Genomic DNA, 115,105 nt, shown 5'->3' on the forward strand with positions numbered 1-115,105 from the left:
TCCTGGCTATCTCCTCCCACCAGAATGTAAGCTCCATGGTGACAGAAAGTTTTGTCTGTTTGGTATGCTGCTGCATTCCCAGTATCTAGAACAGTGTCTGGCACGTGACAGTGCCCAACAAATATCTGCTGAGCATATTGATGAATATCTGTCTTCCACACTAAGCTATAATCTATGAGAACAGAAACGAGTTTGACCAATTAGGATAGCCAAGGTACGGGGCATGTGGCAGTGCTTAACAGATATTTGCTGAGTAAGTGAACTGATTAATGAAGAGGACAATTCATGGGGGGAAATGGTGTGAGAGTGATGGTGTAGGAATGTTCGTCTGCGTGTCATAGAAGGTTCGCTTGAGGGCAATCGTAGACACTAAGTTTGGAGGGGTACGTTGGAATCTGGTTGAACAGCCAGAAAGCAGCCAGATTGGAATGGTTGTTTTGCATCTGTAGGCTAAGACCAAAAGAGTGGTAATCGGATCCAGGAAGAAACTGGCAGTAGGGAGAACGGTTAGGACAACAGTCAGCCCGACATGGCAATCCTTTATCTGGGGTGCTTCAGGGTGGTGGGAGCTGCAAAGAAGAGACAAACGAAAGAGCCATTTAAAAGGTAAGACTTTTTGAACTGAATTTGGGGGGGAAATAATGAGTCCACAGCCCAATGATGTTTGGGTTTTGAGCATCATTATCCTGGAAAGTCATAACATTAACAAAGGGAGAAACCAAGAGGAACAACCAGGGTGGGGGCGAGATGGTGAGTTCAGATTTCAGAGTGTGGTTTTGAGACCATGGGAAACCGGCATGTGGACGACACCAAACTGACACTAAAGCATCGTTGTGACAGCGGACGCCATGGGTACCGATGGGCTCTCTGAAGACGAGAGGAGAGAGCACAGCAGGGGCTTTAAGACAAAGCCGTACAGAATAGCCATGGCCAGGAGGTGAAAGAAGGGAGAGGGTCCAGCAGGGGGAGAGGAACTTTACCGGAGACGGAGAAGGAGAAGGAGAATAATGCAGAGCTGCAGGGAGGAAAAGATGTGAAGTTGGTGGAGATGGACACAAAGGAGAGAAGTGATTGAAGGCCCAAAGTCTCTTCTCACAACACAGCCGGAAATTCCAGTTGTTAGTAAGAATTCAGTGGGGGAGGTATTATAGTCTTTCTCACTGTAAGCTGAATTAACAGTATTTTGATCAGACTGCTTCCCACCGAACCCTGGAGGATGAGACCATTTTATGAAGGTATTTGTTTTTATTAGACACGTAGAGAGGTAATTTTGGAGTTCTGACTGTTTGGGGGAGGACTGTCGGAGATATTTGGAATAGCCAGAAAGCAGCAGGTGGGTACTGGTCAGGGGAACAAGAAACTGGGGTTCTACAAGGCTGAGAAGGGTGCAGAAAGGGGATGGAAGGATGCCAATTACAATTTGCAAATCTTCTTAAGGGAAGGAGCCTGGTTTTTCCTTTCTTCCCAGAGACAATGTAAAAAGTAACTTCTCTCTTTACAAAATTGAGAGGAGTTAGACTAGAAATGATGATGATAAATGAGACAGCACTTACCAGGTGCCAAGCACTGTTCAAATGAAACACTGAAGCCTCCTAACAACCCTAAGAGGCAGACACTACCATCTCCATTTTGCAGGTGAGGCAGGTGTGCCCGGTCAGCCTGCCCTTGGGTCTGCAGAGTCCAGGGTTGCAGGGCAGAGAGGACAGGGGTAAGAGACGCCTTTGTAGCTGGAAGCCCTCCACCTCCCACTCTGAGATGCCTGTGGGGAGGGGAAGAGGGACATTTCCCGACATCATCCATGAAAGGAGGTGAATATCAACTACAGCTTTGGTCTGTCTCTAACCTAGATTTTAAAGAGAGCTGGTGTGGCCTGGCCAGTGTCTCTCAGTGGTTGAGCCTCATGGTTTGATTCCAGTGGGAACACATCCTGGGTTTCAGAGTCGGTCCCCAGTAGAGGGCATACAGGAGGCAACCAATCAATGATTCTCTCTCATCACTGATGCTTCTGTCTCCCTCTCCCTTCCTCTCTGAAATCAGAGAGAGAGAGAGAGAGAGAGAGAGAGAGAGAGAGAGAGAGAGAGAGAGAGAGAGAGCTGGTGTGTATAAGGAGAAGTCACCGTATAGACACTGAACTTGAAGTCAGAAGACTTAGGTCTGGACCTCACTGGTTGACCTTGAGCAGGTCAATCTCTATCTCTGGGACATACTTTCCTCAATTTTAAAATAAAGGTATTGGATAAGAATTAAGTCTCTGATGTCCCTTCCAGCTTAAAAATTGCACAATTCTAGAACCTGGTGCTTGGGTATGACAAATTATGGTCTCTCTCTCCAACTGCATATGTTTGAGAGCATGATATTTTGGGTATGAATATGTCAATGTCTGCTGTCTGTATGTGTACATTCCAGCTATATGACTAAAACGTTGTTTGTGGGTAAATAAAGGATGTTTCTTGGTTTTCTCCAGAAGAGACCAAATGGCTCGGTGAGGTAGTAAACTCGAAGATTCCTGATTCAAGGTATGGTGAGAGGGCAAATAACCCCAGAAAAGATATTAGTCTGTTCTCATTCTTTAGCATAATTATTTTCATTTTTCCATCTTTTTTTACTCCAAATGTAATTTAAATGTAAGTATTGACAGCAACCTTGGAAATGACGCAGATTTATATAAAAGAGGAAAATGAGCCCTGGCTGGTTTGGCTCAGTGGGTAGAGTGTTGACCTGAAGACTGAGGGGTCCCAGGTTCGATTCCTGTCAAGGGCATGTGCCTGGGTTTCAGGCTTGATCCCCAGTAGGGGGCATGCCGGAGGCTGCCGATTGATGATTCTCTCTCATCATTGATGTTTCTCTCTCTCTCTCTCTCTCTCCTCTCTCTCTCTCTCTTCCTCTCTGAAATAAATAAAAATATTTTTAAAAATAACCCTATATAATAAAAGCCTAAGATGCAAATCGGCCAAACGGCAGAACAACCGGTCGCTACGATGCACACTGACCACCAGGTGGCAGACACTCAACTCAGGAGCTGCCCCCAGCCCGCAGGCCCCAGGCCAGCCAAGGCAGATGCCATCAGGGGACCCCTGGTCGCCCCATCGATCACCCCACCGGTCACCCCACAGATTGGTCCTGATCACCAGCCAGGCCTAGGGACCCTACCCATGCATGAATTTTATGCATTGGGCCTCTAGTCCTATATAATAAAAGTCTAATATGCTAAGTGTCCAGTTGTCTGGTCAGTCGTTCAACCAATTAAAGCATAATATGCTAAGGGCGCTCAACTGCTCGCTATGACGTGCACTGGCCATCAGGGGGCAGATGCTCCGACAGGTAGGTTAGCTTGCTGCTGGAGTCCGGCCAATCAGGACTGAGCTAGGCGGCTAGACATGCCCTGGAACCCTCCTGTGGTCTCTTCCCAGCTGGCCAACCTCCTGCGTCCCTCCCTGGCCCCAATCGTGCACCAGTGGGGTCCCTCGGCATGGCCTGTGGCCTCTCGCAATCTGGGACCCTTTGGGGGATGTCAGAGAGCCAGTTTTGGCCCCATCCCACAGGCCAGGCCAAGGGGCCCCACTGGTGCATGAATTCGTGCTCTGGGGCTCTAATAATAATAATAAAAGAGGAAAATGAGACTCAGATTAAGTGACTTGTCCCAGATGACGCAGTTTGTTAGAAAGATAGTGAGAACTCAGAACTAGGGCTTCTGTCTCCTGGCTGGTGTGTTCTTCCTCCTTCTGTGCCGGTTGTTGGAAGATACAACATACAGGAAACAGAGCCAAAGGGGATCTGTTTCTAGGTGAAGGCCAAGTGGAGAGCCTGTGGCCAAAGGGTGCCAGGAGGACTTGCCTGCTTTATTCCTATCTCTGCAGCCTGCTGGCTGTAGTGTCATTTCAGTCAGAGCAGAGGCTCAGAAACTTAAAGATGATGGCTATTTCAAGAGCCACGAACTATAATTAGAATTAATTAGAATGTCAGAGGGCAATGATAAGAAGTAATAACCTTCTGGAGCCTCTGTCAGGATGTGAAAGATATTACTACTTCTTTTCAGCACCTAATTTGCCCTCTTTCTTGGCACTTACTTCTATAAAGCAGGGACGTGATCATACAAGGTTGTTGTGAGAATCAGAGGTAATTGGGTAAAAGTACCTCTGAAAAGGCACACAAAAGTTTGCTGGTTCACTCAACCAACCAACATTTATTGAGCACCTACAACATTCTAGGAACTGTGTTAGGAACTAGACGAAGACTAACACAAACAAGAAACAAGAAGCTCAGAATCACCATTACCATCTCCCCTACTGCCCTTTTCTCTTTGCCCCTTGCTATGGGCTGACCTCTGAGTCCACACTGGACCAGCAGAGGGCTCCCTCTGCTGTAGCTCATTCAACAAATCATGAATTAACGTACCGGGAGCCAGGCCTGGTTCTAGGTGCTGGGGATACAACGTGAACAAATAGACAAGGTCCCTGTCCTCATGGAGTTCACTGCCTACTGGGAAAGACAGACGTTAAACAAATCAACATGCAAATAAACATCTATTCACAAATGATGAGGATATTATGAAGTGGGAGAGAAGAGTGGAATTCCATTTAGAAGGCCTCTCTGAGGAGGCAGGAAGCTGAGATCCACAAAGGATGAAAAGTTGGCATCGCACACAGTCCGGAGAGGAGTCCTCCAGGCAGAGGGAGCAAGCAGCATAGCCAACGGCCCTTGAAATGGAAGGGAACTGGGTGTCTCCAAAGAACTGACAGGAAAAGTGTGGGACTGAGGGACAGGGGCAGGCCCACGTTGGGCCTGTAGACCGAGGTGAGGAACTTGCTGAGTGCACTGCACTTCGGATGCCTTCTGCCCTCCTCCCAGTGCTAGTGAAGAAATGATTGTATTGTTCTGCTATTTCTGTCTTCCCGTGATGGTGATACAAGATTGGAGGTTAGTCAGAGAAATCTGGCATAGTACCAACCACCAAAAAATTTGTCAGCTTTAGTTCCTTCACTCTAGGTCACTACCCTCTAAATTCATCTGACCCAGAACCTATGAACTGGGTGGGTGATGCCAAATATTTTAATCCGCACCCTGATCACAGACGTACAGATATCCACCCCCATCCTGATCAGAAACCTACAGAAATAAATTCATTAGTTCAGTGGTCATTGTGCCTATAACCTATGGACTCCTTAGTTAGTTTGCTCAGATGGCTCATATCTCTTGGGGTGGAGTATTGATTTATCACTTAAAACCTAGAAGGGGAGATACATGTGCACATATAACTGTATTAAAGAAAAGAGAATGGTCAAAACCACAAGAGCGGCTAACAGAGATATATTATTGAATTAATAAAGCTCTTTCAATTACATGTTATAGGAACCATTGAGTTTGCCTCTCCAATATCATGACGTGGTAAATTATTAGTGCTGCAAACACTACTTCCTGTAGGGGATCACCAAAGTGAGGCCAGGTAGAGATGGGTGCTCTCATGTCCTCTAGGTAGGGATGTAAATCGGTACTTTTGGTACCTTCCTGGGAAGAGAGTTAGTAATACGGGGTCAAGGACCTCAAAGAATTTCACTTTCTACTCCAAGGGGGAAAAGGGAGATTTATTTAAAGATTGATAGGTTAAGATAAGAATTTTCATCATAAAGTTATTATACTATCGCATGATTAGAAACAACTTCATTATCCAATCTGGGTCATACATTTACATTATGGTACATACTCATGATGTCATAGTATTTAAAGGAAGCTTTTGAAGAACAGTCGTAACTTCTGGAAATGTTCAAGATATCGTTTTAAAAAGGAATGTGCGAACAAATAATTACAATATAATAGGATACATGCTTTGACCGGGCAAGGTGGGAATAACCGGGGGAATGAAGGAAGGATTCCCAGGAATACTGACATTTGAGGTGAGTCTTAAAGGACCTGCACCAGTTTCCAGGTGGAAGGGAAAGAGAAGAAGGTGAAGATGAAGACTGGGAAGGTCATACACGTCTTGAGAAAGGCGTGCAGCAACCATACTTCTCACACAGCCGCGTCCTGCAAGCCCATTATCTTTCCTTAAGTGAGTCAACGAACCAGAACGGAGACCAGATGGGTGATTTCCCTTCCAGTGGAGAAGAGATGCTACAAAAGATGCCACGCTGCCCTGGCCTGCAGGCGCCTGGCGTATCCCTACGCTCAGGTTTCCCCGCGAGCGAAATAAGTCCCAGGGCTCGTTCAGCCTCGCCTCCTAGACCTTCCGGTGGCGCCAAAAAACGACCCCGAGAGTTAACACAGTGCGCAGGCGCAGTGGGCAACTGGACCAGGGTGTGAAGTTTCATGCCCTGGCGGAGGGTGAAAGGCCTGCCCAGCTGGCTGAAGGAGGTAGAGGCCAGGTCCGGTGGGGAGTCCACACAGCAGAGGGGACCCGGGGAGCCAGGGCATTCCCTTCCGAGCTCGTTGACTTGGTTCTCCTGGGCCACATCCTCCCAGGCTCTCCCCATTCTCCGGGGTCTTACTCCCTGACCCCTTGCTGGTCGCTGGCCAGGCCCTACAGGTACCCCTTTTCACTCCCCTCTTTATCCTCCGGGTTGTTTCACTGCCCTGTCTCTGGGGGGCAGGGGTGGGGTGAGTTGGGAGGGGAGGCCGAGGGAGGAATAAAGTCTCTGGTCTGGCTGTAAGCGCTGCCCTTGGCCGGGCTTTGGACCCCGGGCCTCTCTTGGGTGTTCAGGGTGTGATCTGAATTGTTTCCCCCGCAGACACTGTAGCTCTCCCAGATCCCTGACCGGTTCTGCTCAGGGCCTGAGGCTGCCCTGGCCTCTCAAACCCAGCAATGAGTTTGGACAAGACCAGGGCTGTTTACTTAAGGCGCTAGTAGCTCGGGGCAAAATCAATCTCTTCCCATGTTGAGACCTCCTCCTGCTTACAGCTCTCTAGGATGGGGGGGTGTCTGGAGGTCTGCATAGTTGAAGGACCCTGGGTAATGTGAGATGTTTCCTCTTTAAAGCTTAAATTTGGCCCTGGCCGGGCAGCTCAGTCAGTTAGAGCATCCTCCAGATATGCCAAGGTTGTGGGTTCAATCCCCAGTTAGGACACAGGCAAGAAGTAATCAATGAATGGCATGAAGAAGTGCAACAACACGTCTCCCTCTGTCTCTCTCCCTCTAGCTCTCAAATTATTATTTTAAAAAATTAAAAAAAAATTTGAATTTGAATGTCTTCTCTGGGAACCGGCACTCTCCTGCTAGTCACAGACCCCACTCACCGTTGTCTTACATGTGTCCCTTTGTGGTCATTTGCCCGCCTAGCCCCTGAAGGCAATGCGCTTCCCGTCACTGGAAGCTCACTTCTCTGCAGCCTCACCGGTGGCAGCTCTCACCTGACCAGATCATGACTCACGTGGATGAGGCGGCCCGCCGCCTGTCCAAAACCGGGACGAGCCTGTACGCGGTGCTGGAGCTCAAGAAGGGCGCCTCCCCTGAAGAAATAAAAAAGGCCTACAGGTTCAGACCCCAGCCTCTCAGGAAGCCCTTCCACCCCCTTTAGCCCATTTCTTTCTACTTTGCTCTCTGGCCCATTTAGAAAACCCCACGTTGGGGCTGGGTGGGGCCACCATCCTCTTGAGTGTGGCGTGGGAAGGACTTTAGACGTGGCCTGCTTGCCTCCATTCTTTGTACCACATCTAACATTGGAAATCTGGGGTGTTCCTTCGTCACTATCTAGAAACCTCTCCCTGTCTTTCATCCTAACCCTCCCTCCCCAGCTGCTCCCTATTCTCTCCCCTCCCCCCTTTTTGGACATTGCCTTGGTAGGAGACTGGCCTTGAAGTATCACCCAGACAAGAATCCAGGGGACGCTCAGGCAGCAGAAATATTCAAAGAGATCAACGCAGCGCACGCTATACTGAGTGATCATAAGAAGCGGAAAATCTACGACCGGCATGGCTCATTGGGAATATATCTGTACGATCACTTTGGTGAAGACGGCGTCAGATACTATTTTATAATGAATAGTTGTTGGTTCAAGGTACACAAGTCTTCCTAGTCCTTTAAGAATAAGGAAGAGCCCTAACTGGTTTGGCTCAGTGGATAGAGCATCACCTGTGGACTGAAGGGTCCCAGGTTCGATTCTGGTCAAGGGCATGTACCTTGGTTGCGGGCACATCCCCAATAGGGGGTGTGCAGGAGGCAGCTGACTGATGTTTCTCTCTCATCGATGTTTCTAACTCTCTAGCCCTCTCCCTTCCTCTCTGTAAAAAAAATCAATAAAATATATATATTTTAAAAAAGAATAAGGAAGAAAGGGTGACCCTCCTCACCCAGGGCACCGTCCCCTCCTCTCTGCGGACAAATGCTTTTTGTCTCACTTTCTGGGTGCTAGGAGGAGGTGGGCGGGGAGCTGGAATGGATATGTGGACTGAGGCCACCCTTTCCTACCTTTTAGACACTTGTCGTCCTGTGTGTTCTGCTCACCTGTTGCTGCTGCTGCTGTTGCTGCTGCTTTTGCTGTGGCACACTTAAGCCGCCCCCCGAGGATATAGCGAGGAGAAAATACCAGCAGAACGTCCAGACTCAGCCTGGGCAAGCAGGTGAGAGCCACTGGCAGGGACAAGAGGTGGACTAGGTGGTTGGGATGAAACTGTGAACCATAAGTAGGAGAGTCTCAAGCCGGTATTGGGGCAAAGTGAAGAGAGAGAAGGGGAGACATCTGTTTTCTGAAGGGTTTATGCTACAGACTGACAGTTGGAATGTAATGCTGGCCTCTGGACAGTTAAGCTAAGGAATGGGTGGGAGTTAAGTGAAGAAACGGGTGGGAGAGTGTGCCTAGAAAAGGTAGTAGTTGAAGACGAGTTAGAGGATGTCGTTTATTCAAAGGGAAGATGAAGTGTCTGAGATTATGCCCACTCCAACTAAACTTCCAAGTGTGAGGTGACTGGAGTCCACACCAGTGCCACCTAATGATGCTAATGCGTAACTGCAAGGCAGCGGTTTTCTCACCGGTAGGCTAAACAAAATGTTACTGTTTATATATGTGTTTTTCAAATTCCATCATAGGAAGCAAAGCGAATTTTAGAAGGGCGGAAGAAAGTGATAGTGAAGATAATTAAAAGATGAAGAAGAGTGGGGTATGAAAACTGAAATGCAGCAATAACTAAAGGATAAGAAAAGACTATACAGCCCAGCTGGTGTGGCTCTGTGGTTGAGCGTCAACCTATGAACCAGGAGGTCACGGTTCGATTCCTGGTCAAGGCACATGCCTGGGTTGCGGGCTCGATTTCCAGTGGTGGGTGTGCAGGAGGCAGCCAATCAATGATATTCTCTCTCATCATTGATGTTTCTATATCTCTCTCTCACTCTCCCTTCCTCTCTGAGATCAATAAAAATAGATTTTAAAAAAGAAAAGACTATACACTAATTTCAGATGAGTCTTTAATGGCAAGTTTATCGCCCTATTGTATAAACTATAAGTGTTTATAGCTTTACCTATGGGGGCTTGCTTTGCAATCTGGGTGCCCATTCCTTCTAGTTAATAAGATGTCAACTTCTCTCCTTAGGTGCTGACCCAACGAAGGTGACTCCTGCTGCCCAGTCCACTTGACACATTGAAGAGAGGAGCAAGTACCCCTGTCCTGACATTGACCCTGATTTGCCCCTCCTCTTGTAAGAATCCCATCTCTAGAAGCACTGACGGCGTCCATCCCAGTGAGGATGCAGTCTCTGTCCCTGATGGCGTCACTGACCCTGGCCATGCAGGGTCGCCCAGCTACTCTTGTTCTTTAGCTCCGGTCCCAATTTCAGTGTTAGAGAGCAGACACGCACACCCCCATCCCTACCCTTAAGAGATCTCAGGCGGTGGTGACAGACTTTTCCCAAGCATCCTTTTTTGGGGATTGGAGCCAGTGTCAGCTGGGTAGGGTCCCTGAGCCACTTGGGATATGTCCACCCGGATCCTGGAAGCTGGGCAGAGTGGATGCTGGCCCAGAGCTGGGGTGCCATGAACCCTCCTTTGTTGCACCTCTGCACCAAGCACTCTTAGCATCAGACTCATTCCTCAGCCAGGGCGCCTCTCTGGGTGGGGCTGGCCCCACCTTCTTCTGGTGCCCACACACTGAGCATCACCAGCCTCGTTCCACACCACCACGCGTCGGCTGAGGAAAGGACGAATGCCTCTGAGGCTTCGGGGTCTTCTCCCACTTGTGGTTTGCCCCTGGGCTGCAGCTGCCAGCATGGCCCCATCAGCACGGGTCCTGTCTGCCTCCGTTCTTTCACCACGTCTGATGCAGGCGGTTTTCAAAACAGAGGCATGAAAGCCACGATAGGGAAATGATGGTACGCTTCAGACCCTTTTCCCACGCGGGCCTCTGCACACAGCCTGTTCGGTATCCTCTCCCCACCACTGAGTTCCCGTCCACCAGGGTCAGAGTTCTGTGATTCCTCACACTTGTCTCTCCTGACTGGGAGAAGGGCTGAAGAATGTCAGAAAATAAAAGCGCTTTTGTCCATTTCCAGTGCCTATGTGGGGCCCCAAAAAGACCAACTGTGCCTAGGGTAGAGAAAAAGGCCTGTGAGGGCCGGTGCTCCTGGCAGAGAGCCACCGCCTTGGAGAGGGGGCGCCCAGGACGCCGTGGAGCTGGGGCCGAGGCCTCCCGGAGCCGAGCCGTGTGACCATGACTGAGTCAGTGCTCTAAACTTTCCCTGGAGGCCGATTCCCCTGGTGCTCAAAATAGGTCCCTGGCCCTCGGGTCCCTTCTGCCCAGCTCAGCTTCTCTTAATTTCCCAACAAATCTAAAGTCCTCGGAGTGGCTCCAGCGATGTGTTCATGGGTCAGAATGCCATTCTTTCTCGGGGGCAAGCTCATGAGGTCGTCCTAGGCCCCGGCATCCCTGCCAGCTCTCGCCTCCAGAGCTTCTTTCCTAGGGCGATGTAAGGCAGTTCTGGGCAAGAACAAAAGTGGACCAGCCCTGGCCGACTTGCTCAGTGGTTAGAGAGCATCGGCACATGGTCTGAAGGATCCCGGGTTCGATTCCGGTCAGGCGCACGTCCCTCAGTTGCAGGCTCGATCCCTGGCCCCGGTCAGGGCGTGTGCGGGAGGCAACCAATTGATGGGTCTCTCTCACATCAATGTTTCTCTCTGTCTCTCTCCTTCCCTTCCACTCTCTCTAAAAATCACTGGGGGAAAAAATATCCTTGGGCAAAGATTAAAAAACAACTACAGCCCTAACTGGTTTGGCTCAGTGGATAGAGCATCGGCCTGTGGACTGAAAGGTCCCAGGTTCGATTCCGGTCAAGGGCATGTGCCTGGGTTGCGGGTACATCCCCAGTAGGGGGTGTGCAGGAGGCAGCTGATCCATGTTTCTCTCTCATCGATGTTTCTAACTATCCCTCTCCCTTCCTCTCTGTAAAAAAAATCAATAAAATATATTAAAAAAAACACTACAAAGTGGCCCAGAAGTTTTGGACCAGAGCCTCTCCCGTCTCAGGGGCTGCTGTTCTGCACCGTGGGGTTCAGAGAAAGCAGGCCGGGGTCGCTGGCTAAGCCGTGGAGGCAGACATTCTCACTGACTGTCAGTAGGTCTACCAAGATCTGCCTCCCTCCCTGAGCCACGCGTGGCCCCTCTCCAGCAGGCCGACTCTGACTGTGCCATGCCCGGCACTGCCCTGGAAGCAGGGCCCAAGCCAGAGCGGGGCTCAGGGGCTCCCAGGAGCTTCTGAGTGAGAGCAAGTGCGCGCTCAGTACCTTTGCCGGCCCACCTGTCTGTCACCCAAAGCGGCGAAGCTCACTCCTGCTCTTGCCCAAGGGTCACCCATTCCTGAGTGAGTCAGGGTCACTCGTTCGGTGACAGCTGTGGCTCTCGCCTTACAGGAGCTAAATTGGGAGTTGGAATGTCACACAGAGGCCCCTTGTTCCCCACCCCCACCTTCAAGTTAGTCTGCTCCCTGGGGAGTGAGGGACAAACCGCGCTGCCTGTAGAGTGAACAAGAGTCGTTTGGGGAACAAAAGTAGAAATTTTCAGGGCCAGTTGCTCAGGGAGCGAGGGCTAGAGAAAGCGGCCTGCGCGTGGCTGCCGGACAGAGCAGAGAGGAGAGGGACAAGTGTCTGAAAAGAGCTAAGGACGCGGCAAATTGTTAGAGGGAGGCACAGGAGAGAGCGCAGAGCTAGTTCGAGAGGGAGCGTGAAAAGGGAGCAGAAGAATCCACAGACTAAGTGAACGAGGAGGGGTCCAGAGGCAGCGAGGAAAGGCCAGGTCCGGGCCGAGGCCGAGGTCGGCACGATCACTGAGGGGATGAACTTCGCAGTGGGTTTCAAGCCGCTGCTAGGGGATGCACACAGCATGGACAACCTGGAGAAGCAGCTCATCTGCCCCATCTGCCTGGAGATGTTCTCCAAACCGGTGGTGATCCTGCCCTGCCAGCACAACCTGTGCCGAAAGTGTGCCAACGACGTCTTCCAGGTGGGCCCAGCGGGGGGCGGGGGCGGGGCCCGGTGAAGCAGTGCGGACCGTGGGAGACTTCTCATCAGAGCTGAGCACCCCCCCTTCCACCCCCGCAGGTGATGGGGAGAGTGCTCTATGGGATGGGTGGTGGCTGTCCTGGCTGAAGGGCCGAAGAAGAGCCGGGGGTTCTAGGAGATCCCAGAGTCAGCATGAGTCAGCAGCTGCTTTGCGGGCTGCGAGGTCAGCCTGTGCTGGGACAGCAGCTGGGACGGCGGTATCTACAGGGGAAAGGAGACCCCGTAGGGAGTAGGAGGGAGGTGGTCCTGCCCCAGGCTGCGTAAGCGTCTGTACTGGACTCTGCATTCCAGCTTGGGGTTTCAGATTTAAGGACATGATGGACAACCTGGAGAAAAGGGCATTGAGATCATGAAATACTACAAGGTCACGATGACAGGGGAACTGCCGCAAAGCTCAGCGCATCCGTGTTTGGGAGGCAGAATCAGACAGTGGGCAGGGGACCGGGGATTCTCCCCACTTGAAAGAGCCAGGCCCGTGCCCCACTCCTGACTAGTCATCAAGGGGCCTGCTGGCTACAAAGGATTGAGGTGCCTTCGAGAGAAGGCAGAGAATAAATTCTACTTCCCAGAAACGCAACCAGCGTTGGTTTACATGCTTTGTCACGGGGCAAAGCAGACCTAATCAAATCCGCAGATATCATTTTAGCTGCCGGTTTCAAAAAGAAGAGCAGATACACCAAAATGGCTTATAAATGGGCTTTCTTTCTTGCCCTGTGTCACTGGTATAGGTTCGGTAATCTACAAAATGGGGCAAAGTTCAGAAAGAGTGAGGGGGAAGACACACACACACACACACACACACACACCCCTCTTGCTAACGAAGTGAAAACTCTGAATGGACCAGCGCTGGCCTGCTCAGTATGCACGGCAGTGGTAAGGGACCTCATGAACGCACGTTCTTCATCGGTACCAGGAATTATGAGGAAGTGTGTTGAACAGTGATTCTGAACTCAACCCAGAACATGCTTCCCTTTTAAGCTCTTTGGGGCAGCATGTTTGGAGGGGAAGTAACGGGCTCCCTAAGCCAGGCCGTCCTCAGCTGGGGCCTGGGCCTGGGTCGGTTGTCTGCCATCTTCACCGATGCCCAGCCCCATAGCCTTTCCTGCCATCTTCCCATCGAGCCCCATGCCCATCTCCTAGTCCTCTGTGAGTCTGTTCGGCTCCGGAGGACCTCAGAGCCAGTGATTTTCCCTCTCGGGGGCCTAGACTGACCGTTAGGCCTCCCGGCCCCGGGCGCCCAGTCACGGACGAGAGGCTCTGCCTTGCCCTTCTAGGTCTTTGCCTTGGTCTGAGGACGTCTCTGAACACCTTTCAGACTGAGATGCCTCGGACGGAATGCCCAAAAGGTTTTGCCTTCCCTTCCCGTGAATTTAGAAGGAAACATCCTTTCGTGAGAGCCTGAAATATGGGAAAGCAAATGGGCGTTTGGAGAGTGAAGCTAATGTTGTCTGTAAGAAGTGGTACGAATGTTAAAGCAATGCACGTAGTATCCTCGGGCAGGGGGACGCAGGCACAGGAGGCCAGGAGAGGTTGGCGTGACCTCCCTGTTCAAGGCAGTCCTCTGCATCCAGGCGTACCTGCTTTGATTCCTGGAAGCTCTGGGGTACTGGCCTGGGCCCCGAGAGACCGGGGGATGCTTTGGGCCCAACCCGGTGCAGGGTACTTGCGGGATGATGCGGTGCTTAGGGCTTCGGGGTGGTTCTGTGGATCTTTTCAAGTGCAGAGCCCCCTGGGCCCCCAAACAGAGGAGACGGAACGGCTTGTTTCTCGCTGCTTTATTTGGGCCGGCCTGGTGGGAGGCTGACCCAGTTCTTCGGCTGCACTTCTGCATGTTCTTCTCAGTAGCTCTCCCTCTGAAAGTTGAGCATATTTAGTTTCTTCACACATTGCCTCCACATTTTGACAACTCTAGGCATAATCAGATTGTCTGTTTTCTAAGTATAGGGACAAGAATAGGACTTTTGATTTCTCTACCTTCAAGCCACTTAGGAAAAATACCCTTAGAACATTGCCTAGAAAGTTAATAGAACTTATAAAAGTGATACCAGTATATTATATTACACACACACACACACACACACACACACACATTTTTTATTTTTTATTTATTTTTTTTAAATATATTTTATTGATTTTTTACAGAGAGGAAGAGAGAGGGATAGAGAGTTAGAAACATCCATGAGAGAGAAACATCGATCAGCTGCCTCTTGCACACCCCCTACTGGGGATGTACCCGCAACCAAGGTACATGCCCTTGACCGGAATCGAACCTGGGACCCTTGAGTCCGCAGGCCGATGCTCTATCCACTGAGCCAAACCGGTTTCAGCACACACACATTTTTTAAACAGTATGGGAATTTACATCATGAAAAGTGAATCTCTACCTCAGTGCTCAGCTCCCTACTCCAGATGGAGGTAGCCATTACCAGCATTCTTGATGGTCTTCCAGAAAATTTCCATGGATAGGCACAGTGTGTGTGTGTGTGTGTGTGTGAATCTATATATATAAAAGCCTAATATGCTAAGTGTCCAACTGAGCAGTTGACCAACTGGTCACTATGATGTGCACTGACCACCGGGGGGCAGATGCTCCGACCGGTAGGTTAGCTTGCTGCTGGGGTCTGGCTGATTGGGACTGGGCGAGGCAGGGCCAGACACACCCTGGAGCCCTCCCACAGTCCCTCCCCGGCCACCAGCCCCAATCGGCCCCAATCGGGACTGGGTGAGATGACCCTGATCAGCACCCATCACCGGCTATTGGAGGGACCCCACCCGTGCACAAATTTTGTGCACTGGGCCTCTAGTACACATATATTTAAACTAGACTCATTGTCCTACACCTGCCTTTGTTCACTTACTCTTTCTTGGCAGTTATTCCATATCCACACATTCAGATTCATGTTTTTCTTCCCCGCACCCCTTTTCAAATGGCTGTATGATGTTCCATTGTTATGACTGGACCACAGTCTACAAGGTGTCCCCCAAAAATGTATATTCAGCCCTAGCAGGTTTGGCTCAGTGGATAGAGCATCAGCCTGCAGACTGAAGAGTCCAGGGTTTGATTCTGGTCAGAGGCACATGCCTGGGTTGTGAGTTCAATCCCCAGTAGGGGGCATGCAGGAGTCAGCCAATAAATGATTCCCTCTCATCATTGATGTTTCTATCTCTCCCTCTCCCTTTCTCTCTGAAATCAATTATATATATAATGTATATTCACTTAACAGCTGATAATTCAATTGATGCTTCTAATGAAAGAAGCATCAGATTTAACTCATTGAAATTAATAATTATTCAAAGTGTATATACATTTTTGGGGACACCCTGTATTTAATCAGTCCTCTAAAACATTTAGATGGTGTTCAGTGTTTTGCTGTTCTGAAAACTGCTGTGATGGACAACAAACAAGAATTTTAGAGAATTGTGATTTTATAACAGCAGGTAAAACTAAAGCCAGGAAAAATATTTGAAAAGTTAAAAGGTTTAATTGAAAATGTGCGATAGTATTGAGGGTTTGGGAGGGAATCATCCATAATCCTACCTCCCCAACACAATTATTTTTATGTTTGTCTATTACTTTCAAGCCCTTGACCCATATTTTTACATAGTTTCATCATGGTTTAACTAGTTTTCATTAGAGCTGTAATCTCTCTCTCTCTCTCTCTCTCTCTCTCTCTCTCTCTCTCTCTCTCTACTGAAACATCGCCCCCTTTAATCTGTCCCTCCCTCTCTCCCCACCCTGCACCCACTCAGCTACCAAGCATTTTGACTAGAAGAAAGCTGTTGGTGTGGGAGTTTGACACAAACATCTTCCCATGTGTTTCTGTATTTGTAAACTCTATTCGCTCCTGAACTGCTTTAAAGCAAGCCTTCCGTTTATTTTTATTCTTGCCCCCCTCTTCGCTGTGGGCACTTGTGTATGAGCTGCAACCTGTTGTAACTGAACAACCAGAAGGCCTTGTGAGAAGATGGTTCAGGAACAGCTTTTCTGGAGGATGTCCGTCTAGGGAGAGATTTACCGCGATGGGAATACCAAGACAGCAGCCTCCTTCTCTCATCCAGGGCGGTCAGGGAGAGAGATGACCTCTGTGTTTTGCCACTCCTCCCCGAATTCCAGTTCTTTATGGGTTAATTGTTAAGACCTGTTGTTATCAGGCACAGGCCTGCAGTGAAACCCTACACAGCCAGCCTCCTCCTCGACCACTTCCACCTGCTACTGAGGGCACAGCCCAGCCCTGGGCCCCTCTCCTTTGTGAGAAATGGATTTGTTGAAATGTTGTGAGTTGCACTGACCCTGAAGCAGGGTTAAAGATCTTACTGACTTTAGGGAGGAAACGTGATTTAGGGAAACAAAAACCTAGACTGGAAGGTAGCATTCCTGGGATCTCCTCCAACCAGTTTCTTCCTTAACTTGCCATGTGAGGTAAATCAGGCTATTTCACCCCTTCACGCCCCTTTTCACACACACGTGAAAGAGATGAAAAGGATGATTTAAACCGATCTTTAATATCCTTGTAATTCTAACAATCTGATTTTATAAGTTCAAGAATTATAATGGCCGAAACCGGTTTGGCTCAGTGGATAGAGCGTTGGCCTGCGGACTGAAGGGTCCCAGGTTCGATTCCGGTCAAGGGCATGTACCTTGGTTGCGGGCACATCTGTGCAGGAGGCAGCTGATCGATGTTTCTCTCACATCGATGTTTCTGACTCTCTATCTCTCTCCCTTCCTCTCTGTAAAAAATCAATAAAATATATTTAAAAATATATATATTTAAAAAAAAAGAATTATTATGGACCTTTTTTTAAAAATATATTTTATTGATTTTTTACAGAGAGGAAGAGAGAGGGATAGAGAGCTAGAAACATCGATGAGAGAGAAACATCGATCAGCTGCCTCCTGCACACCCCCTACTGGGGATGTGCCCGCAACCAAGGTACATGCCCTTGACCGGAATCGAACCCTGGGACCCTTGAGTCCACAGGCCGACGCTCTATCCACTGAGCCAAACCAGTTTCGGCTGGATTTCCTTTTTAAGGCCTTTCCATTCCATTGCTGGTGACTTACCTTGGGTCCCTCTTCGGCTTACCCATCTTCCGTTCAGCCAGCCTCCCTTCGCAGAACCCTTGTGCTGGCTCCTTGCTAGGTTCCGTCAGGCAGAGCTAGCCCTCCGCTCCGAATCCCTCTCCCGCCCACAACTCAGCGCTTCTCAACACCTGGGCTCCTCTAAGGCTCTTGGACTTGTCTCCAAATGCCTGGTTTCTTCCGTGTACCCAGCGCGGGCTCAGAGGACGGCATTGGCCCGCTATTAGTCACTGGGGGAGAACGCCTCCAGCACCTCCAACGTTCCCCCTCCCCACCCGGCGTGGTGGGCCAGTATCCCAAATCGGCATCCCTCTGGGTGGCGAGGGAAGAAGGAAAACACTCTGACATAAGTATAGACTTGCTAGAGAAACTGCATTCACAAAGCATCTTTCTAGATGGAACATTTCTACTTGATGCTATGAAATGTTGCCGAGGAAATGGAAGGCACCAGAGAGTCTAAAAGAGTGACAACTCATGGCATGTATGCGACATAGGAGCCTTGAACATAGCCTAGAATTACATTCCATTTATTTGCTTTGCTCCATGTTATTCTTCACAGTGAAGAAGGAACCGTTATTTCGGGCCCTGTGGTTCTGTGTGGCCATATATTGTTACGGTCTAGAGCAGTGCTTTGTAATCACATGCGTGATTCTCTCTGAGTTAGGTAGAATGGGTGTTATTGCCATTTTATGGGGAGAACGCAGGAAATAGGTTACAGCCACACAAACAAAGGACCAGAGTAGGGACATAAATCTAGGTGTTCGTTTCCTGGAGTGATGGCATTTCCTTTATACATCACCTCATTGGCACATGAAATTTTCCTGTGGTGCTGGCTCTCTTGTTTACACTGTCTCACAATGTACGATAAAGGGGAAGAACAAAGACATTTATGTGTACAACAGAACCCATCAATTATTTCTTAATCTTGAAACAGAAAGATAAACAGAAGCAAAAAGTAGGATTTCGCTAACTGGATATTAGCTGACGGCTCTTTAGCCCAACGTGAGACAACCAGCTATGGAAATGTATTCAGGAGGTTGCCAAGCAAACCTCGCGGTACAAAATTCCTATTTGTGATGAGGCCATCCAGGGACTTACTCTCAGGGCAGGAAGTAATCTCTTTTAGTGCTAGGACTGCTTGGTCAGTTTGTGAAGCCTAGGGACCCTTTATTTGTTATTTATTTATTTATTGTTAGGGACCCTTTTTAAAGACAAGGTGTATGTGGTTTTGAAAAACTAAGTGTCTTTTCAATGCATAAAATATAATACATATGATTATAAAGAAAACCAGTTGTTAGAACTCAGCATGCATTCTCACACGTTCTCAATGGGGGCGATGTTGCTCCAAGTACATCTGTGGTATGGAAATTTTTTTTTATTGTGATCTTATTTTTAAATTTTTATTTATTTATCTTTGCTTTCATATAAGACCCCTTCCCCCAGCTTTAGCAAGGTACAAATGGACAAAAAGTATATCTATTTAAGGTGTACCCATTTCACAATATACATATTGTGAAATGATTACCACAATCAAGCTAGTTAACCTACCCGTCACCTCACACAGGTACCGTGTGTGTGTGTGTGTGTGTGTGTGTGTGTGTGTGTGTGTGGTCTCAGCAAATGCCAAGTATACAATATAGTATTCTTACCTGTGGTCACCATGCTGTACGTCAGATCTCCAGAATGTATTCACCTTATAACTGAAATGATTACCTTTTGACCAACATCTTCCCATTTCTCCACCCCTCACCTCCTGGCAACCACCTTTCTACTCTTGGCTTCTATACATTTTTGAGTTTTTCAGATTTGTGGTATTAAAATGTAAAGGGGAGGAGTTAGTGACTGGGAGGAAAATTGTCTACAAAGGCTCCTGGAAGGGACCGTAATGGAGGGAAAAAAAGCTTGAAAAACACTGGAATAAATACCAAAATAACTAGAACATGTTTTATAGGGGAATACATGTGCTTTCTGATTAACACATTAACTAATGAGATGGAGCAGTGGGCCTAATAACTACCTAGTTTAGAAGTAGTGATGAGCATAAATTATTTTTGGAGACTTGACCAACACCTGTAATGTGATATGACAACACCTATGATTTCTGTTGCTAAAATGCTCCTACAACGGCTGTGGCTTGTCGCCTGCCTCCATAACTGAGGAAAGTGCCCAGGTTCTGCCAGAGGTGAGTGGAAATAGATGCAATTTTATTTTTCCATCTGATTCGCTGGCCACTTGGATTCTAGCCACGGGTCTTTGGGGGGCCGTTGTCCCAGGTTAAGTACCCAAGCATCCAGGCTTGGAATGGCAGAATTGTCTGTGACTCCCTCCTCTCCCACAGCCCACCCACATCCAAGGGATCGGCCTGTCCTACTGATTCCAGCCGGCACCCCCAGGCTCCCCTAATGGCTGTCACCACCCGGGGGCAGGCAGAGACTCACACTGCCTGCGGCACTTGCTTCCCAGCTGAGCTGTGCTGTGGCCTCTCTCCGTCCCTGTTTGTAACTAACCTCCCATGGTCTCTCTGCTCTCCTGAAACTCCTTCCTCCCTGCCATCTCCTGTTACCTGTCTACCCAGTCTCCAAATGCTGTCTCCTTAGACATCCGCCCCCTGAACTAACAGTTCTTTACTAAGTAGGTTTTCTCTTGTTGGTTCTCATGGCACTTTAGCGCCCCCTTTTCTCTCACGTCGGCCCTGATCATTGCATTTTTAAAAAGTAAAGGGTTTTGGGTTTTTTTTTCCAAACCCCGAAGTGCTTGAACAAAATTTGGAAATTATAAAGTTAAAAAAAAAAAATTAGCCCTGACCGGTTTGGCTCAGTGGATAGAGTGTTGGCCTGCGGACTCAAGGGTCCTGGGTTCGATTCCGGTCAAGGGCATGTACCTTGGTTGCAGGCACATCCCCAGTAGGGAGTGCGCAGGAGGCAGCTGATCAATGTTTCTCTCTCATCGATGTTTCTAACTCTCTATCCCTCTCCCTTCCTCTCTGTGAAAAATCAATAAAATATATTTTTTTAAAAATTAAAGAAGGCCAGCGTGTTCAGTGGTTAGAGCATCAAATGCACACGGAAAGGTCTCTGGTTTGATTCCTGGTCCAGGGCATGTACCTGGGTTGGGGTTGTGGGTTCCCTCCCAGTCCCTCCCCCCCGCCCCGCCCCCATCAGGGGACATGTGTAAGGCAACCAATCGATGTGTCTCTCTCACATCGATGTCTCTCTGTGTCTCTCCCCCTCCCTTCCACTCTCTCTAAAAATCCATGGGAAAATATGCTCAGGTGAGGATTAAAAAAATAAAAGAATATTCACATTGTTCACAAACATCACCACTATCCATCTCCAGAACTTTTTCACTTTCCCAAACAGAAACTCTGTTCCCGTTAAACAGTAACTCTCCATTCCCCTTCCCCCGCCCCCAGCCCCTGGCAAGCACCATTCTGCTTTTTATTCCAGGTACCTCATATAAGAGGGATCATATAACACTTGTCCTTTTATGTCAGACATTTCATTTAGCATATAATGTCTTCAAGGTTCATCTATATTGTATCATGTAGTCCTGATGACTCTCTCTCTGTTGTTTTATACAATCTATGTAACTTGGATCAGTATCATAGATTCTAGTTCCTTCCGTGTCAAATGTGCATTTTGTTCCTATGTTGCTAATATATTTTACTCGATTTATTTCCTTAATTCTGCCAACTCACTGTTCTTCTCCAACTCCGATCACTTATATCTCTTCTTTAATCAAAGGGACTGTTTTCTTTATTTCCTTCAAAATGTTATATTGAAATTGTACTATTTCTTGGAGCAATTCTTCTTCCAAAGTGTATTCTTCATCTGTCCTTTGCATGTCATGCTTCCTTTTCCCCATTCTTTTTGTACTATCTCGGCTTGCATCTCCTGTTAGATCCCTTCGGCTTATCACTCCTCTTGGAATAGGGGTGGTTTTATCTGATGCTGAAAGTGAATTCTTTACTTAACCTTCCATTTGCCTTGGCTTTCTTCCACGGTTCTCTGAACGGTAAACTGGCTAGCTGGGGGTCATCACTGGGTAGCAATCTCTGTTGAGTCCTTTGGCTTCTCTGCTGACTAGAGGTACAACTAGAGGTATAACTAGGATTAGTAGACAGTGAGAGCCTCAATGTAGTTATGCTGCATCAGAACATTTTTCACACCAAACCTGATGAATTATTCTCCCTTGGGGCATGTGTACATCCCTGGGAGGAGGTCTCCCTGAGATTTGAGCTATTGCCTCTCGTTTTCACCGACAAGAAGGTCATTCTGGTTGCAAGCTGGGCCCTTACCATGCTCCATAGCACAGAGGTTTTGATTTGATGGGTCATCATTTGTTTATCTCTGCTCAGATAACTTCAAGCTGCAGCTGGATTTTAGGCTGTTGTTTCTGTCATTGGTGAAAGATTGGTGTTAGGCCTTTCATGACCTTTGCTAATATCTGTTTTACCTGAAACTCATAGAGATGAATGTTGGAACTGAAAGTGTGGTATATTGATTACTAGGATGGACTCTGGAATCAGAGTGCCCTGAGTTCAAATATTGGCTCTGCCATCTATTAGCCGCTAGCCATGTGCAATTTATTTAACTTGTCTGGGCTACAATTTCCTCTCTTTGAAATGGGGCTGAGTGGAACCTACTTCATAGGGTTGACATGAGGATTAAATGAGTTAATGCAAATAGAAGGACTTAGAGCAAAGCCTGGCATAAAGTAAGTGTTCAATAGATGTTAGCCCCAATCATTATAATTCTTGTAGTCCAAGTTAGGGGGTACATGTTCATCTCCACCATCTGTACAAGGAAGTCTTGAGGATTAAATTCAATAATGTCTGGAAAGCCCACAGCACAGTGCTTGATACGTAATAGACCCTCAAAACATGTGTTGCCTGTTGAATAATGAGTACAGAGGCAGGGTGCAGTGAGGGAGGGAGGAGGCGGAGAGAGGGTACCTATGAGTTTGCCTTTGCTCTGGGCCAAGGCTTTAGAATATGACTTTTTTTTTTTTTTTTACCATTCAGACATTTACTAAACATCTTTATAGGCTCCCCACCAGCTAATCAAAGTGTTGACGTAAGAAACATTGAAATCTGAAGAGAATTTTCATAAGAGTTTATTTGAGCCAAACTGATGACATATGCCAGGGAGCAAGATGTCAAATACTCCAGAAAATAACATTTTTGCAGCGTCATTTAAAATTAAGGAGGGAGCCCTAGCCAGTTTGGCTCAGTGAATAGAATGTCAGCCTGCAGGCTGGAGGGTCCTGGGTTCAATTCCAATCAAGGGTACATGCCCAGGTTGCTGGGTCAATCCCCAGTAAGGAGCGTGCAGGAGGCAGCCCATCAGTGATTCTCTCTCATCATTGATGTTTCTATCTCTCTCTTCCTCTCCCTTCCTCTCTGAAATAAATAAAAATGTATTTAAAAATAATAATAAAATTAAGGAGGGAACATATGGAAGATTACATGGAGGTGGAAAAGGCAAGATAGGGTTTGGATTACAGGATAGTTAAGATTATGAGCTCTCTCTCTCTCTCTCTCTCTCTCTCTCTCTCTCTCTCTCTCTCTCTCTCATGATTGCAGCTTGAAAGGTATGTTAACCTAGATGCACAAGAACAATAGATAGGGCTTGTTTAAGGCAAAGATAAGTCTTTTACTATGAAAGTTATATGCCTGGGGCATGACTACCTGCCATGACCCGCCCAGTTAAAATTTATGATCAGGTCACCCTGTGAGGTTACTTGTCATAGAACCCCTCTTTTTTATCCACAAAAGTGAAGTAAGATCCCTGCAGGAGCTTACAGGCTTAGAGTCCTCCTTACTCACTTGGATTCTAAATATTAAAAGCCCAGTGATTTTATACTTTAACCCACAACTAAACTAAACTAAACTAAACTAAACTAAACAACATTCATATAATCTAGTCACTGAGAAAGACAAACGCAGCCTTGGATAGTCTCAAACTAATTTGTTCCAACTTTATGATCATTAGCTTCTTAGAATGCTCAAGAAATCCCCCCCAAAATGTGATATTTGTAACATGCCAGTCACTCTCCCCAGGATAGGCTGTCCACTTGGCCACAGGGCCACGTTTCCTACCTGGCCTACATCTCTTGCTACCAGAGGATCCACCGGGACTCTGGACTTGGGTGCCCTCTAGGTGTCACAGGCTGCTGCTGCACGCACCGAAGGGACCCGAGGATCTGGAGAGCCTGACAGAACCAACTGCAGGAAAATGCACCAAGTCACAGGCGACTAGTCTCTCTTTACTCTCTAGGAGTGTGTGGTTTTCAACCGATTAGGATTAGATTCTGCTGTAAGTGACAGAAAACCCAAAATAACAATAATTTCAAGAAGGTAAAGATTTTTTTTTCTCTCAAGTGAAAGTATGGGTAGTGAATTCTTTACTTAACCTTCCATCTGCCTTGTCCTGGACTGCCTCATCAGAGACACTCCTTTTATCTTGGTGCCATTCTCAACATGTGGCTACCTCGTGGCTCAAGACGCTGCTTCAGCTTGAGCCATTCTATCTTCATTTCAATCAGCAGGAAGGAGGAAGGAGGAATAGGGCATGTCTCTCCCATCAAAGCCACAGTAACTCTTCACTTAACGTTGTGGACAGGTTCTGAAACTTTAAGTGAAATGACAGGTACCGAAACCAATTTTACGATAGGCTTATGGACATGGACAAGAGTTAAGGCCCTGTGACATCTCATCAGTGTGCACACTCCCTAGAAATGGCACAAAACATTTCTATCTACACCCCATTGGCCAGAACACAGTCTCTTGGCCACACCCAGCTGGAAGGGACACATGTTCTTTTTTTTTTTTTTTTAATTGATTTCAGAGAGGAAGGAAGAGGGAAAGATAAAAACATCAATGAAGAGAGAGAATCATTGATTGGCCACCTGCTGCATGTTCCCTATTGAGGATTGAGCCCACAACCCGGGCATGTGCCCTGATCAGGAATTGAACCGTGACCTCCTGGTTCATAGGTCGATGCTCCGCCACTGAGCCACACCAGCTGGGCAGACACATGTTCTTTATTCCATGTGTCTTGCCAAAATCTCAGGGGCTCTATTATTTAAGAAGAGGTGAATCTCGAGGAACAACAAGCAGTCTTTACCAGTGTTTCATCTCTGCGGCTCTCTACAAATTGACTCTGTTCTTCTCTACAGACCAGCCTTCTCTGTTCATAGTTTCTGAGCCCACACACTTTCCATTTCTGCACAAGGTTTTGGGTGGCTACAATGTCAACTCATCAACTCATAGCCCAACACCACAGGTCTTTTCAGTTCCAAGGCCGCACTGGTCTAGCCACCTCAGGTTCTGTCTCAATTCCAAGTACCTAGAGAGAAGGTTTGATATGTCTAGCTTGGGTCAGGCAATCACCTCCTCAATTCTGAGCCAATTGTCTGTGGCCTGGGGCATACTTGTCCAAATGTACACCGTAGAACAATGTCAAGGGCAGCAAAAGAACCCAGGACTCCTGGCTCCCAGTCCCTGGAGTGATTTCCCAGAATCCCCAAGCACTCGTCTCTGCTTGAGCCCCTGCCCAGAGCTGCAGGGCATCTCCCCAGGATGTGGCCCAGGAGAGCCCAGGCTGGAGGACATTGACAGCATCACTTAAAGTCCATTTCCTGCCTGAGCCTTCCTGCCAAGGTCAATGTCACCTCACGGCTCCAAGCTGGGCCCCTTTGGGGAGATCCCATTCTGACTAGGCCTTGGCCGAAGCGAGGCTCTGGCTGCAGGGACACTCGCCGAGGTGGGCTGGGTAATAAAATAAAGGTGGGAAACAAAATCGAAATGGCCACCCACCCTGAGCTGCTCTCAGAGGAGGGCGCAGCCATAGAAAAGAGCTGATGCCATCCTCTCCAACCCCCTCTCTCTCCCCGCTGCTCCCCAGTTCCCTCAGGCCTCACGGCGCCTGTCCTCTCACCCTCCCTGCCTCCACAGGCCTCGAACCCTCTGTGGCAGTCCCGGGGCTCCACCACCGTGTCTTCGGGAGGCCGTTTCCGCTGCCCATCTTGCAGGCATGAGGTTGTCCTGGACCGACATGGTGTCTACGGCCTGCAACGAAACCTGCTAGTGGAGAACATTATCGACATTTACAAGCAGGAGTCTTCCCGGTGAGCTGTCAGGGCCTCTTGTCCCTCTGGAGGGCAGGGCCTGGGGCGCAGCCTGGGAGCCCATCAGGGTTGAAGGGAGAGGCACCCATCAGCCTGGCCCTTCAGTTCAGCGTTGAGAGGGGAGCAGAGAAGGAGAAGCACTTGTCCCAGGTCACTCCGCTCGGGTGGTCTCTGATTCCTGGTCACTCCTTCGCCTTCACTCTCCACCTGGGAAGGGCTGGCAGTCCACTAGCAAGGTCCTTGCCAACCCTCCATTGCTTCCTGCCCTGTGGGACCTCTCTGTCTTCTGGAATGGAGACTATCCTTGGACCTAAGCCTCCTCTACCCGTTAGCATCTTCTGTTCCTCAAAGGAAGAACAGAAGTCACCTGCCCAGCCGCAGCACCAGCTGCAGGGGCAGAAAAGGTGGCGATGGTTGGTAGAGACTGAAGGAAAGGTGTTCATGGGGCCTCACACTCTCCCCCCGGCCTGGCCCCTGACCCTCCTGCCACCCTCCCCCCACTCCCCTCAGGCCGCTGCACTCCAAGGCTGAGCAGCACCTCATGTGCGAGGAGCATGAAGAGGAGAAGATCAATATCTACTGCCTGAGCTGTGAGGTGCCCACCTGCTCTCTCTGCAAGGTCTTTGGTGCCCACAAGGACTGTGAGGTGGCCCCACTGCCCACCATTTACAAACGCCAGAAGGTATCGAGCAGCAGAGGGAGCAGGCATGCGGGGTGAGGGCATAATCAGGGTCTCTAACTTCAGCCTCTTACTCCAATTGGTTTTAAAGTCCCAGCTCTATGGATGACCTTGGGTGAGTCACTTGACCACTCGGGCACTCACTTTCCTCGCTTGTAAACTGGGGATGGAAAGGCCTACTTCTGAGAGTTATTTCTGGATAAAATAGGATAATGGCTGTAAGCAGATACTTCAGTATGGTGGACTAGATACTCCCAAGGCCCTCTCACCATCATACAACTAGATTCTACATAAAATGTAATTTAAAATTATATTGGTAGGCACATAGGAAGTAAAGGAAATCTCCAAGTGGGGGCGGGGTGGGGGGAGAGGAAGGCGGAGTGAATTAACAGAACTCTGAATGGTGAGCACAGAAAGAGCAGGATTTCCCAGAGGGCAAATGCTGGCAGTATTACTGAGCTAGAAAGATGAGACCATGCCTCCAAACACCTAGAAGATGGGGACCTGCAATGAAGACCCCCAAAGAACCCCAGGTTAAATTGGAACCCCAGGAACTGAGGTGGTCAGTTTCACCACCTGGCTTTGGCAAAAGCAAATACAAGCTCTGACTGGAGAAAAAAAGAACTCAGTTTAAGGCCTTGGGCTTTTCTTAGATTAAGAACAACAACAGTGGGAGGGGTACAGCGCTAGACCAGGTCCTCCAGCCCTAAGTGCTGGCCTGTGTGTGTGGCAGAGTGAGCTCAGTGATGGCATCGCGATGCTGGTGGCGGGCAATGACCGTGTGCAAGCCGTGATCACACAGATGGAGGAGGTGTGCCAAACCATTGAGGTAAGCCTGGGATGGGAGGCAGGGAGACTTTCTGGGCTCCCAGAGGTGGGTCACAGTAATGGGAGGAGCTTAGCCAGGCTGCCGGATTTGAATCTCAGCTCTGCCCCTCACTGGCTCTGTGACTTCGGTCCAGTTACTTTAACTTCTCTGTGCTTTGGTTTTGTTTGTTTTTGCCTACATAAAATAGTAATAATGAGAATGTTATGGCGCCTACCTCATTGGATCTTTATGAGAACTAAGTGTGATAAGTTCGTTCTAAATAAGCAAGTAAAAACCAGAGACATAGACAGCACCCATGAGACTAAAGTATTGTTATTTGCTGAGAGTAGATTTGAAAGTTCTCATCGCATTAAAAAAAAAAAAGTGTAACTATGTAGGATGACAGATATTAACTAGACATATTGTGGTGATCATTTCACCATGTATACAAATATGGAGTCATTACATTATACACCTGAAACTTATATGATACTACATGTCAATTATAACTCAGAAAAATCCTGTGCTGTTATTTCTGAAAAGATCTGGGCATCCGCAGCCCTTGGCTGGAGTTCCGGCTCTGCCACTGATTTGGAGTGTAACTGACAAGCCACTTTTCTTTGGGGGCCTCTGCGCTTTGCACTGAGCGGGGAGGGGGACAGCGGCCGGGCGCGCTCCCCGCTGTGAGAAGCCAGCAGCTCCCCACTCCCGTCTCTCAGGACAACGGCCGCCGGCAGAAGCAGCTGCTGAACCAGAGGTTTGAGACCCTGTGCGCGGTGCTGGAGGAGCGCAAGGGCGAGCTGCTGCAGGCGCTGGCCCGCGAGCAGGAGCAGAAGCTGCAGCGGGTCCGGGGCCTCATCCGCCAGTATGGGGACCACCTGGAGGCCTCCTCCAAGCTCGTGGAGTCCGCCATCCAGTCCATGGAGGAGCCACAGATGGCGCTCTACCTGCAGGTGGGCCCCGGGGTGGCTGGCAGGCTGCGCAGTGGCTCGAGCGGGGGGCACCCGAAGACCCGGGTTCAAGGCCGATCTCTGGCACCTCCCTGCCCCACGGCCTTGGGCAAGTCACCCCCTCTGAGTACGTTTTGTGCTTCAGAATCGGGGGGTGTCTCCCCCCTGCCTGCCGGCCCTTCGGGACTGCGGTGGGCATTCCAAGTGGACCGTTGCCCGCGGCTGGCACCAGGCTTACCCTCGCCCTCGTTTCTTCCTTACAGCAGGCCAAGGAGCTGATCAATAAGTGAGTAGGCGGGCCGGGAGGGAGAGGAGGGGGCTGTGGGGGCTTCGCTGCCACGGGAAGGGGGGGTGGTTTGGGGGTGCTGAGCGCTGCCGCGCCCCTGCTGCAGGGTCGGGGCGATGTCGAAGGTGGAGCTGGCGGGGCGGCCCGAGCCCGGCTACGAGAGCATGGAGCAGTTCGCCGTGAGCGTGGAGCACGTGGCCGAGATGCTGAGGACCATCGACTTCCAGCCGGGTGAGCGCGAGGGCGCCGGGGAGGGCCGGGCCGGGGGCGGTGTGTCTGACCCTCCGGAGGGGGCGGCCGGGGCGGCTGGCCGGAGCCGCAGGGACCCCGCCTCACGGCTCTTCCTCCGGCCCAGGCGCTGCCGGGGAGGAAGAGGACGAGGAGGTGGCGTTGGATGGAGAAGAGGGCAGTGCGGGGCCCGAGGAAGAGCGGCCGGAAGGTGAGAGTGGCCGCGGGGCGCAGAGGGCCTGTCCCCCCTCCGGCGACCGCCCTCCCCGCGGGGCCGGGACCCACCTGCAGCCTCCGCGCCTTTTCAGTGCCGCCCACCCCCTCCCCCCCGCAGGAGGGAACGCCCCCAGCGCAGGGCCAACGGACACTTCCTTTTCTTTTCTTTGAAATTAAATTTAATTCCCATCGCCATTTCCCCCCTGCGCCCTCCCCCCGTCCCCCGACACTTTCTTTTCCTCCGACCGCTCCCCGGCGCTTTGGGAGAGCAGGTGGGTGGGGAAGTGGAGGAGACACCCACGTGGCGGGGGGAGGGTGGGCCGGGCTCGGCGTCGCCTGGTTCCAGGGAGCCCCCGCTCACCGCGCCTTCTTTCCCGGGGACAGGCCTGCACTGACCCGCCCCCCGTGGGGACCCCGCGCTCCGGGGGCCGGCGCCCGGGTTGGAGGATCCGCGCAGAGACCGCGCGCGCCGGCTCGGCTCCCGCCGCCGGGGAAGCTCAATAAAGGCTAACGCGCCCCGACCCGCAGCTCCTTTCACTGCTCACTCAGCCGTGGCTTCGGAGGAGCCGTCCCCATCCCGCCCTTCTCCGGACCGGGGACCAGCTGCGGGGGGGGGGGGGGGGGGGCCGGGGGCGGAAGTGAATGAACCCCCATTGGGCACCTCGCTGATTGGAGGCACGGATTCCCCAGCCCAGCGCCACGGGCAAAGCGTAGGGGCGGGGGGTGGAGTGGAGGGATCCGGACGAGCTCCGGGGGGACTTTAGGGGCGATGGCGATCTGGACCGTTCTCCTAAGTGCTCCTCTGGCAGCACTGTCCCCTCACGTCACTGTGGGCTCCCACCCCGCTGTGGAGGGTTCCCCGCGCCCCACAACAGAGGCCAAAGGCTCTTCAGCACTTTTATTAAAAACTAGGAACGCAGAGAGTGTTCAGGCATCCCCGGCCGCTCCAGCCCCGCGGGACTGGGTCAGTTCCGGTCGAGCAGGTGCCAGCCCGGGGGTGGGGGGTGGGGTCGAGGTTTTCGGGGCCCCAGGCCCCGCGGGTCACTTGCCCACCGAGTCGAATAAGATGCGGTTCTGCTCTGCGCGCTCCCGCTGGCTCTGCGTCCGCGCCAGCTCCAGCAGGGTCCGCAGGAGGTGGAAGGTGAGGTCGATGGACAGTGGAGGGTCTTCCCGCCGCGGCCGCTCGCCTGAGGTCGCAGCTCCCCACCTGCCGGGCCCCACGCGGTGGGGGAAGCGCTCCGCCAACAGCAGGAGGAGCGCGCGGGCCCCGCCGCCCTGGGTCCGAGCTCCCGGGCTCCAGCGCAGACTCGGGTCCCGGACACTGGCCGCCGCCGCCTCCTCCGGGCTCCACTGGCTGCTCCCCGGGCGCAGCTGTGCCAGAAGCAGCAGCGCCGCCAGCAGCGCCTCTCGTCCGGCCAGCCTCATGGTGCCGCCGGCCCTGGACACACAGGAGCAGCACAGGGTGAGGTGCACTTGGAGCAGTCGCAGGTGGCTCCGCTCCCCTTCCCGTGCACGTCCAGCGGCCCCGCAGGTCCCCTTCGGCTGCTGCCCGGTGCCCACAACCTTCCCTGCAGCCCCAGCCGCTGCCCAGTCCTGTGCCACCCTTTCCTCTTTCCTCCTCCTCCCCCCTCCCTCTTAGCGGCCCCTGTGAATGAGCCGAGTGCCGAGTCCTGGCGCAGAGGGAGTCCGGCGGCGCGCCTAGGGCCACTCACAGGTGCGGGGAGAGCGGCTGCACAGGGCAGGACGGAGCTCCGGTCGGTCCCTGGGGAGAGCTGAGGGCGCCTGGGGAAACACGGGGTCTGTCCCGGGACCGCCGCCAGCTTATATAGCTCTAGGGCAGCTCCAGCTGACGTCAGCGAGGAGCCCGCACTGATTGTAGAGCAATGACGGTCGCGGCTTCGAGTCCAGCGGGTCCCCCGAGGGGCAGGTCTCTGGGGCTTGCGCTGGAAGCGACAGCGGACTCCTGTGAGCAAGACGCTGGCTGGGCGGAAGGATTGCTCTGGGAGCCACGAGAGTCGTTCACCATTCATTCAGAACAGTCTGCAGTGAGTAGGCCGGTCCCCAGCCCAGACTAGACCAGATCGCCAGTCTTGTCTGGCACAAGGGTGGCTGGATCATGGGGCTGTCCATGGTGCTGACCCTGCCCTCTGTCCCCAAAAGGGTCAGCGGCATTGGGAGAATGCTGTGCTGCAGACCCAGTTTTGTAAACTGAGGCAACCAGGAGAGCTTAGCTGGCACTCAGCCATCACCATGGTACCCACCCAAGAGGCAGCTGAGGCAGGCTGAGTTGGCCAGGATTCTTGATCTTTCTCCAGCCCCAGGATCTAAATTCTAGGGCTGACTGTGCACCATAAAAAAAGATTTTTGGCCTCAGAATACTTTCAGAGCATAAAAAGCTGATCCATCTCTTCTGACTTTGCCCCAGAATGGTAGTTTAGTCAAGGTAATTTTTCTCCTGGGAATCACAGCAGCACCATTCCTGTATCTTTGACTTCCTGGTTAAGATCCCTCGGTAGAAAGTAAGGAAACATGGTGTCTTAGTCCATTGGAGGTGCTGTTAACAACAAACAAAAACCTGGGTGGCTTATAAACGAGCATTTATTTCTCACAATTCTGGAGACTGGGAAGTCCCAGATCATGGTGCCAATGAATTTGGTGTCTGCTGAGGACCTGCTTAATGGTTCAGAGAAGGCACTTTCTTGCTGTGTCCTCACAGGCAGCTTTTATAAGGGTACTATCCCCATGAGGGCTCTGCCCTCATGACCTATCACCTCCCAAAGGTCCCGCCTCCTAATACCATCACCTTGGACACTGGGTTTTCCACCATATGAATTTGGGGTTATACAAAAATGCAATCTCTAGGACATGGGCTCAAGTTTCTGTTCTGCCACTAACTTGCGGTGTGGACAGGTCCTCACTTCTGTGGACCTCATTGTCTTCATCCGTAAAGACTGGGCTTGGTGGTCTCTAGTCTTTTCTTTCCATCTCTAGAAATTTTGACTCCCTAGTATTTTTCTGTTGGGTCTTACTCACTGCCTCTGCAGGTTCCATATTACATTTGTATAGAGGTACCTGATTCCATATTTATGGAAGTACCACCTAAAGAGTTTGAGGGGATCCCCAAAGAACTGGAGCTACACTGGGGTTGGAAATGGTTGGATAAACGACTATATCAATAAAGAGTGGGGATAAATGGCATTTGCCAGGATATGGGCATAAACTAAAGTTGCCAAGATCATATGGTCCAACAAATATTTATGGACTGCCTATTATGTATGTGGTGGGCATAAGACCACAATAAAGATTTTAGTGAATTCAAAAGGAGTCAGTTTACATTTTAGAGTGAAATAGGCCATTTCATAGTGCTGACCCTATTAAGTTCTGATCAGCAACCAAACCCCATGAAAACTGATGTGCCCACTTTGAAGAGGTCATCTGACCATTCCAGGGTCAAGCTGCATCACTGCAAGGCAAGCTTAGAACCGATGTGCCTTCCAGGACAGGTAGGAGTTCCAGACAACAGCAACACACTGGACGACAGCCAACCTAAGGAACAGGAATGGCACTGTGAAGAGGATGGAAAGCAAAGGGGAAGAGACAGGGGAGTGTGATGGAAGAGGGGGTGTTATCTCTGAGAACATCCATATTCAGATCTCCTTCCTCCAGCCCTCTACGGAGGGACGTGTGGCTCAGACCAGAAGACAACCAGCTCAGGTGCTATCCCAGAGCTGTCCCCTGCACAAGAGCCTCAAAGTGTAAGGCCCTCAGCAGCCATCTTGCCTTGCGTAGCTCTGTTGTTCATGCCCCTGTGCAGGCTCCTTCTAAACACACGTACCTATGCACCTTGTACCAGCTGAGATCTCGTCTTCAAAGTGTACTATCTGCCATTGAAAGTAGCGCCTTCTTCTCTTTATTTTACCTTGTTTTAGTTTCAAAGACTGTTGCAAGGACCCTCATGTTTACATTTTGGTTCATAAGTCTATATTCCTTTTAGCTATGCTATTCATGCTCATTTTGACCATGTCCTCTCTGAAGAGTTTTGTATTTTTCCCTGTTCCCAAAGCCCCCTCACTTCCAATAATTTTAACTAGTCACCTTGAATTTGACTTTTTTAAGTTGTAGTTTCAGCAACTACCTTTATTATTAGGGTAAAATAATACTTTGCAGTGGGCTAACCTGACCTGTGGACTAACCTCACCTATATGGCTCTTTGGTCGACCTTTCTGTCTAATCTAGGCTGCAGCCCCTCGGTACTGTCCCTGCAGCAAGGGTGGAGAGCTCAGGTGGGATGAGCCAATGGCTGTGGAGCAGGACCCTCCCTGGGAAGGTGAAAGGTCAGTGGGCAGATACTCTGGGACAGGTTCTGAATAAAATGTTCAGGAATCTAGGAGCTCTGATCAGGGCAGAGTATTCTGGGGGGCGTCTAAAGTAGTTCAAGCCCCAGCCGGCTTGCCCCTATCGGCCCTTGGACTGAAGGGTCCCAGGTTTGATTCTGGTCAAGGGCATGTAGCTTGGTTACAGGCTCTATCCCCGGCCTCAGTCAGGGCTCATGCGGGACACAACCAATCGATGTGTCTCTCTCACATCGATGTATCTCTATGTCTCTCCCCCTCCCTTCACTCTCTCTAAATATCAATGGGAAAAAATATCCTCAGGTGAGGATTAACAAAAAAACAAATTAAAAAAAAAAAAAAGAGGCTCAAGGTTGAATGAAAATCTCTTTATCTACAACTATGCATAATGTGGCTCTCCCTTGAAGAGTGGGATAGGGAACTGGCATACCTGTAATAAAGGGGAACCAGGTAGAAGTTGGCTAGCTGCACAGCAGGCCAGAGCTACAAGAGAGAGAAGGTAAATGTTGGGGGGCTGCCTCCATTACTCCACCCCATCCAGAGTGAAATGGGCCATTTCATAGTGCTGACCCTATTAAGTTCTGACCAGCAACCAAACCCCATGAAAACTGGTCCATGTTAAGCTGTAAACAAAAACAAGCTGAACAACTGGGCGATTGCTTCCGAGTGTGCTGCCCACACTGGGAATGAGAGAGTAATTCCACCAAGGGGTTTCTATGTCAGGAGCACCCCCAATCCCTGGGTACTTTCTATGTCAGGAGCACCCCCCAATCCCTGGGACTCAAGGAAGCAGGAGAAGAGGCTGTGAAGGTGTCAGCTCTTACATAGTAGTTGGCGATGAGGGCGTCAGGATAATCCTAAGGAGACAAAGAAGGAAGAAATTACTTGCACATCCATGCAGCTCCTGCCTCCCAGTCCTATCACACACAGACCTCTGTTCAAAGAACGCACATCTGCACCACCCCTCCCTCCCCCCTCTCCTCCAGAGCTGGGACTCTGCCTGCACATCCACCTGTCTCACCCCCATGAAGCTTGCCTCATTGCCCTGGCATGCCAGCTGGACAGCCAGAGATCCCCCCTCACCTGCCCAACTCACCCGCTGGAGTTTGGCCCAGTTGTCCTGGGCTGACAGTCCATTGAGCGCCCCTATCAGCGAGAGGAAACTGCCTAGAAAACATGGGGCAAAGCACCCCTAGGGAAGAGAATGAAAATGCTGTGAGCACCTACACCCCTGCCCCAATGCAGCTCACCCTTCTCAACCTCGCTTTCCTTCTGCTCACCTGATCCAACAACATCTTCTTTAGAGCATCCACCTTGGTGGTGCCAGGGATGAGCCGGTCCAAAACCTTGTACCAGCCTCCTATTACAGGGCCCTGAAAGTAAACCCCAGGGAGGGGGCAGTGAGGGAAGCAGTTGGCTTTTACATCACACAGCTCCTCCCCCAAGCATTAGAAACCAAAGCCCAGGACAAGCATTCACTCAGGTTAGCGTAGATGTGTGAGAAGCCAAGGGAAACAGACCACTGTCCAATCCACCAGCAGCCCTGCTATGGGCGGACTTACCACAAAGCCACAGCCCAGAGAGGCCATGGTCAGGGTCCGGCTAATCTGGTGTTTCCGCATACCTCGCCTCTCCACCAGCTGCTGTGAGATAATGTCACCCAGGCCCATCAGGGACCCTGTGCAGGGTACACAGGTGTTGTCAGGACACCTCCCGGATGGGCTGCCACTCCAAGGAGGTGGATAAGCCTGCTGACTGAATGAGGCTCTGGCACTCTGGGCCCAAGGGCTTCATTCTGGGACAAATGGCCAGTCCCTGGCTGCTGCTGCCCAGTTCTCCTCTCCCAGGGATGGTGACACCTCATGTGTGACCTGTTAGAAACTGTGATGAGCAGCCCTGAGCCGGCCAGGCCTGAGAACTCTGCACTGAGCAATCAAGTGAAGTCAGAGTCAGAAACTGAAGCTAGAGGAAGGAGAATCTAAGGCACCAGGGGCTGAGAACCCCACTGTCAGAATCAGAAAGGCCTTCCACATAACTTAGAGGTATGGGATAGAGGTCTGCAACCTCACATAACCAGGAAGTGGCAGGGCCAAGGCAAAGCCAGGTGGTTTGATGTACTAGACAGTATTCTTTCCAGGACACCACACTATGAGTAGGTCATGTGTAGAATGGTAAGGAACCCTGGCTTTTTCCCCAAAGCCCAAGGCAAGACCCTGGTCAATGTCCTTCACCTTGGTCTTGGGGTCTCTAGTTGTGGATAACAGCAAGAATAACTCTTTTTTAAAACATGAGTGTTCAAATGGCCCTAGTTAGGAAGATGACTGGCTGAGGTGGTAAGAGTCCCCATAGGGAGGAGTCCTGGCCACCTCTTAACACAATCAGGTAAACCCATTTCCCTGTTCACAATCTCAGATTGAGCTGGCAATAGGTATTATAGCCATCTCTCCCCCAAGCTTCTATACCTGCTTCCCCCTCCCCCAGCCCGCTTCGCTTGCACGGATACCCAGCTCTAAGCAGCCCTTGTCAGATGCCCGTACCAGGAACCAAGACTATTTACAGAGCCCCCCTTCAGCTATGGTGGCGTGACTGTTTCTAGCAAATACACTTATATGGATAGGGCTGCTTGGGAGTGACCGTATGATCTCCAGCTCGCCTGTCCATCTCACGGAGTAATGAGTCCCCCTCCAGCCCCGTAGCCACCACTGTCCTTGTGCCCTCAATTAGCACTGGGCAAACACATCCTTCAACCCTTTCCTTGGCTGGGAGCTGGCTCTGACGTCCGTGCTGGCTGCACACTCACTGCTCTTCCCCCGCACCCTCTGCACAGCCCTGCCCCTGAGCAGCCTCGTCAGAGGCCGCTGAGCAAGGCTGAGAGCTAGAGCTGGGACACCTGTAGGTGACCTAGGCTGCTGGTCTCAGCACACCCATTAAGACAGCCCTGCCTCTCCTCTCCCTGAAACTCCCATAGTCGGGGAGGTCCTCCCCAGAACATGACTAGTCGCCACCTGCCAATAATACCCATTGACAGGATCCCTTGGAGGTGCTGTTAACAACAAACAAAATATGGCATCTTTGTTCTCTCATCCTCAGCCATATTTAACCAAGCCCCTGGCAGGTGCTTAGAAAATAAAGGACAAATGTCAAATGTACTGACCCAAACAACAGGACTGCTCTGGGAAAGGGCATTAAAGAACTCTAAGTCTAGCCGAAACCGGTTTGGCTCAGTAGATAGAGCGTCGGCCTGCGGACTGAAGGGTCCCGGGGTTCGATTCCAGTCAAGGGCATGTACCTTGGTTGCGGGCACATCCCCAGTGGGGTGTGTGCAGGAGGCAGCTGATCGATGTTTCTCTCTTGTCGATGTTTTCTGGCTCTCTATCCCTCTCCCTTCCTCTCTGTAAAAAATCAATAAAATATATTTTTTAAAAAACAAAAAACTCTAAGTCTAGCCCAAAGGACCATGTCAGGCTCAAGGTGTGAGGACCAGTGGAACTGAAGGCTTGCTCCCCTAGTTAGCACGTAACTCCCATGCCCCTCCCTGACAACTTGGGGTCACCAGCTGCACTCCCAGGCCGGGGAGGGAGCCACTGTGGCCATGCTTAAAGGGAAGAGTGACCCTGAGAAGTCCCAGGAGGAGGGAACAGAGAGGTGGAAACTTGTTAAAAAGACTAACAGCTTGACATTCTACTTTAGCAAGGTGTTTAGAGTTTACAAAGGGCTCTCATACATTTCGTCCTCACAAAAGGTCTGGGAGGTAGGGGTCCCACATCCATTTGTCTTTGAGAGAAGAGGGACTTGATGAGAAGTGGAGCTGGGGGCCTGAACCCAGAGCTTCTCTCAAGGAGGAACAGGGAATTCCCAGAGAAGGCTGAGACTTGGCCGTAGGGGCCAAGAGGCTCCTGTGGCTGCTACTCGCAGGGGTTTCCTGCCTTCTGCCAGAACCAGACCCCAGAGGCCTGCATCTCAGATACTTCTGTTTTTTACGCCCCAGAATGTGAGACCATCTCTGTTCCTTGTCACCTGTGGGGAGTGAAGCAGCAAGATTCCTGGGGAAGAAACTGTCACACAGACAGCTGTGTGTTTCCACTCTTCATGCTTGCCAGCTGTCAACAGCAAGCTCAAGGCAGAGCAGGAATGAAAGCCAAAGTCCCAGTTCTAGCCCCGTAGTCCTGCAGCCTTTGAGAAAGGTAGATTCCAGGCCCCTAACCATGCACACCAAACCCCAGAGACACCGAGTGACAGGGCAGCAGCAGGAGAGGTGGTGTGTAGCTCAGGAGCCCCGCCAGTTGTGTCCACTTCAGACAGGACAGGACCGAGGTTCCCTTCTGCCCCTGAGCCTCAGCGACTCCAGGGTGGTCTATGGCTTCGCTCCCAGCACAGAGCAAGGCCTACATTTCTGGTCCAAGTGACTGGGCAGGAAAGGCTGACATTCAGATTCCGTATTCCACCTTCCCAAGCCCAGTTCTGGGAGCCCTTTTAGGCATATTTGGTTGGTCTGGCCCTCCCCGTGCTCTGGCCCTCCTTTCTTTGGGCTTGTTCCTGGGGGATTGGGGCTGGAGGCCTGCAGAGACATACTGCCTGAGCCCTGATGGGGCAGGGTGAGGGGCTGCTGGCCAGTGATGCCCCAAAGCTAGGCTGGGCACAGAGCCCAGCAGGCAGACGTTGGCACTGGCGTGACGTCATACCCCTGGGTAGGTGCCAGTTCTCATGCCGTCACTCGAGACCGGATTCAGCAGAGTGGGGGCGGGTTGGGGCGGGGGCAGGGGGGGACCTGCCTCTGAGCACAGAGGTAATTGGGACCACGCCTCTGTCCACTAGTGGAAAAGCCCCAACTTCTATCCCCTCTTCCTAGGTACAGGTGGGAGTAAGTTCTCTATTTTGATCCTCTCCTGGCTTTTGTGCATGGAGTCTTAGGGGCAAGAAAAAGTGTTAATGGAAGAGAACAGGCTGGGGGGCAGAAAGTTGGCAGGAAGCGTGTCCTTGCGTACAGGAGACCCGAGCTGTCAGGTGGAGCTGCTGGTGTGGGGCCAGTGGTGCTGTTGACTCATTCCTCCCCAGAAGCCTCCAACCATTCAATAGCTGCCTGGCATAGGGGCTTGGTCTGGCAGAGCGCACAGGGAGCTGGAGCCCAGCAGAAGGGGAGTGCATCCTCTGGGCTTGGTCTGAATGTCTTCCCCATTCCTGACCTGGACCTATCTATCCTACGGCTAGAAAATGAGAGCAGAGGGTTCTGTAGCGTGTTGGGTGTCTAAGCCCAGACTAGCTGGGGCTACACTCAGCATCCTGAGTCCCCAGGAGTCTCAAGTGCAGGGCAGTGCACTGGCAAGCGCCACAGGTTCTAATGCCAGCTCTACCACTGATGAGGTGAGACCTCAGTGCATGTCCCCCTCCTTGCCTCAGTTTCCATTTCTATAACATCAGGGGCTGGACTGGATGAGCTCTTACATCCTGGCTTAATTCAGACTCCAGGAAACCAGTGTCTGCAGAAGCTCAGCTGCTCCCACAGCAGGACCAGGCTGGCTAAGATGCATGGAGTTAGGCCCTGGGTCCTCTGAAGAAAGGATGGGAGAAGGCTGACTCAAATCCTGCAAAACACAGCAGACCTTTGCCCAGGCCGCCCTGTTCCTGACTCTGGCTTGGTCCAAACTGAATGTATCAGACACTTCTTTTGAACCATTTCAGATCTTCTTGATTCACTTATCTCTTACTCCAGCCACTGGAGCAATTCAACCTGATAGATTCTTGCCTGTGCCACATCGGGGGCTGCACTGCTGATGCTCTACTTGGGGACCATGCATGTGCAATTTGGTAGCACGTGGGCGTTAACATCCCACGTGGCGAACCTTTAACCAATGTGAGTTGGCAGCTAGTGGGTAAAGGTTTCTCCTTTTCTCCAGAAAAGACTACTCACCTCTGTAGTCCTAAGAGGCATTTCAAAGAGCTTCTCAGTCAGTTTGAAGGGACTGAGCAGCTAGGTGCCTAAAGCAGTGTCCAATTTAACAATGTGTCCTTCCCCCATGGGCCCTTATAAAGTACTTGCACAGAAGCTTCAGGTTCTGCTTTTTGGAGAACCAAGGCTAAGATAGTGGTTCATGTTCAGATTTTTTTTTTTAATTGATTGATTTTAGAGAGATGAAGGGAATGAGATGGAGAAGCATCAGTTCATTGTTCCACTTATTTATGCATTCCTTGGTTGCTTCTTGTATGTGCCCTGACCAGAGATCGAATCCACAACCTTGGCATATCAGGACAACGCTCTAACCAACTGAGTAACCCGGCCAAGGCTCATGTTCAGATTTCTGGCAGGTGGAACAAACCCAACCTAAATACCACTATAAAAACAACAGCTTGCCCGGCCGGTGTGGCTCAGTAGTTGAGCGTACACCTATGAACCAGGAGGTCACAGTTTGATTCCCCATCAGGGCACTTGCCTAGGTTGGGGGCTCCATCACCAGTAGAGGGCGTGCAGGAGGCAGCCGACTGATGGATTGATGATTCTCTCCCATTATTGATGTTTCTGTCTCTTTCTCTCCCTTCTTCTCTGAAATGAAGAAAAATATGTATTTTTTTTTAAAAAGACTAGCTTGCTGTGCCTAGGTTGCCAACACTCACAGAACACTCCAGGCCAACCCCTCGAGCCTTGAAGTTTATTAACAGTTTTAAGTCTCTAAAGCCTCTTCACAGAGATAATCCCTCTTCACTTACTCTGTGAAGTCATATAAGTAAACTCAAGTTCTAAATGAGGAAACTGAGGCTCAAAGAGGTTTATTGACTTGTTCATGCAGCTACTACTAACTGCTATGGCTCTAAGATTCAAATCACGGTCTTCTAACTCCAAGTCTGAAATCTCTACTGTTTCCTTTAGGAACTACTGTGCTGGGATCTAAAGACGACTCGGTGAGCAATTTACACTGAGCAGCAGGAAGAGAAGTCTGAAAGGTTTGGAAAAGCCTGAGAAAAGTGCTACCCAGAGGTTGCTTCGCGGCTGAGCTGTTGGCACTGCCTCAGAGAGACAGCGGGTATGGAGCCACAGGGCTGTAGCACTGACAGACAAGCCCCCCAAGTCAGCTACATATCTGCTCTTGGGCCCCTTGGAGCTCCAACTCCTGCCTTGTCAGCTGCAGGTGCCTTGAGTAGGGACTATCCTTCCCTCCTTATTTTTTTTTCTTTCTTTTTCACCCTCCCTATTCTTAATGGCCAAGGGGAACCTTCCTTCCGGCAGTTAGGGGCCCTGAGGGAATCTGAGGCTGGGCAAAGGGCCCAGAGTGTCAGTTCCCATCACAGCCACACAGTCCAGCATGAGTCACCTCACACGCAGCCAGGTGAGTCATACAGGCTGACGGACACTCTGAGGACAGGACATAGGGTGGTTGGGCACAGGGGACTGGAAAGGGGCCGGAGGGCAAAAGAATCCACCTTTTGGACAGTCCCCCAATGAGGTTTCTAGTGCTGATGTGAAGCTATTCTAGTAACAGGGTCACTGTTCCATCCTGGTTTTCAGTATTAACCACCCTCTCCCTTTCAACAGTCTTCCTCTCAGAAGCCCATGGTCCTCCTTAGAATCCTGTTCCCTTCCTCTAAACATAGGTAAAGCCCCATCTTAACCTGATCACTTTTTTAAAAAAAGATATTTTATTGATTTTTTATAGAGAGGAAGGGAGAGGGATAGAGAGCTAGAAACATCGATGAGAGAGAAACATTAATCAGCTGCCTCCTGCATACCCCCCTACTGGGGATGTGCCCACAACCCAGGTAAATGCCCTTGACCGGAATCGAACCCAGGACCCTTCAGTCCGCAGACTGATGCTCTATCCACTGAGCCAAACCGGTTAGGGCAGTGGTCGGCAAACTGCGACTCTCGAGCCACATGCGGCTCTTTGGCCCCTTGAGTGTAGCTCTTCCACAAAATACCCCGGCCTGGACGAGTCTATTTTGAAGAAGTGGCGTTAGAAGAAGTTTAAATTTCAAAAATTTGGCTCTCAAAAGAAATTTCAATCGTTGTAGTGTTGATATTTGGCTCTGTTGACTAATGAGTTTGCCGACCACTGGGTTAGGGCTTAACCTGATCACTCTTGTACTGCCCCCTATAGTAACTTACTTATCTCCGTGCCATCACTTACATTAGCTAATATATAAAACGAAAATGATAACAATAACAAAGTCACTGGGTTACCTTTGTGAAGTTGCTACATAATCACTGGATTTGGAGTAAAAATAAATCCTTGGTTAGTATATTGTTTGGGGATACGTACATAGGTAGCAAAATCATAAGGAAAGCAGAAGAATGGTGTAAACAAAACTCAGGAAAGTGATATCTCTTGGGAATCTGAATTAGGGACAGGTGCACAAGGGACCTCAAAGTTGGGTACTCATACAGGAGTGTTCCGTTTTGATACCACTGAAAGTGTACATACATGTCTTAATCATTCTTTTGTATGTTAAGATGTATTTCACAATAAAAAAAAAAATACTAAGGCCAAAACCGGTTTGGCTCAGTGGATGGAGCGTCGGCCTGCGGACTGAAAGGTCCCGGGTTCGGTTCCGGTCAAGGGCATGTACATTGGTTGCGGGCACATCTCCGGTAGCGGGTGTGCAGGAGGCAGCTGGTCGATGTTTCTCTCTCATCGATGTTTCTGGCTCTCTATCCCTCTCCCTTCCTCTCTGTAAAAAATCAATAAAATATATATTTAAAAAATACTAAGAAAAACAAAGTGGGATAAGAATCCTGATCCCAACACTTATTACCTCTGTAACCTAATGGGGACTCAAGTAGTCCTAGCTCACAGGGCTTTGTGGGGACCCTCCCTATGAGACACTGTGTGTGAACGTGACTTGCACACTGTAAAATGTTAGAGGAACGTTTGTTACGATTAGTTTTCTAAGTTAAGGACTCTAGACTAAATGTTACCGTGTAGATGGAAGCTGTGAGGATTAGGCAATTGTGGCATATTGTGTGCAAAGAGGTAAAGGGTAGTATAGGCCAATGCCTTTATCATGAGGGATGACCCCTCAGATCCTACTTTACAGCTAGACCAACTATGCATATTCCTTCCCTTAAGGTGACCCGCCCTCCAAAACAGACTGGAGACAGCTTGGGACGAGAGACAGCCAACTCTGCAAGGGCTCTGAATAGAAGGGGAAAAGAGAGGGGGGTGTGGCGGGGCAAGCGCCCGCCTTCCAAATCAGCCGACTCCGGTCCCAGAGGGGCACTCACCGGCTGTCAGGACCTGTACTTTCCACGGGTGAGCATTCAGGGCCCGCTGGTAAGCCCGCCAGAGCGCCATGCTTCCTGTCAAGCCAAGAGGAGAGGGGTTCAGCCCCACTGCCCCGCCCCACAAGTAAAGAGAGGCTGGGCTTTCCCTTGTGCCTATTCCCTCTCCCCCTCCCGCTTCATTAGTCCATCCTCAAGGGCCTCAGGAGGGATGCCTCCTGGACAGCTTCCGGTCAGAGGGTCGCCTGGGGCCATCGGGTAAAACAGGAAGGCTGTGGGTGACTATGAAATCCCGGTGGCAGCCTCCCGCCACCGTATCCCAGCCCGGGAGCAGGGCCAACTGGGGGCCTCGGCCCCACGAGGCACTGCTGGGGGCAGGCTGGCTCCGGCTTTCCCCAGAGCCTGGTCGGTCCCCAGATCCGGACTCTCAGTTGAACCTGAGTCCAACTCCACACGGGAACCAGGGCTGGTCCCTCTTGGGCCTGAAACTATCACGTGAGCCGTGGGCGTTCGTGGAGCGGAGGTTTGAGGCGCTGACGGCAGACCCCGGGCTACTCACCTGGGCGCGAGCTCAGCCCCTCCACGTGACCTGGACGGGGGCGGGACTTCCGCCGTGAGCCCCGCCCCTTCCTCCTGGCTGGGAGGCGGCTTTCCCCGGCGGCCGGCGCAGGAATGGGGGCGGACTGATTCATCACTACTACTCGTGGAGAGCGGCTCAGCTCGGTCGGGGCGACTGGTTTTCAAAGTTGACTAAGCCCTGAGCCGGTCTGGGTGTGGCCCCGCCTGTCATACTTCCCACCTTGGTCCGGCCCGGGTCTCCTACCCCTTCCCGCCCCCGCCACTCCCGCGCCCCGGAACTGGCCAAGGTCCTGACTTCTGTCTCCGTCTCAGTTTGGAAACTATAAGCCAGTTAAGTGTGTGCGTGTTATTTGTCTCCAGGTTCTTTAGCCGCAATTGTGAGTTCCTGAGTGGGTGGGATTGGGTCTTGTTCATAGCTGTCTTCCTCATAGCAACTAGTTCAGTGCTTTGTCCACAATAACCTTTAGAATGCTGCATAAAGATGACTCCTGCATTGGGATTAGGGCCTTACGAAGTTTAGGTACTGGTTTATTTTTTTAAAAAAGTTTTTATTGATTTTTTTGAGTAAGGAAGAAACATCGATGAGAGAGAAACATCCATCAGCTGCCTCCTGCACGCCCCCTACTGGGATCGAGCAGGCAACCCAGTCATGTGCTCTGACTGGGAATCAACCGGCAACCTTTCAGTGCAGGGGAGGACGCCCAACCCATTGAGCCACACTGGCTGGGCTAGGTACTGGTTTCTTAACCAGCGGGCTGGGCAGCTTTGGTTATCACTAGACTTGAACTTAAAGGCTCCTTATCTGTGAAATAAGGGGGTTGGGCTTTAACAAACTGGGCTCCAGTTTTACAGATTCATGTTTGTGAGGATGGGTATCACTACAGAGTCTCCTTTATCTCAACTTGTTAAAAATATATATACTTATAGAAAGAGCCACTTTTAAACAAAAGGGCCCACAACTAAAAGTGTTGGGGACTCGGTGATTTCCTAATTACCCTTTACCGAGCTAACATTCTAAAATTTTGTGAATACAGTGCAACATCCTCCTTAGGGAGGTAGAAACTCTTACAAGATCCTTGACAATGGATTTGTTAGCCTTTGCTAACTCATAACTCAGGAGGCAGCCATATCTGATTGTTTTTTCAGGCTCTCTACCTGGCTGACTGCAGCCCCAATATACTCAATTCCTATATGATTAAGGCAGGGAGAATCCTGTCACAGATACTGGAGTAAGGAAGCAAGAGAATTCAATGTCACAAACCTTTAACTTTTTGCAAGCAAAACACTGTAATAGAATGAATTTACACTAGTAAATAGACCAAATGTGTCAGGTTGGAAAATTGTATTCTGAACTCTGAATGTCCAGGTTAAAATCCCAGTACCATCACTTAGTTCTATGACTTTATTCAGACTGGTTAACTGCTCAGAATCGTACCTTTATCAAGTAAAATGGAGTAATACCTGCATCATATGACTAACTGACATATGCAAAGTACCCAAAATAGACCAAGTGCTTAATAAACACTTGTTTATCCTCCTTCCTTTCTTCCCTCTTGGGAACACATGGAATAATTTTTACTGGAGGAATCTGGGAAGCCCCTTAGTGAAGGTGGAATTTGAGCTGGGATCTTGATGAAGAGTGCTTAGGCGGAGAGGCTAGAAAAGGACACTCCCAGAGGAGAAACTAGTGTGAGAATAGCCACAGGAGAAGTGCAGAAACCAATGAATAATACAAAGTGGATATATTGGGAGGGAAGGTTAGAAAGGGAGTGGCCTGGAGAGAAAGGGGTTTATGTTAGAGAAAGAGCAAGGGCTGAAAACATCCTCCTGATGTTCTTTTGGAGGTCAAGACTGGGGCTGGCCCTCAGCAGCAGGGTTGCCAGCACCCACCTACAGCCTCAGCAGCCCCAGGTCCCATCCTTTTTACCACTGAAAGGGGGATTTCAATAATGCAGTGTCAAGGGACGACTGTGTAGGATGTGCGAACTTCTCTGCAATGGAAGGCAGTTCCTTACCAATCAGCTCAAAGAGAACTGGCACAACCTGAGCTGGATCACAACTGGATGGTGCAATCCGACGTGAGCTGTGCTTCCTCTGCTACTAATGGTCTGGGTCGCCTCCAGGTCTGTTCCCTCTTCTGTACAGGAAGGAAGGCGAAGTACTTCGTTCCTCTCTTAAAGGCTTTCTGACATATGACAGATTCCTTACGCTGAAGAGGCAGAAAGCTATTCCCAGGTATCTGGCCAATCAGTCTGGAGTGCCAGAGGGCTTTGTTCCAGGTAGGCACTAAACTAATTTCTACTCGCTTCAAATAGCAGCTGGCTGTGTGTTTTTCTCTGGAATAGTTGAAGTCATCTACTTACCCCCAAACCTCCGATCGTACTCCTATACATTCCAAAACTATGATCTGCCTCTTTCTCATCGCTGGGATATGTCCTAGCTTAGGAAGCAATATTGCAGTCATGAGTCTGCAGCACCCCACAAAAGGATTTTAACAAGATGAGCTATAACAATACAGCAGGTCCTCAAATAACATCATTTCATTATATGAGATGCCAAATGAACTTAAATCTTATTTATATCAACTTACCTATAATAAAATTGGTTTCCTTATATGTCATTTAAAGTCACAGAACCTTGCCCTGGTTGGGTAGCTCAGTTGGTCAGAGCATTGTCCCAATACACCAAGGCTGCAGGTTTGATCTCCAGCCAGGGCACATAAAAGCAACCAATGAATGAATGAATGGAACAAAAAAAAATCCATTCTTTCTCTCTCCCTATCTCTAAAAATCAAGACATTAAAAAATTTTAAAAATGTCACACAAGCTATTGATAGTAAGTGTGGACTTACTATACTTGGGTTCTAAAGTATATATATAGGGTTGAAATAAAGTAGCTAAACATGTTTAATGTGACAGTATCACGAAGGATCAAAAATCATAACGTGTAAAAGAATGGTTAAGGTAACTGAAGATATTTAATCTAGAGAAGACTTGGGAAACACATGATAGCTATTTTAAACACTTAAAAGGGCAATCAATCACAGGTGAGAATTACTAGACTTCCTAACACCAATGGTAAAATCTAGAGGTATACTCTGACTGGATATAAAGATTTTTAAAACATGACTGTCTAGGAGTGTTCAAGTAGGGTCAGATGACCAGTGATCAGGAGTATTTCCTAAGCAGGAGCAAGTAAGATCTGAACCACTGTTCTATTGGTTGTGTTTGTGGTGTTCCTCAGTTAAAGAACTACTATAAGCAGCTTCAGTCCAACAACTTACTACCCCCGCTCCCATGGGCTTGCATGTTCGTTTCTCTAAACAGGAAGCTGGGAAGGCAGTAATACTGGATCCTGGAATATAGTCAGAAGCCTTCATGCAGATACTCTTTCCAGTTTTCCAAACACCCACTCACATGTGGTCTCAAAAACACCCAGTACCTTTACTTAGCTTTACCCACTTCACAATATGCTCAATATGAGCAATTTGACTCCCAAGCCTAGATCAGGCCTGAGTGTTTCTTGTGAGCCAGTTTTAGGCTGAGGAGCCTTGAGAGTTTGTGGAGGGCAAGCCTCCCTGCCCACAGGGGGCCGTGATGACAGGTGAAATCCATGGAAGGAGAGGTATCTAAGGAATCCTGGGAGGCAGGTCTAAAGGTCCAGGCCTGGCAGCATCACTGTCCAAGAAGGCCCCAGTTTCTATGGTCTATGCATGGGGCCATTTGTTCTTGGCAGACCTCATTCAAGGGTCTTGTGTGGACCATGACTAGGGACTGGGCAGAAGGCGATGGCTGGTTGAAGAGAAGCCAGGCCCTTTAGTAGAGGAGGACGATTGGAACACAGCATTGAAGTGGGCTCGGCTCTCAAGCTGCATACGGTGGCCCAATGGGGAGGTGAGTCCACGGACAAAATGGATCCGAACCAGCCCTGACTGCCCCCCAGATACGAGCCATCCATAGGAGTCCAGGTTTGGGCTGAAACGTACCTGTGAAGAGAATAGAAAACAAAAGAGAGATGCTCATAGTTGGTGCTTCAGGGCGCGTCCCAGTTATGAGAGCAAAAAACCTGGCCACAATCTGACAGGATAGGACCATGCGAGAGTGAGAAGACAGTGAACAAAGTAAGTTCTTGAAGGTGAGTTCTCCAGAGCTGTTTTCCCTCCTAAGCCCTCTTGGTTGCTTTTCATCTCCCATTTCATCGATCACAGGTCCAGAGTTGGGAGGAAATGAGAGCGAAGGGTGGAGAAGATAAGAGGCAAGGTTCTTACTTTATGAATAGCCTCCAGCTGCAGCCTGTCCAGACAGAGCTGAGCCTGCCCCTCTCCCTCCTGCATACGCAGCACTGGTTCTCTACGGAGCAGATCATGGAAGGAACCCTGGGGAGGGGAAGTGTAATGAGAGACAATGAGCAGTTTCTTAGGTTTGCATCTTGGTGCTGGAACTCCTTAGGATTCCCTATTATATAAGGACTAAAGTTTCCTACTTTTCCTAGTACCACACCCATTCTCCTGGGCCAATTTACCAAATCTGTGTCTTGAAAGAGCAAGTAGTGATGGTTGACGGTTTCAGCATAAGTTCGAGCCTTGGGTGGGTTGAGGGCTCCAGATGCAGCAGAAGAGTGGTCTTGACCTTCAGGACTATCCTGATACGGCATCAGATCTGCTTTATATATAGGCTAGAAAGGAGACCATAAGATTAGGTCTCATGAGACTGAAGACAAAATGAAAGTAAAAGAGAGAAAATTGATTTGGGGCAGGAGAGACTTAAAGATAGAGAAAGCAGTATGTTCAAACATATGTTCAGATGAACTAGGGTAGGCAATATTATGTGTAACAAGACTCCCGGGGATAATACCTGGGCAACCTAGTACTAATTTGAACTAACCTGTAGTACTAATTTGGGAGGTCATGTGGATTAGGAACTAATAAATGGTGCTGCCGTTAAATATTCATATACGTACAAATCTTCGCTCTACAGGTCGCTTGACAGTTATTGGGTTCAGTGCCATATCAGGCAATATAGCGGCAATGAGCTCCCCGGATGTATCTCCTGCAGCTATTGTCCCAAGCCAGTCGGATCCTGAAAGACTCTAGTAAGAAAAGACAGATTCATTCAGTTCTGTGAACTGGTAATAACTGCAGTCTCAGGGGGGGAGAAACACACACACACAAATGAGTTTATCATAACCCATATCCCTGATGATACAGTTACCACACACCTATCTTCTATAAAAAACTACTACCTCTTTCCGACCACCACTAGATGAGTAAATGAATCATTTTCCTGTGTAATGAAGATTTCGAAGAGAGGGGCTCACCCAGACAGTGCCTTTTCGAGGAGCAGTGAAGTAGGCCTTGAAACCAAGGTAACCAGCATCAATATAATGAATTCCACAGAGTCCATAACTATAAGAGAAAGAGAAAATGAAACCTTCCTTTTCCTAAGATTAGATTCATTTCTTCTCCCCATGTCCTTCCAGAAGTCAAACTACCTCACTGAAACCATCCTCAACCCTCCTCTCCCCACACAATAATCTGGAACACTCTGGCACCCCAACCCCTAGGGTCTGTCCCCTGAGTTTCTCCTATCTCCATCCTGCCATACGAGGCATAGCAGTTGTCCTGAGCCACAGTGACACCATTGTAGGGGAGCAGCCAGGCCAGCTCTGTACTCAAGAAGCGCTTGATAGAGTTTATTGGTTCATAAGGTCGTCGAAGGTCCCAGAATTTGATTTTCCGGTCGCTCCCTGCAGACACTATGAAATGACTGTGGAAAGATGAAAGATGAGGGAGAAGTTAAAATCTGAACGAGTCTGGAAGAGTCAGCTTAACCCAGCTTCACCTCCCACCTCCACAACTCTCCTATTCCAACCTGTTGGCTTTGCACCACTGAAGGGTACGCACAGCCTGGTCATGGGCTAGGAAACCCTGGAAGGGGTAGAGCTTCAAAGAGCCATCAGAGAGCCGTATCCGCTGCAAGGGCGAGTTAGTGGGAAGGTTCCAGAAAACCACCATGCCTGAGGTAGGGACAGAACATGTAGGTATTAAGGCAGGTTCTCTCTTCCTTGCTCTAATTGCTTTCTCTATTGTCTACCCTCAGATCTGATCCTCTATGAAATGACATAGGGATAATGATCAGCTAGTCCATTCCCTCATATTTTAAAGACTCAACCTGTTATTTTTAGTTCCAATTCCAAGCAACAAAAAAGTATTATCTTAATCTGGGACCTGCAGTTAAAAAGTTTGGTTGAATGCACTCAGTAGCCTCTACTTCCTACTAAATCTAAGTAAAAGGATTTTGAAAGAACATAAACTGTCTAAGAGAGGGCTGGCAACCTATAGCCCATGGGCCAAGTATAGCCTGCCACCTAATTTGGTAAATAAAGTTTGACTGGAACACAGCCCACTCATTCATTTACCTAATGTCTATGGCTGCTCTCGCTTTACAATGGTGGAGTTGAATAGTTCCAACAATGGCCAAATAGTCCATCTAGCATAAAATATTCACTATCAGGACCTTTACAGGAATGTTTGTCAACTCTGCTCTAAGACAAAGAAAATAGGCAAGGAGCCAAAAGCAACAAAATGTAGAGAACAAAAAACAAATGGACAAACAAACTAACTTGGCTGACCCAAAACAAGTTGACCCCAACCAGGCTGGCAGAGCAGGGGATAATAAAAAATGTAACTTTGATTAAAATAAAAGATACACTGCCTTGGCCAATGTGGCTTAGTTGGTTGAGCATTGTCCTGTGCACTGAAAGGTTGCTGGTTCAATTCTGAGTTGGGGCACATGCCCGGGTTATGGGTTCATCCTGGTACAGGAAACAACCAATCGATGTTTCTCTCTCACTGATGTTTCTCTCTGTCTCTTCCTCTCTCTTCCTCTCTAATATCATTAAAAACATATGTTTTTTAAAAAAGACAAACTAATAAACAATAGAATTTTAATAAATAAAAATTGGGAAAAATGTATGTAGCTAAAACCTCTTTTATGCATAAACTTAGGAAATGTAACACCCATGAATCTTTCTTGAAGAAAATGTATTGATAGTGAATTACAGCTAAGCAACATTAATAATTCAGCAATGGAGGGAAGACAGATGGAAGGAGTGGTAGAGACTTGCAATCATTTCAGTATAAAATTACGATTAAAAAACTGGAATTAAGGCAGCAAAGCAGCATCAAGCTTCATGTACCTTGACAATGTAAGAATATCACTAAAAAAAACACAATTAGAAGATGGTGGAAGAGATAAGGAGAAGAAATGTGAGAGTGTAATTTCCTTACCTCCCCAGCAGAAAGGCTACTGATAATGTCTAAAATAAACTTGTCATTTAAAAATGACAATCTAACACCTCCAACTACTTAATGTTATTTATAATTTTTATTTTTCCTTTTTAATCTTAAAAGTATCTTTAAGGAACTAATGTCTCTGTGGTAAAGGAACATTTACTGGGAGTTTATAGCTCATCTTTCAGCTTCACTTGTCTTTTCTACTATAAAATCAAAGTATAATTACATTTAATACCTTTTCATTTAAAATTGCTATAGTGTATGATCCCATTTCTTTTCATCTTTACATATGCACAGAGAACTACATGAAATTATGTTCGTCTATTCAATTACTTTTCTGAGTAGAAACATTCCAATACCTTTTTTCTTTCTTTGTATTTTTTTTACATTGCCTGAATATTTATAACTATGTAATGCCCATAGTTTCCAAAAAGGAAACAACAACCCAAAAAAGCTTAAAGAGCAATAGCTCCTTAGGTTTGGTTTTGTTTTTTACCATTATAGTATCCAGCAGCCAGGTGGTGGTGGGGCCGGGTGGGCATCCAGGCCAGGCTAAGGCACTGACCACACTCAGAGGGGTCTGATACTTGCACAGACCCCACCTGAAGGGTTGCCACGCATTGAACCTGCAGGGACAGAAGAGATGGGGCTAGGGTTAGGAATACCTATTGTTTGGAATGAAGACTCAAATTAGTGTTCAATCCAGCAGGAGAGGAAGATCTCTCAGAGTTAGAAAGCGACTCACTATGGAATCAGTAAGGGAGGCTCTAGAAGATGGAGCCTCGGGTAAGGCAGCAGGTTCCTCACTCACCTTATAGATGGCGGGTTTCATTGCATCTGTGAGGAAAAAAGAGCAGAACTGATACTCTGGATCCAGAAGACCGAGGTCCTAATAAGCCTTGCTCTTAGATCAGCACCCCACCCTTTCAATGATGTTCCCTTACATTCTTATCTTTCCACCATCAAATGTACAAGCCCACCTTTCTCTGCCCCATCTTCTTCTTTCCTCCTATTATACCTGATAGTATCCTTTCTATCAGAATGGCGAATCCCTCCACTCTGCTCTCTCCTCACCATTTCCCAAAGAACTTTGCTCTCTGGTTACCCATCCTATCACCTGCATTATTCACTTTCTCTCCCCGTCCTGGGTCATTCTCACATTCACACTATTGTCTCCTATCTAAACCGACCAAACAAAACTCTTACCTCCATCCACTACCCTGATGTGTGTTCCCCTTCACAGCCAAACTTTCTGAAAAAAATTGTCTATCCATTCTATCTTCACTTCTTCACCTCCCAATCGCTCCTCAAGCCACTCCTCCACCTGCTCGCCAAATATGGGCCTTCTCAGGGTTCAAACCGCGATGCCCTCTTCAACTCAGTACAGTTGAAAAAGAAGTAAATTCAACTAATAGGAGCTGCCTTTCCCTGACCCTCCTCTTCTTGCTCACATTCAGCTCTATCTTCTCTCCCTCTGTTTACAACAAAGAGAGTGTGTGTCTATGTATGTGTGGTGGTGAGGACAGGAGAGGCTGAGGACAAGATTGGGAGAACAAGAGTATGGCAGGGGAGACTGGCCCCATTAGTCCGCCTCAGCCTTCAGCAGTTCTTTACACAGCCAATTAACTGTGGCCGCAGAGGAAGAGGCCTGAGAGCAGGGAGGACAGGGAAGAGAGGAGATAAAGGTAATGTGATGAAAAAATGCAGTTATAAGTCTGCAAGAGTACTACTTGTGGGCTGCTGGAGAGAGGTCCAGTACAGAACGTGTGAAGTCAGAATGGAAGGTGTGGCTGTGCAAGGCTTTGTACTACAGAGACTGGGCCTAGAAGAGTTTCAGGGGAGATGGACAGGCCCTACAGAGTCCTGGCCATGGCTACAGCAGCCTCATTCTCCTTGCTGGGCTACTCACCTGGGGGCTGCTGTGCCAGCAGGGCGTCAGGATGGGGCAGACTGAACAGCAGCACCTTCCCATCTGAGCAAGCAAGAGCCAAGAGACCCAGCCGAGGCAGGAGAGGAGCCTAGAGGGTGAGACCAGATCTGTGCTGAGGATTGCTGCCTTAGGAGCCTCTCAGAAAACTTCTGCGGTTCTAGTTTCTGAAAATATGACATGAGGTTGCTAGAAAAAAATGCCATCCCCACCACTCTCCAAACTCTGTTCCTCCTACTCTGGGAACACCCAGAGCCTTTGTTCTGGCTCTGAGTCCAAGGGCCATCACATAATCAACTGGGAGGTACCTTCCGAGGGGTGCCTGGAAGTTCCCATGCTCCACTGGGGCAGAACTTGAGGTCCCAAATGCAGCCGTGGTCACAAGCAATCCCATAGACAAAGTGAGCCCTGTTGCCAGGACTGAGGAGAGAAGCCATATGGGGAGAATGGGTAGGAAGAAGGGGGGCCTGGGGCTGCCAGAGCCTGTGTGCTCCCCTTATTTCAAGCCAATCCAAGCCCTCCCCCACAACCCAAACCCGGATCCTGCCCAGCCCCATCCGTCTCTCCTCCTCAGACACCCTCCCACAGCAGCGTCCCAGCCCCACCTCACCAGCTTTCTTGCTGCAAGGTCCCAAGGCCCCAGAGCTGGAGTAGCCCAGGACCCGAATGAAGTTGGCTCAGTGAGTGTGTCTCATTCATGTCAGGGCTGGAGAAAAGGGCCACATACTGCAAGGCTGCTGCCCCCTCCGGCACTGGGCACCAGTCCAGAGCCCAGAGAGGTCCCCCTGTGAAGAAGGACACATCCCAGCGCTCTGGGTGTGCTGTGATCGAGCTAAATCTAGAGACAAGTCAAAGATAGAATGAAAAAAGGAGTTAATAAAAGGTAATGAAAAATTCATAGGTGAATGGATAAATAAACAGTGATACATCCAGACAAATGAAGTATTTGTCCAAACCCATAGAATGTGCACACCAAGAGTGAACCCTAATGTAAACTATGGACTTTGAGTGATTATGCTATTAACCCATTCTCCCCATATGGCTTCTTCTCAGAATGGATGCATTCTGGTGGGGAATGTTGATAGTGGGAGAGGCTATGCATGCGTGGGGGCAGGAGGTCTATTAGAAATCTCTATCACTTCCTCTCAATTTTCCTGTGAAGTTAAATTGCTCTAAAAATTTTAGTTAGTAAAAAGGTAATGAGGACAGAATGGGAATTCCACCGGAGTTAGAATGAACTGGCTTCAGCAAGGGCCAGAGTATCAAGGACAGTCTACAGGCGAGAACAGTCCTAGCTCTCGTTTGTGTCTTCCTCCTTTCCCTCCCAGTCGTTCTGTTCTAGTTCACCTTCAAAGACGTCAGGCTGTGCATCCTGGTTACTACAGTGTTCTCTCCAGGGTCAGTCTGTCAGGGACTACCTGAGTATAGATGAGCTTGTAAACAGGTTTGACCCTCAACCTCCAGAGTGTCCTTCAGTCTGGCCAGCAGCAACGAGCACTGCAGACTAGAGGGGACTGACAGATCTACCCAGGACTCCGACCCTTGGGATCAACTGGACCAGCATCAGGGCAAGAACAGGGCCATCTGTCTTCCCTTCCAACATTTATTTTTCCTATTTCTGTCTCCTAGAATTAGAAAAAGAGATGTAATCTTCACCTGTTTATGCGGTAGAGTGTGCCATCTTCAGGAAGTCCTTCACGTTGTACAGAAAACAGTGGAGACTTCTCCTCCTGGGGCAGGTAGGGAGCTGCCTCACTAGGGAAGGCAAAGGGAACAACAGCCTGAATCTGGAAGTTTCTCCTTTTCCAGGATTCCCGTCATAAATCTAGAGTCCTCTGTCACCCTTCAGCCTCCAGTGATATCACCACCCCTCCAAAGGCTTCAAAGATGTCTCTTCAACTTACAGTTCAGATAACAAGTGCCACTTCCAGGCTAAAGGAATCCATTCTGCAAACTCCCAGTAGGAATGCTTCTGTTCTCGGCTAGAGGGACGGAGAAGCATTAACGAAGGAAGAGATAAATTCTAAGCAGTTCTGCCCAAAAAAACTTTCTGTGATAATGGTCCTGGCCAGCGTGGCTCAGTGGTTGAGTGTCAACCTATGAACTAGGAGGTCACAGTTCAATTCCTTGTCAGGGCACATGACGCCTAGTGTGCGGTATGCAAGAGGCAGCCAATCAATGAATCTCTCTCATCACTGATGTTTCTCTCTCTCCCCCTTCCTCTCTGAACTAAATTAAAAGATATTGGGGAAAAAAAAAAAAAAGGTTACCAGTTCGATTCCTGCTCAGGGCACATGCCCCGGTTGCAGGTTTGATCCATGATAGAGGGCATGCAGGAGGCAGCCAATTGGTGTTTTGCTCTCATATCAGTTTTTTCTCTCTCCCTTACTTTCTCTCTAAAAAGTAAAAATAAAATAATCAATTAAAAGAAAAGCTTTCTGTGATGATGTAAGTGACCTATTATCTGTCCAATACATGCACTGCTAGCTGGGCACTTGAAATGGGGCTATTGCAAAGGAGAAACTGGACTCTTAATTTTAAATGGCTACATGCAGCTACTGCCTGCCATAACAGACAGCACAGCTCTAAAGCTTTTGCCTTTGGAGCAGGGTCGTTTATTTGTGAATGTCTTCAGTGTTCTCCCCTGTGAGTGCCTTCCCTCTTTCTCACAGCCCCATTCTAGATCATTCTGTGCACTCCACCACCACCCTTTCATCCCCAGGCCCCATCCCCAAGTCTCACAGGTCCTTGGTGAGATGGAGGCACTTCCAGACAGGAGCCATGATGTGATTGGACAGGCCATTTGGAGCCGTGCCCCGGCAGTGCAGCTTCTGCTTCTGGGACCGAATGAAGAAAGTGTCACGGATTTCACAGCCAGAGCAAGTTCCCAGGACTCCGCTTTCTCAGCTTCTACTTTTCTCCGCACAACTTCCCCTCTAACCTTTGCCAATCAGAATCTCAAAAGATTTGTGTTATAACCATTACAATGACTTCTCCCTCTTCTGCTCCTACTCCTCCATCAAAACTGCAAAATCTGTCCGGCTGGTGTGGCTCAGTGGTTGAACATCGACCTATGAACCAGGAGGTCACAGTTCGATTCCTGGTTAGAGCACATGCCTGGGTTGCAGGCTCTATCCCTAGTGTGGGGCGTGCAGGAGTAGCTGATTGATGATTCTCATCATTGATGTTTCTATCTGTCTCTCCCTTTCTCTCTGAAATAAGTAAAAAAACATATATTTTTTAAAACTGCAAAATCTGTTATATGTTTTTTGAACATTTTCCTTGATGTCTCCACACATTGGATTTAGGGAATTTCCATTTACTTCTTAAAACTCTTGCCCTATGGAGTAGTCTTTCCTTATTCCTCCCATCTTTCTAATATTCCTTTGCTGGTAGATTTGGTCCATGATGGTATTTCCCAGAGACGTCCTGACTTCTTTTCCAGCCTCCATACATGCACTCCTGGTCATTTCACCCCACGTCCCAACATTATACCTGATTACAAAGTTTGACTACCATCATTACCCATTTATCAAGTTTACATTTTAGTAAACTCAAACTTCACTAGTTTTCAACTTTTCTACAAACTCTAGATCCATACAGTGGTGCCAAGCAATATTAGAGCCTGAGGCAAAAGGAAAATCAGTAATACAGTTCCTTTCTTTATTTAAAATTTGGTATTTTGGTCATTATAGATTTGTTAAATTAATTTTGATTTTTAAAAATGTATCAAAATATTTATCCTGAGTTCTAAGGATTTGGTGCTCCCTTAACTGTTGCACTTAAGACAAGTAAGGCACTGGTCCCATATACAATTATGACTGGTGACCAGATGTCCCCAGGATGGTCCACGGTCTACAGACACTTCCAACTCAGCATTCGAGAAAGTGAGCTCATCACCTGCCCATCTTTGCCTCTCCTGCGTACCCCACTCTTTCTATTTGGGATGATGAAAACATCTTGGAAATGGATAGTGTTAGTAGTTGCATAACATTGTGAATGCACTAAATGCCAGTGAACTATACATTTTTAAATGGTAAGTTTTCAGTTATGTAGATTTTACCACAATTAAGCACACACCTTTAATGGCTCCTACTGTCACTCCTTTTATCTTCTCTAGTTTAATCCCCACTTTACCCAAAGCCCTATGCTGTAGCCATAATCCATTTCTGGGAAAACCAATCTCTCTGGCACACTTTCATTTACCTGTTAAGACCGAGCTGAACTATCATTCCTTTGTGAAGCCTAAGCAGTTGACTACCCCTCCCCTATATGGCTAACGCATTTTCATCGCTCCTGGCCAAGCACTTACCACACTGAACTTCGTGAGGCAGGACTCTGCCTTATTCACATTGTGTTTCCTAGCTCACAGTAGATGCTCAATATATGTTTTGGGTATTTCTGTTAATCGTCACCAGAGAGGATTATTTTCCCACTGATTTTTAGAGAGAGTAGGAGGGGAGAGACATAGAGAAACATCGACGTGACAGAGACACATCGATTGGTTGCCTCTCGCACATGCCCTAACCAGGTGGAGATCAAGCCTGCAACCGAGGTACATGCCCTTGACCGGAATTGAACCCGGGGTCCTTCAGTCCGTGGGCTGACGCTCTAACCACTGAGAAAAACCGGCTAGAACAGATGCTCAAAAGATGAATGAATAATCTTGTTTACTTACACCCTTAGCTCCTGCAATCTCAACTGTATTTGAAGTTGTCTCTTTCTTCTTTTACCTCTTTTGGTCATCATAGTTACTAGGTCAAAGCCTTCCTTCTGGGTACCCTCTTGACCCCCTAATAATCCTATTAGTTCCTTCAATCACTTTCTTGCCCATTCAGTGCATCCTCTTACCCCTGAAGTGGATCCTCGTGGGGTGCTTCGGGGCACAGCAGGCTCAGGGTCAGATGAGCTCTCACTTGGGACCTCACTTTCTTCTCCATCTTCAGCCTCAACCTTGAGAACAAAGTCTTCATCTCGTGTGGTGTCATCCTCTTCCTCTCCACCTTGACAGACTGACTGTTGCCGGATCTTCTTTGGTTTGGTGGGGCTGCTCACCTTGGGGCTCTCAGGACAGGACACTGGAGCAGGCAGGGCTGTTGACAGCTCTTCAGCCAGTTCCTGAAGATACAGAAGGGCCCTGTGGGGTAGGGCAGAGTCAGAGACATACTCACAAACACTTAACAAGAGCCCACTTTTTATTTATTTATTTTTTTATTAAGAGCCCACTTTTCCAGACACTGCGTTGATTCTTATTGCACTGGATCCTCACAGTGACCCTGTGAAGCAGCTATTTATTTCCCCTTCCCTTCTGATAGATAAAGAAACATAAATCCAGGAAAGTTAAGTGACTTGGCCAAGATGATTCAGATAACATGTGGGATCTAAACCAGGTCTTCTGACTTCAAGTCCCAAGCACTTTTCACTCTACCACAGTAAAAAATCACTGATGGCAACAGAAAATAATAGAAAGGTGTGTATATACTGATATATATTTGAGTGGTAAAATTGTAATGAAGACCTGGGGGGAAATTGTGAAAAATGGATAGGATACAAAGTACAGAAAGAAAATCCTAGACAAAGTTAACAACAGATTAAAGTTGCTAAGGTAAAAGCCAGAAGATTGCTCAAGTCCCCAGAACCCGACACCATGCCCGCTTACCTCATCATAGTCTTTTCATCTCTCCAACATCTGACCCACCCTGATTCCTTCACCCCCACCCCCTCACCAAGATGTGCCCCAATCCTTACACTTGGGCAGCCCTTCGGCGGGGTCGTTGCCCAGGTGGAGTCTCAAAGTCCTCAGGGGGCCTCTTTGGAGCTGGAGACTCTGGCTGATCTAGGCCTTTTGACAACTTCAGCAGTAGCAGCTCTGCCTTGGTCTTTCGACCTCGTTTCTTAGGCATGGGGGTGGACAGAGGGTTGGATGGATCTAAGTGACCAGGAGCCAGAGGGGCTGATGGAGGATTAGGTTGTTGGGGCCTTTTGGGGCCTTTCCGTGTCCTACCACCTCTCTTCCGGCCAGGCTTTGAGGCCCGAGGCTTCGAGACCTTTGACATCTCTGAAGAAAGATCTGTAGAGAAGAATACATGTCTATGAGATGGGACCAGAGCTCAAACCTCTTTAGAACAGACTACAACATACCCAGGTTTGTTAAACCTATGAACTCAACCTATTCTCTTTCATCTTAAACTAAGCACAGGGAGAGAAAAAGATGAAAAGACAAGGTACATACCTTGCTGTTCCAGTCTGGATAGGCTTTCCTGTTCTGGAAGGAGCTTTTTCTCATCAAGAGAACCCTCAAATCCAGACAAAGAGGTAGGCAAAGACATCTCTATGGAAGCCTCTGTACTGGCTGTTTCTGAAGTGGTCCTGACATCAAGCTGATTTAGCACCTCTTGTCCAGGAGAGTCCACTACAGTCACGTTCCCCACGGGGCCGGCCTCCCCCAGGGCGACATAGCCGACCCCGCAGGTATCCATCAGCACCCCCTAAAATGGTTGCCCCTGCACACAGACATACAAATGAAAAGAAGGTAAAAGCTATTTGTACTGACTCCGATTTTTCTATTTTCCTCCCCTCACTGCCCCCCCTGCAACCAGAAATCTAAGCTCCCTGATCATGTATTCATTCAATAATAACTAAACATCTTCTATATCAGGTATTAAGACAATAAGCAAGACAGACAAGGTCCCTGCCCTCATGGAACTTACATGCTAGTGAAGCTGCTAATAACAAACAAATAATAATACAGCTACCATTTTTTTTAAACACTTGCTATGTGCAAGCACTGTAGTAAGTGCTTTATTTATATTATATAATTTAAAGCTCATAACATTTCTTGTAATGACACTGTAGTGAATGCCTACAGCTAAAAGCCATCTTTACAAGTATTAGTCAAGGAACAGATTTATTTAAAAATAAGTAAAACAGCCCTAACTGGTTTGGCTCAGTGGATAGAGTGTCGGCTTCTGGACTGAAGGGTCCCAGGTTCGATTCCGGTCAAGGGCATGTACCTTGGTTGCGGACACATCCCCAGTAGGGGGCGTGCAGGACGCAGCTGATTGATGTTCCTAACTCTCTACCTTTCTCCCTTCCTCTCTATAAAAAATTAATAAAATATATATATTTTTAAAAATAAAAAATAAATAAAAATAAGTAGAACAGTTCTCTAGTGCCCTGTCATCAGTCTTTTACCTGGGTGGGGGAGGCGGTAGGCTTTGAGACAATTAAGGAACATCCTACTACATTAAGAGACTTTTCCCTGCCCTGGTCAGTAGCTCAGTTGGTTAGAGTGTCGTCCTATATAACAACTCTGCGGGTTCGGGTTCATTACCCGCCGGTCAGGACACATACAAGAACCAACCAATTAATGCATACATTTTAAGAAAAAAAGAGAGGCTTTCCCCACATTGGAGAATGGATTTTAAAACAGTCATGAATCTTCATTTTCTTCAAACCCAGGAAATCAGGTGTACAACCATGGACCAAAGTCAACTGATGGAGATAAACAAAACACTGATACCAACCAAAAACCTGAGCAACAAAAAACTCTGCCAGGGCAGAGTTTTCAGCCAGAAAAACCTGCTTGTCTGAGTCAAAGGGGGAGAAATAGTTCAAATCTGAGGAGGGAATTCCCCGTAGGTAGGTCTGTATATGTCTTCAGGATAAAGAAATGATCAGCCTCAGTAGAAAAGTTTGCTGATGAAAACACCGTAAGAAATATCATACAAATTAAAAGTTCACAACAGCCTAAGTGGATTATAAACAATAACAGCCAGCATTCTGAGGTGTTAAGGACACACTATAACATCATGTTCTAAAGACAGAATATCACAATGCCAAAGGAAATGGAGGCCGGTGAGACTCTACCTGCACTGTTCTCTGGTAAACAGCAAGCCCTGACAGAACTACTCCATTCAAAGTTAGTAAAAGCCCAGCTGGTGTGGCTCAGTGGTTGAGCATTGACCTGTAGGTCACGGTTTGATTCCCGGTCAGAGCACCTGCCCAGGTTGCAGGCTCAATCCCCAGTGGGGGGCATGCAGGAGGCAGCCGGTCAATGATTCTCTCTCATCACTGATGTTTGTTTTCTTTTTTAAAAATATATTTTTATTGATTTCAGAGAAGAAAGGAGAGGGAGAGAGAGAGAGAAACATCAATGATGAGAGAGAATCACTGATCCGCTGCCTCCTGCATGCCCCGCACTGGGAATTGAGCTCACACCCTGGGCATATGCCCTTGACCGTAATCAAACCCGGGACCCTTCAGTCCACAGGCTGACACTCTATCCACTAAACCAAACCAGCTAGGGCCATCATTGATGTTTCTATCCCTCTCTTCCACTCCCTTACTCTCTCTGAAATTAATAAAGCTGAAAGTAAAAAGATGAATTAAAATATACAGGGAAAATGTAAGCAAAAAGAAAAAAGGAGTTTCGATGGCAATAGCAAAGTTGAATTCAGGGGGAAATGTATTAAATGGGACAAAAAGAAAGTACTTTATAATGAGTAAAACCTCAAATCACATAAAATAAATATCATAAAACTTTAGACATCAAATAACATAGTGTCAAATACATAAAGCAAAATCTTCAGGAAATGCAAGAACTACTTTCTTTAATCATTGGCAGTTCAAGTAGGTAAGGACAAAATGTGAATAAAATGATTGTTGCCTTCTCTATTGGCCAAGGTCTAGTTGCATAGAACAGAACCCTTTCTAGTCAGTCCGAGCTAAAAGGGATTTATTAAAGGGTATGAAATGGTTCACAACAGTGGTTCTCAAAGTGTGGTCCCAGAGCTGGCAGCCTCAGCATCATTTGAAATTTTGTTAAATGCAAATTTCCAGTCCTATCCCAGACCTACTGAATTAGAAACTCTGGGATGGGGCCAGCAGTTGTTATAACAAGTCGTTCAGGAGACTGATGCACATTCAAGTTTGAGAATCCCCTGCATTGGGAGGATTGGGTGTAGAAACAGTTTAGGAAGAAGTGTTTTTCAAATGGGGAAGTTGTGTTATAGTACTGACTGATGAACCACATGGCCTCTCCTATGCCATGAGGGGATTCACTTACTGAATCAAGGAGCCCCTGCCCGAGCCGGTTTGGCTCAGTCGATAGAGCTTTGGACGGTGGACTGAAGGGTCCCGGGTTCAATTCCAGTCAAGGGCACATGCCCGGTTTGTGGGCTCAGTCCCCAGTAAGGAGCATGCAGGAGGCAGCCGATCAATGGTTCTCTCTCATCATTGATGTTTCTATCTCTCCTTCTCCCCTCCTCTCTGAAAAATCAATAGAAATACACTTTTAAAAAAAGAAAGAAAAAGAAGCCCCTACCACAGTTATAGCTCCATAAACAAGTTGCCTCTACAATCAGAATGTGACCAATTAAATGGGGAAGACACTTCTCTGGCTCCCAAATCCAGAATCACTCCACTGCCACAATCTGCACCAGCAAAATGCACACATGCGGGCCTGCCTCTCCCCTCTCTAATCTCAGGTCCCAATTTGAGTTCCTTAAGAGCACATTTGATCAGCAAGACCTAAATCACATCCAGAATCTTGGATGGTAAATTTCCAGGAAATGAAATCTCTAGCTTTCCAGCTCTCAAATGGAGGTTGCTCATTTTCTCAGACCCCACTTACCCCAGGTTAGAAAGTGAGATCAGTGTCTTCCCAGTTCCTCTCTAATGCCACTGCTTGACAACTAGTCCTTCCCCTCTTGCAAAAGTCTTGTTTCTTTGAAGCTTGTAACATTGAGCTAAGCCCTGCTAATCTAGCTCCGCTGTTACACCCTGGACCCTGTCATCACATAACACCTTTTAACCTCCAAAATCACTAAGACATTCACTATCTGATCACAACCTCCCATCATTACAGCTAGACTGCTCAACTGCTCTCACTGTATCTATTCTTCAATCATATCTAGCCACTATTCATTGATCTCTCCAATTTCTCCCTATGGCAGCAGCCACATACAATCTAGCTTAGATTTCTTTAATCAGACTCTATTGACATTATAAACTTCCTTTCTGTCTGTCTTTTGTTTCACGGGTCCGGCAAAATTCCAGCCTTAGATGAACCAATCATCCACCTTCTTCATTGTGTGCATCTAAGCTACTCAATCACACTTCCTCTCTCTTGCAATGTCTGATCCCCTGGTTCTCAGCAGATAACTTTGCTTCTGGTTTTTGAAACAAAACTTAAAGCCATTAGATGGGAAATACTTGGATTTCTTGCAAAGTAGCCTAATCCTCCGTGCATCTAGACTCCTCCCTCAGGCAGCTGATCAATGTTTCTCTCTCATGGATGTTTCTAACCCAATAAAATATATTTTAAAAAAAGATTTTCTGAATCAGTACGCATATATTTATCTCATTCTTCTTGGTTACTACATGGTATTCTATAGAATTATAGTTTATTTAGATATTTTCCATTTAAGGACAATTGGGTTATAATACTATCACAAATAATAACTGCAATATATATTCTAGTACAGATCTCTTCATTAATGAAAATTGTTTTTCTAGACTGAGCATCTGAAATGAAATTCTATATTCCACACTGGCCAGGGCTAACTCATAACTTCAGTTTAGGAAGAACATTATAATCAAAGGTAAAAGAAATATTTGCAACATAATAAATATGAAGGGTATGCATATTTTAAAATTTAATAGCCCAGCCAGTGTGGCTTAGTGGTGGTTCAATTCCCAGTCAGGGCACATGCCTGGGTTGCTGGCTTGATCCCCAGCAGGGGGCATGCAGGAGGCAGCCAATCAATGATTGTCTCTCATCATTGATGTTTCTATCTCTCTCCCTCTCCCTTCCTCTCTAAAATCAATAAAAATAAATATTTTTTAAAAAGGCATTTTCTGCCGAAACCGGTTTGGCTCAGTGAATAGAGCGATGGCCTGTGGACTGAAAGGTCCCAGGTTCGATTCCAGTCAAGGGCACCTTGGTTGCGGGCACATCCCCAGTGGGAGGTGTGCAGGAGGCAGCTGATCGATGTTTCTCTCTCATCGATGCTTCTAACTCTCTCTCCCTCTCCCTTCCTCTCTGTAAAAAAATCAATAAAAAAAAAAAGGCATTTTCTACCCCACTGACATAAACATATGATATTTTATTTTTTTCTAATACTTTTTCCTACATTAGAATATCACATATAGCTCTTTTTTTTTTTTAATATATTTTATTGACTTTTTACAGAGAGGAAAGGAGAGGGACAGAGAGCTAGAAACATCGATGAGAGAGAAACATCAACCAGCTGCCTCTTGCACACCCCCTACCGGGGATGTGGCCGCAACCAATGTACATGCCCTTGACCGGAATCGAACTTGGGACCTTTCAGTCCGCAGACCGACGCTCTATCCACTGAGCCAAACCGGTTTCGGCAGAATATCACATATAGCTCTTTAGTTTGTCCTGAATTCTCTTATTATAAGAAATATGGGTATTTACTTATTTCATATCTATCATACATGAAAGTTTTATAAGATAGGAATCTTGCCTATCTAGAACCTGCTATATGGTAAATGTAATAATTAACCTTTGTTTATTGAATGACTAACTTCTCAAGGTACAAAAGTCCCTTTTAAAGATTCACTGCTTTAAAAGGCAGCAGCAGGGTACGGTGGTTAATTTCCATTTATGATTTCACAAGACAAATTTTGGACACAAATGAAGGATGTTTAGTTAACTTGGACTACAATTTATAAAATTTTACATTTGCACCCCAACTTGTCTGGTTTCCAAGATACTCCAGGCTGCCTGCCTGACCTCCTCAGCGAAGGAAACTAACTAGATAACACTGTTCCTCAAATATGGAATTACTTTAAACTCACTGTTTGGTCTAACATGCTATTTCCCAAAGTCTGGTACAACTGGTGGTATGCAAAATTACTTTAATAGTATAAAAATGAACAATTTTACTCGACTGTGTTTTTATTTTAACTTGTATAAAAAACTGTAACAAGCCCATGAAACTTCATGGGTTCGTCTATATTGCATAGGGACGAAAGCACTTAAACTTTAAAAATAAATCAATTTAAAGAAAACTCTTAAGAACATAATAGCACAGGTAAGAATGGATGGCAAAAGTGCTAATGGCACAGGAATGACTTAAGTTTGTGTAACAATGTGCCGCTCGCTGGGCCATACCCTAGAGCACTCTAACCCAGTGCTGGGTGGGGTTGAAGTCGTCATCTCTGCCTTCCCCAGCCAACTTGCCAGGGAGAAAAGGGCCAGACGAGGAAACGTAACTGGCCCTTGACTGCGCCAATGAGGTTGCAGCGCGCGGGGCACAACCCCCAGGGTTAGAAGAGCCTCACGGAGGGAGAGGCTGGGACGCAGCCGAATGAGGGACTGGCCCGCAGCTCCTCTAAGGGTGCCCACCTGCCCTCCCTCAGCCCGGGGCGGGGGAGCAGCTTTCACCACCGGCCCTGCCTGAGGCCAGCCCCGGGTTTTCCAAAGCTCAGGACCACTGTAGGTTCGCAGAGTCGAGGGAGATCATGTAAGCAGCGCCCAGGCCAGGACGCTGGAGGCTGTGTTACGGACACCGTGTGAGTGAAGAAGGCAAGACCGTGGTGTGCAGAGATGGGGGATGCATTCTTGCCACGGTGGGGAAGGAAGTGGGGAGCGTGATGGTTTCTATAGCAGCCCAGGGGCTGGAGGTCGCGATGCTGTGCAGAGTGGGAAGAGCGGAGCCAATATTTTAGCGCTTCCGAAAAAGGAGGAGGAGTATTCGTGGGGGCCCCCCGCACACCCCACGGCTGTACACTCACCCTCACCAAAGTCCTTCCGGAAGTCCAAGTTCGAAGATGGCGCCGCCCGTCTGGTCGCGGTTTTATGACGTAACCGTGTAGCTACTCTTCATTGATGGCCCATCCCGACCTCCGATAGCAGTGCACCAGGTAAACATGTGAGTTTGGCTGGGAGTTTGTGCCAAAGAGTTTTCTATTGCGCTATGTATTCCACAATGCAATGCGGCGCGAGTTCCCGAGCCCTTCCCGAGCGGGAGAAGCTCCTGGCCTCAGCAACGCAGAGGGTGCTGCAGGGCCTTATGGGAATTGCAGTGTCTAGAAGGTAAGATTGGCGCCTGCGCGGTGACGCTCGCCGCGCCCACTAGGGTTCCCACGCGGCCTCTACGCCCTACTCGAGTGTGCTGCTCTACAGGATTGTCTTCGGGACTACTGGGTCTATGGCGGCCAGGGCCAGGGCGGATGTGAGAATTTGCCTGCGACGTTGGAGCCAAAGACAGAAACTGGGAGACAAAAGAATCCATGAAGCGGGCGCCAGGAGGACTCGGGGCTCCGCCGGGGGGCATTGCCCCCCTCCTGCAGATGCAGCCGCTAGTGAAGTCCAGGATGAAAAGGATAAGGAAGGAGCAGGAGTAGAAAAACCTGCGCTCGAGTGAGACTCTGGCTTGGACATTAGCCTTGGTTTCCGGCTTTGCCTCACTCCCTCATTAGGAGGTGGGATGCGGGTGAATAAAGAATGTGATAAATTCTGCCCTTTCTTGAAGCACTTAAAGCCATAAAATTTCACGCGTCTCCACAAACAATAGGAGAGTTTAGGATGTATAAATACGTGGGAGGGGTGTGGTAAAACCTTTTTCCTTCCCCAATCTGTGGACGAAAAGAGGCCACATGCTAACCTGACTAACTCAGGAAAGGCCTGCTTGGCGGCCTTGCAAACTCAAGAGACCTAAAGTAACCACAAAGGATGGTCTGAAATTAAAACCTTTAATTTCAAAGTAGTTTATAGTGGGTAGTCATGTCCTAGGCCAGTATCTTCCTTAACAAAGATCAACTTTTATCTTTACTGAGCCAGCCTATTTTTGCCACCTAAGATAACATAACTGGAATATCAGAGTAACTTGTAACTTCCCTTTTTCCAGAACCCTCAGGACACAGCCAATGCACCAGGATGCCAGGGCAGAGACCACAAATTCCCTCATTGTTATTGTTATCCTGTTAATTGTTGACTTAACTACCCTGCACCCACCTGTGTAAAGGAAATGTGTCTGTCGTTTTACTTTTTATCCAATCTCAGAGGTTCCCTTTTGCTTTCACCTGCCTCCCTAATCTGTCACCAGTGGATTTGATGTAACCCACTTGCGTCTCCTCTTTTGATTGTAGTGTATAAAACAAGATGAAAGACGGCCATTCTCTGGAGCACTATCTCAATACGTGGAGATTCTGCTTTCCTGCAACTGTCAAGAGCTTGGCTCAAACTCACAAGAGTTCTTTACAGGTTTAAATGTTTTATACACTAACAAATCTCACTTATTGAACCCTTGCTTACAGAAAACATTTAAGGAAAGCATGGGAGGAACTAGCTAAGATTTTTTTAAAATACATTTTTATTGATTTCAGAGAGGGGGAGAGGTAGAAGCATCATTAATCAGCTGCCTCCTGCACGCCCCTCACTTGGGGATTAAGATTGCAACCTGGTCATGTGCCCTGACTGGGAATCGAACCATGACCTCCTGGTTCATACATAGGTCAACTAGCTAAGATTTTTATAAACTGGAATAAAGAGTCTCCCATCCACTCACCCCCTCTATGGCTTAGGACCAACTCCTTTATGAGAGCACCAAGTTGGTGCACTTGAGGTTTGGTTCCCCAGTACATCAGATCCTAAATGCTTCTGAAATGAACAGATCTGTCTTCTCTTCATTCCTGTTGCCTCAGATTAGGCTATCTTTGACTTGAACAATTGCAACGTCCTTTTATATTAATAACTGTACTTATTTTAGTAATAAGACAGTCAGTCACATGGTTCAAAATTCAATATACAAAGCAAAGGTATAAAGTGAAGACTCCCCCCTCTGCCTCCAGCCTCCCAGACCACATCCACACAGGCAGTTTCTTGTTAATATAATCAGCGTTTTTCTTTTCTCATTAGCTATTATTCTGAATTACAGTGCATACTGGGAAGGCAGTAAAAATACTTCAACCTCTTATTTGCCAGTTTTCAGGAACTGATCACTAGATACTTCCAGTGGTATATAATGACTTGATTTTTTTACTTTTTATCTCTTTTTAAAAGATTGTTATGAACTCATTTTTATATTGAGCATACCACTCAATCATCAAAATTAAGAGAGATTTCTCACCCGGCCGGCGTGGCTCAGTGGTTGAGTGTCGACATATAAAGGAGGCATATGCCCAGGTTTCGGTCTCAATCCCCAGTGTGGAGCATGCAGGGGGCAGCCAATCAATGATTCTCTCTCATCATTGATGTTTCTATCTCTCTATCCCTCTCTCTTCTCTGAAATTTAAAAAAAAAGTATTTTTTTTTTTAAAAGAGGGAGTTCTTTATAGAATACTAGAGGCCCGGTGCATGAAATTCATTCACAGGGGGTGGGGGTGTCCCCTCAGCCCAGCCTGCACCCTCCCCAATCTGGGACCCCTTGGGGGATGTCCAACTGCCGAGATCGGGCCTAAACTGGCAGTCGGACATCCCTCTCACAATCCTGGACCTCTGGCTCCTAATCGCCTGGTCGCCCCTAACTGCCCCCCTCCCCTCCCCGCCAGCCTGATCGCCCCTAACTGCCCCCCCCTGCTGGCCTGGTGGCCCCCAACTGCCCCCTCCCTGCCAGCCTGGTTGCCCCTAACTGCCCCCCTGGTGGCCCTCAACTGCCCCGCCGCCGGCCTAGTCGTCCCTCAACTGCCCCCCTGCCAGCCCAGTCGCCCCTAACTGCCCCCCCTGCCGGCCTGGTCACTCCTGCCTCCCCCCCTCACTGGCCTGGTCGCCCCACACAGCCTGCTGTTCAGTAGTTTGGTTGTCCCTTAGTAACCCCCCTGCTAGCCTGGTCATAGGCAGCCATCTTTGTGAGGGTGTGAGGGTCAATTTGCATATTACCTCTTTATTATATAGGATTATCAGCTAGTTATATGGAAAGAATGATAGAATTAGGGGGGAAGGTGGAATCACCATTTTGCATTCCCAGATAACATAATTTGAACAACAGTCATCAATGGATGGGAAATTTGAAAATGCCTGGACCCACTCATCATTGAAAATGGAACAAGCAACCATTTTTATTTGCCTCATGATGTGAGGCAGTATGAAAACAGTCAACCTGGTTTCTGGAACAAGTCAAGGTAAAGAGAAAATAAGAGGGGTGGGGAAGACTGCTTCGAGTTATAAGAAAATTAAGACAATAACCAAATATAATGTATGGATTTGTTTGGACCCTGATTCAAATGAATCAACTGTACAAAGCCATTTTGAGATAACCATGATGAATGTTCCTTAATAAAAGTTAAAGACACAGTCTCTGGATTCAGAATGCCTGAGATCACATGCTGGTTTAGTTCTGTGTTATCTTGGGCAAGTAACTTAACTTCTCTGTGCCTTAGCTGTGTTGCCTTGGCAAATAACCTCTCTGTGCCTGTTTTCTCATCTCTAAAATCTCTTCACAGAGTTAAAGTTGCATAAATGGATAAGAAAGGAATTAGAACCATTCCTGACACACAGTAAGTACTCAATACTAAGGATATTAAATACTTATTAATATGTAATTACTTAATATACATATTAAACCATTAATTTAATATAAATGTAATATTAATTCATAATTCTAAAGTTAGGACTCTTATTTGTCCTTACAGTCCTCCTTATATTCAGCTCAGTATCTGGCACTTAGATGCTTGATAAAAGATCGAAGACTTGGAATAGTGTTTAGTCTCCATACCGACCTTCACCTTGGCCCCAAAACACTGGCATGGAGCTAGTCACCTGAAAGGGTCTCTGTAAAAGTCTGAGATTGGTAGCAAGTGCCAAGAGGAATTGGGGAGTTGGACTCCTAACCTAGTGGTGGCGATGCTAAAAAGAGACAAAGGCAGTAGAGTTGCTGAGTGAAGGGATATGTCCTTTATTGACCTTGTGTTCCTCCACTCACTGGTCACTACTCTTGACTCGTAGGACAACAGGTACAGAACTGCAGGGGATCATCCCCAGCTCTGTGATCACCAGATCCACGAGCTCTGGGGGAGTCACATCATAGACCAGATTCAATAACCGTAGGGACGGGTGGTTCTGCCAGTTAGCTAGTGCCACATGTTCTCCTCGCTCACACAGCAGATCGTCAGGGTCATCTGCAATGGGAGGTGTACCCATTTATGTCCTTTTAGAAAATAAGTTGTAGTTCAAACTCCCCTCTCCCAAATTTCAGTCCCTGGAACCCTTTTTTCTACCCTCCTGAGCCTCCTTACCTAGCTCATTAGAGACAAAGGCATCAGTCTGCACACGCTCACAAAACTTGTATGTTTCACAGCAGACCAGTACTGGCACATTATGGGCTCGTGCCACCAGGGCCAGCTGTGCTGTCCCTACCCGTGACATCACGGATCCATTGGCCAGGAGTGCATGAGCTCCCAATAGCACCTTAGAAACCTATTTTGGAGGGGGGAGAATGTCACCTGTGATCAATGCAGAATAAGGTTCCCCACTCCTGCCCCGGACAGCAATATTAAGACAACGACTAACAAACCTGAATAATGGCTCTTGGAAAATACCTGACCAATGACCCATTGCACCTCCCACAGAAAATGAAACTATGAAGTTACTTTTTGTCCTGTTCCCTCTTGGTGGTTGCTAGTTAAATATAATGTTCTTCAGTAACTAGACTGTTACAACACGCTGTAGTGTTTTCCTTATTAAATATAAGCAGGGCTATACAATTCTAATATTTCTAAATAATTGTAACCCTTGGAAGGTGGGACCCCAAAAGGGTTTACTCCAACTTTGGGGTCCCTTTTCTCTGCCCTCACCTCTGGGAGCACATAGGAGGCCGCAGGAATCAGCAGGTAGGAGGCAGGGACTCCAGCACGGACCAGAGAGCGTAGCATGTGCTTTCCCTCCAGCCGTGGCCGGCTATCCACCACTACTACCCGAAATCGCCGGCCCTCAATCCAAGCCTCCTGAAGAATTCGTGATACCAGAGATGAGCTGGAGTGAATGGACAGGATGATTTAGTTATAATGTCACTGGCTGATGGCCAGCTCATCCTAAAGGGCAGAAAGGGTAGCAACCTTCCTCCTTCCCCCCACCCCTCCAATTTTCTCAGTCATAGCGACTGGACCATACCATCCATATACCAGGATCACATCCCCATCACTGATCTTCTTATAAGCAAAGCGTGAGATTGCCTGAGCTGCAAGCACAATCTTCTCTTGCACATACCGATCAATAGCTACTCGAAGTTCTGACTTGGCCTAAATGGAGTGAGATGCTTAGAGAACAAGAAATGGACACATTTCTTCCTGATGACCATGCCAGGTGCTTGAATATGTGTATAATGATGGGCTCAAGGAGGACGAGGTTGCCTGAAGGGGACCCAAAGATGGCACAATTCAGACAGCCCAACCACTTCCTCAACCCGACCCGGGCAGAATGGCCACGCTGTCCCTCCTAGGAGTCCTGAATATGTTTCTCAGCTCTACCCCAGGTGCATGCCTTGCTCATTTCTCATACTCATCACCTCCTCTTCCCGCTTGGAGCCGCTCACACCCGTGATCTCCTTGTTAAGGAACTTGATGGCGTTGTACATACTTGCCGACAGGGGGCGGCACTGATTCAGGAAGCTAAAACAAGAACACCTTGTATTTGTGCGACTCTTCACAATTTACAAAGCTGCCATGTTTAAAAAATAAATTACTTAAGAAGAAGACAGAGAACAGAAAGATGAAGAAGACGTAGAAGAGCAAGAGAAAGGGTACAAGAAAAGGACTAGGTGAGCTGGGAGTGGGCTTGTAGTGGTTGCCCTTACCTGAAATAGGGCTTTAGTTTATTGACTAGATCCCTTGAGAGTTCTTCATTTGGTGGTGTTGTGTAATCCTGAATCACCTGTAGTGTACACAAGCTGATCAACAAAATGCCCCCTAATAAAGGTCTCTGAAAGGGGGATAGGGTAAGCTTCACGGAAGGAAGTGTTCTGAGGGTGAGAGAAGCTGGGGTCGTGTTGGGGAAGGTGGGGTTGGGACAGGACTGGGCATACCTGCTGCAAGGCACGAAGCAGGGCAATACACCGGGCATTGGAGCCACTGACCAGGCCCTGGGAATACTGCAGGCCGAGGCGCACCATGGCTGGGTGGATCACAGAGGATGGGATGCTGATGGGATGGCGGTGTCACACACTGTGCAAGGGAGCTTGAGCACTTACTGCCCACCTGCTCCTAATGAAAAGGAACTTCCTTCACCAGCACAAACACCCCCATTGCCACTAGCGTTTTGCCTTGTGTGCATGCTTCTTCCCACAGATCCAATCTCCAATTTCCAGTCCCTTTCAATACATAGTACTGAAAACCCCTCAGACTTAAGAGTTATGGCAGAAGATCCTACCTCATACACTGGGTCAGAGAGTTTTGTCTGCTGTACTGGGGTAGGTGGGAGAAGAGACTGACTTTGGATCCATAATCTTTTCGTGTAGGAACCTTGGCAAAATAGGGGAATAAAACCAATGGCCTAGAGTTTAAAACTATGTGACGAAGCTAGAAAGGAAGTAAACAGTGAAACTACTCTGTCCCAAATACCCATCCTCCAGGGTCTCCTTTTGTCCCAAGCACCTTTCCTCCCTCCGTCCCATCTCCCTGGGCTCTTCCTGGCCACACACCACTTCCTACCTGCTGTCGCTCTGGTTTTTTAACGAGCCTCCTCAGAAGTGTGGGGTCATCAGCCTGAGTGTGCTCAGGGAGACGTTTCACTCCTAAAAAACAGCGATCATGTTTTTAACATTCTGTAGGTGACATTGAAAATTTTTCTTTTTTCTTTCTTTTTCTTTTTTTTTTTTTTTTTAGGGCACAAGAGACATCCAGAAAAACTGGACAGAAGGAGGGGTAAAAAAGTAGAAGAAATCAGGGTAAGATGAGGTTGAGGGGAGAATTCTGAACTCTGAGAACCTAGGCAAAGAATAGGAGACTAGAGCTGTTTTACTATGGGGACGCCTGGGCTAACACAAGAATGAGAGTCAGAGGTCTTACGACGAAAGGAAGGTACCTGAGGGGCTTTCGCCCGCTGTGCTGGGGCAGGACTGAGGCGGCGGTGCTCCCTGTTCACCTTTTCTCGCCAGTTTCAGGGCCCGCTCAGCCTCCTGCTTGGCTCGCCGCTCCGCACGAAGTTCCGCTTTACTCCGACCAGCTGGCACTTTCTCTCCAGCCGTACCCAACTGGCTGCCAGGTCCTGGCAGCTCCTTGGCTGGGCCTACTAACGAGAGAAGGAAGAGATGCCCAACCCCCAGGCTGGTAATAGCTATGCTTTATTCCCAACAAGGCTTCTCTCTCCCTGTCCATCTAAACTTCTTCCTTCTTCACCGCCTCAGACCCGGTCTGTCCTGCCTGCCCCCCTCCTCTGCCACACATCCCTCTACCAGCTCCACACCCAGCCCTTTGGAAAAAGCCCCCACACCTTGACACTGGGTTGCGGATACAGCAGAACCAGTTTCTTGTTCTGCCCCCTTTTCCTCCTTCCGTTTCTTCTTCTGCTGTTTCTTTTCCTTCCGAAGCTGCAGTTTCTCTTCTTGGGTCATCTCCCTCCCTGCTGCCTAAGACACAGACAACACTGCTCTTCCCCATCAGGTCCAAAGGTAAGTCAACACTGCGGGACGCTCACCAGATACCCAGAAGGCAGTCTCCAGACCTCCCTAACTCTCACCCCACACCCAGGGACACAGTCACATCCCGTTGGGGCGATAAAAACTCTAAAATCTCCTGGCTTTGCTGAGAAATCAAGTGAAGCACGGATGGAAGTTGGGGCGGAATGAAGCTGATACAGCCTCCTGAGCAGCGCTAGACAGGCGGCTTGGGGAGGGCCCCCCCACTTACCCCAGGCCGAGGAGAAAGCTCCGCCTTCATCCCAGATGCCGAGTCTGCATCAGAAAACAGGGCACAGAGTGACCCGGAGAGGCTCCGGGAGCGTTTGAGGGGACTCGTACGGGGCGCAGCTGGCCGGTGGGTCGGCATGTCCACGGCGCCGCCGGCACGCGGGAGGCCAGCCAAGGGCTCGCGTGGGGACGCAGTGCGCGGCAGGATCAAAGGGTAGGCGGGGGAAGGAAAAGAGGGGCACCCACGCTTCTCCCGGGAACCCGCGGTCCGCGGCTCCGGACGGCGCCCGAGGCAAGGCGGACCAGCGTCGCCGGCACTGAGTGACAGCGCCCCGAGCGCCTCAGGGCCCAGCGGGAGCGTCCGGAGTCCGTCGGCTCGCACAGCCGCGGCCCTTCACTCACCCTTGCGCACAGCCACAGCCGCGGCAGCCATCTCCCTGGATCCTAGGCTCCGCCCCGCGGTCCCAGGGGCTCCAGCGCCTCCCGGCCGGCACCCGTGGCGCTCAGCTCCCGCCGACTACCATCCCCGGCATGCACCGGCGCGCCGCGGACTACGGGTGGCGATCAGAGTCATCTCCACTTGGGCCTTCCGGTCCCGGCAGTCTCTTCCCGCCCTGTAGACTACAATTCCCAGCATGCCTGCGCGCCGCGCCCACGAGCGGACGTCCCACCGCCCTTCCCGCATCCGATCTCAGACCCCCGCCCCCAAAATGGCGAGTGAGGCTGCGGGGACGCGCTGAGCAGCGGAGGCGAGCGTGCAAAGCCGCCGCGGCCTCCCAGTCGGGTGCCTGGCCGGGCCCTGCCGCAGGGAACATGCACTTTTCCATTCCTGAAACCGAGTCCCGCAGCGGGGACAGCGGCGGCTCCGCCTACGTGGTGAGGAGCGGCTGGAGCCGGCCGGGCAGGGGCGGGGATAACGGGCCGGAGCCCTTTCCAAGCGGCCTCCGAGGCCTGGCCGCAGCCTTCGGGTCTGTCCCCAGGCCGCCGGCTCCCGACGTCCTTGCTGGGAGTTTATGTCACGTCCCAGATTCGTCCAGAGGTCGCCCCGGCTCCTGTAGGTCCTTTGTTGGGCCGCGGCTGCTGTGGTGGGCGTCACTGGCCTCCTGGGGATAGAGACTGCGACGCGAGCGCCCAGTTTCCCAGGACCGGTCCTTCTGCTTTGGGACCTGGACCTGGGGAAAACAGACTGACAAACCCTCGGAAGGTCTCGGCGCGTTACTTAAGTGGAGCTGTGCCAGGCAACTTCCGACCGGGGTTCTTCAAGGGGGTCACCCGCACCGCGACCCTAAAATGCTTGCCTGCTTTTGTGTCCTCAGGCCTATAACATTCACGTGAATGGAGTCCTGCACTGTCGGGTGCGCTACAGCCAACTCCTGGGGCTGCACGAGCAGGTGGGACTAGCACCCTTGCCTTGAGGCAGCTTCAGGCCCTTCTCTGGTCGTCCATGTCTCCATTTCTCCCCTCATCGAGTTCCTGTAGGCTGTAGTTCCTCTGGAGTCACTGCTACGGGGTGGACCTGTGACTTTATCTTATCGTTTGACATTTCCGGGGAACTCCCTAAGAAGCTGAATGCCTGCCCTCTAACTGTTACTCCCTATACTCACTTCTCCTTCCTGCTTCTCTGCCCCTGGCTTACTTCAAGCTTTGCCTGTGCATGAAAAAGTACCTCCCGCCCACCCCCCTTTCAGCTGCCAAAGCACATTCTTTTCTGTCATCGGAGCTGCAACTTGAGATTCTTTTCCCTGCTCGTACAAACCATTAACCAGTTTCCTTCTGTGTTCTGTAGCTCATCTCAGTGTAACTGTTCCAGTTATCTTTATGTATCTGTGACGCAATGTTTCTTTGCTATTCTCACCAGATTGTGAACTCTGTATTTCACAGAGTCCTGATTCTACTGGTAACTAGTTGTGCAACCCTGAGCAAGTTACCTAATTTCTTTGGGCCTCAGTTTCTACAACTGAAAAATGGACTTGTTGATCTGTGAAGCCCCTATAAGTCCCACAATGCTGTACATAAGTTTTCCTTTTAAAGGAAATTTTCCTTTGCTTCCTGTGAGGATCTAATGAACACAGTCTTGCTCTAGGTAATCAAGGGGCTCCCTAGGTCCCATACAAACCCTCCCCACCTTGCGAAGGGGCTGACTTGTACACAGATGGGAAAGAACTTATATCTAGGACAGAGGGGCGGCTTTATTTGAATGCTACTTCCGCCAAAGGAATTGCTTCCTGGATGACCAAGTTAGATTGGGAAGCAGGGACTGAGGGAAGGGAAAGGGAGCCCAAAACAACATTGAGTGTGGATTGCCTCTTCTTGTTTGCTATGTATGTGAAGGGTTGTATCTTTCTCTAAATAGCTTCGGAAGGAGTATGGGGCCAATGTGCTTCCTGCATTTCCCCCAAAGAAGCTCTTCTCTTTGACACCTGCTGAGGTAGAACAGAGGAGAGAGCAGTTAGAGAAGTACATGCAAGCTGGTGAGTGGTTGGAGGGAACTTTAGGCTGGCTGTGTTGAGGACTATGGGGAGAGAGACCTGATAGCTGGTTCTGTAGAAGGTCCTAAATTCTAGATATGTATGATCTAGTTGTGTGATCTGTACTTCATTAGCAAGAGTAAGTAGCATGCAAGGATGCTGTAAATACTAGCAAAGCAACCTGGGCACTAACATCTCTGAGAAATGCTAATATGACACTGAGTAGTCTTAAAGCAGTTTAGATCGGTGGGGAGAACTTAATTCGTATCTGATGTGCTTTCGATGGACATCATCGTTATTTCCCTAGTCCATAGACTGATCAACTAGATGGCAGTGAAGGCTGGAGCAGGTAAAGAATTTATGCAAACAGTGAATGAGATGGGGCCAGCTTGGAATGTGACAGGCCACCATCAGCTCAGGGAATGAGATTGGGGGGCGGGGGGGAGGCGCCGGGGGGACTTACCAAGATAACTGGGAGGAGCTAAGGAAGAGTCTTCAGTTACTGGAACATCATTTTCTTGCCCCTGCAGTTCGGCAAGACCCATTGCTTGGGAGCAGCGAGACCTTCAATAGTTTCCTGCGTCGAGCTCAACAGGTGAGGCTTGGGGTGGGGCCAAGATTTAAGGGAAGGGCCTGCCTGAGGGCCACGTCACTTTAATGAAGTGGCTACAGAGGAGTCATCCTAGCACCATTTTTTTATGGAATGGGGCTTCTGCTGTACCAGTGAAGTCAGGGAAACATGTAATTAAGCAGCTGAGAATAAAGACACCAGGGGGACCTAGACATAGGGAGTTGGGCGGGGGTTAACCAAGTGGTGGCTTCCATTCCCAGGAGACACAGCAGGTCCCCACAGAAGAGGTCTCCTTGGAAGTGCTGCTCAGCAACGGGCAGAAAGTTCTGGTTAATGTGCTAACTTCAGATCAGACTGAAGATGTCCTGGAGGTGAGGTGCTAGTTCTGCACTACCCCTGCACCCCAGGGTCCCAGGTTTGGGGGTTGATTGGAACCAGCCAGTATGATGAGCTGTACTTCCTTCTTTACCCCCAGGCTGTGGCTGCAAAGCTGGATCTTCCAGATGACTTGATCGGATACTTTAGTCTCTTTCTAGTTCGAGAAAAAGAGGATGGAGCCTTTTCTTGTGAGTTTCTCTGTACTTTACTGCTACCCTGTGCTTCCAGTAGTGAATTTGCCTCCATCTCCCCCCTGGCATTTCCTCAGGGCTTCCCTCTTGATTTCCCTCCCCTTGAGTCTCATGACATTTTCCTTTTTTATTTTTAACCTGTAGTTGTACGGAAGTTGCAAGAGTTCGAGCTGCCTTATGTGTCAGTTACCAGTCTTCGGAGTCAAGAGTATAAGATTGTGCTAAGAAAGAGGTCAGGGCTGGGCATGGAGAAGGGGGAAGTGCTAGATTGAAATTTTGGGCCATGTATTGAGACAGAATACTCTGGACAAGGGGGTAGCACTGGGTGTTTGTACCAAGCTTCCTCCCATCGTGCCACCATTAGCCTGATAGTTCTAGATTGTTCCTGTTTTGCCCCTATTTTCCATTCTACCTCTTGCCTTAACCCAGCTCAGTCCCATTACCATTACCCCTTTCCACCCCTTGGCTTCACAGTTATTGGGACTCTGCCTATGATGATGATGTCATGGAGAACCGAGTTGGCCTGAACCTGCTTTATGCTCAGGTGAGCTTGGAGGTGCTTCAGAACCCTTCCTCTGAAAATAACTCTGGTCTTCCACTCGGCCAGGAAAACTTTCATGACTTTTCTCCATGGGGGAAGTTCCTAGAATATTAGCAGGGTACCTGGCACAACATCTGGTTATGGCCAAGGACTCACTGCAAAGAGGTTCTTCAAATGTGGGGTTAGGGGTCAGGCTGGATAGAGGTAGACACTTCTTGTACCTCTGACTCAGAGCCCCCGTCTTCACTGTAGACGGTATCAGACATTGAGCGTGGGTGGATCCTGGTGACCAAGGAGCAGCACCGGCAACTCAAATCACTGCAGGAGAAGGTCTCCAAGAAGGAGGTGAGCTCTGCCTGTCTCCCTTCAAGGGCTTGCTTCCTCTGAGCTGCCCTGCTTCCCCTCCTGACCAACCCCACGTGGTGACTGGGTTTCAGTTCCTGCGGCTGGCTCAGACGCTGCGGCACTATGGCTACTTGCGCTTCGATGCCTGTGTGGCTGACTTCCCAGAGAAGGACTGTCCAGTAGTGGTGAGCGCAGGCAACAGTGAACTCAGCCTCCAGCTCCGCCTGCCCGGCCAGCAACTCCGCGAGGGCTCCTTCCGGGTTACCCGCATGCGGTGCTGGCGGGTCACCTCCTCTGTGAGTTGGGGTAGAAGGGAAAAGCCTTCGGGGTGGTCTGACAAGCCTTCAACTTCAGAAATGGGCTGGGCTGCAGTGAGTCAGAGAGCATGGCAGATTGGTCAGAATGAACTCAGCCTAATCCCTCTTTCTCTCCCAGGTGCCATTGCCCAGCGGAGGCACAAGCAGCCCGGGCCGGGGCCGGGGTGAGGTGCGCCTGGAACTGGCTTTTGAATACCTCATGAGCAAGGACCGGCTCCAGTGGGTCACCATCACCAGCCCCCAGGTGTGAGCCCACCCTCAGGCCTCTGGACCCCATTGCACCGCCTCTATTAGATACCCAAGTCTAGGGCTTCCAGGACTGCATGTGAGTGGGAGTCCTTGTCTTAGGGGTACCGGGCTCAGGATGGCAACTCTAGGCTGAGCTCTCCTTTCACCCTCAGGCTATCATGATGAGCATCTGTTTGCAGTCCATGGTAGATGAACTGATGGTGAAGAAATCCGGCGGCAGTATCAGAAAGGTAAGTAGCAAGTGTGGACCAGGTGGCTAAGTAGTGGTGCTCTACCTTGCCTTTTGAACCAGCTGTGAGGGAGGGGGAAGTGCTGGGGATTCCCAAGGGAGTGGTCCTGCCCTTATCAGTGCCTTGTATCTCCATCCTCAGATGCTGCGCCGGCGGGTGGGGGGCACCCTGAGACGCTCAGACAGCCAGCAAGTAGTGAAATCCCCACCACTGCTTGTAAGTGTTAAGTATCAGTACATGGCCCCCATCCTGGGGATATGAGAAGCCTTTTTCTGACATCTCTGCCTCTTCCCCAGGAATCACCTGATGCCAGCCGGGAGTCCATGGCCAAACTCTCAGTGAGTTTCCCATGAGGGATGGTGAAGTGGGTGGGTGTAGGGGGATTTCAGGGAGGCTTGAGCCCTCTGACCCCACCCTGCCTTTGTTACAGAGCAAGCTGAGTGCCGTGAGCTTGCGGGGAATTGGCAGTCCCAGCACAGATGCCAGTGCCAGTGATGTCCATGGCAATTTCGCCTTCGAGGGCATTGGAGATGAGGATCTGTGATCTCCAGTGCTAGGATGTCTGCCCTCTACCCCAGAGGAATGTTCAAAAACTTGCCCTGTGCCTGTATCCCCCAAACCCAGGGGTCTTTTCCTTCTTACCTTTCCCTTTTCTCCTCTTGGCCAGGGGCCTCCTAACCTTCCCTTCCCTCTTGGGTTGGCTGCACAAAGGATTATCCCCTTTTCAGAGCTGGCCCTCAATGCCAAATTAGCAGTTAGTATTTTGCACAAAGTCCATGGGACCATGGTTACCTGCCTGGGGGAGGAACCATAGTTCCCCCCAGCAGCTTCTGGCTCCTCAGGGCCATGGGCCAAGGGGATGGGCAGAGGTCTGTGTATGGTCTGGCCCACTTTCCCCTCATTAAACTCAGCCTGATTGCTGCCTATCTCTGGTTCCCTCTCTGCCCCTGCTTCCCCCATCATAGCATGGACTGCTGTGCTAAGAGGAAGGCTGAGCTGTGCTTGCCACTGCCAATTCAGCATAGACATGGCTTTGTTAGTGTTTCCTTTATTATAAAGTACTGAAATAAGTTAAATAAACAGGTGGGAGGCTGGGCAGTCCCCCAGCCAGTTTCTCCACAGCCCCTGGGAGCAGTGGTGAATACAGGGCCCCTTCTCACTGAGCTCATGAAGTGCACCAGTCAAGGCAAGGCCCCATGGTCCATATAGTGCCTAAGTTAGTCTGTTGGAGCCCCTGGCCAGCGGGGGAGGAAAGAGGTGGCTTCTGGTCCATTACAGGAGGGTCAGGGCTAATCCTACAGCCCTGGAGAAGGCCCTAGTTCAGGGTGAGTCTGTATGGAGAGCCCGGCTACCAGTGGTGCTCAGGGCCGTTGGACCCCGAGAGCTCAAAACGGAAGTGGGGCTATGAGGTGGGGCCCAGCCCTCAGAGGCAGAGAGGCCAGGTCCTCCTGTGCCACCATGCCCGTGCACCTTCTGGTGGCGTTTGTAGTTGTCCCAGTGGCCCGTGGTGTAGGCGCAGGTGGCACAGCGGAAGGGTTTCTCGCCTGTATGCCGCAGCATGTGGCGTTTGAGGTTCATGCTCTGGTTGCAGCTGTAGTTGCAAAGACTACACCGAAAAGGTTTGTCCCCAGAGTGGATGCGACCATGACGCTTGAGGTTGGCCAGGTTGCCACAGGCATAGGGGCAGAGGGGGCACTTGTACGGCTTCTCTCCCGTGTGGACGCGCTGGTGTCGCTTCAGGTTATCCAGATGAGCAGAGGCATAGGGACAGCGGGCACAACGGAAGGGCTTCTCACCACTGTGGGTCTTCATGTGCCGGGCCAGATGATTGGGATAGTGAGTGGCAAAGGGGCAGAGGCTACAGGCAAAGCCCTTGTCACTAGGGCCCTGAGGCCCCCCACTGGCACCTCCAGCCTCTCCTCGCATGCAACGCCCACACATGGCAGCTCCCAGCCGACTACCCTCGCCCTCCTCCAGCTCTTGTCCACAGTTTCGGCAGGTCCAAGGGAACAGCAGCTCTGGCAGTGGTTCTGATCCAGTCCCACAAAGGCCCTCCCCATCACCCCGCAGCTGTCCACAGTCCGGCAGGAAACTGGCACCACCTGGCGGCACGTGGAGGCTCAAATCTGGAAGCAGCAGAGCATCTGTGGGAACAATGAGACCTGGTGAATCCAAGTACCCCTAGGGCCACCCACCCGTGTCCCAGGTTCTTTGGCCCCTAGCATTTTACCTTCAGGTCGCCGGGGCACTGTCCCCTCCTGCTCTGTGGGACTGGGAGGCCGGGTTGGACGAGGAGCACAGCAGCGGAAGCCACAGGTCGGGCAGGGAGGAGTGGGGGGCCCTGCATGGGTGCGCTGATGCCGCCTCAAGTTGCCCAGGCTGCTGCAGGCAAAGGGGCAGTGGGGACAGCGGTAGGGCTTCTCGCCAGTGTGGGTGCGAGTATGTCGTGTCAGGTTGACGAGCTGGGCTGAGGCGTAGGGGCAGCGGCCACAGCGGAACGGCTTCTCCCCGCTGTGTGTCTGCATGTGCCGCTTCAGATGGCTCGAGTAGTGGGACACGAAGGCGCAGAGGCGACATGAGTATAGTAGCCGTGGGGGCATCGGGGCCCCCCCACCCGGCCCTCCTGCCCCACAACACGGCCCCTCACCTGTCGGCCCCCCACACAGCTGGCAGGCTGGGCCTGGCCTCTCACCCCTGGCCTCCCCTGGACCCCTGGCTGGCTCCTCAACTTCACTCTCAGCACTTAGTGCCCGACCACCCCCAGACTCGTCGTCACTCAGCCCGTAGGGAGGCCCAGGCCTGGCCCCCAGAGAGTCTCCTGGTGAGACAGACATGAGAAGAGACATCAACATTAGGTAGGACTAGACTCCAAACACCCTTTCTCACTCATGGTCTTCCTATGTGCTTGGCCCCACCTTTCTCTACCCTTCAGTGATCCCGAAAATTAAATAGGAATTGTCTACTGCTGTGTCTGGACTAGCCTAGTGCCTAGTTCCACTTAATGAGGAAAGATCAAGGACCACAATGGACCACAGACTGAAATGAATCAATAATATAATTGACTGATTCTTAGGATACGAAAGTAAAAATACACCAGTAAGAGGCCTGAAACTTTACTAAGCTCTGTATTAGTAAGGTCTCTTTTAATATGGATCTGATTATAAAAAGAGTGGGGGAAAACAGAAATGAAGTAATGCATGTAATACCACCTTTAAGCCTAAAGGATGATTCAGGTGGGTTCCCTCAATGACAAAAACATCCTTCGTAAGGGGCATGACTGAGTAGGCAGTGCAGCAAATTAGGATGGGGTGGTGCTGAGATAACAGGGGACAGGAAATGTGGAAGGATACTTAAAGACAGAGACTAAAACCTCAATACAAAAGGAGCTTAAGCTATAGGTGAAGGGGAGATTAAACATGAAATACTAGCTTGAAGTTCCTTCCCTGAACCTCTCAGAAGTAAACTCACATAAGGAATGGGCTACGGAGTGGGACAAGGTTATAAAAAGGACATTTACTTTTAACCAGTGCCTCCTCCACTGTGCTATTCATACCACCTTTGGACCAGGCCCCAGAACTTCACCTCAACAAAGTGATGGAGCTGATTGGACAATTAGGCAACTGAAGAAATCTAGCTCAAATCTAACCTAAACCAGCCCTGGCTGTGGCAGGAAACGGTGTTTTGCTCACTGGCACTAAACCTAACCCGTCTCCTGAAGTTCTGGGGTTCCAGGGAAGTCCCCCAAACTCACCTTCAGAGTCTCTCTCGAAGCCCATGAGCTGGTCGCTGTTGCCGTCACCTTCCTCCTCTTCCTCTTCCTCCTCAAACTCCAGATCCTGGCCTAGCAGCAAGTCGCTCTCCAATACCAGGGCCCCCGGTCCTTCATCGAGGGAGTCTTCGGTATCCACTGAAGAGGGGAGAAGTCTGCTAGCTTTTCTCTCAGGACCCGTGCCCACCATCCGCCCCCGGGGGCTGACCTCGTGGACCGTACAGCCCAGACTTGTAGACCCTCCCGGGTTCCCTTAGTACCTCGGTGGGAAGCTAGGAGCCCACAGCGCCCACTCCATCCCTCAGGAATCCCCCTCCACCACGACCTGAACCCACTCTACTGACCCCACCCCCACTGCGACCCCTGACCTTTGACCCCCTCGCATTTCACGGGCTGCGGGTGGCTTTGCTTCCTTCGGGGCATCGTGACCGGCTCCAGCCCGACGCGCCTCTGGCCTGCGGCCGCCCGGCCCCGCCCCTCCCAACCCGGCGCACGGCCCGCCCTTCCTCTCAGGGCCCGCGAGCCGCCCCCATGCAGCGGCGCGGGCCCGGGGCAGCCCCCGGCCCTGGCCCCGGCGCCCAGCTCAGGCCGCTCCCGCCGCCACCGCCGCGTCCATTCATGGAGCCCCCTACCCCCCCCTACGGAGACCAGCTGGTACCTCCGTACTCGCTTCCGCTTCCGCTACCGCAGAGCCGCACGGGACGCGTAGTCCCGTCCGTGGGAAGCAGAAACAGCAGGGCTTTCGCAGCGTGACCAGGAAGTGATTGTGACGAAGGAAGGTAAAAAGCCAATCAGAGATCTGATAGAAAACGACTGGCAAGGGCTGAAGCCCGGGCAGGGTTTCCTCCTGTGGGCTGCCTGGCAGTCATGATCCCTCCCTGGAGGAGGAAATTATTCCTGACTCCACAAGGGGGTGAGGATGAGTAGCGATGCAAGCCCAGCCTGCCAGTAACTCATGGAGCTAAAATACCTGGGCCCCCCTCTACTGGACACGCAGGCTGTGGGACGGACAAACACACACACACACACACACACACACCAAATGGCTAGGCAGATGCTACTACTGATAAGGTCAAGTCTGAAGCGCCCGGGCAACCTGAGTGACCAGGACAGGATGGGAAGGCAGCAAAGAAAAAAGGACACTATGGGTTCGATTAGGTTTTGGCCTTTAGTCTGAAAAAGTGTTTGATTGAAAGTGTACAACAGAGAGCGGGTGCAAGCGGCCGGGGCCATAGAGCCGCCAATAAAAAAGAATGTCCTTAAATAAAGTTCACAGAGTAAAAACCAGAACCTCCAGTCCTTCCCTCCAACACAACAGAGCACAGGCACAGAACCAGTGATGAGCCCCAAGGAGCAGAGAGGAGGCTGGGGAGAGCAGCAGCGGCTCCCGGGCTGCTGTGTGGAGGGAGAGCCCTCTTTGGAATGGGCTGAGTAAAGCCACCCAGTTCCCCTGCACACCTCACAACCACTGCTAAGGCTAAAGGAAAAAGACAAAACTCAGTCTCAGGTCCGGAGGGCTCAGAAAACAGTCTCGGGGGGCAGGAGTCTGGACAACCAAGTCCGCTAGTCCCGCTTGGCCTTCTTCTTGTTGTCACTGTTGCCATTTTCTTCAGCCTCCTCAGTAGAAAGCACCTCCTCCAGTTTCCGCTTGCCACTCTCTGGCTGAATCTCTGCTGTGTTTCGGGGCTTGAAGCAAATGATGATGCAGGTCATGTTGTCACACCCTGTACCGTCCCCAGAAGTGTCTGGTGCCAGGCACTGATCCAGCAGCTACAAAATGGAAGGGTAACAGTTTTAAGGTTTGAACACCTTTCCAGGAACCTAAAGTCACACTAGAGGGGTGGTCGTGCCAGACAAGGTGGCAGAAGGAAAGAAATGGGTCACAGGTATTACAAAACAGCCCATGTGCTAGTCCATGAGGCCTAAGGTAAGTCAGGGAAATGAGGGAAGGTGGAACTTTCTAAGTCAGGGCTTGGCATCTGTCACTAATGAATGATACTCCTATGCTCTGGGTCTTAGAGAAAACCTTGGCTATGCAGCCCAGACATTCTCTTCCAACCTGGGACTCACCTCTTCCACGATGGATGACAATAACCGAAGCTCCCCATTTTCATCACGCTGGCTAATCTTTGACTGAATAAAGTCTATAACTTCCTGGCTGCTCATCACATTCCTGGGATCAGAAACAATAGTCAGAATCTTCTTTAGTCCCACCCAAAGCAGAGTGGGGTAGTATGGATAAGAGTTGACAGCTTGGCCAATGTAAACAGAGACTGTCCTTCAGCTCTGCCTTAGGCCTGGGGGTCTTGATTCCAAGCTGTCTGCCTAAACTCTAATCCTAGAGCAGCTTGAGAAAATATGCTGAATGCAGCCTTTCAATGGGTGATATAAAGCCAAAACAGGCTGTAGCCTGACTGCTCTGTGGATAGAGCATCAAACTGAAGGGTCCCAGGTTCGAATCCAGTCAAGGGCACATGCCCAGGTTGTGGTCTCAATCCCCAGTAGGGGGGCATGCAGGAGGCAGCCAATCAATGATCCTCTCTCATCATTGATGTTTCTATCTCTCACTCTCCCTTTCTCTCTGAAATCAATAAAAGTATATTTAATAAAATCAATAGAAATATATATTTTAAAAGAATAATAAAAATAAAGCCAAAGCAGCTCAGAGCACTACACGAGAAGTAATACTGCAGAAAAAGGAATTTTAAGGCATTCTGCCAGTGCTCACCAGATGCCATCACAGGCAATGACCATGAATTCATGGTCATCTGTGAGAGTCAACATCTTGATGTCAGGAAGGGCTGATATCATCTGTTCCTCAGGTGGCAAGTTCTTGTTTCTCTTATAGAAGTGATCTCCTGAAGTAAAGGAATAGTTGGTTAACAAATAGGTTGGGTACTTCCCATAGTCATGTGTTTGAAGCCTTGCCATTCATTTCCTTCCTTTCCATAATCTAATGGGCAGAACTGAATTCTAGTCTTTCTAGTTTCAACCCTGACTTTAGGTTGAATCATAAGTAATTCACTAACCTGTTTTTTTCATCATCCAGAAATGATACCCATATTACCTATCTCATAGAGACATTTAAGGTTACAACAGGTGGTAGATACAAAAATATTTGGAAAGGTACAAAGGCTATGAAAATTAAAACTTGCTACTACATAGTCTGAAGCAGAGAAAAAGACCCCAGAAGTCTTTCCATACATAGTCCCCTAGTTCTTACCAATGGCCCTGGAGAGGTTGAGGCCCCCGTTGACTCGACCATCCATGGTAACCTTGCCACCAGCATTCTTGATGCGTGCTAGCTCCACTTCATCCTCCGGCTTGTGATCATAGGACATGTCTAAAGCTTTGCCAGCCTCAGACACCACACAGCGAGAGTCTCCTGCATTGGCTACAATCAACTGCTTCCCTCGTATCAGAGCCACTACAGCTGTTGTACCACTGTCAGAGCCAGGCTTAAGAAGGAGAAAGAAAGCATCATGGAAGCTTCTCATCAGTGCTCCCCTGACCATTCACCTATGCTTTCTCATCTCACTAGGACCACCAAGAGAGCTTTAACAAAAAGGAGGATCACAAATTTTATATTTCCAGAGACTATGGCATGCTCCCTCTGTTTTCTGAGACAATTCTACCCAAAACACCTCATTCCCTTTGCAGAAAAAAATCCCCCCATGACCATGACTTCAATACTAACATAGCAAGAGGATCCCCTCTCCCAAAATCAAAACCAGGAGCTTCACAACTGCCTCTTGATTCTTCTAAACCCCCTGCTCCCCCTCCCCACAGACCTCCTCTTTGCCTTCCATCCCAGGGACCATCATCTCCTCCTCTTCTTCCTCATCCTCTTCAGCCTCCTCGGTGTCATCCTCATCTTCTTCATTCTCTGCCTCTTCACTGCTGTAGCCATCCTCTTCCTCACTGCATTCCTGCCAGAGGGATGATCCCAGGCAACTGAGACTGGAATGACCTCCTGCCCCACTCCCCCAACTCCTATTCAAAACAAAGAGGCCCTGCTGAACACAGGTCCTCAAAACCCTAAATGATGCAACTATATGATCACGGTGAGAATTATGGGGGAAGGGAGAGGGCTAGCATTGGAATAACTGATATCCTGAACTGGACTCACCAGTCTTTAGCAGGAAGCCCTGGGGAAGGCCAAGGCAATCAGCCAAAAGCACCTTGTAGGCAACATGACCAAAAAGTAGGTTGGCCAGAAAAGGAAATACCCAAATATCCAAAGTAACAACCATCATCTTCCTATTCTCTCTCTAGGAGACAGAGTTTCAAGGACACAACTAAATCTATTTGTTAGTGTATCATCAAAGAAAGAGATAAGAGGGCTAATGGTACCTGTGTTGGTGGAGATAATGAATTCAAGAAAAGCTTAGCATATAGTGGGTTTTTGGGGATGTCAAAATAGAAAAGAGTCAAACAGCTATGAATGGCAACCAAACAGGCCCCTCTGCAATTTCACCATCTATCAGCCCCTACAGGCCCTTACCTCGCTGTCTTCCTCTTCCTCCTCCGCCTCATCTGACTCATCCTCACTGTCCTCAAAGAACTTGGACTTAGCAACTCGAGGCAGCTTGTCGGAGGCTGAAGAGCAGGAAGGCCCAGCCTCACCAGTGGGAATGCCAGGCTCACCACCTTGGCCTGCCTCTGTACGTTCCGAGTTGGAGGAAAGGCCTGTGTGGACCTTGGCTGTGGGACCATTTTCCTCTGAAGAAGATTCCCTAGATGGGTCCTCAGATCCTGCCTCCCCATTGAGGCCCTGGGACCCTGGTTCCTCGCCTGTCCCAGCTCCAGATTTGCTGTGGGGAGCACCCTTCTGACAGTTCTGCCCGTAGCGTGTCAGCAGCTCTTCAATAGTCATGGTAGCCTCTTCATGCAGCAGTGCAGCCTCCTCATTGTCCACTGCAGGTAAGAGGCTAAATCAGCGCCCCCATGCCAGATTCCTCATGGGATTGGTCACTCTTACTACATCCACTGCCCTTGCAGCCTGAGTTCCAACTTCCCCACCACTCCCTACTCCTAAGGGTCCTCTCACTTATCAAGTCTCAGAAAAACACCCTTTTGCTTCCTTCTCAAGTAACATCTGCCTCCATAGCCTTCCTTTGGTCTTTGTCTTTCACCCCCTTCTTAGTCAAAGGATCACTAGTTATATTTTCCTTATCACCTCATTTTTTATTAGTAATTTGGAAACCCTATTCTGGCTGAGGACCCGGGAAGCCCACAGTGCCAGTCTAGGCCTATGGCCAAGGCTTAATGACTGGCTGCTGGGGCTAATGGCAGCTCCGGTCTTGAAAAAAGGTCACATAAATATTAACAGGAACCAGAAAGACCCCATTCACAATGACAAAAAATAATGCACACAAAAATGCTGATAATTAAGACACTAGGCACTCAACAAAGGTTAATTCTATTTCTCCTTTTCATAATCACATGCAATGCAGGAGAACATAGCGTTACTTAACTTGAGGACTCTCTAAGTGCCTAGGAAGTCACCCTCTCTTAGAATTGACACAGAAATAACATATACTAAATGATAGTATTTTAAATGCTGATTTCCTCTCAAACATGAGATGCCACACTTACCATCATCTTCATCAGCTACTTTTTCTTTTTCATCTTCATCCTCAGTGGGTCGCCCTGCAATCTGTGCCAGCTCCTTAATGACTTCCTCAGTGGTGAGTTTGGCATCAATAGCCAAGAAGGCATCTTCCAAAGCCTAAATATAAGCAAAACAGTCTGAGGCAAGTGTAGGAAAAAGTACAGCAGGTATAAAATAAATTGCCTAGATAGAATCCTAGTCACAAGGATGGGGTGCAAATTAGAATGTGATCCACTACACTAGGAGACACTCGTATATAAATGAAAAATAGTTCAGAGACCTGGGAATGATAAGGCAGCTCTAAAAAGGCTCAGGTGGGAATAAGCTTATTTTATTTTATTTTTAAATATGGAACACTTCACAAATTTACGTGTCATCCTTGTGCAGGGGCCATCCTAGTCTTCTCTGTATCATTCCAGTTTTAGTATATGTACTGCCAGAGCGAGCACGGAATAAGCTTGTTTCAGGCAACGAATTCTTTAAGAAGTTAGGTGGCAATGAGAAAGGAAAAGCCAAGGATCAGAAAACAGGGAAAAGCCTGAAGAAGGGAAGAATAAACATTGAAGGAAGACAGACCTTCTGTAGCTTGCCTTCTTTGTAAGCCTTCTGATCTTTGATGATATCAGGAAGATATTTGGCACAATACAAGGCAACTTCCTCCCCTAGAAGAAAGGTAAGGTCACCCAGAGCACTGCTTCCCACACATTAGAAAGTAATATAATATCTATATATCATACTGGAATAAACACCAAGCTTTGAGGAGATGAATTATCTTAGCACAACTCAAACTTATTTGAAAGACAATGTTTGGGAAGTTTTGACTCAGAAAATGGACTTCACGATCACCTCTCTTAGGAATATATTAATATATCCCTTGTTGTTTTTTTCATTTGCATACTTAGTTTTCAGTGAAGGAAAAAAAAAAAGCTAATGTAAGAAGATTCTTTTCTGGATTAAAACAAGGCCAGGTGAGATTATGAACCAATACAATATCCTATTAGGACGGAAGAATGGCAGAATAGAGAAAAACAGCACGAGGCAGGAATTGATATAGGAGGACCAGAACTTTGGAAAGTAAAAGAACAAAAGACCTGTTCTTGCCCTATAAAGTCTGGAGTTAGAGTGTTAGAATGTTATCAATATGAACTGTTAAAAGTTACCTCCATGTCCATCATAGACAGAAAACATAGCTGTCTCACTGTCCAGCTCAGGAATACAATTGTGAGCATCCTAGGAAAAAGAAGAGAATAATTAGCATTTCTCAAGGCCAAAGGATATTCTTCCTTAAGTCATGAGAATCATGTTCACACCTTAATCTTACTAACTCTTCCCTAGCTGACCTACAGGGCCTAGAAATAAGAAAGGAAGACGGAATGATAAACTAAGAAAAGAAGTACAGGAGATGGAGAAAGGCATGAAAGAAAGGAAGAAGAGAGATGAATCAGGTCACTACCTCTGCAATCTAGCAGCCTCAAGCCTAGGAGATATCAGTCGTCCAGATGGCAGAATGCTTGGCTGTTGGAACTCTAGACCTGACCTTTTTGGATTTGTGGCAACTATGGGAAGAACCAGAATAAAGAATCTCTTAAGTCACTTCCAGATCCATTCCATGAACCAGTGAACTTCAAGGAAGAAAATGCTAGGAAAAATAGTACAATGAGACCAGAAAGCATTACCAATCTAGAAAATTTCTAGAAGAATCCTACAACAGCCTGATTGAAAGCACTAGAAAGTTGCAGAACTATATACATTTACACTCTGCCCTACCCGCCAAAACACCATGTAAACACCTTCTTCCTTCAAAGTTTAACTCATTCAAGAAGTTATCCTCAGGCTAGGCAGAGGATATATTTACAAAATAATATATTCCTGCCCTCCGGTGTGGCTATGGTTGAGCCCATGCATGAACCAGGTCACTGTTCGATTCCCAGTCATGGCCTATGCCTGGGTTGCAGGCTCAGTCCCCAATGGGCAGCCAATCAATGATTCTCATCATTGATGTTTCTATTTCTCTCTAGAATCAATTTCTCTCTCCCTAGAATCAATTAAAAAAAAAACGTATTTAAAAAAAGGGTATCTTCCTAACAAATAATGTTATTAAACCATGCTGTGTTTAGTATTTGTTACCTGGAACTTACAATGCCCCATATAATCAGCCTTCCCCTCTCCTGCCCTCAGCCAAAATTGATATATTATTCAACCCTGACTGCATAGCACACCTGAAAAGTTTATAATAGTCCTGCTACACCAACATTTCAGTTGGAAAACTGGGCTTAATCAAATTCTTCTAATAACAAAACTCTGCCACCCAAACTAATATTCCATGTTAAGCCATAGTTCAACCAAGACTGTCTGACCTAGGTAAAAGTATACCACAGTTTACTCTGCCCCATCTTGAAAAACCACCCAACCTTCCTTTCAGGTGCTTTCTACAAACAAGGTTTTAATACATAATTTTATATTTTGATTGATTAATCTTGTGTAAGTTAATAGTTCTTCCTCTTTCAGGCATCAACAATTTAAAATTTTCAATTGTACTAATTAAAAATTTCTAATTTATTTCATTTAGAAAATCTGAGTGCAGTAGTTCTTAAGTTATCCCTGAAATAAGACTATGCCTTCACTATACAAGTCTAGAAAATAAAGGTATTTTAAAATAGGGAAGGAGAGCATTGAAAAATACCTAGTTCTGTATATCCCTCTGTCTCCAGGAGAAAATGTCCCAAAAGCTAATGGGCTGCTATGGATGGTCCTTGATGGCCTATCTATGGTCACCACCAAATGCTCCTTAGCTTTATCCCCAGGATCTAGAGAGCACCATAGACCAAAGGTCACCTTCTCCCTCTTCCAACCTCTCCCTCTACCAAAGGCCGTAATGGTCTTCCTTCCCTCTAAGCTAGGGTTTACCTTACTGTGCCTTCCTCTCTTCTCACCACCATTTTCAGTACCTCATTGCCTGCTTTTATGATTGTCTATTTTCCCAGCATTCTCTACCAGTAGTTCTCAAACTTTAAGAATTTGAGAACCAAGAGTTCTCAAACTGTGCTTAAGAATTCCTTTGCTCATTCATTCAAATATTTGAGTATTCATTATGTGCTAGGATGAGTTCTGAGTGCTTAGGATAAATATCAGTGAATTAAAGAAATACCCACATTCCAAAAGAAATTATATTCTAGTAAGGAAGAAACACAATAAGTAAACCATATAGAATGATGGTATGACTCATATGGAAAGATGGTAGTGATATGGAATAAAGAAAAAGCATGGCTCAGTGGTTGAGCATTGACCTATGAACCAGGAGGTCATGGTTCAATTCCCGGTCAGGGCACATGCCCAGGTTGTGGGCTTCATCCCCAGTAGGGGGCATGCAGGAGGCAGCCAATCAATGATTGTCTCTTATCACTGATGTTTCTATCTATCTCTCCTTCTCTGAAATCAATAAAAATATATATTTTTAAAAACGAAAAAGTACAATAAAGTAAGGAGGAGGAGTTTGGATTACAGAAAAACAGTGGGAGAACTGAATCGGCATGGGACATGGTACAATATAGGCATTAGAAACTATACCTCAAAAAAAAAAAAAAAAAGAAACTATACCTCGGCAGTCACTACCTAAGTCACACTGTGTCAAATTATCTTCAGCAAAATTAATTGTGTCATATTAACATTGATTTAATTATGTTGATTTTGTAGTGTGATTTGTTGGCATGGAATTTATTATATCCAGTTCTATATTTGTACATGTTTAACTAACATTAAATTGAAATCATTTCAATAAATACTGGAGTTCTACAAGTATTGCTTTCCTTAAAAAAAATAAAATCCATGAAGGATCTCCAAAATATTTTGTTAATAAAGCAAACTGCAGAGCAATATATTTAGTAAGCTGCTTTCTGTCTAAGAGGAAGCATAGAATAATCCATGGACGCAGACAGTGGGGTGGTGAGATGAAGGTGGGCCGGAGGAGGTCTATGGGGGGGGGGGGGAAGGAGACATATGTAATACTTTTAACAATAAAGATTAAAAAAAGAAGAAGAAGAGGAGGAGGAGGAGGCATAGGAATATGTCTTTCCATAGTGTAATACTATAAGGATACATAGAAAACTAATACAAGCAGTTAACTATAAGGAGGGTGTGAGGGTACAGAGGGATGGAAGTGAGAATGAATCACAGGAATGTTTAGCTTTTTCAAAAGTAAATGTTTTTTAAATGCATTACTAAAATATGAGGAACTAGACCAACTAATTCCAATTTTTTGGTAGGGGAAGGAGGAGCATTCTTCCTGTCCACTCTTCCCCAGTGGGAACAAGAGAATCAACTGGTCTTTGTCTTGTAATGGCACTCCAGATCACAGCTATACCATCTCTTTTGAACCCACACCTCTATTTACCATCTATTTTACTTCTTCATCTGTTCCTCACAAGAGCATGTGATCATGAAGCAGATCTAGCCTCAGTGAACATATGAAAAAATATTTTACCTCAATAGCAATAAAAGACATGAACATTAAAAATAAGAAAATATCTTTTTTGTGGCCCTAGCTGGTTTGGCTCAGTGGCTAGAGCATCGGCCTGCGGACCGAAGGGTCCCGGGTTTGATTCAGGCCAAGGGCACATGCCCGGGTTACGGCTCAATCCCCACTGGGGGGCGTGCAGAAATGATGAATATGAGTTAATGTGGAAATGAGTTCACAATATATTAAGTAATAAAAAGGGGGAAAAGTACCTGTATGTATATGCTAAAAGTCTGGAAGATGATAAATCAAACTTAGGAAGAGCATGCTTTGGATAATAATTATTTTCTACATTTTTAATTTTTGTACAATAAGCCATATTGTTCCATTTGTAATAAAATGACAAAAAAAAAAAAACACAAAAAAAAACCCACAAACCCTATGAATTGGCCTTAAGTAGCTACTACATGATCTCTGGCCAGCTATCTCTTACCTTACTTTCATCGTTTATAAAATGAAATGATATCTATCTTGCCCATATCATTACAAGACTATAAACTGGAATTATTTAGCACCTGGCTCACATTTTTATCTCTATCTTTATTCTCAAAAAGGAATGCACACCATAAAGATTCATCTTATGGCTTGAGGTCTCAGTTCCTAGAACTACTCCACATTACCTTCTCTACTTCCCGGGAGGCTTGAATCTATATTATCACTTGGAACTGTTGCACCTTTTCTAAGCACTTCAATTTCCACCTTTATACCTTTGATCACAGCTTCCCTACCTTTACCCTTGCCTTTATTTCTCTCTGTCCCTTTCTGAGCCAGAGCTAAGTATTTCAACACTGTCTCTTAGCAAGCTAGAAAACCTCATCCAACCTTGTATAACCTGACCAACTGCTTTCTTTACCCTTGAATCAGAGGCACTAAGTATTGTAGTCATAAGATGTCATGAAATTATGTTGATTGTGATCACTACTTCCATTTATCTTTTTTTTCTATATTCTCCATTGACTCTTAAATATATTAACCAAATCTTCCCTATTCTACCTCAAAACTTCTCCAGCTATATCTAATCTCTCCTTTGCCTCTAAAACAGTATTTCTCGTCTTTCTAGATCAACATTCATCTTAAACTCCTAATCTTCAAACTTGTCTCCTCCAACATTTTACTTCACAGAGCAGACAATAATCTTAATAGCAATCCAAAGAGCTGTTTTGCAGTTTTCATTCACGCCAGCCATTGTTTTTAAGTAGTACAAACCACATCAGCTTTCTTGAAAGTGCTCTTGGGTTCTATGAAGAACTGTAGTTCTATACTTCCAAATTCCTGTTAATATTAGATGTCCCTTCTCCACCACAAACTTAACATATGTAAACCGGAATTCAACATATGTAAATCTCCAAAAAATCTAGAGCTTCCCCTACACATAAATGAAATCTGAACTCTCTCAGACAACACCTAATACAAGTCCTACTTGATTTCCTGGTTGTCTTCCACTTTCTATCACTGAGTCCTGCTGAGTTTTCCTTAGTAACTCTGTTCCTAAGTTACCTTTTTCCCCCCTTCTTTATTTATTGTCTAAAGTTTCACATATGTCTCCTTCTTCCCCGCCCCCCCCCCCCCGCATTTATACCAATGGTCTGTGTCCATTGGTTATGCTAATATGCATGCATACTACAAGTCCTTTGGTTGCTCTCTAACCCTCCTCTCTTCCCTGCCATTTGTCTCTGGATCTTTTTTTTTTTAGTAACTTTAATCCATTTTTTTTAATATACTTTTATTGATTTCAGAGAGGAAGGGAGAAGAGATAGAAACATCAATGATGAGAATCATAGATTGGCTGCCTCCTGCATGCCCCCCACTGGGGGAATCGAGCCAGCAACCCAGGCATTCGCCCTTGGCCGGAATTGAACCCAGGGCCCTTCAGTCCACAGGCCAATGCTCCATCCACTAAGCCAAACCAGCCAGGGCTCTGGATCTATTCTTGTTCATCAAATTATGTTGATCATTATATCTCACATATGAGTGAGATCATGTGATATTTATCTTTCTCTGACTGGCTTATTTCGTTTAGCATAATGCTCTCCAGCCCCATCATGCTGTTGCAAATGGTAAAAGTTCGTTCTTTTTATAGTGGTGTAGTATTCCATTGTGTAGATGCACCAGTTTTTTAATCCACTCATCTGCTGATGGGCACTTAAGTGGGATTACTGGGTCAAATGGGAGTTCCATTTTTAACTTTTTGAGGAAACTCCATACTTTTTCTCCACAGTGGCTGCACCAGTCTGCATTCCCACCAGCAGTGCAGGATTCCTTTTTCTCCACATCTTCGCCAGCACTTGTTTGTTGATTTGTTGATGATAGCTAAATTACTTTACTCTTAATATAACTCCTCTCCTATCTCTACTCTCTGCCCCCTATAATCCAACCTACTACATACATGCAGCTGCCAAATTAATCTTCCTAATATAACATTTTATTGCAACAACCTTCAGATTCTACTGCATAGAAGATTGATTCCCTACAACTTACTGGAAATTTAAAGCACTCAACATCATTCCTACCCATCTCGATAACCTAATCTCTTACCTCTCATAACTATTCCCCAAAAGACACTCTTGACACTGACCACCCCAGCCCAGCATAGTAAGCATGCTTGTCTCAGTGCCTTTCCTCCTACCCCTTCTTCTAATACTTTTTTTTCTTCCACTTTTCTCCATCTCATTTGTCTGTTACACTCTTTCCTTAAGGTCCAATTAGTCTCACCTCCGAGAGATCTTTCTCAATCACACTAATATTCTATGATCACATCTCCCTCTAAACTTTTAATATTTATTGCCTCTACCAATAATTTTGGCACTCAGCATATGCTATCTGGTATTGTTATCCAACATTCCATGGAGGAAAAGGAGTCCTAGGTCCTAACTAGATTGTAAACCAACATGAAAGCAAAGGCTGTCTTAAATTTCTTTATAGCTCAGGGGCCTAACAGTATGTTCTGCAACACAGCAGGACTTCCACGTTTGCTCCTAATCGTGGGCTCCTAGATGCCTCAAGACAAATACATTAAGGACACGCCCTCCTTCATTTCCTACCTCAAACCCAGAGATGTATCATATCATATCATAACACAACAACCATTGAGATGGTCTGGAAGAGATGACTCAGAATATTCAGGTCACCTGAGTCAAGGCTCTTAGGCCTTGTCTTACTAAATCATATATCACACAACCCCTACTGACCCTCTAGACAATCAGTGGATCTGTACTAATAAATAAAGCTTTGGTTATCCCCCTTCCCCCCACCATGTCACTCTCCTACGGTTATAAATACATCCACAAACACTCTTGTGTCACTGGGTCAACCATTTGGATCTACGATACATAAATTTATCTTAACCTTTACAAATCAATTTTTAAAATGTGAAGAAGGTTTGGAAAGGAATTACCTTTTTTTTAAAGTATTGAACAAAAAGGCCTAGCTAGACCTGGCTGGGTAGCTCAGTTGGTTAGAGTGTTGTTCCGATACACCAAGGCTACAGGTTCAATCCCCGGCCAGGGCACATACAAGAAGCAACCAAGGAATGCATAAGTAAGTGGAACAAATTGTTGTCTCTCTCTCTCTCTCCTATCTCTCTAAAAAAATCAATAAATAAAAAAATTTTAAAGGCCTAGCTAGAGAAGATGAGAGATCTAATTCTCAAATTCATCTTGACATTACTTTTAAATTATATGCATGTAGTATCACTGTGCTATAGACTTAATGTTTTGTGTCCCCCTAAAATGCATATATTGAAATGTAATCCCCAATGTGATATATCTGGAGGTGGGCCCTTTGAGTGGTCATGAGGGAAGAGTCCTCATGAATGAGATTATAAAGGAAATGCCAGAGAGCTCCCTTGGCTTATGGAGAACACAGCTATAACCAGGAGTGGGGCCTTATCATATACCTTAATCTTGGACTTTCCACGAGGGTCTAGAAAAGATAATTTGTACACACACTTTTACAGCAGCTCTATTTACAATAGCCAAAAAAGGTAGAAATAACCCAAGTGTCCATCAACAGATAGATAAGTAAAATGTGGTACAAACATTAAACAGAATATTATTCAGACTTAAAGAAGGAAATTCTGACAAATGCTACAATATGGATGAACCTTGAAGACATTATGCTAAGTGATATAAGCCAAATACAAAAAGACAAATCTGTCTTTGGAAGCCAAGCTTTCCGCCTGCCCTGGCCGGCCCAGGCCTCCACTTAAGGCTACAAAGTTTCAATTGTAGAAGATAAATAAATCCCATATACCAGGGCCTCTGCTTCGGTAGCCAGGAGGCATGGCCGGCCGGCAAACCACCCCACGCCCCAAGGGAACCCCCACCTTGATCCAGGACACCCTTCAGGTCAAACCACCTGGCCCCCATCCATGCACCAGGCCTCTATCCTATCTAATAAAAGAGTAATATGCAGACTGACCATCACTCCAAGACATAAGATGGCTGCCCCCATGTGGTCAAAGATCCTGCCTCGATGTGGACACAAGATGGCCAGCAGGGGAGGGCAGTTGGGAGGGACCAGGCCTGCAAGGGAGGGCAGTTGGGGGCGATCAAGCCTGCAGGGGAGGGCAGTTAGGGGTGACCAGGCCGGCAGAGGAGGGAAGTTGGGGGTGACCGGGCCTGCAGGGAAGGGCAGTTGGGGGGGACCCAGGCCTGCAGGGGAGGGCAGTTAGGGGTGACCAGGCCTGCAGGGGAGGGCAGTTAGGGGCAAACAGGCTGGCAGGGAAGCAGTTAGGCATCAATCAGGCTGGCAGGGGAGTGGTTAGGGGGTGATCAGGCTGGCAGGCAGAAGCGGTTAGGGGCAATCAGGAAGTCAGGCAGGCGAGCAGTTGGGAGCCAGCAGTCCTGGATTGTGAGAAGGATGTCCAATTGCCCCTAAACGGGCAGTCGGACATCCCTCAAGGGGTCCCAGATTGTAGAGGATGCAGGCTGGGCTGAGGGACATCCCCCACCCCATGCACGAATTTCATGCGCTGGGCCTCTAGTACACGCATATAATTTAAAAAGTCAGATAGTAATACGAACATGTAATTTTCTTCCCATCTACTTAGAATAGTCAAATTTCATAGAAAGAAAGTAGAATGGTGGTTGCCAGGGACTTGAGAGAGAGGAGGATGAGGGGTTGTTTAATGGGTACAGAGTTTCAAATTTGCAAAATGGAAAGAGTTCAGGAGATTGGTTGCACAACAATGTAAAAGTACTTAACACTACGGAATTGTACATTTAAAAATGAGTAATATGGTCAATTTTATGTTATGTGTATTTTACCACAATAAAAATAAAAAATATAAATATTTTAAAAAACAAACAACAACAAAGACAAAAGGGGAAAGACTTCCCACAAAGAAAAGCCCAATCTCAGATGGCTTCACTGGTAAATTCTACCAAATAGCTAAAGAATTAGACCAGCTGGTGTGGTTTGGTGGTTGAGCATTGACCTAGGAACCAGGAGGTCACAGTTTGATTCCTGTCCCCGTACATGCCTGGGTTGTGGACTTGATTCCCAGTGGGGGACATGTAGGATGCAGCCAGTTGATGATTCTCTCTCATCACTAATGTTTCTGTCTCTCTCTCTCCCTCTCCCTCCTCTCTGAAACCAATAAAAAAGTATTTTAAAAAAATAATAATTAATACCAATTCTTTTTTTTTTTCACCTTGTCACACCACCGATTGAAGCAAAACAACACAACATGCTGCTGCTTCACCCAAAAGCGGTGTTTTTACTTTGCCCTTTCTTGACGGCTCAGTGGGTCATTAGCAAAAGGCCCAACGAGTGCTTTTCAAAGGGGTTAATACCAATTCTTGATAGTCTTTCAAAATACAGAAGAGGTCCAGCCGGCGTAGATCTCTGGTTGGGCATCGACCTATGAACCAGGAGGTTGCAGTTCGATTCTGGTCAGGGCACATGCCTGGTTGCAGGCTCTATCCCTAATGTAGGGTATGCAGGAGGCAACCAATCAATGATTCTCTCTCATCATTGATGTTTCTCTCTCTCTCTCTCTCAAATCAAAAAAAATGTATTAAAGAAAAAGAAACAAAAACAAAATATAGAAGAGGAGGTAACATTTCTCAACTAATTCTATGAAACCAGTATTATCCTGATACCAAAACAAGCAGATACCACAGCAAAACTACAGACTTAATAATGTTAAAGTAGTAATGGCTCCTCAGTTGATCTACTAAAATCCCAGATGCCTGTTGTACAGAAATTAACAAGATGATCCTAAAGTTCATACGGAAATGCAAGGGACCCAGAAAAGAAGAAAAAAAAGTAAAAGAACAAAGTTGGGAGATACACTTCCTGATTTGAAAACTCACCACAAAGCTATAGCAACCAAGACAATGTGGTACTGGCATAACAATAGGTATGTAGATCAATGGAATATCATTAAGAATCCATAAATAAACCCTCATATTTAGGGTCAACTGATCTCTAACAAAAATGCCAAGATAATTCAATGAGGGAAAAGAATAGGCTTTTTAACAAATGGTGCTGAGACAACTAGACATCCACATGCCAAAGTATGAAGGTGGATCCCTTCCTTACACTATACACAAAAAATAACTCAAAATGAATCTCGGACGTAAATGTAAGAGCTAAAACTATAAAACTCTCGATAAACTGGACTTCAAAATTTAAAACTTTTGTGTTTCAAAGGATACCAACAAGAAAGAAGAAAGGGAGAAAGGGAGAAAATACTTGCAAATCCTACTTGATGAGGGACTTGTATCCAGATTATAAAAAGAACTCTTAATCTCAGTAAAAAGAGAAAAAAGACAACCCAATTAAAAATGGACAAAGCATCTCAACAGACATTTCTCCAAAGATATATAAAATGGCCAATGAGCACAAGAAGAGATGATTAAACAGCCTTAGCCATCAGGGAAATACAATCAAAACAACATTGAGATGCCATTTCACATACACTATAATAAAAAAGACAGATAATAACAAGTGAAGGGAGGATGTAGAAAAACTGACACCCTCAGACACTGGTGGTAGAAATATAAAATGTTGCAACCTGAAATAGTTAGGCAATTCCTCAAAATGTTACACATGGAGTTATTACATGACCCAGCAATTCCACTCAAGAGAAATAAAAACTTTTTTTCCACACAAAAACTTGTACATTAATGTTCATAGCATCATTATCCATAAAAGCCAAAACACAAAAATCTAAACGTCCATCAACTGATGAATAAACAAAATGATAAAATGGAATATTGTATTCAGCCATAAAAAGGTATGAAATACTGACAGATTAATGATACAACATAAATAATCTTTAATATGTTTAGTAAAAGAAACCAGATAAAAAGTGACATATTTATAATTCCATTTACATGAAACTAGAGGCCAGATGCACAAAATCCATGCACTTGGGGGGGGGGGGTGGCGGGGTCCCTCAGCCTAGCCTGCACCCTCTTGCAGTCTGGGACCCCCTCAGGAGATGTCCGCAGTCAGACATTCCTTTCACAGTCCGGGATCCTCGCTCCTTGCCACCCGCCTGCAGCAGAGGCTCCCGCCACCACTGCTGCGCTCGCCAGCCATGAGCCCAGCTTCTGGCTGAGCAGCACTCTCCCCATGGGAACGCACTGACCACCAGGGGGCAGCTCCTACATTAAGCATCTGCTCCCTGGTGGTCAGTGTGTGTTATAGTGACCAGTTGTTCTGCCAGTTGGTCGATTTGCATATTAGGGTTTTATTACATAGGATGCTCAGAGTGACTTGGTAATGTTACAAAGTTTCTTTTGGAGATTATGAAAATATTCAAAAATCGATAGTGGTGCCCTAGCTAGTTTGGCTCAGTGAATAGAGTTCAGCCCTCGTACTGAGGGATCCCGGGTTCAATACATGTACCTCAGTTGCAGGCTTGATCCCTGGCACTGGTCGGACACGTGCAGGAGACAACCAGTTAGATGTGTCTCTCTCACATCTATCTTTCTCTCTCCTTCCCTTCCACTCTCTCTAAAAATCAATAGAAAAATAACCTCAGGCCCTAACCGGTTTGGCTCAGTGGACAGAGTGTCTGTGGGTCCCGAGTTCGATTCTGGTCAAAGGCATGTACCTTAGTTGCAGGCTCGTCCCCAGTGGGGGACATATGGGAGGCAGCTGACCGATGTTTCTCCCTCATTGATGTTTCTAACTCTCTATCCTTCTCCCTTCCTCTCTATAAAATCAATAAAATATATTTTAAAAAGAGAAAAAGAAAAATATCCTCGGATGAGGATTAACAACAAAAGAAAAATTGACAGTGGTAATTTGTATAGAACTCTGAATAATCACTGAAATGTACACTTTAAATGATATATATGGTATGTAAGTTATGTCTCAAAGTTAGACTTTTTAAAATATGTTTTTATTGATTTCAGAGAGAGGGAGGGAGAGGGAGAGAGAGAGAAACATGAATGAGAATCATCGATCGGCTGCCTCTTGCACTCTCCCTACTGAGGATAGAGTCCACAAACCCGGCATATGCCCTGACCAGGAATCAAACAGTGAGTGGCCTCCTGGTTTATGGATCTATGCTCAACTACTGAGCCACACTGGCCAGGCTCAAAGTTATTTTAAAAAGTGACCTGTAGGTACATTTTCAAATACTGTATGATTAAAAGTTGTCATTCTCCATCTTTGAATTAAGTTAAATTCAATTCTAAAGATCTGTGCTTCCCAGAAAGCGTAATTTTAATAGCAGCCTAATATGAGAAGAGCTACTGATCAAATGTGTTAAATTTCTACACTCAAATTCAAGTCCTTACCTCTCAAGGATAATTCCAAAATGATAACCCAACAGAGGATCAGGAGCTGAGAAGCATAGTAACAACTGCTAGGAGATTGAGCAATAGAAATAATTAATGTAAAATATTCTTGAAATCTTGAGGAATAAGTTATGATTGTACCTGAGCCAGACTGATTGTACTTGAAAACTTATAAAGAACTTACAAAAAATAATAGAAAACAATTTCTCCATATTTATGGGCATACCTTTGATATCATTTCAGACTAGCTTTGAATTGTGAAGAAGAGGTACTGAATGCTCATCAAATGAAAAGAATGCCCTTTTATAAGAATTGCTTAACTGCATCGCAGACAATGGAATTCTGACCTGGTTCAGAAAGTAAAAAAGGGCTTTAAGCTAGAGATGAGACACTAATCTGAGGATCAGACATAAAAGCTCTTCAGCCTCAGATGCCCTCTCTCAAGTGGAACCCCACAGCATGCTTAACGTAGCTTATTTTATATTTTTGGCCATTAATATAATAATTGAAACTGTCATTCAGATATCTTAAGAATTTTCTACTCAACCCTATCTACCTTCAATTCTAGACAACCCTCTATGACCATTAATAACCTAGCAGTGAACAACCAGTGTATTCAAAATTATACTCCCTTTAAAAAAGAGCAAATATAATTTAGAGAAACTTTTTTTTTAATCTTACCTCCCCATTGAAAGCATTTTATCACTTTCAGAGAACCTCACAACCAAAAACCACAAGTCCCTTTAAGACTTCATTTCAGCCCTAGCAGGTTTGGCTCAGTGGATAGAGCATCAGCCTACGGACTGAAGGGTCCTAGGTTTAATTCCAGTCAAGAGCACATGCCTGGGTTGCGGGCTCCGTCCCCAGTTGCGGGGGGGAGCCGTGCTGCAGGCACCAGATCAGTGATTCTCTTTCATCATTGATGTTCCTATCTCTCTTTCCCTCTCCCTTCCTCTCTGAAATCAATAAAAAATATTTTTAAAAAAATACTTCATTTCAGATTGGACTTCTCATTAGCCACCAAAAACTCGAAGCTTTCCACATATATTTCTCAGGCACCATTTCACTACTTACCTCTTAACTCCAAAACACATTCCTCAACCAGCTTAAGGGTCCCTCCAAACCATGGAGAAGGAAGAAAGGAAGAGAACATCAACTGTGGTATTTTGATTACCCCTCCTCAAAGTACCCTGGTGCCATAGAAAGAGGAGCTGGAGAGAGGCAGAAAGTGTAAAATGACAGCTATTGATAGTTGCCATCCTTCCCTTAAGAGAATGGGTAAAATAGTATTCTCTTAAGGCTAAATCTATGAGTTGGGATTTTAGCAACCTTTGTAATGCATTTTAGCATGATAAACTTACCTCAATGGAATCATTAGAACCAAGCAAATAAGGTCAATAGACTTAACTGATGGAATTAAGACTCAAAGGTTAAGAGGAACAGGAATATACTTGATGAAAAGATTCACTCAAGCAGCTAGATGCATAGTTATTTTCTTGCCAAACCAAAGAAATTATGTTGTACTTTGGGGAGAAAGGAAAAACCAAGCCAAAGGGAAAGTATCAAGGAAGCAGAAAAGGATCCCAAACAGGACCTGAAGATGATTTGGTTAGCTATATTTATTATTTTTTAAATATATTTTTATTGATTTCAGAGAGAAAAGGAGAGAATCATTGATTGGCTGCCTCATGCATGCCCCCATACCCGGAATCGAGCCTGCAACCCAGGCATGTGCCCTGACCAGGAATAAAACTGTGACCTCCTGGTTCATAGGTGTACCCTCAACCACTGAGCCACTCCAGCCAGACTGATTAGCTATATTTAACTATTCAAAAAAGGTAAATTCAGAAACAGTTACCTGGGAGGATTTAAAAAAACCCTAAGTAGTTATCTCTCAAAAGGGAGATTAAGATCTAAGTAATAGTCTAATGAGATCTCCTATAAACCAAACAGCCCCAGATGAAAAAAAGTCATTTTCTAGTTAACAGAGAAACCAAAATTAAAGGGAAACGTCCTGCAGAGAGGAAGCAAACAGCACAGAATCACTGAGCAAATGACTCGGAAAACTGAATACCCAATTCATAAAGAAAATGAGAATAGTGCTAAGAAATGGAAAAACCATAGCAGAGAGTAAAGTGGAAAGTATGGAATGAGAAACCTGAAGGAAAAGTCTGTGAGATGAGACAGTCACCTCAAATCTTAAAATATTAATAGAAAATGTCATAGAAATGGAACCTCCAAACTACCAACTAACCCAAACCCCATTATATAAATGTTTTCCTTTTGAAACTATATCCAGGTATTTCTAACAGACAATTACATTTACCAAGCACTCTGTAAGCTCAATACTCTGCACCACAGTGAAATATAAACATTATACTTCAGATGATAAACATCCATTATCTTGAACAATTTCATCCTACAGATTCTTTCCACCAAGGCACAAGGGTTGTAACCTTTCTGGGCCTCAATTTCTGAGCTGTAAAAGGTGGGAGCCGAACTAGATGAGATGAACTATAGGATCCCCTCCATTCTTGAAATTTATACCTAATGATAGAACTGTTTCTATCTGTCAACTGTAGGTATATTGAGTCTGAGAACAAACCTTGAAGTTTATACTGTCATTCCAGAGCTAACCACAGGGAGGAGCGAGGGATTTGAAGAAATTCCCAAGGGAACAGTAGTTGGCTGTTACCTGAAGCCCACCTAGTAAGTGGATAAACCCTCAAACCCAGACATAATTAGAGCATTTCCCTAACCCTTCTGCCTAGATCTCACAATACTCCTCACAAAGACACATCTTACACAGGTCTTTCTCCCTTTCTTTCCTAGTTTTCTCTGCTCTCTTTTGTAGTTTCAAATCTATTTTACCCAATAGTACTCTTTTTTTTAATCCAGACTTTTCCCCTTTCTACCCAGAGTGAAGTTTTCTAGAAAACAATGTCAGTTCTCTGTAGGATAAGACAGAAAAAAAAAAAAATTAATGAAATTACTGAAAACCAAGGAGACTATAAACTACAAGCACAGGCAAATGACAATAAGTTTCGAAAAACCCCAAATGAAAAAAAAAAATCAAGCATAATTTTTAAAAAGGAGTAATACTGATTGACATAATTCAAGTTTTCCAAAGGCCTTGAAGAGAATGCAGACAATTCTTGGAGGTCAGGTCGAGCCTCTGAAAATAACATGCGGTGCCCAGGGCCAGGCCATTAGGTGTTAAGAACTCGAGAAACAGAGTATTTGCCGGGGCTTCCTTTCACTGTCAAACTCTTCGCCCAAAAAGGCCTCTCGACATATTTAAAATAAAACTATAAAAAATTAAGTACACTCACTCACATCTATTTGCCTCTTCCTCGCAAAAGTAAATGAATGGTCTCTCTTTCCTCTTCACTCCCACACTAACCCTCACACCGTGTACAAGCCTGGAGAGCGGTGCCGGCCCGAGAGGAAGGCGCGAAGGCACGGGGAGAGGGCGGCCAGCGTCGGAAGGTGCCTCTCTCCACATGGCAGAGCCCTTGCCGCCGAGCTGGCCACCGGCGCACGGCTCCCCAGCATCGGCAGTTCCCTCCCGCTCTCGACGCCGCCCCCCAAGAACTGCCGCTGGGGAGTCGGGCTCTCGATTCAGACCCGTCCCCGGGGACGACTCCATCCCCCCCCCCCTCCCCGCTCCCTTTTTCTCCATCGAGTTCCCGCCCTCCAGCCACCAGTCTCTGGGCCCCTCCGGCCTCACCTCCATGGAGACTCGCCAGCCCTGCATGGCGGAGAAGCCGTAGGGCAGCGGCAGGCGCGGCGCGCCGGCCCCGTCCCCGGAGCACTTCACCGTGTTGGGCTGGGAAAGGTAGGCGCCCATGGCGGCGGCGGGCCGGTGGCCTCAGGGGCAGGCGAACGGAGCGCGACCCGTGCCGCGCCGGAGCCGGGAGCCCCCCGGGGCGCGCGTGGCAGGAGCGGCCGGCGGCGCAGCGACGCAAGGTGCCGGTGAAAGGCGCGAGGCCGGCCCAGGAGGCGGTAACGGGACTGCTGGGGAGAGGGAGCGGAAGCGGAAACGGCGCCGCTCCAGACCCCGCCCGGCCGGCGCGGCGCGGCGCGGCTCGGCGCTGCCGACGGTCATTTCCTTAGCAACTCGCCCCGCCCGCGAGGACAACGGCCCGCCCAACCGCCGCTCCCGCGAGACTGGCGCGGCCACGCCCACCAACGGCCGCGATCCCCGGGAGTGGGGCGGGCGTCGCGCGTACCTGGTCCCTGCTGTCCCTCTTCTTGGCTCTCCACCCGGCCTTTCTCGGGTTTCTCTGACGCCCGTTTGTGTGGGGCCCGGTGCTTCCAGTCCGCCCTCCAGTGTGTCAGCCCCTGTCTCCCCGCTGCGCCCTCAGACCCGCTAACCCCGCCGGACTCGGTTCCGTTCAAGTTGATAGTTCTGAGCGCAGGAAGCACCTGGCCGGGCTTTTAGGAGGTTTGTGTGAGTCTTTTCTGAGCAAAGGAAATAAAGGCCTCATCTACGACATCCAGCGAGTTAATACGGTGCAGAAATGGTCGGCACATTTTGTGCGGGGGGAGAAGAAACCCGAGGAGAGGAGCACGCGCCGGGGCTGGAGCCCTCGGGATGCCTGGGAGAGCGTTAATGCCAGGGGAGAAGGGCATGGTGTGAGGAGGTCGCCGGGATCAGGAAAGGCTGTCCACTGTACTTGGAACGATGCTTGGAGGAAGCTGGCCAGCCTCGTTAGAAAGGGATTTTAAGGCGTGATATTAGATAGGCGAGAGCTGGTGGCCTGCAGGTGCCAAGACCCGTGACTTGGACCTCACTGTCACCTGGGATAGCGTTTCAGGGCTCTTGGTCTCTGTGTGCGGTGCAGGTCGGGGGCAGAAAGGCTGGGGAATAACTGGAGAAGGGGCTTTCATCCACGCCCGAGGGGAGAAGGGCTGGGACCAGGGTGGTGGCAGTGGGAAGATGAAGGAACAAATTAGACCATAAGAAATGGACAGGATTTAGCAATAGGTTGGGTTCAGGGAAGGGGAAAAAGTCTCCAACCCATGAGCAGTTTGCTTCTTTTAAAATAGAAAACTAACGGCTCCCTCCTGCCTCTTGAGAGACCTCCAAATGCCTTCACACAGTTTACCAGACCCTTCATGCTGGAACCAATTCTAGCATCTCTTCCCACTTCCCAATTCCACTGCAACGCAGTCCTTCAAGCCATGTCTCTTGGGGTTCCTCCGAAGCCCTGCTTTCTCTTTCTGAGCTGTCACCCACAGAGCAAACCTCCTCACCCACCTGTGGCATCACTTCCTCCAGGAAGTCTCCAATCTCCCTACACTAGTTTGGGTCTCCACTTGTCTTTCCTGGTAGACTATAAGCCTTTATGAGGGCAGAAACGCCATCAAACGTTGTTGTATACCTCAGCGCCCCGAGCTCATGTCCTTTATGTGCTCAACAGTCTTTAAATATTTGTTGAATGAATGAACAGCAAGGTTTTGACCCTGCATATGACAAAAATTGGTGGAGCCATTAACTGAAAAGGGAGTGTTGGTGGGAGGGTGCTAGTTTGGGGAGGAAAAGGGGGGTTCAGTTTAAGGTGACAACTGGATATACAAACATTGAAAACACTGGATTGAAGTTAGACTATGAGGGTAGAGGAAGATGTTAATTAGGCCTGTAGTGACTTACATGAGATCTCTGACAAAGGCAGTGTAAAAAGAATACCAGCTCTTTTTTTTTTTTCTAAGAATGAAAAAAGCATGAGTTTTGACATATATTACCTATGTGGTCTTTCACAAGTTACTTACTCTCTCTCAGGTTCAGTTCCTCATCTATAAAACACAATATCTACTGTTCCAGATTGCTTTAAGGATAAGAGGAGCTGAATATAAAGTGTGAAGTTTGCATTGTATTATTATTCAACCAAATGACAGCCATGTATTAAATGTTCACAAACACATACTGTAGTAAATAAGAGAGAAATAACATTAAATTATTAAATTATGTTCACACAAAATGGGTGATTGCCTGAAACAAAATGGAAGAAAAAGACAAGGAAAAAGGTGAAAAAGAAAACATGACTGTAGGAAAAAATGAGGTACTTGGAGGGCAGTGGTGTCTCAGAATGGAAATGAAGATACTAAAGGGGCTCGTGGAAAGAGATGGGAAAAGAGACAAGAATATGAAAATTATCCTCAGTCCATCCCCATTTCCCCAAAAAACATTATAGTACACTTTCAAGGACACAAAGTTTTCATGCTTTGGTGGGGAGCAAAACCAATTTTCCTTAAAAAACCCAAACACCATCATATTCACAGATTGATGCTCCTGATTAATGGAACATAGTAAAAGAAGCAGCTCCCGAACATATACTTTAGGGGCTGCCTTGAATGAAAAAAAGGGTCTGTAAAATATACACCAAGTTTATTCCACAGCAAGGGATATAAAGGCATGGGATGGTTTGTTGTGATAGACAATAACTAAATAATTCTGAGCATTTGGTGTTTCTTAACACATGTTATATATTTAAACAAATCACTAGATTGCTTACATTGTCTCTCAATTGGTCAAACATTGAAGATAAACTGAAAAAAAAACACTAGGCATTTTGAAAACCTTTTTTGTCTTTTTCTATTAGCTGCTCATGAGCCTCTTTCCAGTTAGCTTTCATGTGAAAAAGAAAAGAGAAGGTGGTATAAGCCAGTGTTTTTTCAAACATGAGAAATCGTGACCCACTGAGACACCTCTGCAGGCCCCGAGGGATTCACAGGAGTCCAGGCCAGGGAACATTGCCTTAAAAGTTACATGCTAACTTCAGAGTATAATGTGATACCCATTCAATTGTAAACTTAAACATAAGATCACTCAAAAATATAAGGTACTAATCTAGATAATCTAAAATATGTTAATATGCTTATATTATACGACTTAAAAGCACAAAGTTTTAAAATTCTCGTAGGTGCCTCATAGTGCCTTGGAAATACAAGACCCTCCAGAAGGTAACAGACCACAGATTGAGAAACAACCTTCATATGGAAGATGTTAAGTGAGGAGAGAATGAGAAAAGAGAAGTTGGAAAGTAGGTCCTCCCAGACTCCCCCCACTAAGCCAGACTTTTCCTGGGGTTCCTAATTCTGTTTTTGACCCTTCATATACTTCCTTCACATCCTGTTTCTGATGACATTATACTAGTCATAAAATATAGCCTTGGAAGCACAGCAGTTTTGACACTATATACCTTCCTGTGTGTAAGGTGAAAGATTGGTCCAGAGAGCGGGGGCAAACTGTAGGGTCAAGATTTAGGGTTAAGAGAAAAGGAATATAGATATTTTGAAGTTACCAGAAGAGAGAAGGGAAAGAGTCCATTTCTGAAGTTCTGGACTAGGCCATACTACACTTTAAATTTTCATCAATAAATGAAACTTTTAAAAAATCAGTTGCTGTTTTGTATTTCTAGAAGGCAAGACATAAATTCATTTTTAAGCAGTCTTCCTTTTCTGAAGGATATCACCAGAATGGGCTGTCTAGACATACACAAAAGAAATAGTCACTTTTATCCTAAAGATAATTGTGAAATGACCATTCATCAAAATTCAGATGTTTCAGACTGAGTTGCTGATGTTAATTTATGTATTAGTAATATAAATTATGTCTTTCACAGGAATGTGCCCTTGAAGGAAAAGAGAGATCATTTCTTTCCCTTAAATGAGAATATAAGACTGGAATTTTTCTTAAAATCCTTGTTTCTAGGAAAACCTATGTATGTTTTTATCCAAGTGTTTGCTCACAGGTGTTCACAAAACTGGAGCCACCCTCAAGAGTGAGCGCCAATCTTATCTTCACTCCTCACATAAGTCCACAGACTAGCCTGAATCACTGGTATCTCACAAAGTGGTGTTATATAAAAGCCCAATTATCCCCAGTCTGGAAAGTATCAGTAACTCCTGGGATTGCATCAAGCAGGCCAAAGTGAAGGTGAGTTTTCCCCCTAAGGAAAAGATAGTCCCTCAGCCGGATACTCTAGAGTAGAAATAAGCAGGCCTTCAACCGGAAAACAAAGATTCCCTTTGGCCCCATGCCTGGTGCCAGCATTAGGAATCCAAGATGTGGCAGTCTAGAGATTCCTGTTGAGGAAAGTGGGCAGGCTGAGCTGGTTCTGCCTTATCAGGAAGCTGAAGTATGGCCACGTCTAGTGGCAGTTGTGGACTACTCTTCGTTTTTAAAGTCTGTGCCTCTGTGTCCTGTTAAATAGCCTGGACTAAGCTGAGCTTTGGAGAATAAAGTGAGGAGATCTATGTTCATTGGGATGGGGCCATGTGCAGAGCCTGAAGTAGGTGGTGGCAAAGTTCAAGAGTAACAGTGGTTAGGAGCAAGGACAGCTGGCAGAGGCAATAGTGATTTCCAGAGAGGTTCTGTGGCACACTTAACCATTCCTTAGTGATTCCTCCAAGTCCTTTGTAAGAGAACTCCTTTGCCATGCTGGCTGCTAAGAACTGAGGACACACAAGTTCAGTCTGCCAGATGGGCCCAAGAGAACCATAATAGTACTTAGGAAAGTCCTGCTGCTTCTTATAGTTATCAGGAGGCAAAAGTTCTTAACTGAGGCTCATGTTCAAAGAATCAAATGACTTCACATTTGTAATTACTTGGCTCTACAATTTGCTAGAACAAAAAGAGCAATAAAAGGAAATCTGCCAATTGAATCCTGCTACCTCGCCCACCAGAATAGCTTTCTCTCCACTGACTGTTCCGCCTACTCGTAAATGGTTCTTTCCTCAACTATGATATGATAGTTTCCTCGTGTATGTTTTAGCTCAGTGCTCAGCCAAAATCTCAAGATCTTTCTGCAGAACTCCATTGTTCTCTCTCCATGTAGCTCCATTCTTGCTGGTACTCTGCCCTGAAAATGTTTGCCACCTCGGCCTCCCTCAACTCCAAACTCAATGCGATGAGATTGTCAGGCTTTGTTTGGGTTTCCTCTCTCTACAAGTGGCCAGAAAACTCTTTCTAGACAGTACTCTGAGGATACACTTCATTTGTTTCCCTTCTCTCAGGGATCACCATCCGGTGCTACCTGTTATCCAATGTCTGAAAACTAGTGCTTCATATATTTTGTCCTGTTTTCTGGATGATTAAGGCAGGAGGGTAAATTTCATTCCTGTTATACCATCATGGCCAGAGCATAAGTTTTCCCAATCAGTTTTATAAATTGTTATTTATAAATACGTCTTTCAGTGAGATTGTGTGGGTGCTTTTTAAAAATATCTTAATTATTTCTGCTATATCAAATGCATTTTGCCTTCATGGAACTCTAGGTTTACAGGGAAGTCTTTTTTATCAGTCTGACTGATGTTTCATAGGTAATCTGTTTTTTTCTCCCATCTCTGATATCTTCTACAATTTTCTCTTTATCCTTGATGTTATGTAAATATCACTATGATGTGCCTTAGCATGCGCTTATTTTAGTACTAAAAGCTTACTTTTAATATTTGAGGACTAATGCCATTCATCAATACTTTAAAAATCTCATCTGTTTTCAAAATGTTTTATCATCATTCTCTTTATTTTCTTTCACAACTCTCATATGTTGGGGCTCTCAATCTATTGTCCCTCTCTCCTAGCTATATACTATATTCTTGTGTCTCCAATTATACCCGGTTTAGAGTTCTTACTAACTTTTTATTTTCACTATTTTGTTTCTCTTAGTCCCAAACAAACCAGGCAAGGAGTTCCTTTACTTGTTTTGGAGAGGGCTTTGTCACTCTCTTCCCAAGGTTGCTCCAAAAAATAAAAAAGTGTTCTTATCTGATTCTCTTTTTAGTTTTCTCATTTACTCTCTTAATGTTCTCCCTGAAGAGTTTCCTCTTCTGGAAGTAAGAAACTTTGTAAAAACAAAGATTAAGTTTCAAACTGAAAAGCCAGAGGTGAGGTTAAAGGACAGAAAAATAACACCTATGTTGGAAATCTTCAACTCTTACTGTTAAAAAGTGACATAACTTGCAGTGGAAAATCACAGGCTTTATGGCCCAATTTCCTTTCTCCCTAGACTGGTGAGTCAGAGAAAAGGACAGTTCAGTCATCTGGACGGTTCTTCCCTCCCTTTACTGCTAATTGAACTTCTATTCAATTTCTGTCCTTTAAAACCAAAGTCAGACAGGCATCAGTCTTGTTGTCTGAGAAGCCTTATGAATTAGTTTCCTAAGGCTATTGTAACAAGTTACCAGAAACTTGGTGGCTTAAAACATCACAGATTTATTCTCTTATAGTTCTGGAGATCAGATGGCTGAAATCAGCATCACTGGTTTAAAGTGCGGTGTTGGCAGTCCTGGTTCCTTCTAGGGGCTCTCAGGAAGATGCCATGGCCTTGCCTTTTCTAGCTTCAGGAGGCTGCCTGCATTACTTGGCATCACTCCAGCCTCTTGCTTTCGTGGTTACATTTCTTTCTGTTCTGTAGTCAAATCTCCACCTGCCTCCCTCTTTTGTGAACACTTGTGATTACATTTAGGGCCTATCCTGATAATCCAGGAAAACCTCCCCATCTCAAAACCTTAATCATATGCAAAGTCCCTTTTTCAATATGAGGTAGCATTGACAAATTGCAGAGATCAGGATGTGGATATCTTTGGAGGCCATTAGCCTACTACATCTTCCCAGGAACTTTCATCTAAAAAGTCAATCATGCCGAAACCAGTTTGGCTCAGTGGATAGAGCGTCAGCCTGTGGACTGAAAGGTCCCAGGTTCGATTCCGGTCAAGGGCATGTACCTTGGTTGCGGGCACGTCCCCAGTAGGGGGTGTGCAGGAGGCAGCTGATCGATGTTTCTCTCTCATCGATGTTTCTAACTCTCTATCTCTCTCCCTTCCTCTCTGTAAGAAATCAATAAAATATATATATAAAAAGTCAATCATGTCCTTCTCTATTCAGCATATGGAACTTTATATGTACTTCTGTTGTTGCACTTGTATTTGTAACTTTTTTAAAAACTTTTTTTGTGGGGTTTTTTTTTTTTGGTCTGTTTTTGTTTTGTTTTGTTTGGTATTGGAACTTTTTTGTTTGAAATATATCTTCCCAAATAAAGATGAACTCTTTGAGGACAGGAACTTTGTCTTATTCATTTGTTGCCCTACTGCCTGCCTAGGCTGGTGCCTGGCACATATTTGGCATTAAACAAGTATTTGTTTAATTAAATTGAATTTTGCTCTCTTATTCAAGCCTTGAAGTACAGCTGTGAGATGTGAAATAAGGGAGTCTTAGACCACTAATGCTAGAAAGGATTTCTAAAGCCTTTCTTTACAGTCTGATCTGTTTTTATAGGAAATAACTTTAGATTTGGGAAGTTATCTTTATTACTACAACAAAAGTAAACTGCTACATGAAATCAAACAGAAAAGGTTTATATTAGGGTTTTTAGCCCAGGAAAAGCTGTAGAATGACCTGATAATTATTTTAAATGCACAACATCCCTGTGATATAAGACACGTATTACCTTTATGCCAGTAAAACACAGAAATACATATTAAATTTGATTTTAACATAATTGAATGCAATTGTGGAAATCAAATAATCTCAGGTGAATTCTTAATTTAGGTGGACTGTTTGTTATTTTATTCCCTTATGGCCCTATTTATTATGTTTATCTTAGAAGTTGACTCAATTACTTATGACATGACAGGGGTATAGAGCTAAATAATGTTCCCATTTCATAACTTAAATAATGAAGCTCAGAGACCTAACTTATGAGGCAATATCGCAAAGAATCATTCCTAGACAGGGATAAGGCATGAGCTGGGGTGATGGTTGTAAACCAGGCTATTTTCATCAGTGTCACCTTGGAAGATTCTTAGATATACAGATACTCAAGACCTTCCCTCCCCCCTCCCCCTCCCCCACCCCCAGTTAATCCAAGGAAGATCCTGGGAATGTGTATGTTTTAAGTACCTCAGATAATTCACCATTATCAAGAAATCTAGGATTCTCTTAGTTTGAGGCTCTGCAGAAATGTCAATGCCAAGCTTGAGGCAAAGGAGCATTTCCTTTGATTATGCCTTCATTTTGAAAAGAGGCTCTTTTCAAAGAAAGGAACCACACCACATCCCTAGAAGGATGATCAGATTAGAGGCATGATTAGTGCGTCTCATATTGAGGAAGAAAAGCTTAGAGCAAAAACCCAACAGATTTGCCAATTGCCTTGATCTATGAAAACCAAAATCTTGAAAGATTCTGGACAGTTTTATTGAGGTATAATTTTCACACTATAAGATTCACTCACTGTGAATTCAGTGATTTTTAGTAAAGTTATACATTTATAGATGTCACAATGTAAAGCTAGAGTCCACTTGGAAGATGAGGTCAGCAGGTCAATGGGGAAACTTAGAATTAGACAAATAAACTTGGGTAGTCTTAAGACATTGCCTTTCTTTACAATCATTTAATAAATTATTCAAAAGGCAAAAATGGGTAAAAGTCTTCCACCCTGTCACCCAGCCATCTGGCTTTTATTCCCAATAAATTGGCTCTTGTGGTGGATTACTGGCTTGCAATGGAAATCTTTAGGTAAATTAAGTTTGAAGTGATAATGGAGCATCCACTATTATTTTGGCGTTTGGGCAAGAAGTGCTAGAGATAAATATAATAATTCAGGTGATATATTGGAAACTCGTCAATGGATATATTTTCTAAAGGATGGTGAAGAGAGAAAGAATACAACTCTGGGCGTATTAATAGTCAGGAGGAAAGAATAGAAATTAAAGGTAGAGGAGAGCCCTGGCTGGTGTTGCTCACTGGTTAGAGTCGGCCCTCACACCAAAGGTTCTCCTGGTCAAGGGTAGATGCCTGGGTTACAGGTTCGATCTCCTGCTGGGTGGGTGTGGGAGCCAACAAGTTGATGTGAGATATCAATGTTTCTGTCTCTCCGTCCTTTTCACTCTCTCTAAAAATCAATGGAAAAAATATCCTCAGGTGAGGATTAACAAAAAATAAAATAAAATAAAAATAAATAAAAAGAAAAAGAAAAATTAGGACAAGTTGAGAAAGAAATGAAATAAATCAGTATTATAAAAAGTAAAAGCATTTTTAGAACGTGCTGCTCAGTCCCAAATCCTAATAAAGAGGTCCTGTAGAGTGAGGAATGTGAAAGGAGTAGGAGTAGGAGTTTAAATACATGAGTAAAGCTTTAGTAGTGACATAGAATGGGATTCACAATGTAGGAGATTGGGGTGACAATGGGAATTTCCTAATATACAAAGAACTCTTAGAAGCCAATAAGAAAAAGATGATCGATCCAGAATTTGAAAGGCAAACTGAAGAGGAAATGCAACTGGGCAATAAACATGAAAACAATGGTGCTGGAACAACTGGACACCCACATGTAAAAAATAAATCTAGCCTAGCCTGTGTGGCTCAGTATTTGAGCATGGACCCATGAGCCTGAAGGTCATCAGTTGATTCCTGGTCAGGGCACACGCCCAGGTTGTGGGCTCTATCCCCAGTGGGAGGCGTGCAGGAGACAGCTGATGGGTCGCTGCTGTTTCTCGCTCATTGATGTTTCTATCTCTCTATCCCTCCTCCTTTCTCTCTCTCAAAAATAACGTATTTTATAAAAAAAGAAAACAAATCTAAGCACAAACCTTACACCCCTCACAAAATTAACACAAAACGGATCATAGACCTAAGTGTAAAGTGCAATACTGTAAAACCTAGAACTTAACACAGGAGAAAACCTTCATGACTGTTGTGGAGCGGATGCGAGTGAATGACCACTGGAGCCCAGACCAAATTAAAATTTAGGGAGCCTTTATTAGCCGGGTGGCCAGGCGACCCGGCGACTGCTCTGCCATTCTCCAAGCAGGGGGACCAGAGAGCAGCCGCGACCCTTTGTGTAGGACCGCTTTTAAGCACATTAACCACATCCGATTTTTGCAGAACAAGTAACCCAAGACAAAACAGTTTTTCCCAAGCAACGTCAGGATCATGCCAATGACGACCATGTTATTTACAGGGTCATCCTGTTCTCCAGAAAGCTGACAGTGTTCTGAGAGAAACTTCTGACCCGCCTCAGCAGGAAGTAGCTAGAAGAGCCTAACAACGTCCATTTTCCCTAAAACAATTCAGAGCCAGGATCCTTGAGGTAATATATTAGGCAGTTAGGCAGATATGAGCAGAGCAAGGACG

At 47.2% G+C, this 115,105-nt stretch overlaps 9 protein-coding genes and 3 non-coding genes across 23 annotated transcripts; 4 read left to right on the forward strand and 8 right to left on the reverse strand.

The window, feature by feature from the left end:
* The first annotated feature begins 6,332 nt into the window (after positions 1–6,332).
* DNAJC5G (DnaJ heat shock protein family (Hsp40) member C5 gamma) lies at positions 6,333–10,467 on the forward strand. Of its 3 annotated transcripts, XM_054728159.1 has the most exons (6): positions 6,333–6,348; positions 7,320–7,465; positions 7,775–7,988; positions 8,406–8,550; positions 9,017–9,087; positions 9,517–10,467. In XM_054728159.1, the coding sequence occupies exons 2-5, from the start codon at positions 7,353–7,355 to the stop codon at positions 9,067–9,069; spliced, it is 525 nt and encodes a 174-aa protein (XP_054584134.1). In that variant the 5' UTR covers positions 6,333–6,348; positions 7,320–7,352; the 3' UTR covers positions 9,070–9,087; positions 9,517–10,467. The 3 variants fall into 3 exon arrangements, with proteins under 3 accessions (XP_054584134.1, XP_054584133.1, XP_054584135.1); XM_054728158.1 differs by lacking the exon at positions 6,333–6,348 and having other exon boundaries at positions 7,262–7,465; XM_054728160.1 differs by lacking the exons at positions 6,333–6,348; positions 9,017–9,087 and having other exon boundaries at positions 7,262–7,465.
* A 1,444-nt stretch (positions 10,468–11,911) lies between these two features.
* TRIM54 (tripartite motif containing 54) lies at positions 11,912–29,441 on the forward strand. The gene is made up of 9 exons (XM_008138349.3): positions 11,912–12,414; positions 25,511–25,683; positions 26,194–26,365; positions 27,096–27,191; positions 27,890–28,123; positions 28,384–28,406; positions 28,513–28,637; positions 28,762–28,845; positions 29,235–29,441. Exons 1-9 carry the CDS (start codon positions 12,247–12,249, stop codon positions 29,243–29,245), a joined length of 1,086 nt encoding a protein of 361 aa, XP_008136571.1. The 5' UTR covers positions 11,912–12,246; the 3' UTR covers positions 29,246–29,441.
* A 354-nt stretch (positions 29,442–29,795) lies between these two features.
* On the reverse strand, positions 29,796–30,399 carry UCN (urocortin). The gene has a single exon (XM_008162317.3). The coding sequence runs from the start codon at positions 30,273–30,275 to the stop codon at positions 29,892–29,894; it is 384 nt and encodes a 127-aa protein (XP_008160539.1). The 5' UTR covers positions 30,276–30,399; the 3' UTR covers positions 29,796–29,891.
* Positions 30,400–31,906: 1,507 nt separating this feature from the next.
* On the reverse strand, positions 31,907–43,026 carry MPV17 (mitochondrial inner membrane protein MPV17). Of its 2 annotated transcripts, none has more exons than XM_008162315.3 (8): positions 42,970–43,026; positions 42,414–42,488; positions 34,765–34,880; positions 34,483–34,575; positions 34,299–34,394; positions 34,027–34,059; positions 33,633–33,685; positions 31,907–32,396 (listed from the first exon to the last, which is right to left on the reverse strand). In XM_008162315.3, the coding sequence occupies exons 2-8, from the start codon at positions 42,481–42,483 to the stop codon at positions 32,327–32,329; spliced, it is 531 nt and encodes a 176-aa protein (XP_008160537.1). In that variant the 5' UTR covers positions 42,484–42,488; positions 42,970–43,026; the 3' UTR covers positions 31,907–32,326. The 2 variants fall into 2 exon arrangements, with proteins under 2 accessions (XP_008160537.1, XP_054584286.1); XM_054728311.1 differs by lacking the exon at positions 42,970–43,026 and adding an exon at positions 42,848–42,953.
* Positions 43,027–45,947: 2,921 nt separating this feature from the next.
* GTF3C2 (general transcription factor IIIC subunit 2) lies at positions 45,948–65,011 on the reverse strand. Its single transcript, XM_008162313.3, has 19 exons — positions 64,979–65,011; positions 58,443–58,713; positions 57,959–58,280; positions 57,062–57,347; positions 54,953–55,047; positions 54,115–54,192; positions 53,867–53,965; positions 52,821–53,048; positions 52,519–52,630; positions 52,193–52,301; positions 51,095–51,120; positions 50,780–50,909; positions 48,860–49,004; positions 48,593–48,754; positions 48,306–48,393; positions 47,949–48,077; positions 47,511–47,663; positions 47,257–47,364; positions 45,948–46,974 (listed from the first exon to the last, which is right to left on the reverse strand). Exons 2-19 carry the CDS (start codon positions 58,687–58,689, stop codon positions 46,756–46,758), a joined length of 2,736 nt encoding a protein of 911 aa, XP_008160535.2. The 5' UTR covers positions 58,690–58,713; positions 64,979–65,011; the 3' UTR covers positions 45,948–46,755.
* Positions 65,012–69,060: 4,049 nt separating this feature from the next.
* On the reverse strand, positions 69,061–73,530 carry EIF2B4 (eukaryotic translation initiation factor 2B subunit delta). Of its 5 annotated transcripts, none has more exons than XM_008162312.3 (13): positions 73,426–73,530; positions 73,025–73,068; positions 72,609–72,744; positions 72,201–72,404; positions 71,828–71,910; positions 71,547–71,638; positions 71,203–71,317; positions 70,975–71,051; positions 70,687–70,789; positions 70,293–70,420; positions 69,977–70,154; positions 69,419–69,599; positions 69,061–69,301 (listed from the first exon to the last, which is right to left on the reverse strand). In XM_008162312.3, exons 1-13 carry the CDS (start codon positions 73,454–73,456, stop codon positions 69,102–69,104), a joined length of 1,572 nt encoding a protein of 523 aa, XP_008160534.2. In that variant the 5' UTR covers positions 73,457–73,530; the 3' UTR covers positions 69,061–69,101. The 5 variants fall into 5 exon arrangements, with proteins under 5 accessions (XP_008160534.2, XP_008160532.2, XP_008160531.2 ...); XM_008162310.3 differs by having other exon boundaries at positions 72,201–72,407; XM_008162309.3 differs by lacking the exon at positions 73,426–73,530 and having other exon boundaries at positions 73,025–73,190.
* A 167-nt stretch (positions 73,531–73,697) lies between these two features.
* SNX17 (sorting nexin 17) lies at positions 73,698–79,239 on the forward strand. Its single transcript, XM_054728548.1, has 15 exons — positions 73,698–73,899; positions 74,340–74,414; positions 75,377–75,494; positions 76,022–76,086; positions 76,323–76,433; positions 76,538–76,628; positions 76,776–76,863; positions 77,106–77,175; positions 77,425–77,517; positions 77,610–77,813; positions 77,953–78,078; positions 78,236–78,313; positions 78,455–78,529; positions 78,610–78,651; positions 78,744–79,239. Exons 1-15 carry the CDS (start codon positions 73,837–73,839, stop codon positions 78,855–78,857), a joined length of 1,413 nt encoding a protein of 470 aa, XP_054584523.1. The 5' UTR covers positions 73,698–73,836; the 3' UTR covers positions 78,858–79,239.
* Positions 76,469–76,550, forward strand: MIR9313 (microRNA mir-9313). Its single transcript, NR_129058.2, has one exon. It is a non-coding gene; the product is annotated as a microRNA mir-9313 (primary transcript).
* Positions 79,240–79,345: 106 nt separating the features above from the next.
* On the reverse strand, positions 79,346–82,812 carry ZNF513 (zinc finger protein 513). 3 transcript variants are annotated; one of them, XM_028140225.2, is made up of 4 exons: positions 82,741–82,812; positions 82,065–82,220; positions 80,544–81,131; positions 79,346–80,457 (listed from the first exon to the last, which is right to left on the reverse strand). In XM_028140225.2, the coding sequence occupies exons 2-4, from the start codon at positions 82,087–82,089 to the stop codon at positions 79,634–79,636; spliced, it is 1,437 nt and encodes a 478-aa protein (XP_027996026.1). In that variant the 5' UTR covers positions 82,090–82,220; positions 82,741–82,812; the 3' UTR covers positions 79,346–79,633. The 3 variants fall into 3 exon arrangements, with proteins under 3 accessions (XP_027996026.1, XP_008160525.1, XP_054584526.1); XM_008162303.3 differs by lacking the exon at positions 82,741–82,812 and adding an exon at positions 82,451–82,719; XM_054728551.1 differs by lacking the exon at positions 82,741–82,812 and adding an exon at positions 82,343–82,389.
* A 419-nt stretch (positions 82,813–83,231) lies between these two features.
* On the reverse strand, positions 83,232–104,992 carry PPM1G (protein phosphatase, Mg2+/Mn2+ dependent 1G). Of its 3 annotated transcripts, XM_008162302.3 has the most exons (10): positions 104,699–104,988; positions 88,857–88,926; positions 88,273–88,358; positions 87,681–87,813; positions 86,587–86,999; positions 85,874–86,011; positions 85,306–85,540; positions 84,811–84,940; positions 84,153–84,255; positions 83,232–83,852 (listed from the first exon to the last, which is right to left on the reverse strand). In XM_008162302.3, the coding sequence occupies exons 1-10, from the start codon at positions 104,816–104,818 to the stop codon at positions 83,646–83,648; spliced, it is 1,635 nt and encodes a 544-aa protein (XP_008160524.1). In that variant the 5' UTR covers positions 104,819–104,988; the 3' UTR covers positions 83,232–83,645. The 3 variants fall into 3 exon arrangements, with proteins under 3 accessions (XP_008160524.1, XP_054584027.1, XP_027996024.1); XM_054728052.1 differs by lacking the exon at positions 85,874–86,011; XM_028140223.2 differs by lacking the exon at positions 84,153–84,255 and having other exon boundaries at positions 83,709–83,852; positions 104,699–104,992.
* LOC114230364 (U6 spliceosomal RNA) lies at positions 88,039–88,145 on the reverse strand. The gene has a single exon (XR_003616262.1). It is a non-coding gene; the product is annotated as a U6 spliceosomal RNA (small nuclear RNA).
* LOC114230394 (small nucleolar RNA SNORA21) lies at positions 97,862–97,997 on the reverse strand. The gene has a single exon (XR_003616285.1). It is a non-coding gene; the product is annotated as a small nucleolar RNA SNORA21 (small nucleolar RNA).
* Positions 104,993–115,105: the final 10,113 nt, after the last annotated feature.

This window comes from Eptesicus fuscus, chromosome 16, assembly GCF_027574615.1.
Source record: "Eptesicus fuscus isolate TK198812 chromosome 16, DD_ASM_mEF_20220401, whole genome shotgun sequence".
Classification (NCBI taxonomy): Eukaryota; Metazoa; Chordata; class Mammalia; order Chiroptera; family Vespertilionidae; genus Eptesicus; species Eptesicus fuscus.

What these genes read in the sequence shown, in the direction of transcription:
- DNAJC5G (XM_054728159.1), top strand. Translation starts at nt 7,353, where the DNA reads ATGACTCACGTGGATGAGGCGGCCCGCCGCCTGTCCAAAACCGGGACG. An exon ending in GAAATAAAAAAGGCCTACAG is followed by an intron (nt 7,466 to 7,774) that starts GTTCAGACCCCA and finishes TTGCCTTGGTAG; the next exon opens with GAGACTGGCCTTGAAGTATC. An exon ending in GACTCAGCCTGGGCAAGCAG is followed by an intron (nt 8,551 to 9,016) that starts GTGAGAGCCACT and finishes ATTCCATCATAG; the next exon opens with GAAGCAAAGCGAATTTTAGA.
- TRIM54 (XM_008138349.3), top strand. Translation starts at nt 12,247, where the DNA reads ATGAACTTCGCAGTGGGTTTCAAGCCGCTGCTAGGGGATGCACACAGC. An exon ending in TACAAGCAGGAGTCTTCCCG is followed by an intron (nt 25,684 to 26,193) that starts GTGAGCTGTCAG and finishes CACTCCCCTCAG; the next exon opens with GCCGCTGCACTCCAAGGCTG. An exon ending in GCCAAGGAGCTGATCAATAA is followed by an intron (nt 28,407 to 28,512) that starts GTGAGTAGGCGG and finishes CCCCTGCTGCAG; the next exon opens with GGTCGGGGCGATGTCGAAGG.
- UCN (XM_008162317.3), bottom strand. Translation starts at nt 30,275, where the DNA reads ATGAGGCTGGCCGGACGAGAGGCGCTGCTGGCGGCGCTGCTGCTTCTG.
- MPV17 (XM_008162315.3), bottom strand. Translation starts at nt 42,483, where the DNA reads ATGGCGCTCTGGCGGGCTTACCAGCGGGCCCTGAATGCTCACCCGTGG. An exon ending in AGTACAGGTCCTGACAGCCG is followed by an intron (nt 34,881 to 42,413) that starts GTGAGTGCCCCT and finishes TACCCTGCACAG; the next exon opens with GGTCCCTGATGGGCCTGGGT. An exon ending in AGAAGATGTTGTTGGATCAG is followed by an intron (nt 34,395 to 34,482) that starts GTGAGCAGAAGG and finishes TCTCTTCCCTAG; the next exon opens with GGGTGCTTTGCCCCATGTTT.
- GTF3C2 (XM_008162313.3), bottom strand. Translation starts at nt 58,689, where the DNA reads ATGGATACCTGCGGGGTCGGCTATGTCGCCCTGGGGGAGGCCGGCCCC. An exon ending in TGGCACTTGTTATCTGAACT is followed by an intron (nt 53,966 to 54,114) that starts GTAAGTTGAAGA and finishes TGCCTTCCCTAG; the next exon opens with TGAGGCAGCTCCCTACCTGC. An exon ending in ACACTCTACCGCATAAACAG is followed by an intron (nt 53,049 to 53,866) that starts GTGAAGATTACA and finishes ACTTGTCTCTAG; the next exon opens with ATTTAGCTCGATCACAGCAC.
- EIF2B4 (XM_028140218.2), bottom strand. Translation starts at nt 73,162, where the DNA reads ATGCCGACCCACCGGCCAGCTGCGCCCCGTACGAGTCCCCTCAAACGC. An exon ending in AGCGGGCGAAAGCCCCTCAG is followed by an intron (nt 71,911 to 72,200) that starts GTACCTTCCTTT and finishes GCTGTTTTTTAG; the next exon opens with GAGTGAAACGTCTCCCTGAG. An exon ending in GCTCCAAGCGGGAAGAGGAG is followed by an intron (nt 70,421 to 70,686) that starts GTGATGAGTATG and finishes CACTCCATTTAG; the next exon opens with GCCAAGTCAGAACTTCGAGT.
- SNX17 (XM_054728548.1), top strand. Translation starts at nt 73,837, where the DNA reads ATGCACTTTTCCATTCCTGAAACCGAGTCCCGCAGCGGGGACAGCGGC. An exon ending in AGAGGATGGAGCCTTTTCTT is followed by an intron (nt 76,629 to 76,775) that starts GTGAGTTTCTCT and finishes TTTAACCTGTAG; the next exon opens with TTGTACGGAAGTTGCAAGAG. An exon ending in TCACCATCACCAGCCCCCAG is followed by an intron (nt 78,079 to 78,235) that starts GTGTGAGCCCAC and finishes TTTCACCCTCAG; the next exon opens with GCTATCATGATGAGCATCTG.
- ZNF513 (XM_008162303.3), bottom strand. Translation starts at nt 82,505, where the DNA reads ATGCCCCGAAGGAAGCAAAGCCACCCGCAGCCCGTGAAATGCGAGGGG. An exon ending in CTTCGAGAGAGACTCTGAAG is followed by an intron (nt 81,132 to 82,064) that starts GTGAGTTTGGGG and finishes CTGTCTCACCAG; the next exon opens with GAGACTCTCTGGGGGCCAGG. An exon ending in AGTGCCCCGGCGACCTGAAG is followed by an intron (nt 80,458 to 80,543) that starts GTAAAATGCTAG and finishes TTGTTCCCACAG; the next exon opens with ATGCTCTGCTGCTTCCAGAT.
- PPM1G (XM_008162302.3), bottom strand. Translation starts at nt 104,818, where the DNA reads ATGGGCGCCTACCTTTCCCAGCCCAACACGGTGAAGTGCTCCGGGGAC. An exon ending in TGTCTATGATGGACATGGAG is followed by an intron (nt 88,359 to 88,856) that starts GTAACTTTTAAC and finishes CCTTTCTTCTAG; the next exon opens with GGGAGGAAGTTGCCTTGTAT. An exon ending in GGATGGAAGGCAAAGAGGAG is followed by an intron (nt 85,541 to 85,873) that starts GTCTGTGGGGAG and finishes CTCCTTCTTAAG; the next exon opens with CCTGGCTCTGACAGTGGTAC.